The 105614-nt window shown below is 38.8% G+C and overlaps 1 protein-coding gene across 7 annotated transcripts; it reads left to right on the top strand.

Moving 5' to 3' along the window:
• The first annotated feature begins 21228 nt into the window (after positions 1-21228).
• On the top strand, positions 21229-100596 carry SLC39A12 (solute carrier family 39 member 12). 7 transcript variants are annotated; one of them, XM_070600820.1, is made up of 13 exons: positions 21298-21677; positions 22536-22882; positions 30322-30603; positions 35103-35310; positions 41137-41309; positions 45838-46009; positions 49785-49957; positions 53185-53337; positions 55373-55483; positions 58097-58163; positions 61956-62114; positions 63974-64161; positions 100021-100596. In XM_070600820.1, exons 2-13 carry the CDS (start codon positions 22622-22624, stop codon positions 100147-100149), a joined length of 2076 nt encoding a protein of 691 aa, XP_070456921.1. In that variant the 5' UTR covers positions 21298-21677; positions 22536-22621; the 3' UTR covers positions 100150-100596. The 7 variants fall into 7 exon arrangements, with proteins under 7 accessions (XP_070456925.1, XP_070456921.1, XP_070456924.1 ...); XM_070600823.1 differs by having other exon boundaries at positions 21504-21677; positions 55376-55483; XM_070600822.1 differs by lacking the exon at positions 21298-21677 and adding an exon at positions 22004-22119.
• Positions 100597-105614: the final 5018 nt, after the last annotated feature.

Raw genomic sequence — 105614 nt, 5'->3', positions numbered from 1 at the left:
TTGTAGATAACAGTTTTGGCCCATGAGGTTCCAGTTTGCTCCTGACCTTCCCTTTCTGATGGCCTGCCCTAAGGACTTAGGATTTGCTTGGCCAGTCTGTCCCAATGGCATAAACCAATTCCTTGTAATGTTTCAATACACATCTGCCTATCTATTTATCATCCATCTATCTAGCTATCATCTATGCATCTACGTATCTATGTATGTATGTATTTATCTATCTCCCTATGTCAATATTTCCTACCGGTTCTACTTCTTTGAACAATGACTGACACACCATTCCTATATTGATAACCACATAAATACATGATTCCACTAAATCCAAACTAAACGTATTCCAAACTCAATATCTGTTTACCCTGATTCCCAAAAATGCTTATGGTCACTCCAAGACAACTCAGCACAAGAGGACGTTTGACAGGGGACGTTGAAGCAGAGAGTCTGAAACAGTTATGGTTAAAATATCTTCCTTCTGCAAATTTTATTTAAAATAACATGGCCACATGCAAACACTGCCAGGGCCCCTCCCAGGGACTTGGAAGGGACCCACACAAGTGAGGGGCCCTACAACTTAAGCTTCATTAGCTTCACTCACTTTGAATGTCAAGGACAGCTTCTGAGAGAGGTTTCCATGAGCTGAGTCTGAAAGCATGATACAAAGTATCTCAGATGGTAGGAAGGGAAGGTCAGAATGGACGCCATATGGGGCTGGCCCCGTGGCCGAGTGGTTAAGTTCGCGCCCTCCGCTGCAGGCGGCCCAGTGTTTCGTTGGTTCGAATCCTGGGCGCGGACATGGCATTGCTCATCAGACCACACTGAGGCAGTGTCCCACATGCCACAACTAGAAGAACCCGCAACGAAGAATACACAACTATGTACCGGGGGGCTTTGGGGAGAAAAAGGAAAAAATAAAATCTTTAAAAAAAAAAAAAAAAAAGAATGGACGCCATACAGAGGAAAACCTCAAGCAAAGCCACTGAGAGGAGAAACAGCTGGCTGTAGACAGGGCAGAAAGAGAGAAGACTCTGGCCTGGACTGGATTGTAGGGATCACGCATGCAAATACTGACTGGAAGCAGTCTTCTGGTTGGTCCTCCCTCTACTTGTTCTGCATTCAGAGCACCCGGATGTGGTGTCAGGCTCTACCTAACCAAGGAGACGACATGTCTCGCTACTTCTTTGCCTTGAAACACACCTAATCAAAGCAGCATGCGTGACTTGGTTTAATTTAAAGAGGTCATCAGAAATAACACTCCCTTTTACTCAGACATTCGAGTTTGGGGCCAATAAGTTACTCTCGTGGCTTATGAAGAATCAGGCTCAGAGACTTCCAGAAGACTTAGGTCACATAACCATGGGATGGATAGAACCACTGGCTTTTCTCCATAACAAAACTGGAGGTAGCAAATCCTACCTTAATTTAAAAGCTTTGTATTATTAGAATGCAAAGCACCTATCTTTGTGAGAATTTATCCTCTGCTAGTAACGGAAGGAAGACTTATTACATTGTCTACAAATGGATGTCTCAACCCTGGATGGACACTGTAATCACCTGGGCCTCACCCCAGACCCACAAAACCAGAATCTGGGAGTGGGACTCAGACATTGTCTTGACCAGTAGAACAGAACAGAACAGGACAAAAACGAGTAAAATCTCGCCAGGTGATTTTATGAACCGTGTAATGAAGAAATAGTGGTATATAGTCCTAGCTTGAAGATGTTAATTATCCTTCAGGATTTCCTATTAGGTCAAAATTCTTGAGAACATGAATACAATAATCTCACAATTATGAGAGAGTAGCTGGTGAATATCATGATGTAGCATGAAGACCCTTAATATAACATTTTTTTTCCCAAAAAGAAGATATGACCAAAAATAGTCACATTATAAGTTGCTTTTTCATACTTCCAATTTTTCTCAGAGAATCCATAGTGTGTCCAAGATAAAACAAGAAGATTTCCTTAAAACATTGCTCGGAGTCAAGCCTAAATAGATGTTATCATGAAAATGTTTTGGGAGACTTCTTCCACTGGAAATTTTGCCCAAACTGCTCAACAACATACCACGAACACATATTTCGGTATTAGAACAGCCTTAGCATTCTGTAAATAATGTTTTCCATTCAGAAGGGCTGCCCGACAGGCAGCTCCTTTTAAGAAAAGGTGACACTGACATTGGAAAGGCTCCCAGAGTTGGCTGGAGATCTTGGCTGTACTGTGGGGCCTTTAAAATATTAAAGTTATTCATGGCAGCTCTGCACGATTGGGTTTTGGCAAAGATTATCGATCTCATTCAATGAGCTCTGTGGGAAGTGTGAAAACCTTTCCTATCACAGCTTTCTCCTTATGGGTCTGATTATAGCTCACGTACACGCAGTTCCTTAGGAGGCTTAAGAACTCTGCAAAGCCACCATGTTCTCTTTTCTGTCGATTTCATTTTTTTTCTTTAAGGGCAAGAAAGTTCGAGACTGTGGGCTTGCTCCTGCCTTGGGGTTTTGGCAGGTGTTCTCAAACTCTGATGGATGTAAGAACCACAGGGTGAGCTTATTCCAAACACCGATTCTTCGGGCCCAGGCCAGTGATTCTGAGTGAAGAGAGCTGGGCCAGAGTGCTGCAATCTGCGTCCCAACAAGCATCCCAGGAGATGCTGATGCCCTCGGGCTATGATTTTGAGGAGCACTCTATTGTGGAATCATTTTGCATTGAAATAGCATTTTCCCAAGGCTGTTAGAAATCTCACCTAATCCATGAGGTACAGGCAGTAGAGCCAAACAGCATGGGAGTTCACCAGAGCTGCAGTTTTTCCATTCTTTGTGTTCATTCAGCAGGAACTGTGGATGCTTAAATCCACTTCTGCACTTCTTGTCCTGAACTCCCTAATACTCTCTGCTCTCGATGAATGTTTGTGTCCTCCCCCAAATTCATAGGTTGAGACCCAATTCCCAGTGTGACGGTATTTGGAGGTGGGGCCTTTGAAGGTGACCAGGACATAAGGGTGGAGCCTTCATGAATGGGATTAGTACCCTTATAAAAGGCTGCCGGAGAGCTCCCTGTCGCTTCCACCATGTGAGGACACAGCAAGAAGAAGGCCATCTATGAAGCAGGAAGCAGGCTCTCACCAGACACTGAATCTGCTCTTGCCTTGGTCTTGGACTTCCCAGGCTCTAGAACTGTGAAAGACAAATTTCTGTTGTTTATAAGCCACCCAGTCTACAGAGTTTTGTTATAGCATCCTGAATGGACTAAGACATCCTTTCAGTGCCATGCTCTTCCTACATCCCCTTCACGATCACCATTAATGAGTAAGGTGAATGGATGATTTGTCTCTCTTAGCCAGTCTTAGGCCATAAACTCCAGGAGAGAGGCCAGACATTATGCGGTCCTGGGCAGAACCCTAGATCTCTGTGAAAAGGACCATTTCTCCAAACTGTGGGTGACAGTAGAAAATTACTTGTCTCCATGGAGACTCCCATCTCCTGGGAATGTCAGGCTCCTTGGCTCAGGGTTTGCTCGTCTTATAAAAGGAAGTCAATGGAAACCTTCGAAGGCTCGTGACCATCGCAACTCTGTAATCCAGCTTTATTCTCCTGAGAAGTGACGGGGAAGAAGAAACCTGATCAGCTTCATTGAGAAAAATTGCAATAGAAGATTTCAAAGACTATTCTGTCTCTTATTTTCTCTCAGTTTTTGGGAAATCAGAATAACACTTGGCTATAAAGGTAATAGGGAAACTGATTAGGTACCTATCATATGCCAGGCACGGTAGCAGGTAACCAAATGAATTCCAGTTGGTCCTGAAGTCAGTTCTGCTGACTGCCATGTGCCACCCTCAGAGTTAATTCCAAAACTCAGAGGCCCTGCTCTTGAGTTGTGGGGACTGAGGCGGAGGATTTGAAGGCCCCAGGGAGGAAGAATGGGAGGTGTGGGAATTGATGGTGTCTGCGAATCTACTTCTCTGAATATGACAGTTTGTTTACCTGGCAAGGTTGGACTCCCTCGAGGAAATGCTGGGCTAAGAGATGGACTAAACCTTTATGGTTTCTATGTGTTTTGTGTTACTCGTCTTGGGTCTCATAATAGAAAGTCCTGATTTTCTCTGGATGTGTCCAGACTTCTCCCTGGGCCTTCCCTGCCGTGTGTCAGATTACATAAGAATTGCTTTTGTCAGAAGAGTCTGATCCTGTGTCCTATGGATCCCACCAGCCTCCTGCCTCTGCTTTGAGCCACTTCCCTTAGGGACGGCAGGCCAGCCGGATACACCTGTACTGGCCTCAGGCACTTGTGGCGTATTTATCACAAAGCAGGTACTGGGACTCCTGCTTTTACTATCCCACAGGGCCACTCCTCATCCGAGGTGGACAGCCAGGCCAAACTTGCAGAGCATGAAGAAGGAAGCAGACCTGGTTTGGAACTTTCTCCCGAGCAGCTGACACAGACTCCACTGCCAAGCAGCAGAGAATCTGGCACAATCTCCGAGGGGCCTCGGCCAACTGGAACTCCTGAAGCCACAGCTTTCCTCTGAGCTCCCCCTCAAGATGTGTATAGTCACTGGGCTTGTTTTATTTCCTCTTTGGTGTTGTTTAAAAGCCAGATTTCCTCCTTGAAAGGAAGCGAAGTCTGGATTCTCTGGGGTTTCCGTGCGGGCAGAGAGGAGAAGGGAGCACAAGCCTGGGGAGCTTAGACGGTATCAGGTGACTTTTCCCGAAGTTGATCTTCGCAGAATCCAAGCCACTGTGTTCTTTTGGACTGTCTTCAACCAAGTGTATTCCACAGTGCCAAGCCTCAGGATATCAAAGAACCGCTTACAAAATCCTCTCTCTTAGAAGCAGAATGATTTAGTCAAGAGGGCATCTCTGCCAACACATATCACATAGCCTGAGACAAAAAAAATGAAAAAAAAAAAGGCGTAAAGACAATGAGACTGCGTTCTTGGTAGAAAGAGCTAGTCACTCCTCCTCCAACAGTTCCCATTATCAGCCAACCAAAGGTCTTTTGGTAGCTGCCATCAACCCTATGGAACTCAAAAGAGACTAACACAGTGGAAAATGTTGTGTTTCAATGACCATAATAGCTATCACACCTGGGTCGCCATCAACGCCTATAATTCATGCGTTTTTCAGCTCTGACTTTGTTCTCTTCAACTAATAGAATTTCAGTTTCCACTGCATCTGACAGTGAAATGTCGACTAGTAAAATGCTGTAAAGAACTGAGACAGAAGACTGACAACAGTGTAAGCTAACAAGCTCGTAAGTTGTTGCTGGGACCCAGCCAAGGGCAAGTGGTCAAATACGCACGCTCTGTTCTTCTGAACATACCAATCATAGCATAACAACTCCCCAAACATCTGACACGTCTGCAAAGGGTATCACCCTAGAGACTCCAGCAGGCCACTCTGTAGCTAGCACAGAAAGCAGAACTCCATCCATTTGGTTGAGCTTCAAGGCCAAAACTACCATCACAAGGATGATCAGCCCCATCCTCCCTAAGGAGTCATGTCCAAGACGTCAGTGATCTCCACCAGGTCAGGAAGACTTGAGTCAAGAGTGAATGTGCCACCCGCACTGACCATGGGGCTGAAGGCCACCCCCAATGTCACATGCACATCACAAAACCTTACAAATTTCAAGCAGGAAGTTGAGATATTATGCAGATTGTTGATGACAGAAAAATCTAGAATTGAAGCCACTCTCTGTACTGTGTTGGCAAAGCTTAGAAAGATGCTGAAGATGCCAGCAGCAAACCCAAGACAGCACAGATCCATAGGGCAATCCATGCTTGTTGCTACAAAGCTTCTGAATGGTACTTGGTAAACAGCTTTTCCCTTTGGTGGCCCTCTTAATTTCTCTTGCCAGGTTCACCTTTAAAAGCTACAAGTAGGGCGACGCCCAAAAGAGTATTTACATAATAGACTTTATCTAGACAGATTATGAAGGAATCATTGGAAGGACATTTACACAAAGGGCTACTTCTGTATTAAGAGTGCTTGGAAATTTTTTTGATTTGTCTGTCAGTATTATTTTATACGTTATCTAGGTGCAGTTTAAAAGAAATGCTAGACACTTAATAGATTTATTTATTGTGAAATTAATTTATTACTAAAGATTCCCTTCTCTTTTCAAAATTAAAAAAAATCATGATATTGACCGGGAAGAGGTTGTAATTCTGTCCGTGTAGCTGGTAGGTGATCCCAAGCTCATCGTGGACTACGTTTATTGGGTCATTTTTCATCTTAAGCAGATCTAAAGAGAGAATTCTTGTGGATCCTGACACTTTTGTCCTTTTTGATATAATGCTGTGTTTATAATCCATTCTAATTTGAACTTTTGTGAAAAGCATGGTGAGTAATGGGCTTTGTTTTTATAAATAGTCATTTAATTAAAAGAAAAATAAAATCCTAGGAAAATAGGTGGGTATGTGAGTGAATAAATGCTATGTTCATGCCAATGAATCTGAAATTTATATCTTTTGCCTTAACTTCTGCTTGGAACTTTTGACTTGCCTACTTGACTACCCTACTTGAATGTTTTACTTTAACAAAATAGAACACGGACTCCTCCTCATGCTCCTACCACTCGGATCCTCTCCATCTTAGTGAATGGCAGCGTGAGCCATCTAGCCACTCAATCTAGAACCCTTGGAGCCATTCTTACTCCATCTCTTTCCCTCAACCTCCATACCTGTCACCACGTCTGTTCAATTCTACTCCCCAAATAGCTCTTGGATTTATTCACATCTTCCTCTCTCTATGGCCCCTCCCCAGTCTAGCCACCATTATCTCTTGCCTGAAATGCTATCGCCAGCTAACTGATCGCCTTACTTCTTCTGCTGCTGCCCTCCAATTATTCTCTACAGTGCAGCAAGAGTGACCTTCCTAAAATGTGGGTTATATTATGTCACTCCCCGACTAATTCCTTTCAATAGCTTCCAATTTCATTCAGAAGAACACCCAGCCTTCTAACCATGACCAGTAGGAACCATGTGATCTGCCCCTAGCCTGCCATATGTTCACTATCTATGCTTTCGGTCCTCCCCTAGAATCTCAAACAAATAGAGCTCTCTTACCTCAGGGCCTTTGCACATGCTGATCTCTCCACTTGGAATGTCTTTTCTCTCACTCTTTAAGAGCTAGATGCATTAGATCCCTCTGGTCCTTTTCATGAAGGTGGCCTCCTATCCTGTTGCTCTTCAACTCAGCCCTGTTTGTTTCCATCAGCACATTTAGCACAATTATTTAATGGTCACTTTATTTGATTTCACACAGACCTCTGCATTTTATTACAGTGTTCAAGTCAACTTGCCTTTCATTGCCCCTCATTGGCTACAGCACAGGGTTAGGGATTCCCCCAGCACATGCTGTATGCACCCTTATCATAGGAGTTACTCTGCTGCATTCTGTTGGATGGTCCACCAGGCCTTCCTCTGACAAACTGTGACTATGGGCAGTGATTCCATCCTGTTCATCATTGGATCACCAGCATATAGTGACATAGGTAGGTGCTCAATAAATATCTGAGTGCAGCACTACGTAAGTATAAAAATGATGTCCAGCCCTCACCAAGCACTTCTTATGTGCCATGTACAAGTTGTTAATTGTGTTACTATTTAGAGTAAGTTATGTAAACATTCACAACGGCTCTGTAAAGGTAAGTTTCTAATGTTGTCCTCACTTCATAGTTGAGGAAACTGAGAAAGAGATTAGGAGACTCATCGAAGGTCACACAGCTAACAAGTGGCAGGGCCAGAATTGGAGCCTGGACAGGCTGGCTCTTGAGTCAGTTAGCTGACTATGAAAGAAAGAAAAAAGGAAAGAAAAGAAGAGAAACAAGGATTTTATCTGTTTGAATCCCCCTCCTTGGCAAGAGGGAGCCCAGGTCACCAAAGGTGGACTAGGTCAGGTAGAATGGAACTGGCCATGGGGTAGAGTCTGGATGAAAACCGAAGCCAAGGCCAGCATAACCCGAAGGAGCCGGAGCAAAAGCAGCATCCACCAACAACAGCGACCAGAACAGGGGTCACACCCGGGTGGGGCAAGGCCAGCAGGCCGCCCAGCACTGTCTCACTCCTCCCTCTGCAGGATACGGCTGCCCTCGGTGCCTTAGCCAGTGGGGCAGAGGGCGATGTCAAGGACTTCAAGCTGACTTGCCAATGTCAGAACCGGGAGCAACACATCGGGTATTTCACTGTACTGTCACATTTATCATCTTCATCATCAATGAATAAATAATGCGTGTACAGGGTACCCAAATTAGAAGATTTAAAGGGATGGTAAAAGGCCTCGGCTACCCCTGTCCCCCAGCCATTGGCAACTACTGTTAGAAGTTTTACATATACTTCCACAGATAAACTGTACGTATACAAGTATGTATATACATATACACACACATATATATTGTATATGCATAGCATTTCTCTCGAAGAAAATGTAAGAAACTTCTCACAGTAGTATATATGTAAAATGCCATATAGAGAGAGAGACAGAGAGGGAGAAAGCAAGCTATACCTTCCCCTGTTTTTCTTTTTACACAAGTGCAAGAATATGGGCCTTACTTTTTCCACTTGAAATTATTTTTAGAGATTGTTTCTTATCAGAACATTTAAAATAGCTTTATTGCTTTATTGACTGCGTAACAGTCAACTGAAAGGATATTCCGTGAGTTATTTAACTGGTGTCCTCTTGATGGCCAGTTGGGAGATTCTAAATTTTCACGATAACAGCAATACTGCTGTGAACATCCTTTAACAGATGCGAGCCTTCTTGAGAAGAATATGCAAACATTTCTTTAGGATATATAACCAGAAGCATTACATTTAGCTTTTTTACAGTCACTACCTTCAAGATTCCCTTTACCTCCACGCCCTCAATATAGTTACATTACTCTTTTTTTAATTAAATCAGTATTTAGTGCTTATTACACCATTACTATGAGCCATATAGTAAATTTCTATGGCATTTTCTTCCTTATATTACCTTTGGTTTTACCTTCCATTAAATTTTTCTTTTACTCTCTCCTGTTTTCTTTGTTTTATTTTTGAAGGATCTATCACTAATTTCATTCCTACCTATCCCCACACAAGTATATACCTCATCTTAGTCAATGATCAATTTCATCTTAATTCAGACACATAGGGTCATCTATTAGACTCACATTTTTTTCTTGGAGACAATCATTCTGGAAGCCCCTCTCTCCCTTTTTAGGAATTTGTCTCTCTAAGAATTTTGAAGAAATTATTTCAGTCTTTCATCACCCAGAGTTGCTATGAAGAAGTCCAGAGAGATTCCAATTCTTCATCTTTAAGTATGATCTATTTTTTTCCTCTGGAAGTTATTTGGATCTTTCCTTGATCTCCAGTGCTCAGTAATTTTAAACTGCTGGCCTTTGGCGGCCACTTTGAACCTGGAAACTCATGTCTTTCAGTTCTGGGGAATATTTTTGTGTTATTTATAATTTCATTTCCTTAGTTTTCTCTGCTCTTTCTGAAACTCCTATTATTTGAATATTGGTCCTCTAATTAATCTTTTTAGTATACTTTTTTCTTTATTTCCATCTCTCTCTCTCTCTCTATCTAGAAGACTTCTCCACTAATCCTACTAATGAAATGTTTACTGCTGCTATCACATTCCTAATGTTCAGGAGCTCTTTAGTTGGTATTTTGTTTTCAGAATATTCTTTTTCATGTTATCCTGTTACTGATTCATAGAAGCAATGTCTTCTCTTATTTCTCTAATTATACCATTTACAGTAATTTTTGAGTATTTCTACAATTCTCAGGATTGTCCTACTTACTCTTAATTCATATTTCTCAATCTTTTTCCTCTGTGTTACAGGTTAGATGCTGTCCTCCAATGTAAGGTGACTCTGGCTGTCCATTCATATTTAAGAGTGAGACACAAAACTGAGTGGAAGTTCTGTGTCTGTGGGCATCCATGTTGAGTAGTAGGCTTCACTGGGGGATGTTCTTGGATGAACGCGCCCATTTCACTGGGAAAAATTCCAACCAGTAATCTCTCTACGTCTTTTCTCATGGAGTGGTCCATTTCTTCAGAGATGAATCATCCAAGACCCTGCCCAGGGGCATAAACCTGGTTGCTGTGGTTCTGGGGGCCAAAGAGAGAAGAGCCTGTTGGAGTCACCATTCAGGATGTAATATTTCACTTATACCTTCCTTCTCAGAAGCCCCTGTATCTCCTCCACCCAACCCTGATGTACACCCAGCCACATCTATTGTTCTCAAGAGCAGAGTTCTTCTGGCTCAACTTTTCCAGAGAGTAAACTTCCAGCTTTCTGCCAGGGTGAGGGAAATGTTGTTACTTCGTTGTGTGGGTTGGAGGTGAGGATAACCACTCCTTGTAACGACTTTCAGCTAGTGGTGTGCCGGAGCTGGTTCACATGGGCTCTTCTCAGTGGAGGGTTCAGTCTCATCTTGCTGGTAGCTTGAAATCAGCCATGGCCATAGCATTCCCATCACTGAAAGCCATGGCTACAAATAGGTGCTTCCCAGCCCCCGAGATGGTTGCTAACGTGTTTATCAGCACACCACTGCTTCCAAAAATCCCCATTTCAGACTCACCTCTACTCCAGGTCTTCAAAGGTACCAGTTGCCTCCATTTCTGAGACTCCCTCTTGTTCTGTGATACAAGGTTTTTTTCTCTTCAGTTTCCTCTTCTACACATGTGTAGATATTTGATTTGGTGTGTCAAGACAGTGTCCACTCTTTTATTTTCAGCTTTTAAGGTTTTGTTGTTTTTTCACATTGTGTCCCCTTTCTGTTTCCTTTACTTGATGGGTTATACTTCTTTTTACAAATAATCCTTTACTGTTGTTATAGTGGAGTTTTGAGGAGATCTCTGAGCTAAACACACTCCACATTTAACCAGAAGTCATGTTATATATTCATATCCTGAAAATAGGTATCAATGAAGCACAGCTGGAGACAGGCCCAGGACTGGGAGTCCCAGATGACCTATGGAAGTTTGGCCAACTCAAAGAAGAAATGAGTCGAACAGAATCCTGGCTTTCATGATGATGATGATGATAATATAATAATAATAATTTGGCATTTTCAGTGCTAGGCGCTGCGCTTTACATGGTCTCTCTCATTTAATCCTCACATAAAATAGGTATTAAATCATCATCCACATTTCAGAGATAAGGACATCAAAGCTTAGAAAGATCCAGTAAACTGATCAAGGTCACAAATCTTATGAATAACAAGCCAGGGATTTAAATTTACATCTGCCTGAAACCTTTGTCTCCATTCCTGGGGGTGTTCATTACACCCTCCTTCCAACCAGTTCCTGACCGCCATAAGCAGATTTTGGATCAAATTTCAATTTTGTGAATGAATGTATGTCAATGAAGAGAGGATTTGGTCAACGCAGTTTTCCAGGCTCTGTTGTTCTCTTCAAATGTCATTTGAGAAATAAGAGCATATCATCATAGGAACTGGTTGATGAGAAACCAGTTTGTTTGTTTGGTTCTACTTGAGGACATCTCATCTATGATTTCTGATACCGTCCCAAAGCACTCTACACCTCCAGTATTCTCCTAGATTGGTCTTAATATTTTTACACTCTCTTAAACTCTAAAGTCTAAAGTTCAAATGGGAAGTGCTTTGTAGCCCCAAAGAGAAGAGAAGCCCAGTTTCCAGGAGTTCTAATATAATAGGAAGCTGGATTTCAATAATGTTGTATTGATATGATAGTTAATATCATGTGTCAACTTGACAGAGCCAAGGGGTGCCCAGATAACCAGTTAAACATTATTTCTGGGTTCATCTGCAAGGGGGTTTCTGGAGGAGATGAACATTTGAATCAGTAGACTGAGTAGAGCAGGTGGCCCTCCCCAGTGTGGGTAGGCATCATCCAACCAGAGGGCCTGAATAGAACAAAAAGTTCAAGGAAGGGAGAATTCACTCCTTCTACTTGATAATCTCTGAGCAGGGACATTGGTCTTCTCTTGCCCTTGGACTTGGACAGGAACTTACACCATCAACTCTCTTGGTTCTCAGGCCTACGGACTAGACATCCTGGGACTTCTCAGCCTCCATAATCACGAGTCAAGTCCTTATAATCAATCTATCTATCTATCTATATCTATCTATCTACTATCTATCTATCTATCTATCTATCATCTATCTATCTATCAAATCTATATATCTCCCATTAGTTCTGTTTCTCTGGAGAACTCTGACTAATACAGCTGGATTGGCGGTCTCAAAGTGTAGTCAATAGGGTCATTTCATTGCACATCTCTAGGGGCACCATTTACGTCATGAACCATGTTAATCAGGTCAAGTCAAGACCTCCACTCTCATGAATCCAGGGCACTTTACCAGCAGTATGGGACCCCAATGAGGGCCCTTCTAATAAAATAGAAATGCTCTTCAGTTCAAGGAAGGTCGGATCTGGTTTTTTGTAGTGTACCCTTCATAGCAGGAGGCGGCTAGCATTTGAACACAGGTGCTCAGTTCAGCAAGTGAGGCTCCAGCATTGGCTGGAGTTTCTTGCTGCATTTCCTCTTTGCCAGAGGGAGACCGTAAGCAGAACAAGAGATCAGAGCATGGCTCCCCATGTTACCATTTTCTCCATTCGACATCTTATCACCTTGGCTGTGACTTTCTCTTTTTCAGTGGTTGAGCCACTTTCTTTTAAGCTAGTTCTCTTCTCCCCCAGTCTCATGTCTCCTGACCACATTAATTTCCTTTTATCCATACAAGGATCACACAATTGTAATCAACTTTCTCTCCTCAGGCTTGTTCATTCACTTACTCATTTATTCATTCATTAAAATATTTATGAGCACCCATAAGATGCCAAGTGCTATGTGAAAACTGGAGATATAGCAGTGACAGGAAGACATTGTCCTTCTTCCCATGGACTTTAGAGTCCTGTAGGGGAGACAGAATTCAAGCAAATAATGATACAAATAACTTTTAATTGTTCTTGAAAGAAGTGCAATGAAGGAAACCTACAGGAAGCCATGAAGGTGCCCTTTGGGGTCAGGGAAGGCTTGATAAAGTGATGGATAAGTTGAAGAATGATGGAATGGGTCAGAGTTTAGAGGCAATTGGAGGGTTGGAGTGAGTCTGGGAAGAGTGTGTGGGAGAAGGCACAGAGGCAGAGAGGCACAGAGTGAACGAGATGAAGGCCACTGTTCAAGGTGAGGCAGCTCATTTCTTGGCTCTCAGTCTTTATAAACCCCTTGTTGAGATTATCTTTCTATTTCCCTTTCAATTCTCCAAAGTTTAATTAAAAAGGAAATCCCTGGATGGAGTTATTTTTCTGGTTGGCTCCAGTACACTAAAAATGAGTTACTACCCTCTCTCCTTAATCAGAGTTGAGCAATATATTGTGGGATATATCCACCCACAGACAGAATATGGAATATAGCTTTAACACTTTCTTTTACAGTATTTGCGGATGGGCCAAGGTCTCCCACTGGACCAAGTGTGTGGAAGGGCAGGCGCTTGAATTACAGACGTTCATGTTTCACACAAGCTGTAACAGTAAATTGCACATAGCAGGTTCTAAATACATGTTTGCTGAATTGAATTTTTATTTGCTGGATTCAAGGTTTTCTGGAAATTATTTCTGGAAAATATACCAGTAAGGGAACCATTTCTTTAATAAATAGTAAGGATAACTTTCAGGCATTAACTCTTCTGGCATTAACTATTCTGAGATTATTTATCAAAAACTTTTCTACATTCCCTGCCCTCTTCTGAACTAGAGGTTGGAATTTTAGGGCTCCTCTGCCTCAGGGGTTTTGCACAGAGAAGGCAGAACTGTTTGATATCAAAGACTCCTCCTGTCTTTTATAAGAGCCAACTTTCATCCAGGAGATTATGCCAGGGGTTTCTGAGGATGAAGGAGAGGAGGAAGCATCTTTGAGAGAAGGAAAAGAAGAGAAATGTCACTCACTCAGGCATTGGGTCCAGTGAGGACCAGAGCCTAACCCGCTGCATTGAAGTGGTGCCCTGGGGTGACAAGACTTCAGAGGAGTGCCTAAAACTGAGATAGAGGGGGTTCCAGTCTCGGCAAAGATTCTGAGCCCCACATGCAGAGTGGAGACGCAGAGCCAGTGACGAAAAGAGGACCACAGGGACTAGGATGAGGAGATTCTTAGCAATTACCAGAGTGTACCACTGATCAGAGGGTTTCCCAGGTGTTTGACCTGGGACCTTTGCCCCACTTTAAGATGGAATTTCCCTCCAGCCAGTGCACACAGAGTCTCAGACTCGGACTGAAGCTGACTACAATACAGAAAAGCTGTATTTTGTACACATACGTTTACCACTCTTTCTTGTTGTCAGTAGCTTGATGAGTAATCTTTGACTGATAGATTGAACCACTTGAAAAAGTAATGGTTTTCCTCGATGTTGGATAGTTGACTGGAAAGTAAATTCTAGCTCCTCAATGACTTACATTTTAACATCTTGTGGGAAAAATTGCTGGGTTGATGTTAGGTGTGTTTCCAGTGTGGTGTTTTGCCCACCTTCAGAAGTCAAGAGCACTTCCACGCTTTCGTATCTTCCCTCTATGGGCATCTTCCATTGCTAGTTCCTGTCCTTTCCCTAAAAGCAGAATTCCACTCATTGATAGACACTTTCTGATTTTACCTTTAACAGCGGCTTCCAAAAATGATGCATCCTCTCCTCTTTGTTTTCAACTGGTAATAGTCTATGTCTAATGGAGGTAAGTGGCTATGTTATGGTTCACTGCTAATTGCCACCATTATTCATTCATGGGTGCTTACTACATATCAGATACAATATTTGATGCTAGGGATACAAAATGATTAAGACCCACGCCTCACTAATGCGGGAGATAAGAGATATACATATAAATCACCACACCATGGGACATATAGGATAAAAACAAAATATCACAAAACACAGATGATGGGGATTCTACCACCATGGGGGGATCATAGAAGGCTTCTAAAAGGAAGTGTTATTTGAACTGGGTCTTGGGAAAAAATGCCCTATAATTTGGCAGCTGAGGAGAGGAAGGGCCGTTTCAGCCTGACACAATAGCATAGCATGAACACCAGAACCTGGAGAAGCTCAGCGTAACAGAAGCAAAGGGAAGTGGCCTGCAGAAGGAGCCAACGAGAGAGGGACTGGAGAGTTTTGCTACTAAAAAGAATTAATTAACTAAAAAAGCAAAACTATTGATTTTGTTTTATCCCCTTTTTATAAATGATTATTTTTTCCTATTGTGCAAAATTATGCATTTATTATAGAAAATTAGGAAAATATAGAAAATAGGAGGAAAAACCACTTATAATTCCTACCACCAGTGGGCAACTATTAATATTTTATTTATAGTCAATATTTGTGCCATGAATATATTTGACATAGTTATAATCTATATAACATTATACATAAACCTTTAATTAATCTTTACTATTATATAATACTCTAATAATTGCACAAATATTGGAAAGATCTCTTCGTATTGAGACTGAAATCCACTGAATAACTTATTTTGTTAATGCTTATGAATGCCATTAGCTTAATCAATATAAATAATGTTGAACCATTCTTTCTTGGAAACATTTGAGTTCAACATATTTTTTTTTTTAAATTTTTTTTTTTTTCCTTTTTCTCCCCAAAGCCCCCCGCCATTACATAGTTGTATATTCTTGTGGGTCCACCTAGTTGTGGCATGTGGGATGCTGCCTCAGCGTGGTCTGATGAGCAGTGCCATGTCCGCGTCCAGGATTCGAACCAACGAAACATTGGGCCGCTGCAGCGGAGCGCGCGAACTTAACCACTCGGCCACGGGGCCAGCCCCGAGTTCAAAATATTTTTAAAAATTGTCAGTAACTTAAAGGATATTCAAAAGATAGACATTTTAGAATGCTGCATAATTTTGATATATCCATCAACTGAAGCCAAAGTCTTAATCTTAGGAGCAGAATAAAATGGTTTTTTTTGTTTTTTTTTTTGTTTTTTGAGGAAGATTAGCCCTGAGCTAACTACTGCCAGTCCTCCTCTTTTTGCTGAGGAAGCCTGGCCCTGAGCTAACATCGTGCCCATCTTCCTCTACTTTATATGTGGGACGCCTACCACAGCATGGCATGCCAAGCAGTGCCATATCCGCACCCGGGATCCGAACCGGCGAACCCCAGGCTGCCGAGAAGCAGAACATGCGAACTTAACCGCTGTGCCACTGGACCAGCCCCCAGAATAAAACGTTAAATAAGGATTCTGCTATTTACCTAAAAATACTCTAGAAACTGCAATGTTTTTGGTTTGTGGAGTAAAAAATAAGTTTGATGGTAACGTACTTTATGTAATATCCTTTAATCTCAAATTATAAAGGATTAGTTCTTAATTTTAGAATCAAGCAAATAAGAAGTTAAATTAAAAAGGAAAAAATTCCCAGTGTTTTAGACTGGTACTCAAGATTCTGAAGAAATAGTGAATATTGAATATACCCTTTGATTGGTAATATTAATGGCTAATTCCAAGAGGGCTTTGAAACAGGTAGTGAAAGAGTGGTTAGGAGATGAAGAAAGATGTTGTAAGAAATTCCATCTCCTTTACTTCCCCAGAAAAGAGTATGGATGAAAAATACAGCCTTTTGGAATATTAATTGTTATATTTACACACACAATCTCCCACTCTTCTCTCTTTGACTCCATGGCCCCTCTGATCCCCACCTCCTGGAATTCACACTCTTGTGCTCTCTCTTTCCCTTGAGTGTGGGTGGGACCTGTGATTCACTCCTAACCAGCAGAATATGGGATGCCACTCTGTGCTTAGATTACATAAGATCGCCAACAACCAAGTGAGCTTGAAAGGGATCCTTCCCCAGTCGAGTCTTCGAAAGAAACCCCAGCCCTGCCTGGCCAACACCTGGATTGCAGGATTGCGGCCTGAAGACAGCCTGGAGCAGAGGGCTCACGTGAGCCACGCCTGGACTCTCGGCCCACAGAAATTGTGAGATACTAAATGTGTCTTGTTTATAGCTTAAGTTTGTGTTGATTTGCCACGTAGAAAGAGATAACAAATCCACCTATTTACACAGGGATTCACCCAGAGAGACTCACGAAAGTAGCCATGAAATGAAGTGGTCCCAGTCTTCTTAATGCCAACTCTGCATTTCCACTAGCTTTTTCCCTGTCTGAAAATGTCAGTTCCAGAAACAGAACAAGATGACAAGACATATCATTGTTGTCTCAAGGGTGCACTTGGTGCAAATCAACAAGAAACTTGACAAAAAGGATCTCACAGAGATAGAGGCTCATTGATTTCATGCAACCAAAACTCTAAGGATAGGCAGCCAGGGCTCCTATGGTGACTTAGATGACAGCTTTAGGGCCCAGGCTCCTTTTGTCTTCTTGCTTCTTTGACTTGAGCGGGGAGGCCCTTGTCCTCTTGCTCCTTATCTCACCGGGGCCGCATACGGTGTCACTTCTGTACTCCAGGCGGGAGGCCCTCTCTGATGCCTCCAGCAGACTTCTACTCATGTCACCTCAGAACTGTCACGTGCCTCCCTGTGAGTCTGGAAAAGTGAGGGATTTTAGTTGCACACTTTGCCGGCTTAAGAAATGAAAGAAGGAGGAGTGGATATCAGGTAGACATCTAGCAAAGTCTGCCACTCAGAGCTTTATCCCACAGAAGGAACCGTGGAAAGACAGGAGAAACTAAGGGAGGAAATAACAAAAAGAGTGGAAATTAATGGCATAGAGAGCAAGCTATAATGAGGGACATCAAAGCTGAACTGAAAGGTGCATTTTTGAAATGACTAATAAAATAGATCTTTTCTAGCAAGACTGACAATATAATGAGTCAAAACAATGAGCTTCACAATCATGCATACCTACAATATATTCCAAATTATGTTAAAAGAATAAAGACAGAGAAACTAAAAGATAACAGATATGAATATCTGTTACCTCTGGTGGGGAGGCCACCTTCTTTTTTGTATACTCAGGTATTTTCTACAGTTTTTCATTAGTGATGATACATGGCTCTTATAAGGAGAAAAAAATATTGTTTGAAAGTTGCACGTAAAATGAGTATTCTTTTAAAAAATCATTTTTATTATCAGCTCCCAAATGAAAAACAACCTAGAGGGCTAAATTCAAACCATTACATTTTCTAATTTGGGAATACAGTGATGTTGGCAGTGTCACAGAATCATAGGAGTGTAAGACCAGTCTCCGCCCTGTAAGGGCTGCCTTTTCAGTCGAATACTCTGCTTTTCCTCTGAGAAAACAGTGCAGAGAAGGAGTAACATTTGTTTCCAAGGCCTGCTGGGCCGTCCTGTTAAGTGTACAGAAAAGGAGAGCCTGCGGCTTAATTTGTTTTAAAGTTCTACCTTTTCCTTAATTTTTTTTTTTCTCTGAGAATTTTGGGGCTGGAGGACCTGTGGGGAGAATGCAAAAATCGAAACGTAGCAGATTATTTCCTTTCTGGTGGGCTGCCGTCTGATTCTTTCGTGCATCCCCCACACGGCATTGTGAAAAGAAGCTTGGACTTACAAGGCATGGCACGGCATTGCCATAGACAGTTGCTTGGTAGTAATAAGCACCAAGTTTGATGTGACAGGCCTGAATTTCTGGTGGCATCCACTAGCTGAGTGACCCTAGGTATTTCTGAAATGTACAATGAGAAGTTCATCAGGTCCAATTGATATTACAGGAGAAAATACATGTGAAGTGGCTTAGCACAGTGCCAAGGCATCAGACACTCAAAAAGTGTTAATAAACGTAATTATTCTTTAGAGAGATTCGTGTCATTGAAAACAGAGAAGACAGTGTAAAGGGGCACCTGGGGAGAAGCTAGGCCCAGAGGTAGCTCAGAGTTGTGGGACCTGCTATTACTACCAGTGATGACCCCGCAGGGGTAGGCTGGAGTCTGAGGAAGAGGAGAACGCAGCCCTGCCACCAGCTCAAAGCCTTCTTTCCTCAGGACATTTGCTGGAAAACTGTTGTAATAAATACATAAATCTGTGATGATTACGGAAGTGAATGAGGATCCTTAGCATTGTGTAATGCCCAACCTGCAAAACCGTACACAGTATCCCCGAGCTATACCTGGAAGATGGCCCCACTCTTGTTTCAGTATCTTCATAAGTCGCTGTCATCTTGTATTTTATATTTCCTGGTGGGTCCCTTTAAAATCCTTCTAGGTCAAGGAAGGGTACACATGTACACTCATTACATTGACATGAAGAAGTTTGAAATCAGGCCACATCAAAAGGCAAAGAATCGGAATGAAGGAAAGACTAATTGGTCAGTCCCCCGTCTTCCCTCCCACCTCTGGTCCATTCCCTCTTCCCGTGACAGCACAAACAAGTGTCTATATGTCAGGAGATACTGCATCAGATAAGACTGGTCCCCAATGGGGGCTGAATGCCTTGGAACTATCCAACAGGAGTAAATTAGCCCCTTCTGCACACCGTTGGTTAGTGAACATATGAAACTCATTACCCTTAGACGTTGGTTTGGATTGCAACCATATCCGTGTTTAAGAAAGGTTGATTTCAGGCTTGCTGGGGAATCGGGCAGTTGGGCATGGAGAGTTTAAGCCTCAACCGAGAGTCAAGTGAAGAAGATGACACCGCCGCGTTTAGCCAAGTGTCTTCTTCCCTTATTAATCTCCCCTTGCTTTCTCGTGATCCACCTGCCAGCCCTCCCCTGCTTTGGCTGTGTCGAGCCTCCATCCAGGGCTTCTCCCTGCCCCTCCTTCTCCCTGCAGCACCACGGGACAGAAATAGGAGCCTGCTTGGTGGCTGTATTGTAAGTATGACTGTGAGAGTGGAGCAAGCCTTGGCAACAAATGGAGCAGGCTCAGGCGTGTGACAATAGGAAGAATTCCCTTAGTTGGGAGCCTCGTGGCGCGTGGCGAGGGTGATGGAGGTGTTGGGAGCAGCTGAGACAAGAGATTGGTGTTGGAAATTCCTGCAGGAGATAACTCGCTGGGGCCCTATTAGGAGCGAATCCCTAGCCCCAGGGAAGCTGCGACTAGGAAATATGGAACTTCCAGGTTGGACATCAGCATAGGGGTATCAAGACAAAGGTCCCAAAGTCCCAGGAGGGGCACTGTCTTGGGAGCACGGATCCAGCTCTGCAGCAACGGGGCAGGTTATACAATGGGACTTGGGCAGGAAGGGGAAATCTCAGGGTTTGCTCATTGGAGCTGGGCCAAAAAATAAGGGCTTAGTTCCAGAAACAAGGCAAAGCCAAGGTACTTAAAGGTAGCAGGTGACGGTAGGACTGGATAATTTGCTCAATAGGATTTGGACTATTTTTCCTTGGTAACCTCCTAACAGGTCCCTGAGACTGAGATAGGCTGAGCCTGCAGATGATGCTCCTGTGGTCCCCATGTGGCGATGGCAACAGGTGATGAGCGGAGCCTGCAGGGAGCTTCGTCCAGTACCCCTCTGGTCCTGAGGCTTTTCCCTCCGCTTCTCTGCCTCCACTGGATCCACAGCAGGGAGGTCCTGACTCCTTGCTCCTCCGTTGGACTGAAGGTCCTGGACTCTAACAACAGTTAATTTCCTGCTAGAGCTCAAGAGAAACAGGCCAAGTCCCTTGCTTTGGCAGTTTAGATAAATCCAAATGCTCTGTGATGAGCAATTCAAGAGAGGCCAGGCGTTTTCTAGAAGCATTGGCCTTCCATATTTCTATCAGTGTTACCAGGATTCTTTTAGGACTGTCTCACCCTGTTGGTCCCAATTCTCATATCCAATCAGTGGTTGAGGAGACTAATTACCCCAACTCCTTTCTCATGTCCTCTGCCTCTTCACCTACTGCCTATAGGATTGAACTCCAGTCTCTATGCCATGCCTACGTTCTTCAGATTCGTGGTGTGTTTCTACATCCTATGTCCTATTTATATGTACTCTGTCCATCTTGAAACCTTGGGTTTTAACTTCTCTTACCTCCTTTAAAATTTACCACTTTGTTCTTTCAGTCATTTATTCAGTAATAATTTATTGAGAGCCCGTTTCCCACAGCCTGAGGGCCTTGTGTAATCACTCCTACCACAGACTCTGGGATCATAATATAGACAGCAAATTAAAGTTCTCCACTCGCATCTGCTTACTTCCCAGGTAAGAACTTTATTCCTCCAACAAATACTTTTCTTCTTGTCTGAAAACATCTATTTACGAATTTACAAATGCCTTCAATCTTTTAAGCCTCTGCACCTTGTAAAATTAATACGGTTTTAAAGACCCTATCTTTTCAGCAAATCCTTGGTTTGAGTGTGGATAAAACCGTTAGCACAGAATCAACCGGAAAGAAAAAATTCTTGATCTCGCACTAAAGCCTTTCCATTCTGCAAGGTGAAATCCTTTGACCTAGATCTGTCCCTTAAAAGGCAAGGGGCTGTAAGGAATTCTCCCGCTTTTCTAAAATTTTAAGAAATTTGGTAAATATTGATAGAAAAAGTCGGGTTCATTAGCCACATTTATTTGATTTTCCTGAAAATCTGCCAGACAGAAAGTTCTCACTTTTATCCACCTTCATTGTTACCTTCAGAACAGCTCTCTCCATAGCAACTGAAAACTTCTCTGGGCCGAAATAATCCTCTCCAGCTTTCAGCACACAGTCAAGGAATTTTAAAATCAGAGGACTTTGTAACCACGAAATTCTCTCCGAGATTTAAAAGGCCGCAGAGCTCCAGATAAATAATCATTTATCTTTCTTCTGAAGGTAAGCACTGGGTTTAGAAATGTTTGTATCATCCTCTGTCATGTTTTAAATGCTAACATAAGAATCTTAAACTCTTTTTTTATTTAACTGTAAAAGTAATCCCAGTATCTTTGTTACTACCCCACAGTCATTATGTGTTCATCTCTGGGCCAAGATGTGACAAGAGATGCTGTTAACATTTTGCATTCCTTAAGCAATTGGTTGAAGAGATTAATTTTTTTCCAGAAAGCTGATTTGCTCTATAGTCAACCCTCACCCCTTTAATGGCCACTGAGTGAGTGGACTTATCATGCTTGTGCAGTCTCGAGACTGTGTTGTTCTTCTAAGATGGTTCATACTTCTAATAAACTAGAAAGCAAAAACTGACCAGCGTTTCCTGGACGTTACTATTTTCTTCTAGCATTCTTCCTCGTCTAAAACCTTCTAACTCCACATGATATTGGTAATTTATTAACATTGATTTTCTCCTCACTTTTATTTACTTACTTCAGTGAGGAGGACCACAAATCACCGGGAGCTCTACTTTATGATGGGATAAAATGACGGCGTTTCCTCATGGCCTGGGTCCTATGACTTGTTCCACCTGCAGGGAAAACAGAGCAACTTGTTCTTCCTGATTTTTGACTCAGTGTTTAATTCAGAAAGAGGCCGTGTACCACACTTCTTGGCCGTTCTACACTTTGAAAGTCTGCAACCATGATAGTTTCCTGCCGTTTGGGGTTATAAAAGACCTACAGACCCCCTGTTGTTCAGAAACAGCTTGTCATTGTAAATCAGCTTAGCCACCCAATTAATGAATCCTTTCAAACTTGTTGCAGGCACAATAATTAAAGCCTTTATTTTTCCCCTTTACCACAGGCATTCCTCCGGTTACGAGTTTACACCGTGAACACCTGCCCACCCATCTCCGTCAAAGACAGACTCGAGGTAAAGGAGGAGTGGAAATGTGCTTCTGGACCAAGCTTTCAGGATTCTGGCTGCCATTGTTCCTTCTCCTCAGCCTTGTTCCCTCTACTGAGACAGAAAAACCCTCAGCCCAGGACAGCAGCAGCACCTGGAGTCCTGGCCGACTGACAGAAGTACTACGAGTTCCCTCTGCGGGTGACCCCCCACCCCTGAACCACTCAAGAAGCCTCATCAGAACGTTCTTGGAGAAAACTGGGTGCCCCCGGAGAACCAACGGAATGCAAGGAGATTGCAATCTGGTGAGTGCATAGAATGGGGTCGGGTACTAGGGCGCGTTGGGAAGAGAGCAATGGATTCTGTAGCCATCGGCTTCCAGAAAGCAAATTCAAACGCACATCTTCCAATAGCCAAGTGGGCAGCGCACTGTGGCGTAAAAACTCCCATATTTGGGATACAAGCTATTCGGCATTTTGCATATAGATTTTAGAGACAGGGAGAATTTTTTTACTAAAATGGTAATGTTGATGGAAGCCTTTCTACAACCCTTCTGCAGGTTTAGAGGTATTTATTTGTGAGTGTGAACTGTTCTCTCTTCTTTCTGATCTACTAATCCTTCCAATGAACTTGCAGTAAACTTGCACATCATTGGTTAAATAGATGCTATTTGTTTTCTGTAGCATAATAATAGTGATCTGATATTTGTCTAATGTTGAATGTTTAAGTACTTTCTCCTGGATGTTGATTGGTGTTTTCTAATATTTTGCATGGTGGGTAGTTAACGAACAAATTGGATAATCATCTTCTTGAAAATGAGGAATCTGATCTGGGGAAGGGAAATGCGACAGATGGAGCTACAGTGAGACCCATGGCTCCTGAGGCCCAGTTCCCAGCCTCTTGCTAGTCTATGAAGTGACTCTCAAACTCGGGCTGCATCTCAGCATCATTTGGGTGGGTTTCACAAAATGCCCACTTTGGGGCTTCCTCCTCCAGAGACTGAAATTTAACTTGCCTGAGATGGAATTTTTAAAAATCTCTGCAGACCACTTTAGCTTAAAATTAGCGTTTAATGGAAAATCAGAAGATCTCTGTCAGAGTGAGTGGGTGATTGACAGGAGCAGCGCAAAAGGCAAGACTTAAAATGACTGCAAACAAATCCTTCTTCGCTGTCTGTTTCCTGACCAATGCGATTTTTCAGAATGAACTCACATAAATAAATAAATGAAGACAGAAATAAATAAATCAGAGAAACGAAATAACTTCCCCCAAAAATAAATTTTGGAAGACCTTCTGGATCCTGCTTAGTTCTAGGGGAAACATTTCCTGGCCAAGGGTTTTGGTTTTTTTTCATGACAGAAGGGTCTTGCTAACAGAAAGGATTTTTCTCTGCTCTGTACAAACAATAAATAATTCAATAATAGTAAAATTCCCAAGGGTTCTCGGAGAAAACATGTGTTATAATAGGCAACTCATCTGTGATGACATTAATTTATATATATAGCAACAGAAGACTTCCCACTGGAAATAACTAGGAGTCCTATCTTATTAGCGTCCTCTGAGAATTTGCTTCAGGGAAATGTTCTCCTCTAATGACATGGAGTGCCTTATTAAGGCTGGTTGAATATTAGTTTAGCTAGGGGGAATGTAAACATGAAAAACTGTTCTCTGTTTTTTTGTGGGGGAGGGCTTGTTTTGCACTTTTTGTTTTCTGTAATGTTATCAAGAGTTTGCCCAATTTAGCTTCCGTTTGAATTCGTTCCTTTCCTAGGAAGGGAAACACTGTCTTTAACAGCTTTGCTCTCCTGCTGCAGCCATTTCTCTTTCTCTGTGAAAAAGACTGAGGTAGAAAAAAGGCAAATCTCAGCTTCACCTGCTCAGAGGGTTACAATTCACCTGACTCATCCGCAAGTGAGAAGCCAATGACATCTCTTCGTGTCATTCATAAAAAGCCAGGGAGAAACAGTGCCCTATTGATTTCGCAAACCACAGGGCTTCAGCTGGTTGTTGAATCTTTTTTGTCTTTTTAGGGACTTTGTCCACTGAGAGGCACAGTTCATATTTAAATTCTGTGGTAAAAAGAGGGCAAAGTGGGGAGTTCATATTCCCAAATGTCTCAAAAAAGAAGGAAGTGTGTATCCTGAATTTGTGGGGAGGACAAAGTTCCCAATTTTAGGTCTAGGTAAAAACTGATTTTTTAAAAAATCAATCTGAAGTATTTGAGAGCAGTATGCATTTAAAAGTAAATCCATTCAAGCTGCAGCCTTTGAAAATGGATAGATTGCCTGATCGTGGCTTTTTAATGAATTCAGTGAGAGATTAAGTAACTCTAAAAGAATAAATTCCACTTCAGTAATGGTGAAAATCACGACTCCACGTGGGTTCCAGGTGTGCTGAAGGGAAGAGAACCTAGTGTCTGGAGTTAGCCAGCAATGGGCCGGAATCCTTGTTCTAGCACCTTCTATCTGTTAGGGCGTGCTGAGCCTCAGCTTCCTCAGACATAAGATGGAGGTGATGACTTCCTCCTTAGGGAGCAATCCCTGAGGCCCCATGACCATATGTGAGTAGACCTGGGCACTCAAGCTCTCTCTGTCCCCTTACATTCTCTGTACCTCATGGAAATGTCCAATCCTTCGTTTTCCAGGGACACTGGAGCCAGTGCTGCTGAGAAACGAGACATTCCTCCCCCTCTACCCATCCCCCAAACCCCCTCAACTGTCCCGGGGCCTTGGGGTTTTTAACCAAAGTCTCCAGGCCATTCTCAGACACATTCAAGGAAGAGAACCACTGCTTTAGTTTTCTGCATTTAATTCACCCCCCAACTCCCCACCCTTGCCATTTGTCATAACTCTTATGGGATAAAGTATGAAAAGCATCAAGCTTTATCTTAACTTGTTTAGCTGACAAGTTTATCTTAACTCTTCTTAGTTAAAACTTTTCCTTTTTGTCCATCAGAAATGCCTGTACTAAATCTAGTACAGAGCCACAAAAAACTAGTGCCTGTCATCAGCCAACATCCTTCCAGATCTTTGTTTGGGAAGAAAAGGAAGAAATACAACTTCTCTCTTGTATTTTATGATCAATTGTTAACACTCCCTCCCACCAAAAAAAAAAAGACCTTATAAAAATCTAAGAACTTAAAAGAGAGCAATGGGTTCACCCATAAGCCCAAATCAAATTCTGAACATCTTTTGGTCTAAAACCCCTAAAGTTTATCTTGCAGATCTGACATCTGCCTTATTGATGTAGAAGAAAGGTTTCCTATGGCTGTTTGTCGCTGAGGCTCTCAGCTCAGTGACACCTGGCATGTGCATGTGACATGGCAGCAACACATGCCATGTCACCTGGGACACATAAGCAACAAGCAAAGCTGAATTAAGCAGCTGAGGGAGGCAACCTGATTTGGCTACAGGGTGCCAGGAAAATTACTCTCAAATATCTGGGTAGTCCATTTAGCTTAGTAAGGGGGCTTCTTGCATTTTAACCAGTCTTTTCTCAAAGTTCATTTCCTTATGAAGTCTTGAAAATTAATTTCTAGAATCCCTGATTTTTTTCCCTTAAACTTTATGCCTCCACCTGACAAGATTCAAAAGGAAATCAATGGATTATTCCTGAATGAGTCCATTCTTCTCAACAAAGAGTCACTTCACGGGAGTAAGAGCCTTAGAAAGATCTGAAAACCTATGAGGTGCCAGTATTTGCAGAATTGTGTTAAACATCCTTTCCCAAACACAACTGAGCCACTCCTGAAACCTTAACAACCAAAACAAATCTAGTGATGATGAACTGAAAATTCCAGCCCCCCCACCAACTCCCATAGTGCTTTTGGTCATGTCCATGCCTGGAGGAGAATTCAAATTTTCTTCTGTTAGCTCTGCTGAGGCTCCCCACAGCTTTCTTCCTTAAAGCCATCACCTTTTGTATTAAAGTAACTTGTCTAAGATTCAAATATCATAAAAGAACACATAGTTTTCAGCCCATTGTCTTTTTTTTCTGTTTTGAGGAAGATTGGCCCTGAGCTAACATCTGTGCCCATCTTCTTCTACTGTATATGTGGAATGCCACCACAGTGTGGCTTGATAAGCAGTGTGTGTGTCCACACCCAGGATCCGAACTGGTGAACCTTGGGCCAAGGAAGCAGAGCATGTGAACTTAACAGCTACACCACCAGGCCGGTCCCTCAGCCCATTCTCATTTGATCCGTGGGTAAGCTTCATTTCAGCAGGCTTCAAAAAGTTAAAGCAAGGAATAGACAACATCTATTCACTCAAGATGACCAAAATCTCTAGTCAGACAAAATGAGATGCTTCCACAACTATTTAAAACTTTTCAAAGTCAGGACCAATCTGCCTTCCAAGTTGCATGCTTTTTACAAATCTATTCTGGAATGAACATCTGCGTGATGGCAGATCTTACCCTGTTCTCTGCTGCCCCGTGCCACACCACTCTTATTCCAACCCTAGAAAGAGAAGCATCAAAAGCACTGAGGAGGAACCATGAAGGACAGGGGTCTCAGGCACCTCAGACGGGTGAAGGGTGCCACAGTCTTGGCTGTGTGCTGTCAACCAAGCCCTGGCCATAAAATTGTGGTCTGGTGACCTTATGGAGGCCCTACTCCTTGTGTTCCTGACACGCTTCTTCCTATCTACTTGGCCTCATCAAACAACCTGAATGGCACTTGAAAATCTATCAACAGAAACTCATTCAACCCTCTGGCTGTACCGTGCTCTCACTGATTGATATAAAGCCTTACTAATCCCCTTGCCTCCTTATTGGTCAAATTTCTTCCTGGCAAACAGGAGGGAGGGAAAATTACTGAATGAGAGGCTGCATATCAAGTACATAGGTGAGTCCACAGGTTATCTTCTCCATGGCACAAAACAAAAGAATAAGAATAAAGTCTACCATTGGCCAAGCAGCAATTAAGACTGGACAACCTCTGTTAGCTGTGTGGCTTTAGGTACATTTCTCACCCTCTCTTAATCTTGGTTTTCATATATACTATGAGTATACCTTCCTCACAGAAGGAAAACACAATTCCTACATAATTCTGCACAGTATCCTTGCACACTCTGTATAAATGTACCTATTAATTCATTATGCATTACATAATTTGGTAATTGGTATTCTAAATGCTTTATATCATGCAGACATATTTGGTGGATTATTATATAAGCTGGGGACATTTTGTTTTTCCATTTAAAATAATGCGATAAGGTTCCTACCATTGAAAGATTTGTTATCTGACACTTTTCCAGAACCAATTAGATTTGTACACTGAGGAATGCCTGAACACATCAAGTGCTTAACACTGTCTTGAACATATGGCTTCCAATACATGGTAGCTAATACTACCAAGAGTTTGGCTTCAGGAGGTTATTTAGTACAAAGAATGGCTTTATTACACTTTTGTTTCAACTGATCACCTCTTTGGGTCTTGGTGTCAGCCCTGTCAGCAGGTACCAACCCATGGACTTTTCCGATGGGCTAAGTAGGGAACAGAACCTGTGAACCTTCAGAGCATGGCTGCTTCGGCTTTGGCAGTAGAGTTTAATATCTGTATTAAGAGTTGGTCTTGGGGCCAGCACTATGGCCGAGTGGTTAAGTTCACCTGCTACGCTTCGGTGGCCTGGGGTTCACTGGTTAGGATCCTGGGTGCTGACCCACACTCTGCTCATCAAGCTGTGCTGTGGTGGCATCCCACATAGAAGATCTAGAATGACCTACAACGAGGATATACAACTATGTGCTGGGGCTTTGGGGAGAAAAGGGGGAAAGAAAAAGAGTTGGGCTTGTTGGGAAGCCTGTCCCTCTGTTTGCTGAGCTCTTGTCTCCTTGTAGTTGAGTCGGGTCGGGATTGGAGGCTGTGTGGCTTGTGATTAATGCTTTGCTTTACAGATGGATGACGTGTTTCTTCCTGACTCAGATGGTATACACCAGCTGTTCCCCAGAGACACACACAGCAGACATGGGATTAGAAACCCTAAAACTTCCATCTCAGAGAATAGATTAAAAGTTATTGTTGTAAATTATCCCACAGTGGGACAAATTCCTCTGGGGCTCAGGACAGGCATCCCTCAATGCCTTCACTCTGAGGCTGCTGCCGTGTAATGCGTTGCTTCTGGGACCCTAGGAGAATTCTCGGGAGCTCCCTACTGTCTCTGAAGAAAGGCAGCCCCCACCTAGCTGGGAGAACTTCCTTTCACCAACCCCTGTATCCCTCTCTTTTTCACTGTCCCACCACATTACCCCACACACCTTCATCTGCCATGTCAGCCTCCCAGATCAGATGAGTCAGGTGTCCATCTGTGGGTTGTGTAACAAATAAAGCCCCATGGAAACATTTTTAGCAATTCTCCTAGGTACGATAAAAGAGAGACCGATGGCATTCATTCATTCAATCTTCATGCCACGTGAGTGCCAGGCATGGTGCTAGATGCTGAGGATAGAACTGTGCACAGATGAAACCCAGCCTTAACGGACTGCTTGTTCTCAAGGGGAGAAAGAGAATAAACAAGTAGACAAAGTAATTTAAGAATACTAGTGCTGGGGGCTGGACCCATGGCAGAGTGGTTAAGTTCACGTGCTCCTCTTTGGCAGCCTGGCGTTTGCCAGTTTGGATCCTGGGCACAGAGCTACACACTGCTCATCAAGCCGTGCTGTGGTGGTGTCCCACATAAAAGAAGTAGAAAGACTTACAACTAGGACATACAACTCTGTACTGGGGATTTGGGGAGGAAAAAAACCCAGAAAGATTGGCAATAGGTGTTAGCTCAGGGCCAATCTTCCTTACCAAAAAGCATACTTAAAAAAAGAATACTAGTGCTATGAAGAAAATAAAAAGTGGTGTGCACTAGAGCTGGCACTAGCCACATATAGCTATTGGGCACTCGATATATGACTTTTCTGAATTGAGATATGCTGGTAAGTATAAACTACACACCAGATTTTGAAGACTGAGCACAACAAAATGTAAAATAGCTCGTTAGTAATTCTTAAAAATTATGATCACGTGTTGCAACTATTGTACCTTGCATATATAAATTTCAATAAGATTTATTATTAAAATTAATTTCATCTGTTTGTTTTAAAAATGTGGCTACTAGGAAATTTAAAATGACGTGTGTAGCTCATGTTTGTGGTTTGCGTTATATTTCTATTGAACGGTGCTCTGCTGGAGGACATGGGGCGGGGGTGAGGGCTTCCTACCTTGGACAGAGTGGTCAAGCAGGCGTCCCTGAGCAGGTGGCACTTTAAGCTGAGATCTGAGAAATGAGAGGAAGAAGAAGGCCTGAAAGATGGTGGGATAGAGCTTGGTGAAACTGTCAGAAAACCGCAGGGGCAGAAGTTTCGGGAGAGAGGTGGAGAGAGGCGAAGATAAGGTAGAACCAGACCATGGAGAAAATTGTAGGGCGCTTGGATTCCATTCAAAACACGATGGGGCATCTCTTTAAAAGCCAAAGTGTCAGCTGATTTTACTGAAGACAGCAGATGAGTAACTAGTCACACTATAGTTAGAAATAGAGGGCCCACTCTTAGGAACAATGGCCTCCTTGGGTAGGCACCATTGTTTAAATAAAAGTGCAGCCACGACCATCTTATTTGAATTTGGCTATTGGTCTTGCCCACTCTCCCCTCCTATTCATACAATAATAAGCAGTGGGGACCCTCGTTGAGAGTATTCTAGAACTATTTGCTAAGCTTTGTTTCTGATTTTTTAATTTTTCTTTTTGTTTTTGCACAGTGCTTTGAACCAGATGCCCTTTTACTAATAGCTGGAGGAGATTTCGAAGATCAGCTCAGGGAGGACGTGGTCCAGAGAGTTTCTCTTCTTCTCCTCTACTACATTATTCATCAGGAAGAGATCTGTTCTTCAAAGCTCAACATGAGTAATAAAGAGTACACATTTTACCTGCACAGCCTGCTTAGCCTCAGGCAGGATGAAGACTCCTACTTCCTTTCACAGAACGAGACAGAGGATATCCTGGCCTTCACCAGGCAGTACTTTGACACTTCTAGAAGCAAGGTAAAAGGGACAAAATTGCTAACCGGCTCTGTTACTAAGATCCAGTCTCAGAGCCTTATTTTTTGTCACTTATTTATTCCCAAGACATTCAGGACTTCAAACAGAGGTAAATACTTGTGGTTTTTAGTTATAGGATGTTGAGTGACGTAATTTAAAATTCTGAGTCTAAAAGAGGGAATGTAATGACTCATTATTGTAAGAGGAGTTTTAGCCAGAAGTTGGGTGGGTGAATGGGCGGGCAAGCCAGGTGACAGGGCAGCTCTCTTCTCCTGAGTCCCCTCCCCCTGAGCATGAAAGGAAGTGTGACTCAAAGCTTTCCATCTGTCTCCAAGGACCGACCCCCGGTGGTGAGGGCTGTGTGCCTTGCCTCCTGTGGGGGGGGGGGGGGGAAGGAGAATGCAGAACCAGTTTGAGAAAGATGAATTTATCATTATTTCACTGAAGAAGAGGCTTGCAGAATGCATTATTCATGACAGTCAGCACAAGACAATCTCTCTTTTGAAGTTTTTAATTTGTGTTGCATATGTCTGGGTGTCCTTTGAAATGGTTTTCTTCTCCCACAGCTCCCACTGCTAGGAAACAGGCACCTGGTCTCCTGTCGCCTTCCTTACTCTTCCAGCAAAAGCTGGCCTTTCAATTACCTTTTTGCTTTCTGCTTTGCAGTGGGAAGTTTGAGCGGACAAACTCTGAACATAAGAAAGATTTTTAAGCGATATTTTCTTAAAGATTTCGTTGAGAAGCCCCCAGCACATTTTGAAGAGTGTAGTGAAATGTGTTTTTTTCTCTTGAATTATTCATCGACAGGCGTCTTAGTCTTACTGGGCTGGTTCAACAAAGATGCCATAACCTCGATGGCTTATAAACAACAGAAGTTTCTTTTTCACAGTTCTGGAGGCTGGGAGGCTGGCAGATTTGGTGTCTGGTGAGGGCCTGCTTCCTGGTTCATAAATGGCTGTCTTCTTGCTGTGTCCTCACATGGTGGAAGGGACAAGGGAGCTCTTTGGTGTCCCTTTTATAAAGGCACCAGTGCCATTCATGAGGCTCCACCCTCATGACCTAGTCACCTCCTGAGGGCCCACCTCCACATGCCATCACTTTAGGGATTAGGATGTCAACATAGGAATTTTGGGGCCACACAAACATTCAGTCTATAGTGACATGTATAGATGAATTTGATTCTTGGCCCCACTTCTGGCTTCTAGGAGCCCAAAGGTATCTACATAGTCATGCTGTGGCATAATGACCAGCAAACATATCCTCCAATTTGTAGTAAATGTGTTTAATTTCTTTTATTATTGGCAGAACAAATGGAAAAACTGTCTACTAAGGACTTTGCGGGCATCACTTCAGTAACTAATCTCGTGAATCTCAAAATTTGGCCATATTTTTGTTTCTATCTCCAATTGAGTAAATAGGGTTCCTTTATAGAATTTTGTTTTCTGCTTAAATAAGGAAGAGTGCCTACATAGAATTTCTTCAGTGCAATATCTCTATAACACAAGATTGGTTCAAATTAGTCACTAGGATTTTAGTCATATTATCTGTTACTGCCTTTTGATGCAGACTAAATGGAAATGGAAATGGAAATCCAGCACTTAAAAGCAGATGATGTGTGTGTATATTCAATGCAGATTTCCGGTTATCCAACACAACCTGCAAATACCTGTGCTTCCAAGTGTATGTGAGATTCAACATTCCTGGAGCAGAATAAAATCATTCAATATTATGTATAGACCTGCATTATCCATCTATTCAGTCAAGAAGGATTGAGCTCCTGTTCAGTCAGAACCCTTCGCTAGGTCTTAGACCGGTTATCTCCTGGAGGATACCACTGTCTCTAGCTCCTAGGAAGAGTCTTTTGGCCCATTCACCTGGGCTAGAATTCCAACCACTGTTTCTGTTCCTGAAGTCTTTGAGATGTGGTCGAGAATGCCTGTCCTCCATTTAGGAGGCAGGGCCACTGGAGAACTATGTACAGATCCCTGTTCATTTACCATGAAAACAGCAAACAGTGGAAAGAATGGAGAGAGGTGGGAGCAATGAGAGACTGAGTCAGGAAGATAGAGTAATTTGGACAAAAGAGAATGAAGGAATTTAGGGATGTTTATATTCTGGGCTATTAGGAAGGATGGCTAGATGCTCCGTATGTCAGTAAATGGCATCATCCGCCAGTCAACTGTGCAACTAGAAATTTAGTTTTCTGAATTTCTTATCCCTTCATGTCTAATCCATCTTCAAGTCCCACTGCTGGTATCTCCTGAAGATCTCCCTAATCTGCTGACTCTTCTCCATTATCATCATCACCATCTTCTACCTGAACTACTGCAATAGACTTCTAACTGTACTACGAGAACTTGAGTCTCCTTCCAGTCCATTTGTTCTCCACCGCGTAGCCAGAGTGAATTTCTCAAAATGCAAATCCAGTTGTATAACCCTCATTCCCATCCTTTGCTCAAAATTTCCTTCTGGCCTTCTGCTGATTTTAGGATAAAGAACAAACTCCATTACATGCCAACAGACCTTCAACTTTCACCATGCTCTCTCTCACTCCACCCACTCAGATGATTACCCTCCTTCCGACCCTTCATATTTGCCATCTTCCCTCCTTCCACAGAAGCTTGGCAAATGCTATTCCTTCCACCTGGAATATTTCTTCCTGCCACTCCTTCAGATCTGTGTGTGTGTCACAATCTCAGAGAAGCCTTCCTTGATCTGCCTGTCTGGGTGGAAAAGTGTCTATTTTCACCTTCAGTGGATCATGTACCTCTCCTTCAAAGCCATTGCACAGTTGTCATCTTACATTTGATTACATTAGTATTTTATTAACAATACTAAACTTTAAGCTCTGGGGTAGGGAATGCTTTTTCTTTGGGTCACCAGTGCATCCTCAGCACCTAGGAAAGTATCAGACATATATTGGCTATTTGGGAAAAACTGGGGTCATAGTAGATGACATGACCATTACACAGTTGTCAAACCCATAAACCTGAGTTGTTTTTGACTCTCTGTACTCCTTCGTATTTCCCTCCAAGTCGTTTAGTCTACCTTCTTAAAATTTCTCAGGTGCATCCACTTTTTTCCACCTCTAGTGCTACCATCTTAGGTCAAGAAATATCTTGGGTTCATCAATAACTTCTTAGCTAGACTTCCTGCCCTTAAATCTTCCCCTGTCAATCCATTCACTACTTTGCCACCAGAGTGATATTTTTCTAATATATTTATTGTATTATTCTCTTGTTTATATCATTCAGTGGCTCCTCTGGAGCCTTCAGGGGAAAAGTTTTCATAGCACTAAATATAAGGCCTTCCTTGATCTGAATCTTGTCACCTTCTCCAGCCTGTTACCTATCAGATGCTACTGTGCCTGACATAAAGTAGCAAAGATTAGCTGACTGTGTCCTGTGTGCCACGTCTATATTAATTGTTTTACACCCATTGTCTCATCTACTCTTAGTAATCTCTCTGGTAGGCAGCACAATAGGTGTTAAAAGGTGTCCGTTTTTACAGATGATGAATATGAAGGTTGATCATTTTGCCAGAGGTTACCTGATTAGAAATAGCAGAGACAGTATTAAAGCCTTAACTGTTTGTCTGTCCCAAGCACTGTGCTATGGAACTGCTTTGATGATATGAATGTCCTATCACCATCCTGTGTTTCAATTTACTTCCATATACATGAGAAAGTACTTAAGACAATAGGCTATGGAGTCATACCTGAGCGCAAATTGGGACTCTGCCCTTTATTGGCCAGGTAATCTGTGAAAATAGGATCCAGTGCTCAGAGCTTTGGGAGGACGAAAAGGGAACATATGGGTATTGGACTGAGTAGCATAGTGTCTGGCACATAGTAGGCACTCTAAATGTTTAATAAATGAATGGGAATACTAGTGGGATATAAGGCAAGAGTCTTGGCCTTTCAAATGCTCATAATTTAATCAACAAAAATTGACACATATGTCCCATGTCCTATGTCCTATGGGAGTTCAAAGAACACAGACACTATCCCAGCTCTGATTTGCAATTAGCACCCATTGAGCTTGAGACCAAAGGCAGGTGTGAAAGGGGAGGTGCTCTGTGATGATACAAGGCAGCAGAGCCAGTGTGAAGTCAAGGTCAAGAATATAGATTTGAAAGTCACCAGCCTACAGGCTGTATTTAACGCTGGAGAGAAAGAGTTCACCAATTAAAAGGATGTAAGCAGTAAGAGGAAGAGATCTCCTTGGAGAAAACACATCTCCGAAGGTGTAATGAGAAAGCTTAGATAAATGAGGACCAAAGAGATGGGAGTTTGAAAATTCAGTGTCACAGCAGATAAAGAAACAAATATTTTTCAAATGGAGTTGTATCTGAGACTCGAGAATGATGGTAGCCATCTTCCTACAAACAATTCCATCCTCTTTTAGATGAAGAACTATTCTTTGTCTTCTGGGGAAATCCTAGAGATGTTTTAATCAAAATAACTACAGAAGTTAACATTTTTACTTTGTATCTGATTTCAGTGTATGGAAACCAAAATGCTGCAGAAAAAATCTGGAATACTAAACAGTCATGGTGCTGATGAAAAGACACTTCCTCAGTTGGCAGCAACAATCATTGCTTTGTCCCTCCAAGGTGTTTGTCTGGGACAAAGAAACTTGCCTTCCCCAGACTATTTCATGGAATACATTTTCAGTTCCTTGAATAGTACAAATACTCTCCACCTATCGGGTAAGGATGATTTTCATGAATTTAACTTCCAAGTCACTCCTAACGAATACACTGTGCCAAAAAAAGGCTGAAGCTTTTTGATGACTGAATTTGTTCAGGTATGTTTTAAAGATCTTTTTATCTTAGCACTTAGTAAGACAGTTCAGGTGGTCTTTTCAAGACAAGCGTGCTCTGATATCTATGTGGTGATGTGGCGAAAATATGCACTCAGCCCACTTTAGCAGGGATGATGAAATTGTGGATGAAGAGCCAACGGGAAAGATTGTTATGATCCTCAACGAGTACTAACTGAACACTTTCCTATTTGGTATATGGTGCTGAGTCAGGATGGCAAAGTATTGTGTAGAATGATGAAATAGTATTCCAAATGGTGCAAGAGGCTTGGTAGCAGTTTGCTTGTAACCATAGACGTAAGTCATTTAATTTTAAATAAAAGTAATGTGAAATATCCATCTGGACTCCATTTGTGACTGCCAAATTTTTGGGGCTCCAAGATGAAATTAGGATGCCAGGAATGGAATCAGAATATTTGTTTTGCACATTTCTTTGTACTTGACAAGACATTAAAAGTGAAATGACCTATTTTTTTAATATGCGTCAAAATGCCTGTTTTGCACACTAAGGAGTCCCAGTGTGTCACATAATAGCTGGTGCTGCTGCCAACACACTTCCTCTTGAGAAGTCACAGCATAAAGGAAGACATGAATTTTCCAAGGGACCGGCAAGACCCTGGTGCCCTGCATAAATCTCTCAACTCTCAAAGAAGGGATGTAGAGCTAGGAGTCATTCACTTCAGTGCTCAACTTTCTCTTACTTGTTTGCACAAAGAATTGAAAGAGGGCGGTGTTTTTCTACAATTGATTTGTGTCTTCTGTTAAGACGAAAGTTGAAATGCAATTATTTTGTGTTACCTAGCTGTTATAACGAAAAAATAAACCAGGGAAAGGCATGTAATGCTGAGAATAATTTTGATGTGAGAAACAGGAGTTGGGAAATTGAGATTTTGAGTGATGGAGTTTTAGCAGGATGGTTTCCATTTCAACTGAAAGAGCACAGTGATTCCACTTTCCACATAATGTAAAAGTATATGCCACTTGAAGGCTCCATCACTCTAAGACACAGGAAGAGACATCAGACTGGAATACCGAAAACAGTCAGAGGCAGGCTGTGCTGTAAGACTGAGGGAAGTTGTCTAGATATTGATCATTGTGGACCATGGTTAAAACCCAAATCATTGATCGTGAGAGATGCTCAGTATCATGCATTTGGGCAAAAATCAACCACTTTTGCATTTGAGAATTCAGAATCCCATTTCAGAGTGCCATTTTATGTCAGTGCGAATGGATGCTTATTCCAGAAGCCATGAGGCATTCTCTCTAAGAGCTGCCTCTGAGCTGGAACTCTACTGCTACTTGATTGTATGTTGGAATAGGAGGAAAAAAAGTATGCTAGTTTTAAGTGTTTTTAAAAAATGTTTTTATTATAGAGATTCTCAAACATAAACAAATGTAGAAACAATAATATAATGAAGCCCCATGCATACCGTATTTAGCCTCGACAATTATCAGTAATTGGATAATCTTGTATATATTTGCCCCCACCCTCTTCCATCCCTTGATTATTTTGAAATGAAGACTCAATCTCTAAATATTTCTGTATGAATCCCTAAAAGAGAAGGATTTTTTTAAAAAATAAGGAGTTAAATTGGTTGATGTTGTTTTTTGGGGGTTTTTTGCTGGGAAAGATTTGCCCTTAACTAACATCTGTTGCCAATCTTCCTCTTTTTTTTCCCCCCTCCCCAAAGCCCCAGTACATAGTTGTATGTTCTAGTTGTAAGTCCTTCTAGTTCTTCTGTGTGAGCCACCACCACAGCATGGCTACTGACAGATGAGTGATGTGGTTCCACGCCTGGGAACCAAACCCAAGCCGCTGAAGTGGAGTGCACGAAACTTTAACCACTAGCCCATCAGGGCTAGCTCAAGAAGGATTTTTTTAAAAGCAGCTTATTTCTAATATCATAACTAAAAAAATTCATAATGATTCCTTAATATAAAAATTCCATTATTGATTGCATTCTCTTGATTTTTAAAAAATATTTTTATTTTTTTATTGAATCAAAACCTAAATAAAGGTCCATAAAATGCAAATTGTTGGGATGTCCTTTCGGTTTCTTTTAAGGTGTCATGCCTTCCCCCTACTCCACCTTCTCTATTTTGTTGCAAATTTTTTGTTGGAAAAAGAATGGGGATTGTTTACCTTATCTGGATTTCGCTGACTGCGTTCCTAGTCATTTAACATGCATTTTGGTGTACTGTATTTCACGTATATTGGTTGTTATAAGTAGAGGCTTGATTAGGTTTAAGTGGTTTATTTATTTGGGGGTAATGTCTTATGGTTGGTACCTTCCCTCAGTAGGCACTTAACATCTGGATGTCTCTCTCTTTTTGAGAAGTATAAGGTATTGATGATCATTGCCTAGACTGATTAATTATTTAGAGCTTACAAAATGCTGATCTTCTAATTTTCTCATTTCTTCGTGTAATAATTCTGTAATGGAAAAGCTTCTCCTTATCATGATTTCATTTTATTGAGGTTCTTAAAGTTAGGATCTTGATTATTTAATTTAACCATTTTTCAAAATGATAACGTAGTTTCCTTCTGTCATTCAAAGGAGAATAATAAACTTTTCTTTTTATATCTTTAGGATTTCATACCTCTCAATCCATTGTTGTTACTATCCTGATTGGTGCTCAGATTGTCCCCTCTTTGACTAGTGGAATCTTATTCATCTTAGCTCTGAAGTCTTTTTGATAAAATCCATAAAACATTTTATATCTTCCTTGCTCTCCAGTGTAAGATCTTCCAGGTTTATCTTGTACATTTTCTGCCTGTCATTTCTCCAAATATTTTTATATTTATATAAAATTCATCAAACTTTCCTCTTACTGCTTTTGGATTTTGAGTTATAGTTAAGAAAGTTTCCCACATTCCCAGGTTATAGAGGAATTCAGTTATGTTTTCTTCTAGTACTTGTATATTTTTATTTCTGATCCATTTAGGATTAATTCTGGTGTATTGTGAGGATTGGATCCAGTTTATTTTTTCTACATGACTATTCAGTTTTCTTTATACTCTTATTTAAAATGCAGTGAAAATTATTTTTTCTGCTGATTTGAGATGTCACTTTTATATAATATAATGATAAATGCAATCAGGTTTATTTCTGTATTCTATTCTATTTGCCCTACTTGTCTATTCATGTGCCAGTACCATATTGTTTTATTTATAGTGGCTTTATAGTATATTTTAAAGTCTGGTGGAGCTAGCCTTCTTCATTGCTCTTCTTTTCAGGATTTTCCTGGCTTATTTCTGCTTCCTAACAAACATCATCAAACTCTCAAGCTCTGGGAAAAAGCCTTGTGATAATTTTATTGTGAATGCAAAAAGAACTATAAAATAAATTGGGGAAAATGACATTTATAATATGTTGCATCTTTATATCCAAGAACATAGCATGTATTTCCATTTGTTCATGTTTACATATATGTTTCTGTGGAGTGTTTTATTATTTTCGCCACATAGGTTTTAGGCATTTCCTGCTACATTTATACCCAAGTATTTAACTTTTTTGGGGGCTATCTTAAATGGGGTTCCCTCTTTCATTACATCTCCTAACTAGTTTTTGTTTGTGTATATAAAAGTTATTGATTTTTGTAGATCAGTTTTATAACCTGCCCCATGATTAAATCTTTTATTTAATTTTTGTGTTAATTTTTCAAGGTTTTCAGACATATAATCACATCATCTCCTATAAATAAATATATTTTTGCCTCTTTCTTTCTAGTTATTGTGTCTTTATTTGCTTTCTTATCTAGTTACATGGGATAATAATTTCAATATAATGGTAAATAGTACTGGAGATGATCTGTATCCATTCATGTTTCCGACTTTGAAAGAAATGCCTGTGGTATTTTCTCATTGAGTTTAGAGAGTAAATGAGAAAAATAAATTTAGAGTTTTTATATTAACCCACATATTTACATTTCCAGTGCTCTTCATTTCTTCCTGTGGACACAATTTACCATTTGGGTTATTTCTTTTCAGCTAAAAGAACTTCATTTAGTGTTTCTTGTAAGGCAGGTCTATTATCAATGAATTCTCTCTTTCATGGTGTATCTGGGAACGATTTTATTTCACCTTCATTTTTGAAGTATTGTGCTGGATGCAAAATTCTCGATTGGCAGTTTTTTCTTTCAGCACTTTGAATATATTGTTCCACTGCTTTCTGGACTCTATTGTTCAGATGGGAAGTCAGCTATTAATTGTATTGATGCTCCTTTGTACATGAAGAGTCATTTTCTCATTGCTGCTTTTGAGATTGATCTTCGTCTTTAACTTTCAACAGTTTGACTATAATATGCCTAGATGTGCATCTTTTTGTATTTATCCTACTTGATGTCTGATGAGCTTTTTGAACTTGTAGATCAAAGTTTTACATCAGATTTGGAAAGTTTTTATCCATTATTTCCTCCAATATATTTTTTCTACTTCTTTCTCTTGCTCCTCCCTGTGACTGCCATTACATACATGTTGGTATACTTGCTGTTGTCCCACAGGTCTCTGAGACTTGTCCTTTTCTTAGGAAATTTTTTTTCTCTGTTCTTCAGATTGGATTATTTTTATTAATCTATCTTCATGTTCAGTGATTCTTTCTTCCACCATCTCAAATATGCTGTTGAGCTCCTCCAGTGCATTTTTCATTTCAGTTATTGCATTCTTCAACTCCAGAATTTCCATTTGGACTTTTGTATAATTTTGATCTTCTGTTGAAAATTGCTTTTTGTTGGTTTATTGTTGTCATACTTTCCTTTAGTTCTTTAAATATGATTTCCTTCAGTTCCTTGAACATACTTATAAAATAGCTGCTTTGAAGTCTTTGCTAAATCCAACATCTGGGAATACTCAGAGATATATTTATTGACTGCTTTTTTCCTTGATTCTGAGTCACATGATCCCATTTCTTTGCAAGTGTCATAATTTTTTGTTGAAAAGTGGTCATTTAAAATAAAATATTGTAACAACTCTAGTTTGTCATTTTTCCTATCACTGATGGTAACACTTATGGAAATACAAGAGATATTTTATTCATAAGTAAGAAGATGAATAAATTCAAAGAAATTCACCATTATGTTGAATTTTTCTCTGTATCAATCAGTGTTTAAAAGCCTAGAAGTGTACCAAGGAAAACTAAACTGCAATCTATAAACTGACAACGATACCACAGTAACATTAGAAAGCAAGGTCTTGTTTATCTCTACAATCTTAGCTCCCTTTCATTTCCTTTCTCTTTTATGCATAAACACTTGAGGAAAATAATTTGATTGACTTAACTACATTAAAGTTATAGTTAATCTACTAAGGGTGTATAGTGCCTCAGGGAAATAAATTTCCTAGGGAATAGGTCAGTTCCATCTTTTGCTTACATGTTTCTAGGCAAGTTGTAGAAAAAGAATTAGTTGTCCCAATGACACTCCATTGGTGGAATTGACCATTTCATTATCTTTAAGGGATAAAAATGATGGGAAAATCTTTGTGAGACTGGTTCAGCCCCAAAGCTTAACCAAGATCTTGTGAGGGAATCTATCTATCTATCTATCTATGAGATATAAACATTTTTTATTGCTGTTCAGAATAAAAATTTGTCTTTTTATTAGAACAAAATTTACTTAGTAAAATATCTATACTGTGGCCATATAAAATTGTGATTATTCTAAAATTGACCTGTCTTTATTCTATGTGACACCAGATTTTGTATGAAATTTCTAGAACTGGACCAACTCCTCAACACTCTCCGGAACAAAAATACCTGTATTGGAAAAGATAAAATTCATCAACTTAAAAGGAAACAAAACAACATAACAATCCATGATTGGGGCTACCCTAATCTATCTGTATCCATGAACCAAGAGTCAGATGATGGTCCAGTTTCCTGGGATCAGGTATTGTCCTTATTCCTCTTATATCATCATTTGCTACTGTCAAAGGAAACCCAGCTGTGACATTTCTGTAAGAGCTGTAGAAAACTTAAAGGATAATGTGTATTTCCTTAAATGTGAAAACATTCTATTTCCAAAGAGTAGTCATGGGTTTTTTTCTTCTACAAGTGAATCTGTGCAAATATAAACACAAGGCCAAGATATTTAGGAGAATGATATATATTAATCTCTCTTTCCTCCCTTGGGTCTATATTGAATGTATGGGCAATTAATTCAACATAGGTATATTAAGCATTTACTATGTGCCATTCACTATTGTGGGTGTTAGGGATACAGTATTAAACAAAAATAGACACAGCTATGAGGCTGGCCTGGTGGTACAGTGGTTAAGTTCACATGTTCTGCTATGGCAGCCTGGGTTCACCAGTTCGAATCCCTGGTGTGGACCTATGCACTGCTTGTCAAACCATGCTGTGGCATACCTCCCACATATAAAGCAGAGGAAGATGGGCATGGATGTTAGCTCAGGGCCAGTCTTCCTCAGCAAAAAGAGGAGGATTGGCAGCAGATGTTAGCTCATGGCTAATCTTCCTCAAAGAAAAAAAAAATAGACACAGCTTCTATGGAGCTTACAGGTTAGTGGATGGATATAGACATTACATAATACTCAAAATAATGAGTGAACACTTTAAATTTAGGTTAGATTATAAAGAGATTACTTTGGGCTGTGAGCAACAGAGAAATATTTGTATAGTAGGTAGCACTGAGACGGTTTTTGAGAAAAGATGGTATATAAGCTTGTAAACATATCCATATCCACATTTCCTAAAGTTGTGTTCCAAAGCGCATTCACTCGTCTACCTCTGTGCTTCCTGAAAAAGGGTGTTATGTCAAATCAGTTTGGGAAATACTGGAGATGCACATTGTGCAGTAGCATACTAATGTATCTGGGAGATCCTTTAGTAAATGAACTTCTTTAATCTTATTGAATCTTGCATTTCTCAAACTTTGACCATAGACTCCTTCCCTTCCCTAACCATTTAAAATCCTGAGAAATTGATATTCAGTGATACAGTTTACATTTATTGGGTACTTACCATATGTTAAACATTGTGCTATTTCACCTGCATTGTCTCATTTAATTAATACAACGATATGAGGTTAAGTCATATTTTTCCATCTTATAGATGAGGAAATTGAAGCAGGGAGCTAATAAGTAATTGCTTAAGTTTACAGAAACTCAGGATGTATACATAGGTTGTCAGAGCATATTTGGTACTCTTAACAGCTATGGTATTGCTTAGGAAATGTTGATTTAAATAAATAAAATTATTTTTGTTATTTGTGTTTTAGATAAGCAATATTCTTATTGAGCACAATCTGTATCTTAAAAAAGCAAAATTTGTCACATATTCCTAACATTACTGAATGCTGTTCCCATAAGTAATGAACACGTGATTGGACAATATCACATATTTTTGCTATTATATATCTTAAAAAGAGAATTTCCATGACTTTTTTACTTTACTTTTCTGTTACAAGGCATCTATTAGAACTGATTCTTTCAAACTCACACTTATTGTATTCAACTGAAGGTGACAAGAGCTGACACCTACATTAATCCTTGTTTGTGAAGTCTCCCTAAATGCCCAGGACTAGATCTTAGGGAGGGAACAAATTTGCCTGATAGAGACCCTATTTGCATAAAGAACAAAGGCTATTTCTTAAAATTTAGGGATTATCTGCCTAAGGCATACATCTTCCAAGAACAATAATTATTTTCTGTGCTGACTATGCAAAATAAACAAAACCACCTCTTCTACAATTCTTCTCTGCCCCAATGTGTCATTTTCCTCATGACTCTTGATAGGACCCTAAAATTGGAGACTAGATCTGAGGATCCTACCTATATTATTTAGACCAGTGGTTCTCAAAGTATTGTCCCTACACCGGCAGCATCTGCATTGCCTGAGAACTTGCTGGAAATGCAGATTCTCAGGTCCCACCCCCAGAATCTGCTGAATGATAAACTCTGAGAATGGAGCCCCCCACTCTGTCTCTTAACAGGCCCTTCAAGTGATTCTCAAAACTGAAGTTCAGGAACTAGTGCTTCAGAACATGTTTGTAAAGTTACCGTAGAAGTCTGATGATATGGACACAAGTATACGTATATCTTGAAGTTTTATGTAAAGGAATAAAGATACTTTAAAGGCTATTGACTGGGTGAGCTAAATTTTCATTCTATTTTCTTCTTTATTAAAAATATTATGTGTCCAAAATTTTATAGAATATAATGTATCACCTTTAAGGACATTTGTATTAGTGATTTCGGAAAAAAATTAAATAACAATGACCTAAATAGCTCCGGAACAGCAAGTAATTAATAAGGGCACAGAAGCTTACAATAGAATAACCTTACTCTATGAGAAGGTATTCTAAAACTAGAAACTATTCAACGTCTTGACAATGAACTGGGGAAAAATGCTTGGCATTCTGCTGATGTTTATGTCACTACTCTCTTACTTCTCAGCCAGGCATTTTCCAATAAGAACATTTATTAGGAAAGATTCATCATCAAAGTTTGTTGCTAGTTTCCCTTTATTGTTGCCAGTATTTTTAATGATGAAGTAATTAAATTTCATCAGTAACACATGGTGCAAAAAACAATCTTGTCTTTGACGCAAATTATGTTGATAAAGGGAGAAAAATCACAAGTTTAGCTTTCTCTTGTTGCTTTTTGTAGCAGAAACCTTTTGGAGTTCTTGCCCAATTCCTTTCTGAGAAATGCCTTCCTCACCCGCAGCGGGGAGCATGCTGTTCAGACATGAGCATGATCCCCCCTCCTATCTCAGGTGCAAAACCCGTTGAACCAGATGGATGTCTGACCCAAGAAAGCCCATCTTGACTTTGCTGAACCAAGCAGATCTGTCAGGACTTGCGGACTCAATGCAATCTTGGGTTCTTGGACTGCAAGGTCAAATTAGAGTTGGGGATCATATGGCCATATGTTTGCTAAAAGAAGGAAGGCCAGACTGTGAAAGGACATAGACATGTGCAGAGGGAAACAGAAAGGAGAAAACACTTGACCCAAAGAAAGAGAGAGAGAAAACATCTTTTGATTTCCAGTTTCAAGTTGAGTTCCTCTTGAGGTATGGCTATCCTTCCAATCTTCAAGATCCTCTGTGCCCTTCTAATATTGTCTCCTCTTGGTTTCTACGGGTTTCAGTGGTTTCCGTTCCATGCAACCAACCATGTCCTGATCAAGATAAAACTTTTTTTTTAATCCATGGCATCATCCCAAAGGATTTTTATGTGAGAAAAAAACAGGAAATGTATCATCATTATTTTTTGAATAGCAATGTGCATCTGTTAAAAATCCCTACATTTTACAGCATGGCAACTCAGACAAGCCTATAAATCACTGATTTAATAAAAAATACCTTATTGATTGCAACTGAAGATCACAAAGACATTGTGTTGGGGTCTTATGTCAATAGAAGACATCTGTTTGTGCTGGTGGAACTATATACCATTCTCAGCCACATCTTAAAACTTTTAAATGTAATTTTTGATACACAAAATCAGCCCTGAATACTTCTGAGATGGACAAATGTTTTGTGGCATGTTTTAGAGATCTGTTGCATTTGTCGTTTGTTTATAAATTCCTATCTCTTACAAATATGCCTATATAATATAAAAAAATTGCAAATATTTAGGTAAAAATCAGTAGGCAATAACAATGATTTCAATTGTTTTTGTGGAGAAGGGATGACAATTGACAGAGGTAGTCATATCATTCAGTGTTTACCCACCAACAAGTTGACACAACATTCACTTTTTAAAATATTAATTCTACTTTTATTGGTTTTGAAAATACATGTTGCCTACACAGGCTTATTAAATCAGAATATCGAAAGCAATGACGTCATTACCTCAGAGCTCTTGTTTACCATATGAAGTTAGCTTTCCTGATATGAAGCCATCTCCACTGAAAAACAGCAAAACCATCAAGTCTTCCTTAGTCTCTTGGTTAGAACACCATTCAACACATTGTAAAATACAGTGTATCTTTTCAGGAAAGCAAAAAGTACACAAAACTCATACTAAACAATGCTCAAAATGAAAGTGAGATACAGCTGACTTTGATCAGAGATTAAAAATAATCCTTGGGAGCCAGCCCTGAAGACCTAGTGGTTAAACTTTGGAGTATTCCACTTTGGCAGCCCAGGGTTCAGTTCCCGGTCATGGAACCACATCACCCAGCTGTCAGTTGCCATGCTGTGGTGGCAGCTCACATAGAAGAAATAGAGGACCTTACAACTAGGATATACAACCATTCACTGAGGCTTTGGAGAGGAAAAAACATCCTTGCAAGTTATTTATAGACAAAAGTTTGCCGGGAAATGTGTAATAACAGCTTCATGTGTCCATTTCATCGTTCCATTTGGTTTTGATCCCTCAAGGATGGCAGTTGATGGCGAATTTGTTTCAGTGCTAAGGTTAGTAACAATGTACGTTTTTCCCCGTACAGACTTGCTTCTCTGCTGGGCAGCTGGTAGAGATATTCCTACAGAACAGCCTTTCACCCATTTCTAAGGAGGACTTTAAGCAAATGAGTCCAGGAATCATCCAGCAACTACTCAGCTGCTCTTGCCAACTGCCCAAGGACCAACAAGCAAAGCCGCCACCCACCACTTTGGAAAGTAAAGTTCTGGTTCTTTACTAAGAAAGCAAATGAACACAATGTATGCTATAATAACAGTGAACGCAGGATACTTACTATATACCAGGCACTGTGCTAAGCATTTTACATGTATCAACTCATTTAACACTCACCACAATGCTATGAGCTAGATACTACTATTATCCCCATTTTACAGATGAGGAAACTGAGGCACACAGAGGTTAAATGACTTGTCCAAGGCCACACAGCTGGTCGGGGATGGAGTTAGGATTCAAACCCAGGCAAGCTGGTGCCAGAGTCCTTGTCTTTAACCACTAGGCTATACTACCTTTCAGTGAGTATTTTCCATTTTGTACGCATTGATTTTGTCCCCTATGTTTGACTCAATCATGGACCAACTTAAAAGTCCATAGTTGAGAACTGACATGGTATTGGAGGGAGAACATTAGTGTTGGGATCAGAAATGCAGAGTTGAGTCGTGCCTCTATCCCCAGCCAACTCTGTGATCATAAGCAATCTCTTTACCTCGCTGAGCCTGTCTCTTTTCCTGCTCAGTGAGAAAGCTGTGATATCCTGCAGGGCTTACCATCCTTTCACACATCATGGCCCATATGAAAAATGAAGGCCCATTGGAATAAACCAAAGAGGCTTCTCTGGGATGGAGGTGACTGGTCCAGGGAGGTACCAGCCTCCCAGACCTGGCTGGCAGCCCCAGGAAGTGAAGGGATCAATATTTGTGCTCACCTGTATCCCATTGACTCATTGCAGCAGGTGAGCCCTACCGTAAGACTTCACAGGGTGTCTGTGAGGTTCCAGTGGGACAGTATGCACAAAAAAGTATTCTGTTAACTTAAAGCCCTGTATATTTCAAAGACCAAAAATACGGTAGCCTAAGAACATCCATGATGGATAGAAAAAATGTGACAGCTAACACATGCAACCTTTAAAATATTCCCATTCATCTGAAGGCCTTATATACATATATGTTTTCACACCTGCTTTTCTTTCTCTTTGAGATAGTCTGCAACACTCATTGTAGCTGAATTGTTCAGCTATTCAATTCTAACCCACAGTGGTTTCTGCAGCCTCGAGTGGCTCCTTTGGAGATTTTATGTGAACCAAAACATGGCTGGCCTAATATCTAAGAATTAACATTTAATGAGAAGAAAAAAGTTTCATTAAAAGTGAGCAGCTAAATAATTCAGCACCTGGTGGTCAGTGATGGCTCAAAAATGGATGAGGAGGACAGAATGGTGGCACCTGTAAGCTTCCATGAGCATGTTTATATTCTCACCACTGGGCGTGGCGCCTGGGACATACAGGCTGCTCAGAAACCAGAGTTTGAACAGAAGATCCATGAAAAAAGTTTTATCCCCTTTCTTATTAACTTCTAGACCATTCTAGGGAATAGTCTTCTGAGAATAATACAAACAAGTCATACTCACTAAAGAACCTAGAAAAACATTACTGTCCTCAATTTAAAATGTTGCATTATGTAACTAAAGGGAAAGGCTTGTATTGGGCTTTTGAAATTACAGAAATGAAAGATGTTATGTTAAAGAGAGGAGGACACGAGGAGACATTCTTAAAAACTTAGTGTTCCGTATGCTGAAACCCAACTCCTGAGTTTCCAGGAAAGCGTGTTAAGGTGATGTATAAAGTAAGTTTCAGGTAGCTGTTCAGGAGTGGCTAAGAATTTAATTAGCAGGTCAAGTTCTATTGTATGATGGGAAACATTTAGATAGAACTGTCTGCAACTCATCTGACTTCAATCAAAACACCTTGACACCTATGTAAGGACCGGGGGGAAGTCAGCAGAGTCCGACGGCCACAAAAGTCAGAGAGTTTATGGTTTTTGGGCAGTCCTCGCCACATGAGAGCAGGTGAAGTCTGACTCACCAAGGATCTAAAAAGATTTATAAGCTCTAAAGTTAGGAAACATCCATTCTTCTCCAAAACCACACTGTAGCTGCCCTCTGGATGGAGAGAGGAATAGAAGAAGAATTGAAAAATTTGAAACTCTGCCTTTTGCCTAGGAAATGTCAGACCCTAAGTTGTCCTTGTGAGTTCTTGACATTTTACGATCTTTTGTAGCTACCACAAAAATGTGGCAACTCTGAACTTTATTAGACAGCCAGGTACTCATGTTAAGCCTCACATGTCTTTAATTTATGTGTTAGATGAGAAGAATGACATTCCCAAATAGAGTCTCTTGGTGGAGGAGTGGGATATGAAATGTCCTAAAATATCTCTAGGGATCTTTTTATATCATGGGTCTTTTTACTAAATTAGAGCAAAATAAAACCTCTAGGCAGGTGTGTGACCATTCCAAACCATTTTTATTATTTTTTAATTGTGGTAAAAAACCCATGAAATTTACTATCTTAACCATTCTTAAGTGTACATTCAGTAGTATTAAGAATTCTCACATGGTTGTGCAACAGATCTCTAGAACATTTTCATCTTGCCAAACTGAAACTCTATCCATTGAACAACAAACGTTTTATAGAGATTTCCTAGCAGCAAAGAAATAATGGCGATAGTGGGAAAATCAAAGTTTGAAAGTTTTCTGCCTCCTCTGACTACACTATAAATGGCATATTAATATAGACTCCTGTATAATTTAGAACTTATCATTTAATAAAGGGCCTCTTAAAATCACAAGCCTAATACCATGTTACCAGCTAGTCTCATTAACATGATCTAATGTAGAGAGAGTATGTTCCAGAAAAGCACAAGAATGATGAGAATGGAACATCGTCCATTATAATAAACTTCAAGATGATTGTTTCTTAAAATCTACAAAAGGCTTTAAGTAGTATGATAAGACAATTATTTGATTTGACTTATTATATATCTGTAGTCACTAAAGGAAACGAGAGTTTAATTTTATAATTACCTTTCTTCATTGCTAACAAACCAGTTTGCTATGACTTATAAGTTCTACCTAAGTCAAAAACATGGTATTTGCTCTGAATATCTGCAACCAAAGGATAATAGTGGCATGAATAACTCTTATCCCAAATTATTTATACTTGACTCTGAAAGCCATTTTTTCTCTCTTTTCATCTTTCTCTTTTCTTTCCTCCTTTATTTCTTCTCCCCTCATAAATATTTATTTCTGTTTGAATAATGATAAAAATTACACTTTCTGAGATTTTTCAAAATCTAGAAGCTTAGAAATATAGAATGAGTTTAGAAGTTACAAAAAATTATTGCAATAATCCAAAATGTAGGTTGTCCAAATTTATGTTTTCAACTGCTAGACACTCAATGATCAGTTTTTACCAACACAATCACTCCTCTGAGTCATTGAGAATAATAACTTGTAACTTTTGGCTTTACAAGTAATTCTGAGAACTTTTGGAAGAAAGTGCTTGTTTTGTACATAAACATAGAGCTAAGATGGGCCCATACTGTATGGTCCCCTTCACACTGCTTCCTCGCCTTCATAAGTTGAAATGTGAGTAGATGGAAATCATTACCAGTGTCTGTCGGCAGATGTAGCTTAAAGTGGGAGAAATTAATTTCTTTGGGAGCGGGAGGTAAGCTGGGTTCTTGCTCGCCACAGTGGCTTTTAATAAGGGATAGACTAACTTCAAAGCAACAGGGTTATTTGGTAAAAGTCACTTCATTCTTTTTCTTAAAAATTAAAACCTTTTACCCAATATAACATTAACTAAACAATTTCATACCCCTATACGCTATATTTTAAGATGGATCATCCCTCTGGCATTTTCACTAGCATGGGCACTAACAGAGGGCTCTGTTTCTGCACCCTCCTTTTGACTTAGAATATGGCTACAGCACGGTGGCTGTGACACTGCTCACACTGGGCTCCATGCTTGGGACAACACTGATCCTTTTCCACAGCTGTGAGGAGAACTACAGGCTTATTTTACAGCTGTTTGTGGGCCTGGCTGTTGGGACACTCTCTGGGGATGCTCTTCTCCACCTGATCCCTCAGGTAAGCTGCTGTTTTTTGTTTCAGATGGAGTGTTTCTAATTTCCCTTTACATTTAGCCACTGAGGTGTTTATGCAAACTTCACAGCAACTTGGGTGAGTAGATATGGTGGCCGATGTTTTCCTTGGAAGTGAATATTATTTCCCCAAAGCACTTGTAGGAGAAAAGAGATGACCAATTGTTAGCTTCACCACACGTTATTCTTCTTCTTGAAATTTGAAAGAAAAAAAGGTGATCAGATGTAGATTCCTGTTAAGAAATATCCAGGAAGCTTATAGTAATTATCTATAAATAAAAATGAATGGGCTGTAAGATGTTGTGCTGGTTTCTCTCCAGTTGCCCTCAACCCTCGTCAGATCCATTCTCTGCCCTTCTCTGCTCTCTCCTCTGCCTCAGAAGATTGCATCTGCTCAGCTCCCTTGCAGGCTGGTTTGTTGTTTGGGTTCAGCCAATGAGAGGCACAACAGAAAAGTCAGGGTAGGAGGAGAGAGAGGCAGGGGTGTTTCTTCCTCCCTCCCTCCTGGCTATGGCACATGCTCTAGAAGCTGCTGATTACCTGCCACAGCTTTCTGGGAGGCCTCCTCCCCAGCGCCACCTCCCACTGAGCTTCCATAACATTATTTCTTCCCTTTGCCCTTTCAGCCCTAAGAGTGTTAATGGTTTCCTGGGGTTCCTCATTATCCCTCTTCCTATCCTGACCCTGCCCACACCTCTGTCATAGCACCATCATTAACCTCTCTTCCTTTGAACCATCAAAATGAATTTCCCTTTCTTGCCCAACTATTAGTGTCTAGATTTCCCTTAAGAAAAATGTAAGCACCAGGAAGCTGGCTCTTTGTTGAAGCCTTCTGAGGCTCTTTATTTGTCAGAAATGAAAGGACGAGGAGGACCTGAGATACAAGGGTTCAGGCAGAAGGATTTTCAGATGTGGTTATCTATTCCCTCTGAAATCTCATATGATGGATAATGATGACGGACAAATGATCCCCCTCTCACAAAGCCTGAGAAGTTAAAATTTTCCACAAGCCTCCGGCAATTTCCTACAGGGTCACTCTTGGTGCTTAGAGGCTCAATAATTATTATATGTTCGGAAAATCACCAAGCGAGCATTGGAGAAATGAAACAAACCAGTATTAGTTTTAATTTCCCTTGTAATCTAATTTTCTGGAAATATTTCAGGGCTTATTGGCTTGAGGCAGTGGCCGAGGCCTTTTTCTAGGTCAGCACAGCGGTTGCAGAGCTGTTCACTGTTCAGCATCCTGGCAAACAGCAAAAGGATCTTAAGGCTGCCTGGGTCTGCCCCGATGTGGGAGTGCACAGCTGGAGGCAGCAGGGGTAAACTTGGGGGTGGGTGGGGCTGTCACCTGCCTCTGCAGAGACCTGTTACAGAGGGGAACGTAAAAGATTAGCTGGGTTTCATGAAATTTAGAAGACAGTTGTTTACGTGAGCAAAGAGATGAGGACAAAAGTTATTGGGAAGAGGAAGAAAGATGCAGTACAAGCGTGGTGGAAAGTTAGAAAAATCAGTGGTTCCTGAATGTGGTCCAAGTGTTCAAAGGTCTGCACAGAAATGAGAAAAATACCACTGTCATGATTTCCTTTTTTAACTAGCTAAATTTATTCAACCTAAAGATCCACATTTTATTCTGAGATGGTGGGGTTTTCTACAGTTTTGTGATATCACAATGTTTTCCGTTCTGTGAAATAACGGTAATTACAAATATTAGTTAGGTGTCCTTTAACACCTTTACCAAAAGAAAGAGTTGACGAACATATATTGGTTTTTAGCTGTGTCCATAAACTCAATGTTTATATGTAGATACTTACAGATACGTACAGTTGGCCCTCCATATCCGTGGGTTCTGCATTCACGGATTCAACCAACCTTGGATTGAAAGTCCTATGATGGCTACATCTGTACTGAAGATGTACAGACTTTTTCTTGGCATTATTCCCTAAACAATGCAGTATAACAACTATTTGCATAGCATTTACGTTGTATTAGGTATTATAACTAATCTAGAGATGATTTAAAGTATATGGAAAGATGTGCATAGGTTGTATGCAAATACTCCCTCCATTTTCTATAAGGGACTTGAGCATCCATGATTTTGGTATCTGCAGGGGTCCTGGCACCAATCCCCTGTGGATAGTAAGGGATGACTGCACTTACTCATGTCCTTGTGTATATACATGCATATACACATAAATATTACATATGTATATGTATGAATATAATGCATACAATATGTACACATACAATTTCTTTTTCCCTTTTTTAATTTAATGGTCAGTAACATTCTAAATGTGGAAACCACTGAGCTATTTCCCAAACTGCCTTCTCTTGGGGAGGGAATATGATACATAATGATTTACTAGCTCACGATAAATCACGAGGTCAACCAATGGAATGAGTCAACCAAGGGATGAGTCAACTAGAGGAAAATTCCTAATGCTTTTCTTATATTCTTTTGTGTCCCAGGGAGCTGACAGTATTGCTAGGCATACCATATACACTCGATGGGAAAAGTTTTTCAGAGGATTTCTTAGTTATTCTGAAGATTTATTAAGAGGTTTTTTTAATTGCAGTGGGCATGGGGAGAATAAATCCAAGATGAGATGTGTCTTTATATTTGTTCTAGATTTAAATTCATTGATTAGTTATAAAGCATTGCTGTGCTAACAGATATGGATTGTACTCCTGAAAAAAAAATTTAAGTAAAGGACTGAGAATGTATGAAAATTTAGTCCACTTGCTGAAATAAGCTTAGGCTTCATTCTATGCATTATCAGAAGCTATTCAAAGCTCCCCTTTCTTTTTTCTTGTACGCCTTTTATTTTACTCTGATTAAATGATATAGTGGAAGTATTCATATATCTAAAGCAGACTGGGCTTTGAATGATTTTAGGAGTTGTCATGGGGTTCCTCAGAATGAAAGTTGAATATATTCATTACCAGACCCATAGATTAATATGTAAGTCATCAATTTTTTTTTTTTTTTTTTTTTTTTTGCTGAGGAAGGTTGTCCCTGAGCTAACATCTCTGCCAATCTTCCCCTATATTACATGTGGGATGCCGCCACAGCATGGCTGGATGAGCCCTGTCTAGGTCTACAACCAGGATCTGAACCCACAAATCCCGGGCTACCAAAGCATAGCATGCAAACCCAACCACTCCACCACTGGGCTGGCCCCAAGAAGTTATTTCTTTATGTCTCTTTTTTTCTAGGTTCTTGGCTTACATAAGCAGGAAGCTTCAGAGTTTGGACATTTCCATGAAAGCAAAGGTCATATTTGGCAACTGTTGGGATTAATTGGAGGCATCCATGGGTTTTTCTTAATAGAAAAATGTTTTATTCTTCTTGTATCGCCAGGTGCTAAGGTATATTTTAAGCTTTATTTCTTTTATTTTAGGGCTTTATAATATTCCTCTTTTATTTCAAAAGTACTTATTCAAAAGTAATTGAGATGTTCATGAAGTTGTCTATATAAAGGATGGGGCTCTGATTTCCAGAATACACAGATCATTCTGACTGCCAGCTTTCCTATAAGTATGGTTACTAATTTTTTAAACATCTGTTGCTGGCTAGTTCCTATACTTGTTACAACCCATTATTTGACCCCCATGGCTAGTTTAGAAACAGGAGACTATTTCGTGTCTAGGAATGAAGGTGTCCAAAGGCCTGGCACTGATCAGTGTTTTGATATCTTTCCTAACCAAAAACAAATAAACAAGCAAACCAAAACTTTGAAAATTCACAAAATTACCCATAATTTTCTATCTTAAGAGCATTTAAAATTATAAAAATAAGAAGCTCAGGAATGGGATTTGTGTCAGATCTTTTTCTCAGCTGGAATAATTGCTTTCATTGTGCCTGTGTTTGAGTACTTTCTACATATATGATGAAATGTAAAATGCAGTGTGGGTTTTCTTTTGGATTTTTTTCTCTTACACATTACCCCATAAGAAAATAGATTAACTGTTTGGTAGGATAGTTAAAAAGGGAAATGCTTGTGAAAGACTCCAGGAGATTAAAATAAAGCAAATTTTCCTTACAAAATCCTGGGGCTCTGCAGCCTCTTTGGTTTTCTACTTAATCCCTGGCCTTCTACCTGTTCACGTAATATATAATGCCCGTGCTCAGGGCAAACTTTAGTAGTCATTTAAAATATCAGCACTTTTTGTTCATTGTCATTCCTGAATTCATTCAGAATTTTATTTTTTGCATCAAAAAATACAATGGTTTCAAAAAATACCTGGAGACAAATGAAAATGGAAACAAAACATACCAGAATTTATGGGATGCAGCAAAAGTGATACCAAGAGGGAAAGTTATAGCAATACAGGCTTACCTCAAGACAAAGAAAAGAGATGGTTTTATGGATGGATAGAGAGATGACAGATGGAGAGATATGTGATGAAGTACATAAAATAAAATGGTGATGGTGAAGCATCTAGGGTCTGGGTATCTGATTGCTCACATTAAAATTCTTTCAACTTTTCTATATATTTGAAACTTTTCATAATAAATAGATTTTTAAACAAAACCCTGTAAAAATTTTCTTTTTTAGTGAAGCAGGGTTGTTCATTGGCCTAAGGCCCAAACTAGGATGTTATAGTAATTCAAAGATTGGGAATGCCAGCTTTGAACACAGCACCTACTCTAGAAGTTTAGGATCTTAACCTCCACCAAAGGGGTTCTAATCGCAGTAAGCACAAAAAAACCGTGATAGAGCCCCTTTATACACGATAGATTAGCATGCCTAGACTGGGAAAACTAGATTACAAAGCAAACATATCAACCTACGTGTAATAGTTAGAAATTTAACCTGGATGGAAGTGAGTGAAATAAATTCTGAACATCCAAAAATGTAGGGTTTATTCAGATTGTCTTGGGCTTGTCAGGGAACTTAAAATGAGTTTTAAGAACATAATTTCAAGATTCATGATACTGCATAAAATAAAAGGAATGTGAATGTTTTAGAAGCTACAAATGCTTTAATTGATGAATACATTTCTGGAGATGTTAATTGAGCACTTACAGGGTGCAATAAAGTTTCAGTTATCATCCTTTTGTTAGCTCCATCAGAAAGAACTCAAAATTTAATTTTGTAGTGAATAAGAAAGACAGTATAAAAACTACCACTGTTCAAGCATTTTAAAATCATAACTAGATATTTTTGAAGTTGCGTTCTTAAAGCATTCTGAATATGCATGATGTTTCAGATCAGTCCTGTGCTTCCCCAAGGTTAGCCATGTTAGCAAGTATTTATCATGATGAGGTTCTCCTGGTACTCTTTTTGTGCCACCTACCACTTTGGCAAACAAGCAAAATGTTAAAGAGAACCATGGAATTGACAAAGGCTGCACCGGATTCTTTTGGCTTCGGCATTAATTTTAAACCATCCTCATCCAGCAGGGCGTGTCATTGGTTAATGGGCACGTGGGACATTCCCACCATCTTGCACTCAACTCTGAATTAAGTGACCAGTCAGGCAGAGGCAAGTCTGCGTCAACTATCCCGTTGGTATGTTCCTGATCTGAAATATTCTGCTGATTTGATTACCATCTTTCCTTTATTCCTCAATGAATAGATAAAAATCAGTAGGCTAGATATAAATATAATCCACTCCTGATTTACCTATTCTTGATCTTGATAAATAGTTTGGAAAACTTTGTTAAGCACCTGAAAGCTGTTTTAAAGGGTAAAAAATGCTTTCCACAGATTCAAATCATTGCTATCTGCATCACTTTGAAACACATATGGAATCAGGTTGACATAATATCTATCTCCTTAGTCATTTTGTTTGCAAGTTTTCATAAACCAGTTGGCCCTTAGGTTTTCTATGCTGAGTAATGCTCAGCCATGACTAAGTAGGACCAAATTAATGTTGAGCAAGGACTTATTACATCTAGGAGTGGGGTGTTCATTTCTTAATGCAGGAGAGAACTGATTTTGCCCAATTAGATGTCCCATAGTAAGTGCCTTTTGTTACACTGAATTTTCCATGACAAAATGTTTTATGTGAATTCTCAAGGCACAGCTTCCAATCAGGTTCCAAACAAGATTCCCATTGTCATTCTCAAAGTAACAAGGAAAGGGACAGGAAAAATATGCAAGTAAGATATAATAGTTAGAAAACTTGCCTCCTCTCACCATGGCCTTCGGGGAGAAATTTACAGCTCAAGAATAGATTCTTAACCGACTTGAGAAGAGTAAGCTATTCCTGAGACGTTAACACAGCAAAAGAGAAGCCTGGCAAGTAGATCGCAAATTGAGAGCTAACTCAGACATAGGAACAAAAACTTGCCTTTAGAAAAATGATTTTAAAAACCTTATTGTGTTTATTGCTTAGATACTTCACATGTGGTTTGGAAGAAGATAACTTTAGGCTGAGATTGGTTTTTAAAATCCCTTTAGTGCTGACTTTATTCCTTCTGTTTGAATGAAGGGTCCAGAACCTCAAGGTGCATATAAGCAATCTCTGATGCTGACTTGATGAGTTTGGAACTATTTGAATACTCTAGCTCACTAATAACACATTCACCATTTCTTTTGTTATTTCAGCACAAGATCAATCTAAAGTGAACAGGAATAATATGAATTTTTAGAACTGTTTGACTGGTTCAGTTTCTGGTTTTTCCAGAAGGAGGGGAACTCACAGGTCTTTCCAATCAACAAGGAGTCTTGGAAGTTTGTCTCTAAATTTGTTTTTTTTTTCTTTTTGAGGAAGATTAGCCCTGAGCTAACATCCTCGGCCAATCCTCCTCTTTTTGCTGAGGAAGACTGGCCCTGAGCTAATATCTGTGCCCATCTTCCTCTACTGTATATGTTGGATGCCTGCCACAGCACGGCTTGATAAGCAGTGCATACGTCCACGCAGGAGATTAGAACCGGCAGACCCTGGGCCACTGAAGCACAGCACGCGAACTTAACCATTGTGCCACCAGGCTGGCCTTGTCTTTAAATTATTGTACGTAGTTTGACAATATATAACTTTTTGGAAAAAGAATCCTGGAATAAATATTTGAACTCAGTCTTTTAATGGAGCTAGAGAGCCTTTTGATTATAATCAGGATTTTGAAGTAATGTTAAAATATCACCTTTTTTTTGTTTCTAGATCCACCAATTTCAGGCAAAAGTTCTGTCTACCTCCTCTAACTCTGTGTCCTTTGGGTCCTATCTTGCTTCTCAGCATCCTTTCTCCAAACGTATCCTATAGCATCTTTTGAACAGCTACTGTTATTGGAACATGCGAACTTTAAATTTAATTTCTCTATTTTACATTAAAAAAAAGATGCTTGTGTGTCACGTAAAATTTATCTCAAAGTTCCCACAACTTTGGGTGATAGAATTCTGTGAATATGCTTCTAGAGGACATGTTCAACAAGCAGATAAAAAGTATTCTTTTCACATAACCAAACAAGGATCTGAGGCATGAGGGAGAAAGTGACTTTTCTGAAATTGAACCGTGAGTCAGTCTCTCAAATAAAATCACGTAATCTTAACTCATAGAAGTCAATTTCAAAATCTCACTTCCCCGTCATATGAAAGGATGAAAACATTTCTTACATTTCTTACATTTGTCTTTTGTAAGTCTGTTGATCTACTCTCTTAATCAGCAAGATTCTTTTACTGACTTGCGAGGCCACAAAAACAGAATGTTATGCTACGAAGAATGACGTGAGGTGTCAGGCTTGTGCGAGTTTCTTTTCCATCCAGAATACACGATCGGCTTAAAGATCAGAAGATGACTCCTAATCCACAGTCCACTATAGGGGAGAGGGCCAAATTAGGTTAAGAATCAAGAATCATTTTTTCCTACAGGTTTTGAGTTTCATACAGGCTTACATAATTTAAGAGTCTGAATTACAGACTGTCTCGGTGGCTTCTAGCTCTCTGTGGAAGATTCTGAGCTACGCAAAAGTGCTATTTTCATCTAAATATAGATAGTACCAAAAGTATGCTTGCAGACCCTCAACTCTACTTTCTGTTTATCTATGAAATTTAGAAGTTCTGATGTACTCTACAGTATTAAAATGTCTTTTAAAATCAACATAACTCTTCAGATGTTTCATTATTCAACAAAATACTGACTCTTCCTTATCTTTCATCATTTATTTTTTTAATTTAAAATAGAAAGGCCCAGAAGATTCACAGGCACCTGAAATTCATATAGGCAGTATGACAGCTTCCAACAGAAAATGTGAGTACCAAATTTAAAAAGCTAAACTTTAAATGTACAAAGTGCCATAGAAAAAGTTTATGTCTGCTTTAAGATAAATATGTCAAAACCATATAGATTTCATATTGAGTGTGTATTTCACTATTAAAACCTTTGCAATGAAGTTTTTGTATTTATTTTTTATTTTATCTTATCTTAATTATTTTATTGAGGTCATATTGACCTATAACTGTGTAAATTTCAGGTGTACATTATTATATATCAGTTTCTGTACAGGCTGCGTTATGTTCACCAAATAAAATTTTTGATAAAGACTCATTCTTATCAGTCTTTCAAACATACTACACATTAGTATCAAATTTATTCCATTCTTTAAAAATTATGTTGTCCCCAATTGTTTAAAACAGATCCTCTGAAAATTTCAATTAGTGTAAATACACATGTGGTTATGGGGCTCCTTTAGAATCATGGTCATGCCATGACTGAGCCTTTTGCTTCTATGTGAAGTCTGGAGACATCATTGGTTCTTTGGTCTTCTATCAGAGTCTACTGAAATTCATCCCAAACGTCTGTCTCATTTGTGATATTGCCATTGAGCTCAAATCAGTGATCACCTCATTCTTCACATCTTATTCTATAACTCATTTATCCATATAATTTTCAACCAACCTTTTTTTTGCATGATTTCACCTATTTCTGAATTTAATTTACCAGTTTTGGATAGGACTTTCTTCCGTTTTGCTTATGTTTCTGAATAATTCTTTGAAGTTTGTTTATTTTGTTGGTTTATTTTGGTTTTCATCAGTTGCTCCCGAATCTTTGCCCCATTTCTCTCACTTATGTTACCCTTTTGTGACACAGCCCTCCCAATATTTCAGTGTTAAGCAGTCATGATTTGTTATTCCCATTCTACCATAAGTTAGTTACCCAATAATAAAAATAGCTACCCTTTATTGAACACTTCTTACACGCCAGACATGATACTAAACACTTGACATGGATTATCTCATCTAATCCTTCTACAACTTAATGAAGAATAATTATTATCCAAATTATGCAAATAAAGAAACCAATTATTAGACATGATAAGTCACTGCCCAGGATTACATAGCTAGTAAGCTCCAGCACTGAGGAACTAAAGAAATGCTAATGCACCAACAATTTCTTTGTGGTAATCATTCTTGCACGCATCCTTGTATTTTCTCACATTCTTTCATTCATTCAAGAAATGTTCCAAGATGTGCAATGTTTCAGGCACTGTGTATTCACTGGAGAATAAAATAAAAATAGTCTGTATTTCTAGTTTGCAATATGGTTAGGGATATATATACTAATAAGAACAAACATGGTTGTAACAATCACTATTCTAAATGTGTTAGATATATTAACTCCTGTAATTTATTTATTTGATTTAAAAAATGTAATTACATACTCTGTCCAATTCCGCTTTCAAGACATTGTTAGTAATATTTTTCCTTGTAAATCCTTACTTCCAGGAGAAATTTTAGAATGTCTGGTACCTCATAGGTCTGCAATAGACATTTGTTTGCTTTTGTTTTCGAAAGAAAGGAAGAGGAGAGAAGGATGCGCCTAGTCAAATTAGGAGCAGGGAGCGGATGCTAGATCGGGGAGTAATGAAGCTCTGATTCAAATATTTTCAGGCCTCCTATCTTTCCAATTCAGATATCAAGCTTGGCATACAGAATGAATAGTTAACAAATCCAAATTCGATTACTCAACTGCCCTTTTGCCAGGGACATATTGAATTAGCTTCAAATATTTGATTACTTGCTTCGTATTACCTCATTGGTGGAACTCAGCTTGTGTTTCAAAACAAAAGATGCAAAAATCCTATCCACAGTCTGACTTAAATAAACAAAAAGCAAAATGATACAAGATCCAGCCCATGTTTCAGCATGGAAAACCTCTGATAAGTCAGACAAATGGAACTCAATATGCCTGCCAGGTACATAAGGAAAGGTAAATATTCTTGATAATTCTATAATGAGTTCATTAAATTACCAGTGATGGCTTGTCTTATCTTCTGCTGACTCATGTTTAAATTATCTTAAACAATATGCACAATGTGTTCCTTGTGGCTTAGAGGCAAATACGTATATTTGCCTTGTGGCTTGTTACTTGTCCATGATCTGACATTTAGAAACCCATAATCAGAGATAATAAAATAATAGACAACAAAAATAGGCCACACTGTTTTTTAACAGAGTATAAATTGGGTAAAAATTTTCCATTTGAATATATGCTACTAATATCAAAACTACATCTAGGTGTACGGAAATCACACTTTATTTGTATCATGCGATGTTGTCAAATGTATTATTTTAGTTTATTTTATTTTCACAAAGAAGAGCTCGGTTTCTGAAAATTGGCAGGAACAGCTAAGTGACCTGGTAGCATTATCAGATTCTGAGACCTTCTAGGCACTGCCAATAAGAACTCCTAGAATTCAATAATTTGATATTTATCCTGTGTATTTATGACTCTTACCTAAAATCTGCCTATTATTAATAGAGAATAAAGTGAATTAGTAAACCACCAGAGGATATAAGTGAGTCTCACAGCGGTAGTTGTAACTGAAGCATGCTTTTTAGAAGTCAAATGTACGGGGTGTCTTTGCAAGGTAGTCAACACAGCCCTCTCCTGGCTGATAGTCTGAGCTATATACACTGTTTACTGTACTGAAGTTGCTTATTTCGTGGTGTTGGATACGATGAGTCAAATTGTAGTCTCCAAATAAAATAACAAACCATATTATAATATGGTCCTCCCGCAGACATAGTCCACACAACAGAAACCAGGAGGTAGCCTCTTCCTACTTTTACTGAGTGTACAATTATTGGAATATTGTGTTCAGTTCTAACAGTAACAATGGCTAGTGCTTCCAGTCATCACACAGCATACGTCTACTAAGAAATTAATGAAGTTTTAGACTGTGACAATTGATTTTATTGTCTCTTCTTATCCAATGGTATACCTAGAGAGTTTAATATCAGACTAAGTGTTGTCCCCAAAATATTTGTTTTGTATTTCTTAGTCGTTCGACTCCATAACCGGGTTATGCTAATATAGTTTTAGGTTTTTGAAAACAGAAATTCTACCCACTAACAACTTGAACCCAATTATAATCTAAATTATTTCATTAATTAAACTCATTATGATCTAAATTATTTCATTGACTCTACTAATCAGATAGTGTATATTATGTAATAGAATCCCAAGAAAACATCTTCTCTTTATTTTGTTCCCAAGAAAACATCTTCTCTTTATTTTGTTCAATGTGCAGCCAATCTAGAACTGAAAGTTATTTTTCGGAAAGAAAGAATATTTGGTAATTGTTTCAAACCTAACTGTGGGATCAGCAGAGTTGGTAGTGGGTCTGTCAGGGTCACAGTTGGGGAGTTCCTCAGGGAGGGTATCAAATTATTTTTAAATGCTTTACAAAAGACACACATGGAGAGGTCGTCAGTGGTATTTTGGGAGGTTATAGCAATATTACTTTTATTTTCTTCTTTTGGCATAGCTGGACAAGGTGATAGAATAGTGAATGCCAGGGCATAATTTATCTCATTGTTAGGCACACCTGTTAGAAAAACAGTGACCATCCATCCAAGCATGTTGGTTACCATATTTGTACCTCCAATCCTGACATTTCGAAAGCTGAAGCAAAGCGGGGTAGCTTCGATGGAATTTAAGAACATCAAGGGTGCATGGGGAAGTTGGTCATGTTTGAGGGATTCCGTGAATTACTTAGTGTTCTGTTAATGCTTCTCACACCTTTGTTTGGTTCTTTAGGCGAAACCATTAGCTTGTTAGCAGTAATGATCCTGGTTGGGGACAGCCTGCATAATTTTGCAGATGGCCTAGTAATAGGAGCAGCGTTCTCATCTTCATCCGAGTCAGGAGTGACCACAACAATTGCTATTTTGTGTCATGAAATTCCACATGAAATGGGTAAGTCTGACAGTAGAACCACTGTTTCCTGCTTGTTCAGAAAATTGTAATATATTTCTAGCTATGGTTTACTAGGCTTCTTTTTCCAACATACAATTGAAAGAGGAATACTTTCTGTTCATAATTTATTTAAACCATAAGAAGCAGAGAACTTGAAAAAGAGAATTCCTGTACCTCAGGATGAAATTCAATTAGACTCCTTTATGATATTTCCCAGGGCCAGAAGTGATTCTCCTTGGATTCTGGAGAATTCTATATGGGAGAAAGTCATTCAGAGAAACCTTTTGAAGAACTTTGGCAAGAATTTTAAAATCTGCATATTCAGTGTGGGAAAAACATTAAGAGGGGAACTTTACCCATTATGTCAGCAAACAGGCCAGTGAGATAACATTTAGATTAAAGCTAAGCCATGGTTTCATCAACTCGATTTACACAAAATGTCTAAAGCCAAGCAGAAAATTGAAATGGCAGGCGTATGGTAGCAGATGTGTGTTAAGATTCTTTTTCTGGATAATCTTAACAGCCCTGTAATTCAAATCCTGCCTCCTGGGAACCAAGATGAGACAACATAGGCATTTATGAAACAGTTCCAGAAAGAGTAGAGGCTGGTCTCAGGAACACACATGCCCTAAAGAGAGGGCTCTTAACAGTCAATCTTTCTGTCCCTACTTTCAGGCCTACGTTGCCCCCTGGGTCCATCCCTCCCTCTGGTGTTAAGTGTCTATTGCCCAAAGTCCTGTCACTTTCTCCTCACAGGCCCATCCCTCTCAGAACAGTTTATCCAAGGTCCTTCCTGAATCCGTTAAAATGTTCCTGGTCTGGGAGCTATCTTCTGTGGTTGTGCTTTTAGCTACTATAATGAAACCACAGGGGAGGGTGACAGTCTGTGGCAGGCCAGCAAAGATGTTTTAAGATTGTGCTCATAAGACCAATTATGCAATGGAACTAGGAAACTGAGTCCCTAAGTGTCTCTTTACTGAATTTCAGCCTGATCCCAATCCCTAAAACTAAGCAATAGGGGCTCTCAGATTAAAAGGTCATTCTTCTAAGACAGACACTGTATGATTTCACTCATATGTGGAAGATAAACAAACACATGGACAAAGAGAACAATTTAGTGGTTACCAGGGGAAGGGGGGTGAGGGGTGGGCACAAAGGTTGAAGGGGCGCACCTATATGGTGGCTGACAAATAATAATGGAGAACTGAATTTCATAATGTTGTAAACTATCATAACCTCAATAAAAACTAAATAAATTATTTTTTTAAAAAAGGTCATTCTTCTTTTGGAGGAAAGTTGTGGAGAGAATAATGTCATTTTTCTATAATCATCAAGGCAATAAAACATTTTCTAAAGGAAAAATTTGTTTTCCTTAACAACTTTTGCAATGATTTTAAAATTTCATATTAAGTAGTTTTCTCTTTCCCCACAGCACTTCTTGCAGAAATAAATAATAAAAGCCAATATAATGTTTACTACCTCATGATTTTGCCTGGCGAATTTCCAGGCAAAAAGATTTAGAAACCCTGCAACAGCAAGGGCTTTATTTTGCATTTATCTAAGTTGAAAATGTCACAGGACGTGAGGAACTAAAGAATATGTCACAGTTCTCTCTGTAAATGCTATCTTTAGGAGCAGTAATGGGAATAGAATTCTTGAAATGTAGCTTTCTAATAGTGTGATGAGTTGGCTATGAATCCTAGAGAAATATAGGAAAGTGTGTTATTAACTGATCATTCAACTTTACTTATAAAATTGGTCCCAGTTGCTGAAATTTGAAGCAAGCTAATAGCACATGACTCTAACAAAGGTGTCATCAGTTAAGTGATAATTATATATTTTTTTTCCTTAAATTTCAGGAGACTTTGCTGTGCTCTTAAGCTCTGGACTTCCTGTTAAGATTGCCATCCTGATGAATTTTATAAGCGCTCTAACTGCCTTCATAGGACTATACATTGGCCTCTCGGTGTCAACTGATCCATGTGTTCAAAACTGGATCTTAACAATTACTGCTGGGATGTTCTTATATTTATCCTTGGTGGAAATGGTAAGCTTTGTGGCTTTCCTATTTTGTTTTTCAAAACACTGAAAATTTCAAACAGAGAAAAAGCAATAAAATGGAGGGATAGATGGAGAGAAGAGTATAGATAATATAAAAGGCTAAAGAAATATTCTATGTAATCCAAGAAAGTAAGTTGTAGGCAAAATAAATGTAATTTGAGCTACAGAAAACATTGACATTCTACTACTCAGCTGTAAAAAAAAAAAAGGATAAAATCGTCCCATTCACAACAACATGGATGGACCTTGAGGGTATTATGTTAAGTGACATAAGCCAGATAGAGAAAGACAATCTCTGTATGACTCCACTCATATGTGGAAGTTAAACATGTAGACAGAGAACAGATTAGTAGCCACCAGGGGAAAGGGGGAAGGGGGGTGGGCACAAAGGTTGAAGTGGTGCACCTACAACACGACTGACAAACAATAATGTACAACTGAAATTTCACAAGGTTGTAAAGTATCATAAACCCAATAAAAAGTTAAAAAAAATTAAAGCATAAAGACCTAAAAAAAAATTGACATTCTTTTAGTGAATTTAAGTGGAATGAATGAAACTTTTATAATTGTCAAAAAGTGATCATCACTTCATTCTGCTATGGCTCTGCATCTGTAGATGATGATTGCATTGCCAGCTGAAAAATGAGAAGTTCTGTTAAAGAGCCAGCTATTTTGTTTATGCTTGGAAAATACTTCAACTGAATTTGTCGTTAAATTAAGTAGCTGTTTGACTTAATTAACCAACCGTATTTTTAAAAATAATGATTTCATCGACTATTTCATCTATCATTTAAGTTATAATTGTCAAAAGGCTATCATGCTGGTGAAATGAGAAAGATTATTATAGTATTGGGTCTGTAAAGTTGCAACATGTATTTATTAAAGAGGTCCTTGCCGACATTAATGGTAACTTAGTCATCACTTTTCATTCTCCATAATCGTATGAAGAAATTGAACCTGGGAAAATTTACATCTTTTTGCCTCTTAAATTCTGGTCTCTGCAAGATAAACCAGTTTTTTTTTAAGGTCATCTTCTTTTAGACTTGCTTACAACTTAAATGTCTTAAGGCAAAAGTTGTAATGATTATCCTTTCTCATGGGTAGGATAAGGCAAATAAAAATGACGTACATTAACAGAAGAAATATTTAAGACTAAAAATCAATAGAAAGCCAGTCAGAACAGAAGCAGAATATGTGATTACATGTATCCTGGAGCAGAAAAGTAAAATAAACAATCTTGAGGATAATATGTGGAATAGGACCATCGGTATTGCCTAAGGATGCGACAGAATCCCGCTATTGTCCTGGAAGTAAATAAAAAGAAATGTATCACAAGGAAAAAAATCTGGAAGACAGAAACCTGTGCTGACACAACCAGAATAACAGTGATTTCTTGAAGTAGATGTCAGCAAGGGGATTGTGTAAGTGTCACCATTTTAAACCCCAGCATAAATGCTTCTGACTTTCCAGTTGTTTTTCTTAATTCTCATGAAATTGAAATAGATGAGGTGAACACCAAAATGTACCTCCATGTTTAGAAATGTTCTTACATATTATTTATGATACTCAGGAAATTTCCTAATCTTGATAGTGAAGATAGCTAAAAAGTGGGGTAAATTCTACCCCCTTTTCTAAACCCCAATCCCCAAGCCGCGCTCAATGTTACAGAATTCTGCGATTTCTAGCGTGAGAAATCTGGATTTCTAGCATGGTGTGACTTGAAAAGTACACTGTCGCTCATCATTGGATGTTGCAAGCTACCTTTTGTTTAAAATGTCTGTATATCAGTTCTCAAACTCACTCTCGAGCCTCCTGATTTTCAGCTTTCTATTCTGATTTCTTTTCTCTTTATGAGTCAGTTGGGGGCAGTTGCTGTATTCTTTTGAAGTTTACTTTGTCTTTGAACATAATCTAGACCTCTCTTCAAGTCCAACGGATGTATATGTATGTAGTCAATCCTTTTTGGTGTTGTTAGGGAATCTGCTCTCCCGAAATTGGAAATTGACCTGGAAGATTATCAAGAACGATTTGTCATGTAGAACCCTAACTAAATATGTCATTGTCCCCCAGATGTTTCTCCTCTTGGTCTTGTAAGGATAAGCAATTGCTTGTAAGAAAGCAATGTGGAGAATATTCTATGAGATTCCAACAAGAATAAATCTTGACCTTATTGCAAATTACTATCAGCCAAGGAAAAAAGCAGCATTCTGGCAGAAAGACAGGAAAGAAAATACTCTGAGTTTCCCGGGGCTACTTCCTAAAATCCAGGTCGCCTGCTCTCACGGCCTTTTGAGTAACTTCTAAACAAACACAACGCTTTCACAGAGGAGTAAGTTTAACTGTTGCTGTATTCTGGGGCTGTGCCAAAGAAAATAGTCTTTTGTCATTTAAAGGGAAGAAAACAAGGTTTCATGACTCTGTAAAACAGCAAAGAAAATAAATGACAGCAAATAAAGGGTAAGAGAGAATACTTGCCTACACTGGTGATTTACTAAACCCTGGAAATTTACCAGGCCCCTTTTGAGCAGGGTTAATGTGAAAAGATTAGCTGGATTTTTGCTTTGCTTGTTTGTTTCAAAGAAATTGGGCATGTAATTTCAAATTCCAAAAAGGAAAAGAACTAGGGGCAAAAATGGAGCCATTAGCAATGAAGTCAAGGAAAAAGAAAGTCTTCTCTAGGGAAATCTACCAGCTTAAATGCTCCAAAGTGGTATTGCCTTATCCAAGAACACAAACTCCCAGTTGCACTGAATGGTTTCTAAAGAAAGTTAAGAATGAATGCAGCTCTGGGTGGCCTGAGGAAATTCATCCTCTGTTACAAAGATCAGTGTCCTAGCCTGGATTTCCCCCAAGTGGAGGCTAAGACAAAGGCAGTTCAGCTTGGAGGTGATTCCAGGGAGCAGGAGTGAAGGGCAGATGGAGCGAAACAGAGAAGGATGAAAAATCTATAAAATGATGTGTTTTTGTTAAGTTGACCACCAGTATGGGGGATCCATCACACAGGACCTTCTGACGTGGCGCCTGTCCCCATTGTTCAAAGCTGGCCCCAAAAGCATTATCCCCCTACACTTCCAGGTTATGCATGCTTGAGTGCCAAGGGATTTCCCATGGTGGTCCTATGACATCACACTGGAGACGCCCAGGGCAGGAGAAAGAGGCATGCAGTGTGTGACTGAAGAAAGGCTCTGTGCAAAACCAATCAACGCCTCCTTGGAACTGATCTCTGCAGCAGTAGCTGGGGTGAGATGGGGCTGAGAGACTATAAACCAGCACAAAAGTACTGCCCATTAGCAGTTGACCCCTTCACCACTCAAATATGCGCATGCTCTCCTTTACTTTTAAGTCCTGTCTATCCCAAAGTCCCTTCATGTTGGCAGCCAGACAAAAACTCCACAAAGACTTAATACAAAATGGTTAGTGGAAGCTCCAAACTCTGCTGATCTTCAGGCAATATGTGATATTTGTCATCTTTGTCCTCCAGCACCCAATGTTGATTCTCCTCACCTTCAGGCTGTGCTTTGGCTGAACTAGATTTCTTTTTTATTTTTTAATTTATTTTTTTATCGCAGTAACATTGGACTATAACATTATATAGTTTTCAGGTGTACATCGTAATATATTTCAAATTCTGTGTAGATTACATCATGTTCGCCACCCAAAAACTAATTATAGTCCATCAACTCATATGTGAGTCTAATCACCCCTTTTGCCCTCCCCTCTCCCCCCTTCCCCTATGGTAACCACCAATCCAATCTCTGTTGCTATGTGTTTGTTTGTCATTGTTTTTATCTTCTACTTATGAGTGAGATCATAGGGTATTTGACGTTCTCCCTCTGACTTACTTCACTTAGCATAGTACCCTCAAGGTCTATCCATGTTTTCACAAATGGCAGGATATCATCATTTCTTATGGCTGAGTAGTATTCCATTGTGTATAAATACCTCATCTTCTTTATCCATTTGTTCCGTGATGGGCACCTAGCTTGCTTCCAAGTCTTGGCTATTGTGAATAATGCTGCAATGAACATAGGGGCACACATATCTTTATGCATTTGTGTTTTCAAGATCTTTGAGTAAATGCGCAGCAGTGGGATAGCTGGATCATATGGTAGATCTTGTTAATTTTCTGAGGATACTCCATACTGCTTTCCATAGTGGCAGAACAAGTTGCACTCCCACCAGCAGTATACAAGGGCTCCCTTCTCTCCACATCCTCTCCAACGCTTGTTGTTTCCTGTCTTGTTAATTATAGCCGTTCTGACCAGAGTGAGGTGATATCTCATTGTAGTTTTGATTTGCATTTCCCTGATAGCTAATGATGTTGAGCATCTTTTCATATGCCTGTTGGCCATCTGTATATCTTCTTTGGAGAAATCTCTCTTCAGATCTTTTGCCTATCTTTTTATTGGATTGTTGTTTTTTTTGTTGTTGAGATGTATGAGCTCTTTCTGAATTTTGAATATTAACCCCTTATCTGATATATGGTTTGCAAATATCTTCTCCCAATTGTTAGGTTGTCTTTTCGTTTTGTTGATGGTTTCCTTTGCTGTGCAGAAGCTTTTTAGTTTGATGTAGTCCCATTTGTTCATTTTTTCTTTTGTTTCCCTTGCCTGGCCAGACATGGGACTTGAAAATATGCTTCTCAGACTGATGTCAAAGAGCATACTGCCTATGTTTTCTTTTAGGAGTTTCATGGTTTTGGGCCTTACATTCAAGTCTTTAATCCATTTTGAGTTGATTTTTGTGCATGGTGTAAGGGAATGGTCTACTTTTACAATAAATAAACACCATTTATTGAGGAGACTCTCCTTTCTCCATCGTATGCTCTTGGCTCCCTTGTCAAATATTAGCTGTCCATAAATGTGTGGGTTTATTTCTGGGCTCTCGATTCTGTTCCATTGATTTGTGTGTCTGTTTTTGTGCCACTACCATGCTGTTTTGGTTACTATAGCTTTGTAGTATATTTTGAAATCAGGGAGTGTGATACCTCCAGCTTTGTTCTTTTTCTCAGGAATCCTTTGGCTATTCAGGGTCTTCTGTTGTTCCATATAAATTTTAGGATTCTTTGTTCTATTTCTGTGAAAAATGTTGTTGGAACTTTGATAGGGATTGTGTTGAATCTATAGATTGCTTTAGGAAGTATGGACTTTTAACTATGTTAATTCTTCCAATCCAAGAGCACAGAATATCTTTCATTTCTTTGTGTCCTCTTCAATTTCTTTCAACAGTTTTATAGTTTTCGGTGTACGGATCTTTCACCTGTTTCATTAATTTTATTCCTAGGTATTTTATTCTTTTTGTTGCAATTGTAAATGGGATTGTATTCTTAATTTCTCTTTCTGCTACTTTGTTGTCACTGTATAGAAACGCAACTGATTTTTGTGTGTTGATTTTGTATCCTGTGACTTGACTGTATTCATTTATATTTCTAAAAGTTTTTCAGTGGATTCTTTAGGGTTTTCTCTATATAAAATCATGTCATCTGCAAAGCGTGACAGTTTCACTTCTTCTTTTCCAATATGGATCTCTTTTATTTATTTTTCTTGCCTGATTTTTCTGGCTGGGACTTCCAATACTATGCTAAATAAGAGTGGTGACAGTGGGCATCCTGATCTGGTTCCTGTTCTTAGAGGGATAGCTTTCAGTTTTTCTCCACTGGAGAGTGATATTTGCTGTGGGTTTGTAATATATGGGCTTTATCATGTTGAAGTATTTTCCTTGTATACCCATTTTATTTAGAGTTTTTGTCATAAATGGATGCTGTATCTTGTCAAAAGCTTTCTCTGCATCTATTGAGATGATCATGTGATTTTTATTCTTCATTTTGTTAATGTGGTGTATCACATCAATCGATTTGTGGATGTTGAACCATCCCTGCATCCCTGGAATGAAACCCACTTGATCATGATGTATGATGTTTTTAATGTATTGTTGTATTCGATTTGCTAGTATTTTGTTGAGGATTTTTGCATCGATGTTCATCAGTGATATTGGCCTGTAATTTTCTTTTTTTGTGTTGTCCTTGTCTGGTTTTGGTATCAGGATAATGTTGGCTTCATAGAATGAGTTAGGAAGCCTCCACTCCTCTTCAATTTCTTGGAAGAATTTGAGGAAAGGTATTAAATCTTCCTTGAATGTTTGGTAGAATTCACCAGGGAAGCCATCTGGTCCTGGGGTTGCTCTTAAAGCAGGTACCCAGGGAATCTAGTCTTTCCTTCCCAGGCCAGATGATTGTAAATCCAGTTTGGGGAGCCTCAGCACAATTGGCTACAAGGTTTAACAGCACACTCCTGTTGCAGTTTTCCTGTTAATTAGGTAGGTACCCAGTGTAGCTGGTTGCTAGGCTCAGGGGCTTACAGTTGCGATAGGCCTCAGGCCTACAAGGCTGTTGTCAGTTCTCTTAGGAGTGCAGCTGAGTGGGGCTGGCCCTAGGCACGAACACTCAATTGTTTCAGGCTTTGGCAGGTGGGGCTGATCCTTTTTATGGCTATTTGTGAAGCACAGGTCTTCTGCCATTGATAAGCCCCACCCCCCCCACAGGACCACACACACTGCCAACACAGTCCTGGTCCATGCAAACTTCTCAACCCCCTGGAGCATACCCCAATGCCACACTTCAGAGGCCCCCCACCTCTCCACCAATGCCTGCCACAGTTCACCTGCTCCTCACACAGGCCCTGCCCCACAGAGGTGGACATACTCACCTGCTTATAGAGGATCAAGGCACCCCGTCAATGCAGGCCGACAAGTAGCCTGAGGGCTTGCTGTTGGGTGGGGCCAGTCCCTAGGGCGGGCTGCCTGCCCTGGCTGACCTAGATTAAATCTGTGCTCTAATGGGTGTGGCAGACCCCTGGGCTAACAGGCCAGGGGAACAACTTCAATGGCATCTGCCTACTTGTGTCAGCAAGCCTGGACTAGGTGACAACAATGGCCACCACCAATGTATCCATCTCCAGAGAGGTCTCTCCTCTCACTGAGATGCACCCAGAGCCTACTAAGTGAGTCTCTTTTCAGCAAATGACTGTCAGCCTTCTTTCTGGTGATTTTAGCTTGCTGAGATGGGTGAGTTTGTGCATAGGCCCTTTAAGACCCAGGTCTTTTTGCCTTCATCCAATAGCTTTTCTGTGGTTATTCCCCACTGCAGTTAATAGCCAGCAAAGCCAGAGAGTAAGGCCCTCGTCTCAGTTGTGCTCAGTCTGAAGGATGCTTATAGCAGTATTGGCCCCCACTCAGGACCTCACTCCTCCAGGGTGGGCTGCATACCTTAGAGTGGCTCCCTCCTGGCCAGCCGAGAAACTCCACTGCTCCTGAAGGTGGCTTTTTTTTCTCTCCAGAAGGAATTTCTGCCTCTTCCACCTTAGTCAGGACTGTCCCTTGTTGTGGGGGTTCTTTTAACCCAGTTTTCAGTTTTTTATCCAGGGTAATTTTTCCAAAAATAGATGTAACCTGGTTGTGTTCGTGGGAGGAGATGAGTTCAGATTCTGCCTACACTGCCATCTTGATGAGATCGCTCTATAATCCTTTTATTGCCTTGCTGAATTCAGTTTGCTAGTTTAATAATTTTTGAGGATTTTTACATCTATGTTCATCAGGGATTCTGGCCTATAATTTTATTTTCTTGTGATGTCCTTGTCTGGTTTTGGTATCAGAGTAATGCTGGCCTTGTAAAATGAGTTTGAAAGAATTCCTTCCTCTTAGATTTTTGGAAGAGTTTGAGAAGGATTGGTATTGATTTTTCTTTGAATGTTTCATAGAATTCACCAATGAATCTGTGTGGTCCTGCACTTTTGTTTGTTGGGAGGTTTTTGAAACTTCTTTCTCTATTGATTAATCCATTGACATGAAAAGCTCAAATGACCAGGTGATAGTCATAGCTTCATGTTCAGTGGAAATATTCCCTGATGTTTTCCCCTCAAGAACAGGGATCTGTGATCTGACAGTGCTAAAGTTTGTAGGAAAAGGAAGTACATAGTCCACAAGAGGAACAACTGGCAATGGTTGTTTACCATTGTTTCAGGATTTTCTCAATTGTTTCTGCTCTTATCTCTATTATTTCCCTCCTTCTACTTATGTTGCATTTAATTTTCTGTTTATTTTCTTGCTTTATCGGGTGGAATGATACATCATTGATTTTGAATCTTTCTATCTTTTCTAATATAAGCATTTTAAGCAATAAATTTCCTTCTAAGCACTGCTTTAGCTGATTCCCATATATTTTAATATATTGTGTTTTCATTACCAATCATTTTGAAATGTTTTTAAATTTCTCATGTAACTTTTTTCCTATTTGATCCATGTGTTATATGGAAGTATGTTGCCTAATTTCTCGATATTTGTAACATTTTGAAATATCTTTTTGTTATTGATTTTAATTTAATTTCTTCATAGTCAGAAAATATATTGTATATTATTTAAGTACTTTGAAATGTTTCGAGACTTGTTTTATGGTCCAGCATGTGGTCTCTCCCAGTGAATGGCCGTATGTGCATTTGAAAAATACAGGATGCCAGGTTCTGTGAATGTCAATTAAGTCAGGCTGGTTGATAGTGTTGTTCATGTTTTCAAATTCCATTCTGATTTATTTCTTCACTTGTTCAGTTAATTATTGAGGCAGTGATGTTAAAATATTGGCTTATATTTGTGAGTTTGCCTATTTCTTTGTTCTATCAATTTTGCTTCATGGATTTGAATTTCTGTTATTAGATGCATGCATATTTAGGGTTGTTATGTCTTCTTGATGAATTGATATTTTTACCATGCTGAAAGGTCCCTCTTTATCTCTGGTAAAACTTCTTGTCTCAAGATCTCCTTTGTCTGATGTTAACATAGTCACATCTGTTTTTCTCCTTACTGTTTGCACAGAATATCTTTTCCATTTTTTTTTATCTTCCACCTATCTGTAGAAAGTAAGTGGTGGCGCCTTGATAGAGTATTTGAAGTATCACGTAACAAAAGAAGTGTCTAAGGTAGTCAGCAATCTCTGTGATTAATATGTTAGTATCTATTTGTCTTGTTTATCTCCTTTCTCTAAATCTTATTTATAACAGGATCTATTGGTTTGCTGTCTTTTTCATACTCCCATGTTTGCTACAAAGATTTAATGAGATTTGTTCTCTATAGATATAATGCTTCCCCCCCCCCGAAGATATATGTGTCTTAATCTTGTTTACCTGTGAATTATGTTATTTTACATGTCAAAGGCACTTTGCAAATGTGATTAAAGTTTAGGACCTTGAAATGGGGATATTATCCTGGACTATTTAGATGGTCCCAATCTAATCACATGAATCTTTAAAAGTGGAAAAACTTCTCCAGCTGTGGTAAGTGAAAGAGATGGGCAGACAGAAGGAAGATTCAGAGAGATTCCGTGTTGTTGCTGATTTTGAAGATGGAGTAAGAGGGCCAAGAGCTATGCAGGCAGCCTCTAGAGGCTGGAAAAGGCAAGGCAACAGATTGCCTGCCCCCCCCCCCCCCGAGCCTCCAGAAGGGAGACTAGCCCTGCAGACACGTTAATTTTAGCCTGGTGAGACCCAGGTCAGTCTTCCGACCTACAAACTTGTGTTGTTTCAGGCCACCAGGTTAGTGGTAATTTGTTAATATCAGCCATAGAAAACTAATATATCCATGTGCTACTAAACTTGGTTCAGATCTGCTTGGGAATGGAAGCAGCTACGTAGGAGCATCTCATTCTGTTTCATTTCTTAGAAGGAACCAGAAGTTCCTTCTAAGAAAATTCTCAGAACTGCAAGTCTAGAGGATTTCTCATATCCATCTTCTCTAAAGATACAAAATTTCTCAAATAGAAGGAAAAAGACAAGCCCTGGAAGTATTGTTTTTTTAGCAGTTTGGATAAGAGAGACTTTATTTTTAACAAATATTACTTATTGTTTAAATACATTAATTCATATAAAAAAACATAAATAAGTTATGCCACAGAAAGGTTTATTTGGGACCTGAGACAAGTTTCAAGGCTTTAGGCAGTTTTCTTAAGGTTTTAGATCCCTGCGTACTGTTTCCATAGCAACAAGCCCATAGAAACCTCTAAGGGCCATCACTATGGATGTAACTAGAGGTGTCCCTAGAGTTGAGAGAACTGGACAACTGCCCAGAATCTAATATGTTAACAGCACCCGAGCTGGGAGTGGAAGAGCTGTAACGCAGAGAGGTAGGTAGCAGAGAAGGAAGTGCCTCACCAGTTCATGCCAAAACAAAACAAAACTCAGGCCCCCTCTGTGCGCATCAAGGTGAATCAACTCAGATTATACCTTATTTCTAGGCCCCTCCCCTCCACCAATCTCCCTTATTACAGAGTTTTCCGGATCTCTTACCCCTCTCCTCTGCACTTTTTTTGGGTGCTCTTTTAAAACTTCTCTTCCTCTTCCAGACTGTTATTGGTATTCCTTCTATCTTTATTCTGCTTATGTAATAATGGGGAGTGGGGACAGCCAGATTGAAGAGGGGTCAGAGCAATTTACTTATCTGTCCTCTTCTGGGAAGTGTCTCCCCAAAGTAATTGCACAGCTAGTCTTTTGCCTGGAGCATTTTCCAATTTCCAGATAATTTTCCTCGTACGAAAGCCAAGGTGAAGAGTATTTGTAATTTGAATTTAGACTAGTCTGCTTTTAAACTATACTCAAACACAAGAATAATATCTGAGTAGTAAACCCAGTCAATAAATAAGATTATCAGTAGCCCAAATGAAGAGCATCCATTGGCTTCTCCACAGTAATGTTAGTTCAGTCAATGTAACAGCTTCAAGATAGTGAATTGGGTGAAAAGATTAAAAGTTGATTGACAAAACAGCTACCTTTTTAGCTAGACTTTCCCTCTTTCCTTAATCACATGACTATAAAATTAAAGTAAAATAGTATCCTACACTTTTAGAATATTAATCCTATTCCCTCCTCCCCATCATTCTTTCTTTATCTTCAGATTCATTGAGTGTGATTGAGTCTCTCTGTCTCAGAGAAATATAGATAAATCCAATGCAATTCAGCCAGTAATCTACAATCACCAAGCTGATTAAAAAACTCTCATTTTTGGTAAATGAGTTCTGTCTCCAACCAAAAAACAAGGAGGCTATCCTTTCCTTTAAATTTGGCAATACTTAGGTATAATGCCCTTTAAACAACATCCTTCCATAGAAAGGGGATATTTTGTTTGGGGAAGAAACATATAAAATAACCTTGATATACCTGTTTGCTTCCAAAAAATACTCTACTTGAAATCAATGAGTGCAATTGACATCATTTTAAATACTGTATTTCTGTGAAAAAAGTGACAACCATTTAAAAATCATTTCAGGCAGCAAAACTAATATAATTCAACATTCACAATTATGTCTTCACAAAAGCAAAAAGCATGAATCATTCTTACCAACAGTTTGGTAAGATTTCTACTCTCTTTTTATTCTCTTTCTCTAAAAATCAGTCAAATCCTACACTTAGATATTTTCTACTGAGAAAATGATTAATAGACACAATTTTGGTGAATGCTGAGTTACATAATTTACAAAAATTGACCACCAGAAATGTTTGTATTTTTCTGCTCTTTATGTCTCTTTTCTTCTAGCAAGTCTGTCAAACCATGCTCATGCATGCACACACACATGCATGAATATATCTTCCAAAGCAATCCATTTCATAGGAAAATTCTAAAGCTTGCTAATGGCTCTCTTTGCTGAGCTATACAATTAAGAGTCTGTCAGGCCATCCCCGGTTGCCTAGTGGTTAAGTTTGGCACACTCGCACACTCTGTTTCAGTGGCCTGGGTTCAGTTCCCAGGCACAGACCTCCACCACTCATCTTTCAGTGGCTGTGCTGTGGTGGTGGCTCACATGCAAAAAAAAAAAGAGGAAGATTGGCAGTGGATGTTAGCTCAGGGCAAATCTTCCTCAGCAAAAAAAATAAAAATTAAAAATTGGGAATTTGTCTAACTGAATTGCTTTCCCTAAGGAGAAAATGAAGTGAATTGTTAAATACAAGTTACAAGTGGGTAACATTTTTGTCTCCCCTAATTGTATGTCAATGCTGTGGTCTTTGTCTTATAACTCAGTTTTCAAAAGAGAAATTTTCATTTATTTTCTGCTGCAACCTGCTTCATAAATTCCCTTGGGAAGGTACTATCAAGAAGGTAGAAGACTATAATAGCCTGTATTTGAATATTTAACAAATAAAATATCTAATGCTGGATTTTAAAAAATAACCTTCAGATAAGCTTCCAGTTTGCAAAGAGCAGTGGTCCTCACTGGTTTGATAAGGAAAATTAAAACTGCTGTATTCAGCTGTTTTGTGAACATAGCTACTAACTTAAAAAGACCTAAGTTCAAAACAGGACCTCTGTCAATGGGAACAAATCTCTCAATTTCAAGATATTGTTGAGTCAACTAGTAATCTGTGTTGCGGGTCTTCCTATTAAAACAAATATGATGCTAAAATAGAACCCATTATTAGGTTCCCCTTTACATTGCTGTCAAAAGGGATAATCAAGGAAATGAAGGAAGGGGAAAACTCACACAATAACCAAAAGGAGAGATTATGTTGAAGCCACATCCAAACTGCTATTGAATTAAAATGTTGGGAGATTGTTAAAAGCAAGAATTGATACAATATTTTTATAATTTTATACAATGCAAATATTCCAGAGCAGATTTTCATTCTCCAGAATACTGTAGAAAGAGAAATCCAGCAGGACCTTCCTGACATTCTGTAGCAGATAAAACCTCATCTCTGTGGATAGGCCACTTTCCCAACAAGGTCCAGCCAGAGGGACAGCCAGGATCTTTAAAGGACAGGAACCTCTAACCTCCTCTTCATCTTGATACAGTAGGCAGTCACAAAGAAATTCAAAGTGGTCCACACTGCAGACTATAGAAAGAAGTGATTCTGATACTCTAGAAATGGATTGTTTTATAGTTCTTAATGAAGTGTGAGAACATGAGGGCTGAGTTTATTGTCTTAGTCCGTTTGGCTGCTATAACAAAAAAAAAACCCATAGATTGGCTGGCCTATACAACAAACATTTATTCTCGCAGTTCTGGAGGCCAGGAAGTCCAAAATGAAGGGACTGGCTGATTTAATGTCTGGTGAAGACTTGAAACCGTGTTGGTGGATGACTTCCTTCTTGTATCTTCACTTGGCATGGCGGAGAGTAGAGAGAAGCAAGCTCTCTCAGGACTTGTACACGGGCAATAATCCCATTGATGAGGGCTCTGTCCTCATGACCTTCTCTAATCCTAATTACCTCCCAGAGGCACTGCCTCCTAATACCATCACCTTGAGGGGTAGGGTTTCAGCATAGGAATTTTGAGCGAACACAACATTCAGTCTGTAACATTTATGCTCTGGGACTTTGAGATCTAAACCTAACCCAGAAGTTCATGTTTCTCAAAGCAAACTAATGACAATCCTTACAAGGCAGTAAATGACACCTCTTCTTATCCCATAGTTTCTTAGATATAATCTGAATGCTGCTTATTGTAATATTATAATAAGCTAAAGTTAGTCAAAGGAAAGCTTGTGAAACCTTAGAGTGTATGTGTGTGTTTATTCCACTAAAATATTCATAACATAAAATGTACCATTTTAACCATTTTTAGGTGTAAAGTTCAATGGCATTAAGTACATTCACACTGTACCACCATCTATCTCTGGAACTTTTTTCATCATCCCAAACTCAAGCTCCATACTCACTAAACACTAACTCCCCAAACCCCGGCCCCTACCACCTGGCAACCACCATTCTACTTACTGTCTCTATGAATTTGACTACTCTAGGTACCTCATGTAAGTAGAATCATACAATATTTTTCCATTTGTGACTGGCTTATTTCACTTAGCATAAAGTCTTCAAGACTCATCCATGTCATAGCACGTGTCAGAATTTTGCATGGTACGTATTTACAGCATTTTATTTATCCAGTTATCCATCAATGGACACTTGAGTTGCTTTCACTTTTTGCCACCTGTGAATAGTGCTGCTGTGAACGTGGGTGTACAAATATCTCTTCAAAGTCTTGCTTTCAATTCATTTGTGTATGTATCCAGCAGTAAAGTTGATGGATCATATGGTAATTCTATTTTTAATTATCTGAAAAACTGCCTCACTGTTTTCCATGGTGGTTGTACTATTTTACATTCCTACCAACAGTGCCCGAGGGTTCCATTTTCTCCACATCCTCACCAACACTTTTGATTTTCTGTTATTTTGAAAACAGCAATCCTAATGGGGGTGAAGGGGTATCTCATTGTGATTTTCTTTTGCATTTCCCTAATGATTAGTGATGTTAAGCATCTTTTCTTGTGCTTATTGACAATTTATGTATCTTCTTTTTTGTATGTGGTGTGGGAGTCCAACTTCATTCTTTTGAATGACGATATACGGATTTCCCAATACCATTTGTTGAAAGGACTGTTCTTTACCCCATTAAATTGTCTTGGCAGTCTTGTCAAAAATCATTGCCTGTGTATGCAAGAATTTATTTTCTGGGCCCTCTACTGTGTTCCATTGGTCCATACATCTATCTTTATGCCAGGACCACACTCTTGTTTATTGTAGCTTTGTAGTAAGTTTTGAAATCAGGAAGTGTAAGACTTCCAATTTTGTTCTTTTTCAATATTGTTTTGCCTATTTGGGGTCCCTTGAAATCTTAGATGAATTTTAGGGTGAATTTTTCTATTCCTGAAAAAAAATAATTAGGCTTTTGATAGGGACGGCATTAAATCTGTAGATCACTTTATCTAGTGGATCTCTTAATAATATTAAGTCTTCCAATCCATCAATACGGGATGTCCTTCTCTTTATTTGTGTCTTTAATTTCTTTCACCAACATTTAGTAGTTTTCAGTGTACAAATCTTTTTTTTTTTTTAAGATTTTATTTTTTTCCTTTTTCTCCCCAAAGCCCCCCAGTACATAGTTGTATATTCTTTGTTGTGGGTCCGTCTAGTTGTGGCATGTGGGATGCTGCCTCAGCGTGGTTTGATGAGCAGTGCCATGTCCGCGCCCAGGATTTGAACCAATGAAACACTGGGACGCCTGCAGCGGAGTGCGCGAACTTAACCACTCAGCCATGGGGCCAGCCCCAGTGTACAAATCTTTTTACTTTCTTGGTTATGTTTATTCCTAAATATTTTACTCTTTTTTATGCTATTGCCAATGGATATCCTTTTCACACTGTTCATTGTTTGTGTATAAAAATGAAATGGATTTCTGTGTGTTAATTTTGCATTTTACAACTTTGCCAAATTTTTAAATTGTGTTTTATTTTAACATCTTGAGAGTAAAACAGGTATTGGTACTGGGTAACACATTTTTACTTAACAGAAGAACATGTTTTATAAGTGGTATTTTTAAATGTAATGCTATAGTGAATAAAATTGTGTAAGTTAAAAATATTTATTAGTCAAAAGGATTTCGTCATTAATCACATAAGCCCATTTCACTTATTTTGTGTTTTGTTTTGTTTTGTTTGCTGAGGAAGGTTTGCCCTGAGCTAACATCTGTGCCAATCTTCCTGTTCTGTATGTGGGTCACAGCCACAGCATGACCACCAACAAGTAGCGTAGGTCCTTGCCCAGGAACCGAACCCAGGCCACCAAAGCAGAGGGCGCCAAATTTAACTGCTAGGCCATGGGGCCAGCTCCTCAGTTGTTTTGTTTTTTATTTTTTGATCTTTTAATTATTTTATTGAGGACACGTTGTTTATAACATTGTGTAATTTCAGGTGTTCATTACTATAGACCAGCTTCTGTATAGACTGTATCATGCTCATGACCAAAAGTCTAGTTTTTATCCATCACCACACATATGTGCCCCTGTACCCCTTTCACCCACCCCCACCCCCTTCCCATCTGATAATAATTAATCTGTTCTCTTTGTCCTGTGTTTATCTTCCACGTATAAGTGAGATCATATGGTGTTTGTTCTGTCTTACCTATTTCGCTTAACATAATACCCTCAAGGTCCATCCTTGTTGTTGTAAATGGGACGATTTTATCTTTTTTTATGGCTGAGTAGTATTCTATTATATATAGACCACATCTTCTTTATCCATTCATCAGTTGATGGGCACTTCGGTTGCTTCCACATCTTGGCTATTGTGAATAATGCTGCAATGAACATAGAGGTGCATAAATCTCTTCATATTGTTGATTTCATGTTCTTTGGATAAATACTCAGTATGGGCAAAGCTGGATCATATGGTATGTCTATTGTTAGTTTTTTGAGAAATCTCCATACTGTTTTCCATAGTGGCTGCACCAGTTTGTATTCCCACCAGCAGTATATGAGGGTTCCCTTTTTTCCACATCCTCTCAACATTTGCTATTTTTTGTCTTGTTAATTATAGCCATTCTAATGGATGTAAGGTGATACCTCATTGTAGTTTTGATTTGCATTTCCCTAATAATTAATGATGCTGAACATCTTTTCATGTGCCTATTGGCCATCTGTATGTTTTCTTTGGAAAAATGTCTATTCCTATCCTCTGCCCATTTTTTTTATTGGGTTGTTTATTTTTTTACCATTGAGTTGTATGAATTCTTTATATATTTTGGAAATTAACCCCTTGTTAGATATATGATTTGAAAATATTTTCTCCCAGTTGGTGGATTGTCTTTTCATTTTGTTCATGGTTTCCTTTGCCTTGCAGAGCATTTTACTCTGAGGTAGTCCCATTTGTTTATTTTTTCTTTTGTTGCCCTTGTCTGAGTAGACATGGTATTCGAAAAGATGACACTAAGACTGATATGAAAGAGTGGACTGCTTATATTTTCTTCTAGGAGTTTTATGGCTTCTGGTCTTACATTCAAGTCTTTAATTCATTCTGAGTTAATTTTTGTGTATGGTGTAAGAGAATGGTCTACTTTCATTCTTTTGCGTATGGCTGTCCAGTTTTCCCAACACCGTTTATTGAGGAGACTTTCCTTTGTCCACTGCATGTTCTTGGCTCCTTTTTGAAGATTAGCTGCCCATAGATGTGCAGTTTTATTTCCAGGCTTCCAATTCTGTTCCACTGATCTGTTTTTGTGCCAGTACCATGCTGTTTTGGTTACTATAGCTTTATAGTATATTTTGAACTCAGGGAGTGTGATACCTCCTGCTTTGTTCCTTTTTCTCAGGATTGCTTTGGCTATTCAGGATCTTACATTGTTCCATATAAATTTTAGGATTCTTTCTTATATTTCTGTGAAGAATATCATTGGGATTCTGATTAGAATTGCATTGAATCTATGGATTGCTTTAGGTAATATGGACATTTTAACCAAATTTATTCTTCCAATCCATGAGCATGGATTATCTATTTCTTTATGTCTTCTGCAATTTCTTTAAATAATGTCTTATAATTTTCAATGTACAGGTTTCTCACCTCTTTATTTAAATTTATTCCTAGATATCTTATTCTTTTTGTTGTGATTTTAAATGGGATTGTATTCTTGACTTCTCTTTCTGCTGGTTCATCATTAGTGTATAGAAATGCAACTGATTTTTGAAAGTTGATTTTGTACCCTGCAGCTTTGCTGTAGCTGTTGATTATTTCTAATAGTTTTCTGGTGGATTTATTATGGTTTTCTATATAGAGAATCATGTAATCTGCAAACAGTGAGAGTTTCACTTCTTCCTTTCCAATTTGGATACCTTTTATTTCTTTTTCTTGCCTAATTGCTCTGGCCAAAATCTCCAGTTCTATGTTGAATAGGAGTGGTGAGAGTGGGCACCTTTGTCTTGTTCCTGTTCTCAGAGGAATGGCTTGCAGTTTTTCACCATTGAGTATGATGTTAGCTGTCAGTTTTTCATATATGGCCTTTATTATGTTGAGGTACTTTCCTTCTGTACCCATTGTATTGAGAGTTTTTATCATAAATGGATGTTAGATCCCGTCAAATGCTTCCCTGCATCTATTAAAATGATCATGTGGTTTTTATTCCTTATTTTGTTAATGTGGTGTATCACATTGATTAATTTGCAGATGTTGAGCAATCCCTGTGTCCCTGGTATAAATCTCACTTGATAATGGTATATGATCCTTTTAATGTATTGCAGTATTCAGTTTGCCAATATTTTCTTGAGGATTTTTTCCTCTGTGTTCATCAGCAATATGGCCTGTAATTTTCCTTCTTTGTGCTGTCCTTGTCTGTTTTTGGTATCAGGGTAATTTTGGCCTCATAGCATGAGTTAGGAAGCATTCCATCTTCTTCAATATTTTGAAATAGTTTGGAAAGGATAGGTGTTAAATCTGCTTTGTATATTTGGTAGAATTCTCCAAAGAAACCATCTGGTCCTGGACTTTTATTTTTGGGGAGATTTTTGATTACTGTTTCAATCTCTTTACTTGTGATTGGTCCATTCAGATTCTCTATTTCTTCTTCATTCAGTTTTGGGAGGTTGTATGAGTTTAAGAATTTATCCATTTCTTCTAGGTTATCTAATTTGTTGGCATATACTTTTTCATACTATTCTCCTACAGTCCTTTGTGTTTCTGTGGTATCTGTTGTAATTTTTCCTCTTTCACTTTTAATTTTATTTATATGAGCTTTTCTCTTTTTTTCTTAGTGAGTCTGGTGAGGAGTTTGTCAATTTTGCTTATTGTCTCAAAAAACAAGCTCTTAGTTTCATTGATCCTTTCTATTTTTTTATTATTCTCTATTTCATTTATTTCTGGTTTCATTTTTATTATTTCCCTCCACTGCTGACTTTTGGGTTGTTTTTTCTTCTCTTTCTAGTTCTGTTAGATGTAGTTTAAGATTACTTATTTGAGATTTTTCTTATTTGTTGAGGTAGTCTCTATTGCTGTTAACATCCCTTTTAGTATTGCTTTTGCTGTAACCTGTAAGAGTTGATATGTTGTGTTTTCATTTTCAATTTGTCTCCAGGTATTTTTTGATTTCTCCTTTGATTTCTTCATTGACCCAGTAGTTGTTCAGCAGCATCTTGTTTAGTCCCCACATATTTGAACTTGCCCAGCCTTTTTCTTGTAGTTGATTTTTGGTTTCATAGCATTGTAGTTAAAGATGCTGGATATGATTTCAGTCTTCTTAAATTTATTGTTTCTTGCCTTGTTTCCCAACATATGGTCTATCATTGAGAATGTTCCTTGTGCACTTGAGAAAAATGTGCATTCTGCTGCTTGGGGATGGAATGTTCTATAGATATGTATTAAGTCCATCTGGTCTAGTGTTTCATTTAAGGCCGCTGTTTCCTTGTTGACTTTCTTCTGGATGATCTATCCATTGATGTAAGTGGGGTGTTGCAATCCCCTACAATTATTGTGTTGCTGTCAATTTCTCCCTTTAGGTCTGTTAATAGTTGCTTTATATACTTTGGTGCTCCTGTGTTAGATGCCTATATATTCACAAGTGTTATGTACTCTTGGTGAAATGTCCCTTTCATCATTATATACTGCCCTTCTTTGTCTCTCACTGTCTTTTTTTGTCTTGACTTCTGCTTTGTCTGATATAAGTACTGCAACACCTGCTTTCTTTTGCTTGCCATTTTCTTGGAGTATCATCATCCATCCCATCACTCTGATCCTAGATTTGTCCTTAGAGATAACTTCTGAGCTGTGTTTCCTGGAGGCAGCAGATTGTTGTATCTTATTTTTTAATCCGTCCAGCTAATCTGTGTCTTTTGATTGGAGAATTCAACCTATTTATAGTTAGAGTAATTATTGATATATGAGGGCTTACTACTGCCATTAAATCTCTTGTTTTCTGGTTCTTCTATGTTTCCCTTGTATTTCTGACTGCCATTTCAGTTTGGTGATTTTCTCAGTTTTCTCTTTATTTATGATTTGTGGCTGTACTCTGATTTTTTGCTTAGTGCTTACTATGAGGTTTGTATAAAAGATCTCATAGATGAGATAGTCCATTTTCTGATACCCTCTTATCTCCATTAGCCTTAGCAGGTTCCATCCCTTTTTCTTCTCCTTCTTAGTTATTGTTGCTGCAAATTGTTCTGTTTTGTGTTGTGAGTTTGTGACTAAATTGTTTAGAGTTATTTTTGATGCCTTCCTGCCCCTTATCTGTTATGTTATAATTAAGTGGTTACTAACCTATTCTGATATAGAGCTGCATTTCTCTGATTCTATCTGTCAATTTATCTCCCTGCTCAAGGTTTTGTAAACCTTCACTCTTTAGTTTCAAATGGGAGGGCTCCTTTCAATGTTTCTTGTAAGGCAGACCTAGTGGCATTGAATTCCCTCATCTTTTGTTTATCTGGGAAAGCTTTTATTTCTCCATCATATCTGAAGGATAGTTTCACTGGATAGAGTATTCTTGGCTGAAAGTTTGTGTCTTTCAGTATTTTGAATATATAGTTGCATTTTCTCCTGGCCTGTAGGGTTTTTGCTGAGAAATCTGCTGAAAGCCTGCTAGGGGTTCCTTTGTTGATTATTTTCTTCTGCCTTGCTACCCTTAATGTTTTTCTTTGTCATTGAATCTACCAATTTTAATATGATATGCCTGGAGAAAGTCTTTTTTGCATTGATGTGATTAGAAGTTCTATTGGCTTCATATACTTATAAATCCAGTTTCTTCCCCAAGTTTGGGAAGTTCTTAGGTATTGTTTCTTTGAACAAGCTCTCTGCTCCTTTCTCCCTTGCTTCTCCTTCTGGAATGCATATTATCCTTATGTTGCTTTTTCTAATAGAGTCAGATATTTCTCAAAGAATTTCTTCATTTTTTCAAAATCTTAGTTCTCTCTCCTCCTCCACCTGAAGCATTTTTATATTTCTATCCTCTAAATCACTGATTCTTTCCTGCATAACATCAGCTCTATTTTTTGTGGTTTCTAGATTATTTTTTATCTCATTAATTTTTTCTTCATATCCAGAATTTCTGTTTGGTTTTTTTTTTTTTTTTTTTTTTTTTAGAGCTTCAATCACTTTGGTGAAGTATTCCTTCTGCTCATTAATTTTATTCCTGAGCTAACTGAGCTGTCTTTCTGAGTTTTCTTGTAACTCATTGAGTTTCTTTATGACAATTATTTTGAATGCTCTTTCATTTATATTGTACATTTCTGTGACTTCAGGATTGGTTTCTGGAGACGTCATTTTCATTCTGCTCTGAAGTAGTTCTTCATGGATTTTGATGAATTGATCCTTTTCTGGTGCATCTGTGTTAGTATCAAGTCACAGATTCCACCTGCCACCACTCGGGGCAGGGGGGTTAGGAGCTGTGTTTTCTAATCCTGCCCCAAATGCTGGAAGTTGTGCCAGTAGGGTTGCTCTGTATTTGCATGTGCTGGATGCAGCCACTTCATGGGTTCAGGCAGGCCCTCTGTGCTCTGCCAGTGAGTTGCTCTCATGCAGGTGGGACTGCTGTGCTCAGTAGGAGATTAGCTGAGCTGTTTCACTAGGTAGGAAGTGAGGGGCACTTTCTTTCATGTGGGCCAGCTCTGTACTCTGGGCAATTTGGCTGAGCTGCTACACTTGGTGGGCAGGGCTTCTTCACAGCTGCTGAGCCCCCCATCACTCAGTGGGAAGCATTCCTGTGAACCAGCTGTTACAGCATAGTGAGCATTCCCATGGGCCAGGCTACCACTCTGAAAGCATTTGCACATGGGCTGGGCTGCCCCACCTCCTCTTACAGTCGTGCCAGCCACTGTGTGAGGATTTGTGAACTGGATTGCTGCTGCTGGGGAGAGGATGGGGTCTGCTCACCTAGTTCTACTGCTTTCTGGGGATACAGTCCACTCACCTTCAGATATATGGCTGCATGGATCTCTCAGACATCCTGTTGTACTGTGTAGGGAATCCTGTTTTGGTTAATGAATGTCTGTTTAGTTGTTACTTAGAGGGGAGACATGGAAAGAACAACCCTCTCTGCCATGATGCTGATGTCACTGTTTTGTTTTTAAACTCCCCAGAAAGAGAATCTGTCACAATTCTATCCACTATTCATTTTTCTCTTCTGCCTCAATTTTAAGTTGTATGAAAAGACAAACATGGATTGATTAGAATAAGTAAATAAAAGAAATCTCTATTGTTTCTCAAAGTGAGAAGGGATGTTATTTTCTTAAATTCTTAATAAGGACTGTATGGCAAAATCGATCACTGTGTAATTTTTTCATTCACTAGAGCAACTTCCCTCGTGTTTTTGTAAAGTCTGTGGCAGTGAATGCCAAATACAATCTTGCATGCTCATTAGAACCAACATAAGTTGTTTACAAATTCAATTCATCTAATGTTTATTGAATGAATGCGATGAGCACTGCTATGAAGAGACAGTTGTTTGTATGGCTTCATGCTGTCAACAATCTGGAAGAAAAGCAAAAAGGTCATGTGATTGTCTCTGTGGTGTAACACTTAATAAAACAAGTAAGTTGGTCAGCCAACACATGAGAGAAGAAAGATAAACAAAAGTCAGTCCATCTATCTTTTGGATTCATAAAGGCCAAACAGTTTCTAATTTACCAATTTTTCAGCAAGTTGTGATCTCATAGATGACTTCTGCAGAAAATGTTCTTGGAGACAGTGCATGGATAAAGGATTCCACAGACAGAGTGTTAGGTTTTGCAAACACTGGATAAACTTTTGAGTGTCATTAAGAACCATAATAAATCTATCTACCTATCTATGTATTTATTGGAAGGACTCCTACATGTCTCTTTGTAATCATTTTTTAGATAACGTCATCAATGAATAATCATCAAATGACCCTTCAAAAAATCAAGAGAAAAATTAGCTGAATGCCTTTTTAACTGTGTTTTAAAAATGTGGATGAATGAATATTCAAAATATCAACTTTTTTCACGTTTGATCATAGAGAGATGTTCCAATGGTTCTTCACAGCAGAGATGAACATTTGAAAATAAACCTATGTATATTATTGCTATCAGACTATGGAAAATACTTGGGAAAAATTTTCCTGTCTTAATAAAGACTTTCAAATGGCACTGTCTAGTTTGGCCTTAGACAGCAACCAGTCCAATAACTCAAAATATGCTTTAGTTTTTCCTTCTTCGTCTCCTTTTTTCCTCTTTTTTATTTTTAGAGTAATAAGAATGTATGTGTGCAACGGAATAAATACAAAATGATCCATAACCATTATGATTCTTCTCCCAGCAGGCCTGTAGTTCCCATTAATATAAGAGTGTTTCTTTAATTTACACCAGGCTTGGGCCATAAATTTCTTTTTTCTTCACTGTCTACAAGGGTGGCCACTATCTACTTATGGGTATCCTATCCACCACTTGAAATGTGGTTAGTGTGACTGTGAAATGGATTTTTTAAATTAATAAACTTTATTTTTTAGAGCAGTTTTGGGTTTATGTCAAAATTGAGCAGAAAGTACAGAGAGTTCTCCTATAACATCTGAATTACACATGCACACCTTCCCCCATTATCAATATCCCATACCACAGTGGTACAGTTGTTACAATCAATGAATCTACACTGATGCATCATTATCGTCCATAGTTTACATTAGGGTTCTTTCTTGGTGTTATACATTATATGGGTTTTGACAAATGCCATGTATCCACCATTGTAGTATCAAACAGAATAGTTTACCTGCTCTGAAAATCCTCTGTGTTCGGCCTATTCATCCCTCCCTCTCCATTAACCCCTGGCAACAACTAATCTTTTGTTGTCTCCATAGTTTTCCCTTTTCCAGAATGTCACATGTTTGGAATCACATAGTGTGTACCTTTTGAGATTGTCTTCTTTCACTTAGTAATGTGCATTTGTTTCCTTCCTGTCGTTTTATGGCTTGATAACTGATTTTCTTTTAGCGCTGAATAATATTCCATTGTCTAGATGTACCAAAGTTTATGTATCTATTCACCTATTGAAGGACATCTTGGTTGCTTCCAAGTTTGGGCAATTCTGAATAAAGCTGCTATAATTATACATGTGCAGGTTTTTTGTGAACATAAGTTTTCGATATATTTGGGTAAATACCAAGGAACGTGTTTGGTGGATCATATGGTAAAAGTATGTTAGTTTTGCAAAAAACTGCCAAATGTCTTCCAAAGTGGCTGTACCATTTTGCTTTCCCACCAGCAGTGAATGAGAGTTTCTGCTGCTCCAGATCCTCACCAACATTTGGTGTTGTCAGTGTTTGGATTTTGGCCATTCTAATAGTAGTGTAGTGGTATCTTATTGCTGTTTTAATTTGAAATTCCCCAATAACATGTAATGTTGAACATCTTTTCATATGCTTACTTGCCATCTGTATAACTACTTTGGGGAAGTGTCTGTTCAGGTCTTTTTGGAACTTTTTCTTTTAAATGGATTATTTGTTTTCTTACTACTGAGTTTCAAGAGTTTTTGATATATTATGGATAACAGTCTTTTATCAGATGTATCTTTTGCAAATATTTTCTTCCAGTCTCTGGCTTGTCTTTTCATTCTCTTGACATTGTCTTTTGTGGAGCAGAAGCTTTTAATTTTAATAAAATTCGGTTTATCAATTATTTCTTTCATGGATCATGTCTTTGCTGTTATATCTAAAAAAGTATCACCATACTCAAGGTCATCTAGGTTTTCTCCGATGTTATCTTCTAGGGGTTTCATATTTTTCATTTAGATCTATGATCCATCTTGACTCAATTTTGGTTAAGGGTTTAAGTTCTGTGTGTACATTCATTTTTTTTTTCTTTTTTGCATGTGGATGTCCAGTAGTTCCAGCACCACGTGTTGAAAACACTATCTTTATTCCATTTTATTACTTTTGCACCTTTGTCAAAGATCAGTTGACTATATTTATATGAGCCTATTTCTGGCCTCTCTGTTCTGTTCTATTGGTCTGTTCGTCTATTCTTTCACCAATACTTTGATTACAGTAGCTTTATAGTAAATCTTGAAGTCAGGTAGTGTCAATTCTCCAACTTTGCTCTTCTCCTTCAATATTCTGTTGGCTATTCTGGATCTTTTGCCTCTCTGTATAAACTTTAGAATCAATTTGTCAATATCCACAAAATAACTTGCTGGGATTTTGGTTGGCATTGTGTTGAATCTATGGAAGAAGTGACATCTTGACAAAATTGAGTCATCCTATCCATGGACATGGAATATCTCTCCATTTATTTAGTTTTTCCTTGATATCTTGCATTAGAGTTTCATAGTTTTTCTCATATACATATTGTACATATTTAGCTAGATTCATATGTAAGTATTTCAATTTTTTGGTGCTAATATAAATGGTAATGTGTTTTTAATTCAAATTCCACTTTTTCATTCCTGGTATATAGAAAAGTGAGTGACTTTTGTATATTAACCTTGTATCTTTCATCCTTGCTATAAGCACTTATTAGTTCCAGGAGCTTTTTTGTTGATTCTTTTGGTTATTCTAAATAGATGATCATGCCAACTGCAGATAAAGATTGTTTTATTTCTTCTTTCCCATTCTGTATACCTTTTATTTCATTTTCTTCTCTTACTTCTTATTCTTATCTTCTTCTGTAATCCTTTTATTTCCTTTTCTTTTCTTCTCTTACTGCATCAGCTAGGATTTCCACTATGATGTTGAATGACAGTAGTGAGAGGGGATACCCTTGACTTGTGTCTGATCTTAGCAGGAAAGCTTTGAGTTTCCCACACAAAATGAGATGATGAGTATGATTTCTTTCTCTTTAGGTATGATGTTAGTTGCATGTTTTTTATAGATTAATTTGAGGAAGTTTCTCTCCATTCCTAGTTTACTGGGAGTTTTGTTTTTTATCATGAATGTGTGTTGGATTTTGTCAATGCTTTTAATGCATTTATTGATATGATCATGTGATTTTTCTTTAGGTTATTGATGTTTTATGTAGATTATATGATTTTTGAATGTTAAACCAGCCTGTATACCTGGGAGAAATCCCACTAGGTTGTGGTGTATAATTCTTTTTATATATTGTTGTATTTGATTTGCTACTATTTTATTGAAGAATTTTGCATCTCTGTTCACGAGAGATGTTGGTCTGTGGTTTTCTTTTCTTCGAATGTCTTTGTCTAGTTTTGGTATTAAGACAATGCTGGCCTCATAGAATGAGTTAGGAAGTATTCTTTCTGCTTCTATCTTCTGGAATAGATTGGAGAAAATGGGCATAATTTTTTTCTTAAATGTTTGGTAGAATTCACCAGTGAACCCATCTGGGCCTGGTGCTTTCTGTTTTAGAAGGCTATTAATTATTGATTCAGTTTCTTTTATAGATATAAGCCTATTCAGATTGTCTATTTTTCCTTGTGTGAGTTTTGGCAGGTTGTGTCTTTCTAGGAATTGGTGCATTTTATCTAGGTTATCAACTTTGTGTGCATAGAGGTGTTCATAATATTCCTTTATTATGCTTTTATTATCCATGGAATTTGTAGTTATGTCCCTGATTTCATTTCTGATTAATAATTTGTGTTTTCTGTCACTTTTTATCAGGTAGCCTGGGTAGAGGCTTATAAATTTTATTGATCTTTTCAATGAATAAACTTTTCATTTTGTTGATTTTTCTTTAGTGATTTCCTGCTTTCAATTTCATTGATTTCTGCTCTAATTTTATTATTTCTTTTCTTATCCTTACTTTGAACTTAATTTTCTATTCTTCTTCTCATTTCCTAAGGTAGAAGCTTAGATTATTTATTCTAGATCTTTTTTCTTTACTACTACATGCATTCAATCCTGTAAATTTCCCTCTAAGCACTGCTTTTGCTGCATCCTACAAATTTTGATTATTGCATTTTCATTTTCATTTAGTTCAAAATATTTTGAATTTTAACTTGAAATTTCCTCTTTGACCTTTGTATTATTTAGAAGTGTGTTGTTTAATCTCCATGTATTTTGATATTTATCAACTATCTTTCTGTCATTGATTTCTAGATTAATTCCATTGTTATCTGAGAGCAAACACTGCGTGATTTCTGTTCTTTTAAATTTATTAAGATGTGCTTGATGGTCCAGAATGTGGTCCATCTAGGTGAATGTTTCATGTGAATATGAGAAGAATGAATTCTGTTGCTTTGGATGAAATAGTCTATGGGTGTCAATTATATTCAGTTGATTGATAGTGTTCTTCAGTTCAACTATAATCTTACTGATTTTTTTGTCTGCTGAATTTGTCCATTTCTGATAGAGAGGTGTTATAGGCTTCAACTGTAATAGAGGGTCCATCTATTTCTCCTTGCAGTTCTATCAGTTTTTGCCTCATGTATTTTGACACTCTGTTGTTAGGAGCATAGACATTAAAGATTGTTATGTCTTCTCGGAATGAGTCTTTTAACCATATCTAATTCCCATCTTAATCCATGATAACTTTCCTTGCTCTGAAATCTGCTTTGTTTGAAATTAATATAGCTACTCTCACTTACTTTGGATTAGTGTTAGCATGATATATTTTCCTCCATCCCTTTAATCTATATGTATCTTTATATTTAAAGTGAGTTTCTTATAGACAGCATATAGTTGGGTCTTGTTTTTTTATCCACTCTGAAAATCTCTGTCTTTTAATTGGTGTATTTAGACCATTGACATTTGGAGTGATTATAGGTGTAGTTGGATTAATATCCACCATATTTGTTACTGTTTTCTAATTGTTGCCCTTGTTTTCTGTTGCTTTTTTTGTCTTTCACACTTTTTCTGCTTTGTGGTTTTAATTGAGCATTTTATATGATTCCATTTTTACTCCCTTCTACAATATTAATTATATTTTAAAAAAGTTTTTTAAGTGATTGCCCTAGAGTTTTCAGTACACATTCACAACTAATCTAAGTCCACTTTCACATAACACTATACCACTTCATGGGTAATGTAAGTATCTTATAATAATAAAATATTCCTAATCTACCCTTCCCATTCCCATATCATTTATTTTACTATTACATAAACATATATAAACACACACACAAGCACACATAATTGAATACATTGTTGCTATTATTATTTTGAACAAATCTTTTAGATCAATTAAGAATAAGAAAAATAAAAGTTTTTATTTTACCTTTACTTATTCATTTTCTGATGCTCTTCTTTTCTTTATGTACACCCCAGTTTCTGACCTATGTTACTTTTCTCTCTCTGAAGAACTTTTAACATTTCTTGCAAGGATAGTCTACTGGCAAAAAGTTCTCTCAATTTTTCTTTGTCTGAGAAAGTCTTTATTTCTCTTTCACTTTTGAAGGATAATTTTGGGAGTATAGAATTCTAGGTTGGTGTTTTTTCTTTCTCAACACTTTAAACATTTCACCTTAGTCTCTTTTTGCTTGCATAATTTCTGAGGAGAATTCAAATGTAATTCTTATCCTTTTTCCTCTGTAGGCAAGATTTTTTTTCCTCTGACTTCTTTCAAGATTGTTTTTATCTTTAATTTTCTGAAGTGTGAAAATGATATGCCCATGTGTAGTTTTTTGGGCATTTATCCTGCAGGCTGTTCTCTGAGCTTTCTGGACCTGTGATTTGGTGTCTGACATTAATTTGTGGGAAATTCTGAGTCATAATTTCTTCTAATATTGCTTCTGTTCCTTTCTCTCTTTTTCCAGTTTCCCTATTACACATATATTACCCCTTTTCTAATTGTCCCATGCTTCTTGAATACTGTGTTCTGCTTTTTTAGTCTTTGTTTTATTTCCTTTTCAGTTTGGGGAGTTTCTATTGTCATATCCTCCAGCTCCAGGAGAGTTTTTCCTCAGCCATGTCCCATCTACTAATGAGCCCATCAAATGCATTCTGCATTTCTGTTATGGTGTTTTTGATCTCTAACATTTCATTTCCATGCTTTCTTAGAATTTCCATCTCTCTGCTTATATTATCCTTCTGTTACTGCATATGTTGTCTACTTTCCTCATTAAAGTCCTTAGCATATTAATTGTAGTTTTTAAAAGTTTCTGGTCTGATAATGCCAACCTTCTTGCCATATCTGACTCTGGGTCTGATGCTTATTCAGTCTCTTCAAGCTGTGTTTTTGCCTTTTAGCATGCCTTCTTATTTCCATTGAAAACATGACATGATGACCTTGGCAAAAAGGAACTGTGATAATCAGGGTTTTAATAATGTAGTGGTAAGGCATGGAGGGAGGGGAAATCTTCTATAGTCCTTTGATTAGGTCTCAGTCCTTTGGTGAGCCTGTGCCCTTCTTCTCTCTTCCCCCCTTAGGTAGGACAGAATGGCTAGAAGGGGCTAAATTAGGTATTTCCTTTCCCCAGGTCACTTAGGCTCTGATAAAACTGCTTCTCCTGAGGGCAGACATTGTTCATAACAATAGAATGTTTTGGCATGTTTCAAAATGGTTCTTCTTTTTTTTTTAAAGATTTTATTTTTTTCCCTTCTCTCCCCAAAGCCCCTCTGGTACATAGTTGTATATCCTTCGTTGTGGGTCCTCCTAGTTGTGGCATGTGGGACGCCGCCTCAGCGTGGTTCGATGAGCAGTGCCATGTCCGCGCCCAGGACCCGAACCAACGAAACACTGGGCCGCCTGCAGCGGAGCGCGCGAACCCAACCACTCGGCCACGGGGCCAGCCCCTCAAAATGGTTCTTCTTACCCTCCCCTACCAGAGTCATAAGGGGATTTTTTCTCCTATATTCATCGTGAGAATCTGGTAGAGCTCCTGGCAGTAAAACTCACAAAAGTGTGGGGGACCCCCTATGACTTGGTCCCCCTGGAGTGCCTCAGCCTCTACACGTTGATCAATTACAATACAGTTTTCCCTACCCTGGAACTGGTTGCCATACAGGTTTCTGTTTGTGGGTTTCTGTGCGGATAAGTTATGATTCACTGTACCCACCTGTCTTTCTCTGCCATGTTTAGGCCGACAGTTTGCCCTGTGACCTCACTTCCCTGACCTATCTAACAAGAGTGGTTGAGTTTTCAGTTCACTCAGCTTTTGGCTTGTTGTTGGGATGCGTCGGTAAATTCTAATCTCCTTACACGCCGCTCCTGAAACCGGAAGTCTTCGATATTCAACCTTTAAGTGTACGGTTTGCACATGCAAACAGATAATTGCCGATTTGCATGCCAAATGGTGACTTTCACTAACAAATTTCCATTTTGTTCTCAGATGTGTGTCTTCTGCTAGGAAAAAATGAAGCCCTTTACAAATGTGACAGAGTTAAAGCAGCTCACAGAATGTGTGCACCTAATTAAGCATAATTAAGACATCCTACAAAATAAGTTTCAGAGGTTTTTTTCTCATCATATTTCTTAGGAACAAGCATGGTTCTTCTCATCAAATGCAAGAGTATATCTGACTCAGTGCGTACAATGGACTTTAGGGTCCCTCTAAAAAGAAGATGGCAGAAATCAGTTGTCAAGTGAGCTTCATGAATGGAGAAACAAATCATTTCTCTTAAAAGCTGATGATGCCAAAAGCTGTGCTAATTCCTGAGAGAAGACAAATATTTGAATTACAATTTTGCCTTCATAAGAGACATCACCAAATTTCAATACATGAATGTTGAATTTCTATATTTGAATTACGAATTTTTAATAATGAAAGGCCTTTGAAACTTTTAGTGTATTTTAGAAGCATTCGGTTCTGAGCTTTCTTTTCTAGTATGTCCGTTTATGAACCGTATTGGAGATAAATGTTGAAATATCCAGTAACAGATCTTTAATGACACCAACAAGTAACCAGCTTCAGATTACGAATGGAAGTAGACAGAGAAGGCTTTGCATGGCACAGGAGTCTGAAGCTTAGACATATAAGAAGGAGAGACAAAATCTTGGTTCCAGAGGATGTTTTATAGACCATCCTTCTTTATTACAAGTCCTCCCTAGTATATAATTATTACATTGTACATGATGTTAGTATTCATCCTCTTTCTTTCCTGATGTGTTCTAACATTCTCTGTGAGCATTCATTTTAAAGTTTCAGCTTGGCGAGGAATACAATTATGGAGACTGACAAGTTTAAACCATTTACTTAATATCACTTTCTAAAATGTTCAGAAATCCCAATTAGCAGTTGGCCATCATAACTACATCTCAATTAGTTAATAGAACTTGCAGGGGCCATTATCTGTAGACAAGTCACAGTCAATATGTGGACTTCGTGCATCTCAGGGAATTTCTTTCCTGTGCCTGATTCAAAATTGAAAAAAGAACTGCACAATGGTATGTTAAAGGATTGCATTTTAGGAAAAGATTTTTTTTCCAGAAAATTACAGCTCCTTGAATATCATGTCTTGGCATCCACTGATTTGAGTTGGGGAATTTGCTAAGCATGGAGGTACAAAAGGAAGCTAATTTCTACTTCAGGGTTCCCAAGTTTCTGGCAGAAATCTGAAGAGCTTTCCTCTGAACACCCTCTCTGGGGAAGGCTGCTTTGCTGATATTTCTTCTCTTTTTTTCTGACCTTTTACTTCATGTTAACATACTCTATCCATCATTTCACCTCCTCTAGTCTTAGGGTATAAATCAAGGTCTATAAAGTTGTTCAATAACAAATTTTAATTGCCCTGGAGGAAAAGGGGATTTTTCTCTCTTGAAAGCCAGGAGGAAATGGTGGCACTTACTTGTTGGTAATTTTAAAACAAGAAAAAGCAAAATTTATATTCTTGAAAATTAATTCATCTGGACCTTTATTTTCCTTCAAAGTTTACTGACTGAAATGATAAAAAAAAATGGGTAGATTCAGAGCAAGTGAAATGCTGCAATCAGATGTGGTTTGAGCTTTGACATTTTACATTTGTATCTTTTGGAAAGACTTTCTGTAGGAATCTCTGGTATTTTGGTATGTATCCAAGAGACATTATGGTTCATATGTTCATCCATAACCATCCAAAAGAAAGCCAAATATTGTTTCAAAGGCAAGCTTAGCTGGATTTTCTTACCAAACTGTGGATGTTGAAAGTTCAGCTAGGCCACCCAAATTAAGGTTAAAGCTTCCATATCAGGATGAAAATCTCCTTAAACTTTTTTTAAAAAATTATTTTGTTGAGGTTATATTGGGTTATAAAATTGTATAGATTTCAGGTGTACATTGTTATATTTCAGTTTCTGTTTAGACTGCAATGTGTTCACCACCAATAGTTTTCATCCATCACCATACATATGTGCCCCTTGACCCCTTTCACCGTTCCACCACCCCCTTCCCCTCTGGTAACCACTAATCTGTTCTCTTTATCCATATGTTTGTTTAGCTTCCAAATATGAGTAAAATCATACAGTGTTTGTTTTTCTCTATCTGGATTATTTCACTTAAGATAATAGCATCAAGGTTCATCCATGTTGTTGCAAGTGGGACAATTTTGTCTTCTTTATGTCTGAGTAGTATTCCATTGTATATGTATACCACATCTTCTTTATCCATTTATCTGTAGATGGGCACATGGGTTGCTTCCACATCTTGGCTATTGTGAATAATGCTGCAGTGAACATAGGGGTGCATAAACCTCTTTGTATTGCTAATTTCATGTTCTTTGGATAAATGCCCAGTAGTGGGATAGCTGGATTGTCTTGTATTTCTGTTTTTAACTTTCTGAGAAATCTCCATACTGCTTTCCATAGTGGCTGCTCCAGTTTGCATTCCCACCAGCAGTGTATGAGGGTTCCCTTTTCTCCAGATCCTCTCCAACATTTGTTATTTCTTGTCTTGTCAATTCTAGTACCCTGTTGGGTGAAGTGATATCTCATTGTAGTTTTGATTTGCATTTCCCTAATAATTAGTGATGTTGAACATCTTTTCATGCGCTTGTTGGCCAACTATATATCTTCTTTGGAAAAATGTCTACCCATATCCTCTGCCCATGTTTTGATTGGGTTGTTTATTTTTTGTTGTTGAGTTGTGAGTTCTTTATATATTTTGGAAATTAACCCCTTGTTGGATGTCTGATTTGCAAATGTTTTCTCCCACTTGGTGGGTTATCTTTTCATTTTATTGATGATTTCCTTTGCCCTTCAGAAGCTTTTTAGTCCTTAAACTTTTTTGAAATGTTGATTTTCATTGTTTGTCCGTTTCTATAGCCTTATAAAGTTAGTCGGCATATAGCTTTTGTCAAGTGTATATTGTCTGCCTTGAAAACATAGAACCAGTAATATGATTTCTTTTATGACAAGGGCAGCTTGATATCTATGTCTTGTATTATATGTTTCCACCACATGCAGTGACTATTTTGTGCCCAGCTGGACATTTTTAGAGTTGTTATTTTCCTTTTTTTTTCTTATTAGGTAGAGATGTATTGATCGTAATAGATAGAGATGAATTTTAGATAGAGAGCTGGCCTCTTTAGGTCTTTGTAGGTCCTCTATAGTAACAAGATGACCTGGCTTCTTGTCGTAGTTCTGACATCACATCTATGTGACTTTAGGTAACTCATTATCCTCTCTGAGCCAATGTTTCTTCATAACTAAAAGGAATTAATAATTTCATCTCTTGCAGGATTATGAGGAGTATATGGGGGAGGGGAATATATAAGAAAGGGCATGATAAAATAGATGTAAATGAAAGTAACCACTGCCTAAAATCTTCAGCCAGAGCATCCTGAAAGATCTTGAGGGAAAGATGAGCTGCTAGGAGACGCATCTGAATGGATGATGTTATTATAGAGCCAATTATTTTGATTGAAAAAAAAACAAATCAGGAAACCTATTTCAAAGTTCTACAGAACACATTGGATTTTACATGAATGGTGTTTCCTGGAGCTGTGAAATACATAAGATGTTTTCTTGTGGGTGATGCCGTCTACATACTCAGAATACAGGTTTCTTGATTTTCTCAATGGGAGTAGGGCCATTGACAGAGGCTGGAAGGTCTTATCAACACATGTAGTCAATTCTATTATGTGTTAGACACTATAAGCAAAGAGTAGGTCTATAAGCTTAGGCTAATGAGAAAAATAATAGATCAAACAATTGTTTTGAAAAATTATGACATTTCTGGATTTAGGGCAGAAATGGAGTGAGATTTGCAGGAATCATCAAGACACTAATTCTATCTCTGCGTTTTCCATATCTAAAACTTTTTGGCTATTAAATCTATTCTAATAAAGACCTACTTCTTCTCATCCAAAGATCCTGAGTGGAAGTTTTAGGCAAAGATGGAAATTAGAAAATACACTTTACTAATGTGTAGGTTCATTAAGACATTGATGGCTTGAAAACTTGTCTCAAGTTTTATCTGTTGAACCAGAATCATTTTCATTACCAGGCTTATATCTTGTCTGAAGTATTTTTGTCAACAATAATTCACTCAAAACAACTATGATGGTTCAGTAAATGATCCATGTTTTATGAGTATTTGCCAAGAAAATCTTCCCAGAAACTACTTCTACTACTTTGTCAAAGATGAGCAACAGCCAGGTGGGACCAGAGACAGTAGAGATAAGACGAACTGATAATTCAGCCACATCTTGTATATGAATGTTAATTATCTTGTCTGAAAAACAAGGAAGAGAGGGAACTGTACAATGTCTCATTCCAGTCTTTGGAACTAAGATCAATCAAAGTTTGAGCCTTTATATGACCAGAGATGACGTAATTGTGTCTCACAGATACAGTCTGAGATTCAAATTGCTGAGACAGAGGGAAACTGATTGCCTGTGTTGTCTGGCCTTGGAGTAAACTGTTGAAAATTGCTTACAAACCATTGAAAATCAGAGGTATTGGGAAACTTCAATGCGTGTTATCTTGTTAATGCCTCAAGAATACCATCAATTGCAAGCTCTCTGAGAACATTCCATGGATTTTCAAAATGTCATTTTAGATTTATACTAGTTAATGAACCATACAGGAATTCTCTAAAGTAACATGGTTAACCTCATCTTTAAACATGGCAGAAAAACACCAAAAGGGCACATAATTTGTTTAAGGCAATCCATCTAGCACAGCATTTCTGGATCCTACTTTTTCTTTTAGTCTGCTGCTCCATGCTGAGGTGTGAGATGGCAGGTCACAATAATCTCAGCATCATTCTGTCAATTTAGCTAATTAAACTGGAGAAATATCCATCTCAAGCACACCCAAAGAGACCATTCAGAATGCTCCTGTACAGACATTAAAAAATAAGTCAACCTGTTTTCCATTGCCATAAATCTAAAGCCCTTGCATATTTTATATATTTGACCTTTTTCTTGCCAGTAGTTCTCAACTGGAAGTGATTTTTATCTCCCAGGGGACATTTGACAATGTCTGGAGACGCTTTTGGTTGCCAAGACTGGGGGCAGAGGTACAGCTGACATATGGTATGTAGAAGCCAGGGATACCACTAAACATCCTACAACACACCAGTAGAACCCCCACTACAAAGAATGATCCAGTCTAAAATGTCAATAATGCCAAGGTTGAGTTAAGTCTCTTGACCTGAGCCTGTACTCCAATAGAGATGACAATTGTGAAAGAGATACACTTTCTCTGACCTTCTCAGGGTGAGGGAATCGAAAGAATGTGAGACAAAAACATTTTGAGGCTCTTCACACGGACGCGTGAGTGAATATTCCCCTCTAAATGGTGTTACGGCATTTCAAAAACATAAAACGGTTGCCAGTTGTCTCTGAGAATAAAATATAGCCGTAGGAGATGATGCCTTTATTGTTCTAAAGGTCAGGAAGACCTTGGTCATCTCCTTGAAAAGAAACAAATATATGCTTTGTAATAACCAGTGCATTTAGCGGCTTCATAAACCTAACAGAACAGTCAAAAATAAAACCTTTCATCTAAAATTTAAGCATTTCCTGAAAACAAAGAAGAGTTGGGCTTGCTTTCACTTGAGAACTATATCATTTTAAGACTTCTGGCAACAGCTGGATCCTTCTCACCACAGTGAAATGGCTTAATTTATCTTACATCTTAAAATTTTGGTAAGAATTAGGTATTAAGCATTTTGTAACTGTTTGGGGAATTTTAAAGGTTATGAAGTTCTGAATAACAGAGTCTCATGTTTTCCCACCAAACTTTTCCCAGCAGTGAATATATCTGGATCTTATTCTGGTTTTTTTATTCTTTTTTTAGCTTCCTGAAATGACTCATGTTCAAACACGGCGACCCTGGTTGATGTTTCTCCTGCAGAATTTTGGATTGACCCTCGGTTGGCTTTCTCTCTTACTGTTGGCTATATATGAACAAAATATTAAAATATAAATTGAGTCTCAAAATCCCTTAAAAATGAATTTATGCGGCCTCATTTTGTTTCTTTTGTCATACTCTATAGTGATGTATAAATTATTTTTTATCTTAGATGAAGTATATCTTTTAGTTCATTAACTTATTAATTTTATAATGCAATTTCGTTTTTGTAGAATATAAATGTCAGGTTGTCCTTCATTGAAATATTTAGTCTTCAACACCATGATGAAACTTATACCTTTTTTAGTAATTAGTAAATTCTAAATTAATTAAACTTGCAAAAAATATTGTTTCTCTAACAAAGAATGTTTGTTTGTAGTATTTGAAGTGGACAGATGCCTGTTGGGATAAAATCTTCTGAAATTTCTTTGATGTCAATTATATATTTTTTTTCCTGTGGGATTATAAACCATAAGCAAACTAAATTACAAACAAATGTAATAAAGTCTAGTTTTAATGTGATGGTTTGTATTACCTCCTATTCCTGGATATCAGATTCTGAATCATCTCTAACAAAACCAATATAGTATATATAACCTGGAAGCATTACTCAGGGGCTCATAAATAAGCAAACTTGGGAAGCCTAAAGAATAATATGTCAGCATTCTTCTATATAATCACCAAATGAAATCTGTTCTAGGCAGAGAGCTAGAAACAAAAGATGGAGTTCAAAAACTTTTTAAAGAAGGTTTGAGTCAGGCAGTAGATTAATGCATAAACTCACACAGACCCAACAGAGTGTGTTTATGGGAATAATATTACTGACAAGTGAAATGTATTTTATATCCTTTCTGAGGAAACAGAGGACCCTAAACGTTATCTCAGTAGATAAGTTCAAGAAATGTACAAGCAACATTACTGATAACCTAGAAAAATTATTAAAATAGAAAATAACTCTGGCTTTAGTCATTTTTCTTGGAAAATAGATGCCTAATATTTTTCTTATTTTTTAATGATATATCTTGACAAGGGAAAAAGCCCAGTTTGCTGCCAAAATGACTCATAGCACTCAATCAAATACATCTCTCCTACCTCTTACTCACCACTACATAGGTATTCGTTCCCATGTCCCACCCAAACACAATCTTTTTCAACCTCCTTCCTTTGATGTCAAAATGAGGTGGGTGTCTTCTTCCGTTGTCGTTAGAGCTTGATTTAAGGGGACAGCATGATAGAGCACAATAATTCTCAGACTGTGGCATACGTTAGGAACAACCGGAGGATTTGTTAAGATGTAGACTGCTGGGCTCCATCCATAGATTTCTCATTCTGTAAGTCTGTAGTGTGGCCTGACACCTTCATTTTGAACAACTTCCAGGTGATACTGATGCTGATGTTACTACTCACGGCACCCATCTGAGCTCCAGGTGTGGTGGAAATCAGGTGCACCTCGCTTCCAGAATGAGCAGGTGCACAACTCTGTTCCCCAAGAGTTGTATGATTTTGATTAAATTAACACTCTGCAAACCTCAACGTGAGTTCCTAGGTTGAAACTCCCTTCTTCCTGGCCCCTTGCCTTTGAGTTGTGGGTCAGTCGCAGGAGTTCCTAGTGAGAAGTCCCCAGAAAGCACTTTATTCATATTTGCCTTGAAACATAAGCAGACGTGACATGTAGAACTTTGCCTTTCTTTTGTTAGAGAATAATTCATAGCTGAACAAAAACTCTTTTGTACAGGTCAACATGGTGTGGAGGTTGCATACAAGAAGCACCTGGCACCATCTGCATTTGGGTTTCGGTGACCAAGTTCTGATTTTGACATTAAGCCTTAATTTAAGCCAATTTAATGAGAAAAGCTCTGATGGATGACTTTGTTCTGAGTTCAAGTTTAGAGTAGTTTGAAGCTGGCTAAATGAAAAATTTTAGTGTGAGCTACTCATTCCATAACCTCCAAGTTGGAGTGAATTTAATTTGACCCTAGGGTGAGGTTGTGAGTAGGGTGCAGAAGGGCTTGAAGGGAGCCTGCCGTTGGAAGGATTTGGAAGGACATCCTCAGTGAGTATTTTGCAAGCCTGTCACCAGTGTGCTGTGGTTGTAAGCAGAGACCTGGCCATCAGAGGTCATCCTGAGAACTGTGTAATATAGTGACTCCTGAGGGCACCTTGCTAGGCTCACCATTCCTCCCCAATGCTACCTTATAAATGGCTCTTTGCTAACCCACGTCAGCAACCCAATAACCTGAGATGGACCTCCAGCCACAAGCAATCTTAGAATTGCTAGAAATTCTCTTTTCCTCAAAATTGAATGGTAATAATAAAAATGTTATGACAACTATTAGCCTTCTAAATATGGACAGAGTCTAAATTTGGGATAGCTGAACATCGTCATCCCTTTAAGTCGTCAAAGTTATGTTACTCACTGAGCCTTGGTAAGTCATAAATGATGTTTTTCTTGAAACAAGATTTCTCAATAATGTTAGAGTATTTCTGTTTACTAGCCCTATATTTAGGATTCCACTATATTTCTACTAGGTGATTGATTTGGTTTTTAGTCACTGAACTAGAAATGCTCCTGGAGAAAAAAGTCAAAGAGTCAAACATACAGAATTTGTACTTGAACATCCATTACCCACTGACAGGGCCGTCTTTAGGGAAAGAGGAATTGGCACCATGTCACCATGGGGCTGAAAGCAGGGCCTGGGAAGATGGGTCCACTGCTGAGTGCTGACCAGGACCAGAGTGTTATACAAATGTGCCCATAAATTACAGCCTATACCACTGCTCAGCCACCCCTCCCAGAACCCAGACTTTAGAGGCAAGACTGTGCCTCTCTCTGTAAGACACACCTCTCAGGATACTGCACATTAACAGCTTCCTTTCCTAGTCAAATCTGGAGGGGAAGGCTTAGGTCATGAGGCAAATGAGCCAATCACTAGGGCAGACTGAACCAAGCAGGTTGAGGCTCTTGTGTTATCACTAAGCATTCAGGCTCTAAACTGGAATCTTGGTTCAAATCTCAGGAATGTCATTTAATAAGCTTGCAACTTCTTTGAAGAACTTTTATTTATGTAAAATAGGACTAAAAATAGACCTTACCTCATAGGACTGTGGTGAGATCAATGTGGGGTATTTACTGCTCATGAAGCACTTAGCACAGTGCCTGGAGAATACTAACGGCTCAGTAAGTATTAAATCATCATCACCATCCATATCCCCTTCTTTCGTCACAGTTTCACAGTTTACCTCGCAGGGCTGCACCTCAAGTCATAAAATTGTCTTTTCTTGATGGAGAATGGAGATCAAACCTTTTTACGTCTCTAGAATTTTCTACTAAAGCCTGCCAACCAGTACCCATCAGTCCTTCAAAGCTGTCCTTATGTTGTTTCACCTTGACTCACTTCCAGAGCCGCAGCGATGGGGGCCCCTCTGGTTGACCTTACTCTGCCCATCTCCTTGGAAAGCTTTTGTTCATGTGTCATACTTCTTATACTCAGTGTGTGCCCCTCTCTCTTATTCTTTCTCTCTCATAATAAGCAAAACCCTATTATATTCCATTCCAATCACACTACTGAGAATGTGGAGGTTGAACAATGGAACCCGATGAAGAGGAACCTGTCTGAGGTCACGGTTGTTGTCACAACTTGATTTCAAGTCAGGGCGAGCAAAAAATATTTCAACTGATTGCCCCTGTTGCCTTTGAATCTGCTGAGGGAATGAAACCAGCTCTGAAAAGAGTCCAGCCCTGTCATGGTAAACAGGGTGTCTGCCCCCTGGAGGCCTGGCTTGTTTAAATAGAGCAGACGTCCTCCAGCTGGGAGCACACACGGCCTGCCCTGTACAGCGAGGGCACCATGGACAGCGGTGCTCTTCTCACCCAAGAGCTGCACACACCCGTGCGAGTGCCCCTCAGTAAGGGGAGATGAGCCCCACCTTGCCGTGCTTTTGCCTTCAAAGGTACCTCTCAACTCAGTGGAAATTGTAGGAAGGTTGAGAAGCCAAAGAGACTTTCCCAAATCCAAAGCGATCTTACTCCACACACCATGGCTTCTTTGAACGGCTATGAAATGTGTTTGCACATCCCCTCCGTGTACCCGTCCCACCCCTCCGTCACCCTACCAACGCCACAATGTTCAGTCTCAGAGACAGATTCTCTGTTTTGTGGACCTTCCACCATGCACTCCGCAGCCCGCTTTGCAAAGCCTCTTGTTTCTTGGACACTTTCTTCCATTGTGTAATAAACCCTACACCTCCCTATTCATACTGAACAATATCAAAAGGGATCTTCCTCTTCCCCTGCCCACAGAGACAGGTGCTTTGTCCAGTTGCGACCCACCTGGGCTCCCACCCCTTCCTATCTCTACCCTTGGCCTCACTCGAAATTTTGGAAAGTAGCAAGGATTTCTGGCTTACAGATTAGGTGTATCTCGTGATCAGGATTCCCCTTGAATATCGAGCTGTGCAAGGTGCCCATAGACTCAGCCCTCAGCATCACATAATATTGGTGCTGAAACCAACTTCAGAGGTTTAATTCAACTGTTTGGTTTTATAATTGTGATGGAATAACAAACACTTTTATAGCACTTACTATGTGCCAGATACTGTTAAAAGTGTTTTATGAGAGTCATTTAATTCTCATGAGAACCCTGAGAGTGTACATCCAATGCTATTTTCATCCCCCTTTTACAGATGAAGAAACTGAGGCCCAGAGAGTTCAGTTAAATTGTCCAAGGTTGCAGAGCTAAAGCTGGCTGGCTCCAGAATTTGTGATCTTAATCCCTACATCACATGGCCTCTGCAGAGAGGAAACTAAGGTTTGGAGAGTCTAAATGTCCTATTTCTTATCTCTGTAAAGGAGTTGACCTATGACTTAACTCCAGACGTCTGACTTCTAGTCCAGCGATCTTAACAATCCTCCCGTGACCTGCCCAATTAAACCTTCTCATCTATAAGGTCTAGGTCATTTGAGGTTTCTGTTACTATTCCAGTTCATAGCAATTCCTCCCTCTGAGGATTTACGTCTATGCAACAAGTTTTTCTTATTGAGAGATAATTGACATATAATGTTATGTTAGTTTCAGTTATACAGCATGATTTCATGTATGTCTATATTGTGAAACAGTCACTACAATGTCTAGTTAACATCCATCATCATATATAGTTACAAATTTTTTTTCTTGTGACAAGAACTTTTAAGATCTACTCTCAGCAACTTTCAAATATACAGTAGACTGCTCTTAATATAGTCACCATGCTGTACGTTACAGCCCTAGGGCTCATTTATTTCCAACTGGAAGTTTGTACATTTTGATCCCCTTCATCCATTTTGTCCACCCCCAACCCCCTGCATCTGGAAACCATCAATCTGTTCTCTGTATCTTTGAGTTTGGTCTTCTTTTTTTAGATTCCACATGTAAGTGAGCTCTAAGGTATTTCTCTTTCTCTTTCTATTTCATTTCACATGATGCCCTCAAGGTCCATCCATGTTGTTGCAAATGGCAAATTTTCATTCTTTTTTATGGCTGAATAATATTTCATTATGTATA

This window comes from Equus przewalskii, chromosome 30, assembly GCF_037783145.1.
Source record: "Equus przewalskii isolate Varuska chromosome 30, EquPr2, whole genome shotgun sequence".
Taxonomy (NCBI): domain Eukaryota; kingdom Metazoa; phylum Chordata; class Mammalia; order Perissodactyla; family Equidae; genus Equus; species Equus przewalskii.
This window is presented reverse-complemented; position numbering and strand designations above follow the sequence as displayed.

Bases quoted from the DNA above. Each gene is read 5' to 3' on its own strand.
- SLC39A12 (XM_070600820.1), top strand. From the start codon at position 22,622: ATGTGCTTCTGGACCAAGCTTTCAGGATTCTGGCTGCCATTGTTCCTT. The intron at 46,010-49,784 runs GTAAAGTTCTGG...CTTTTGACTTAG, and splicing joins GCCACCCACCACTTTGGAAA to AATATGGCTACAGCACGGTG. The intron at 58,164-61,955 runs GTGAGTACCAAA...TTGGTTCTTTAG, and splicing joins GACAGCTTCCAACAGAAAAT to GCGAAACCATTAGCTTGTTA.